The sequence below is a fragment of the Siniperca chuatsi genome, linkage group LG18 (genome assembly GCF_020085105.1).
Source record: "Siniperca chuatsi isolate FFG_IHB_CAS linkage group LG18, ASM2008510v1, whole genome shotgun sequence".
Lineage (NCBI taxonomy): Eukaryota > Metazoa > Chordata > Actinopteri > Centrarchiformes > Sinipercidae > Siniperca > Siniperca chuatsi.
This window is the reverse complement of record NC_058059.1, coordinates 2160098-2296541: the sequence shown is the minus strand read 5'-3', so window position 1 is coordinate 2296541 and position 136444 is coordinate 2160098. Positions and strand designations below refer to the sequence as shown.

At 41.7% G+C, this 136444-nt stretch overlaps 5 protein-coding genes and 2 long non-coding RNA genes across 12 annotated transcripts in view; 4 read left to right on the top strand and 3 right to left on the bottom strand.

Moving 5' to 3' along the window:
- vcanb (versican b) overlaps positions 1-6518 on the top strand; it is a 38374-nt gene extending 31856 nt beyond the window's left edge. The window contains exons 14-16 of the mRNA XM_044174387.1: positions 1570-1714; positions 3196-3378; positions 3480-6518. Of these exons, the coding sequence (XP_044030322.1) occupies positions 1570-1714; positions 3196-3378; positions 3480-3721 (570 nt within the window). The 3' untranslated portion in view covers positions 3722-6518. The remainder of the gene's footprint in view (positions 1-1569; positions 1715-3195; positions 3379-3479) is intronic.
- Positions 6519-9820: 3302 nt separating this feature from the next.
- On the bottom strand, positions 9821-41330 carry LOC122865653 (hyaluronan and proteoglycan link protein 1-like). Of its 2 annotated transcripts, none has more exons than XM_044174385.1 (6): positions 40935-41330; positions 20283-20417; positions 16983-17146; positions 16002-16200; positions 15278-15580; positions 9821-14204 (listed from the first exon to the last, which is right to left on the bottom strand). In XM_044174385.1, exons 2-6 carry the CDS (start codon positions 20386-20388, stop codon positions 13915-13917), a joined length of 1062 nt encoding a protein of 353 aa, XP_044030320.1. In that variant the 5' UTR covers positions 20389-20417; positions 40935-41330; the 3' UTR covers positions 9821-13914. The 2 variants fall into 2 exon arrangements, with proteins under 2 accessions (XP_044030320.1, XP_044030321.1); XM_044174386.1 differs by lacking the exon at positions 40935-41330 and adding an exon at positions 20893-21035.
- A 13574-nt stretch (positions 41331-54904) lies between these two features.
- Positions 54905-59803, top strand: cetn3 (centrin 3). Of its 2 annotated transcripts, XM_044174384.1 has the most exons (6): positions 54905-55059; positions 55840-55975; positions 56260-56374; positions 56561-56752; positions 59160-59231; positions 59271-59803. In XM_044174384.1, exons 1-5 carry the CDS (start codon positions 55043-55045, stop codon positions 59201-59203), a joined length of 504 nt encoding a protein of 167 aa, XP_044030319.1. In that variant the 5' UTR covers positions 54905-55042; the 3' UTR covers positions 59204-59231; positions 59271-59803. The 2 variants fall into 2 exon arrangements, with proteins under 2 accessions (XP_044030319.1, XP_044030318.1); XM_044174383.1 differs by having other exon boundaries at positions 59160-59803.
- A 12130-nt stretch (positions 59804-71933) lies between these two features.
- Positions 71934-106993, top strand: mef2ca (myocyte enhancer factor 2ca). Of its 4 annotated transcripts, none has more exons than XM_044174379.1 (11): positions 71934-72151; positions 76485-76586; positions 84646-84813; positions 88315-88518; positions 97991-98134; positions 98224-98407; positions 98506-98550; positions 100061-100227; positions 100825-100954; positions 101046-101169; positions 102367-106993. In XM_044174379.1, the coding sequence occupies exons 3-11, from the start codon at positions 84760-84762 to the stop codon at positions 102713-102715; spliced, it is 1401 nt and encodes a 466-aa protein (XP_044030314.1). In that variant the 5' UTR covers positions 71934-72151; positions 76485-76586; positions 84646-84759; the 3' UTR covers positions 102716-106993. The 4 variants fall into 4 exon arrangements, with proteins under 4 accessions (XP_044030314.1, XP_044030312.1, XP_044030313.1 ...); XM_044174377.1 differs by having other exon boundaries at positions 71935-72151; positions 98221-98407; XM_044174378.1 differs by lacking the exon at positions 76485-76586 and having other exon boundaries at positions 71935-72151; positions 98221-98407.
- LOC122865650 lies at positions 99253-107373 on the bottom strand. The gene is made up of 3 exons (XR_006375514.1): positions 107158-107373; positions 100577-100694; positions 99253-100198 (listed from the first exon to the last, which is right to left on the bottom strand). It is a non-coding gene; the product is annotated as an uncharacterized LOC122865650 (long non-coding RNA).
- An 11191-nt stretch (positions 107374-118564) lies between these two features.
- On the top strand, positions 118565-120616 carry LOC122865651. The gene is made up of 3 exons (XR_006375515.1): positions 118565-118579; positions 118658-119147; positions 119496-120616. It is a non-coding gene; the product is annotated as an uncharacterized LOC122865651 (long non-coding RNA).
- Positions 120197-132021, bottom strand: arrdc3b (arrestin domain containing 3b). The gene is made up of 8 exons (XM_044174381.1): positions 131434-132021; positions 127644-127725; positions 125220-125367; positions 124168-124270; positions 123795-124051; positions 122691-122844; positions 122445-122599; positions 120197-121454 (listed from the first exon to the last, which is right to left on the bottom strand). Exons 1-8 carry the CDS (start codon positions 131711-131713, stop codon positions 121377-121379), a joined length of 1257 nt encoding a protein of 418 aa, XP_044030316.1. The 5' UTR covers positions 131714-132021; the 3' UTR covers positions 120197-121376.
- Between the last annotated feature and the right edge of the window lie 4423 nt (positions 132022-136444).

Sequence of the window (136444 nt, the reverse complement as noted above, 5' to 3'; positions counted from 1 at the left end):
TAATAAAAATGACATGGACATGCATAATCTATTCCATTGAAGACAGGAGGGGTTGACGTCTTTCTAACCCTTTCAGTCCTAAGCCTACTTCCATTTATCAGCCTCTGAAAGTCTCTCATTAGCTTCAAATATGCATGTATTGCACATTTTCCTTTTCAGAATAACCAGGACTTTTTGAAAATGAAGACATTTATTTGATGTGAATAGTTGCATTTGGATTATATAAACGTGTAGAATTTAGGTTAGCCTTGGAAAAATAGTCACAAAATGCATTTTATTAGAATTGTGAAGTTGTCAAATATGAGAGCTCATTACAGAACAGTAACACAACTACTCAGTGACATCTGGGAGGTTTCTGGTGAAGCTTTGAGCTCACAACAGCCTCATACCAACAAATAAGAAAGGCGGAAATTGATAGTAAACTCAAATCACACGCGACTAATCTTTCTGACTTCATAGGGGTCAACACTTAGACTGTGAGTTATTTACAAAAGCATCATAACTAATAAATAACAAGCGACTACTCAGTGAACTCTTTAGAGCCTCTAATGCCACCAATAAGAATGGGACACAACTAAACTTTAACGCTCACGTGTCCATTGTCGCTCATTTTGCTTATAAGGAACAGGGCTGTTGATCCGTCGATCGACAGCGAGATAGAGACAGTTCGTAAGCAAGCCTCTCTTAAACAGTGGGCGGGACGCCGGCGCTCTGCCGGGACTTCATTAAAGGAGGGAGTTTATTCCATTTTATGGCACCGACGCAGAAGCCAACAGAAACTTCTTCTGCAGTTTACTTGAAACAAATCAGACACATAAAAGACATCACTTCCTGTATGCCGACAGTGACGCGGTGCCTCGTCTCCTGACCAATCACTGCACTCGTCCGTGTTTCTTAGTCATGATGACACATTCGCACACACACACTGTGCGTCTGCTGGGAACGCTCAGCTGCTGAAGCATGTGAGCTGAGTTGTGCGATGAGAGCAGAGAGCCTGAAATCTGACACTGGGGGGGACTCTGCTGTTGTAATGTGTTATCATTCAGAATAGAGGCACACCCTTACTGGGGTGACATTTGTTCAGAGCCCAACTTTGTGCACGCATTAAAGTGCACGTTTTGCACAGTACTCAACAGCTGCACAATAGCATGCATGAGCTCATTTTCTTCTGGTCGTGTTTTTAAGCAAACTAAAGCAGCTCCTGCATGAAAGCTGCAGAAAGCTTCAGGTTTGTTTAGGCCTGCGGTGTTGGTTGTCCCAGTAGCACCACTGTCTGCTCTTTCTGGGAATTACATCCAGTCACATGTGTTGAATACGCACCATCTCCTCATGGGGATAGTTAATGGTTTCATAGCCCTTATACACACACGTATGGTTGAGCAGTACTGATTGTGGCAGGAAAACTGTGGAAGTCATCTTGAATTGCTCAGTATGATGTAGTAGCGACCCAGTTTTGAAATGCAATCAGGAATATCCTTGTAGGGATTGAGTAATACCTAAACTCCATGTTACTGAGACGTTTACTGGGAGTTTCACAATAAGTAAAACGGTGAAAACGTGTTCTGACAGCAATATGACTACTGGAGGCCGAACCAGCCGGACAGCTTCTTCCAGTCAGGAGAGGACTGTGTGGTGATGATCTGGCATGAGGGGGGGCAGTGGAACGACGTGCCCTGCAACTATCACCTGACTTTCACCTGCAAAAAGGGAACAGGTACGCACAATGGAAACACACAGACACACTCCAAAGTTTCTACATGTAAAAGTAAATTCAACGATACGACTCAGCCTGTGAAAACCTCGTGTAATGTCTTCTGTAGCTCTGGAGGAGAAAATAACAAACGTCACATCGTCTGAGCTGTCTCAGCTTGGGGGGGGTCTTGCAGCTATCTTGTTGCATTATGAGAATTGTAGGATCCAGTGTTTTTGGCTTTTACTAAGATATCTCGGCCTCTGCTGCTTCGATTTTGACAAATCTGTTTTTAATCTCTCTCCCCCGACTTGTACAATACTAAGCTGCTGGAGTACTCCTCAAGGGGGGGGGGGCGATTTTGCTTATTTTGGGATATAAACTGCAAATCTTATGTATTTTACATCACTGCCAGCCATTTTCCAAAGTACATGTTCAGGTCTGATTTCCTTGTCTTCCTGGCAGCCTTTATGTTTTCATTACATTACTCAACTTGAACAGTGAGCATTTTGTGACCAAGTTCATCATCAAGTAACAAATCCCAAATTATACTTTTCCTCATCTGTGTGCCTGCGAGAATCCGTGTGAAGTGACAAATGTCCGTGTATGCAGATGACCAATGTGGTATAAACAGCATTGTGTATTCGGCCCAGAATGCAACAGGGACTGCTGTGAAAACTGTTGTTGACATATTATATTATATTCACAATTTCTGCTTGTATTTATATTCATGATTTCATTTTCAACTGCTCTCACCTCTACAAAGCTTTTCAACAGCCTACTAACAATTGTAAGGTGTCAGATTGTCCTTGAACACACCACCAAGGACAAGTATATACTCTGATGTTTTCATAGTTTACTAAAATAAACTAAAATCAATTACAGCCTGGAATTAAAGATATCAGTCTACCGACCTGTAGCATGCTGCTTAACAAATACATTTAAACATTTTAAAGCTGCACTAATCAATATTTGTAGATTAACAATGGATTAAATGAATATGTGTAATGTGAAAGGGGTTGAACCCACAGAGAATTATCACCAACTTTACACTCAACTCTGCAGAGCTTTTTAGCATCTTTCAGGTCATTGTTTTGGTTTTAGGGCCCTAAAAACTGTTTTTGGTTTAGTCTCGTCAGTGTTGTTTGCAGCATTTGTTTTCAGACACAGTCAGAGAGCAGCTGGTGAACACAGTGGAGCATTTAGCAGCTAAAGAGCCAGATATTTCTCTCAGGAGCTGCTGGAGACCAAACACAGAGCTAAAAGAGAGAATATTGGACTGACGTTCATCAGGTGACACAAACACGCCTCCTAATCAATGATCATGTTGCTCTGTAACTGCTGGACGTGTAAATGGGCAACTGTTTGCTAACAAGTTCGCTGTAACAACTTTATAAGGTGATATTGTGTCAATGTTGTGCTCACAGCTTGTTGTGGCCAAAAAAAAATCCCTCAACGGGAGTTTTAGCATCGCAGAGTGAAATACTTCTGTTTTCTACCATCAGTCTCATGCGGGCAGCCCCCTGTGTTGAAGGATGCTCGCGTGTTCGGGGCCATGAAGCCTCGCTACGAGATCAATTCCCTGCTCCGCTATCACTGTAAACAGGGCTTCATCCAGAGACACAAACCCACCATACACTGCCGGGCCAACGGCCAATGGGACACGCCCAAAGTCACCTGCACAAGCCGTGAGTACCGATGTTTGAGGAACTTCGGTTCAGAATCACAAGGCTGTCCAACATTTTGAAATGTTTTCACTTTTAACACTCTTTTCCATCTGTCTTCTCAGCCGCAACCTACCACAAGTCATTTACTCTCCGGCGCCACAACAACCAGAACAACGAGCAACCAAACCGGCGCTATAACCAACACATCCATCACACCCAGAGTCATCAGAAACACAGTCAAAACCAAGAGCAACAACAAAGTTACAACATCTTTCAGAGCCTCTTGATGCCTTTCCAGAAGCAGTGGAGGGAGAAGAGGCAACCGCAGGTCCAAACACAGAACGAGGATCAGATGAGACACTGATTTTTGGTTTTGTAAATCAGCTTAGCGGTGACAGCCAAACACAGCAGGCTGGCCATGTCGGTCCAGAGACATCGATAGACAGAGAGACGCACCGAACTGTCTATCTATGGCTCTCAAAAGGACGAGGGAGATGCTTCACCAGTACATTGTCCAAAAACACTCCAGGATCTGAACCGTAACACTAGTGAGAATTTAGTTTCTTGTGTAAAGTTAGCTCACTGATTATATCAAGTCACAATGCTCTTAACAGGAAGACTGGTGCCTTAATGACTTCACTGTGTGCTACTCTTAATAGTCAAACACCACATGAGCGGTCTGAGTCATCAGCTCTTGCACTGTGTTCCCTTTCTCTAAGTTCATGACCTGATAGAGGATCTGAACAGTCTGACAACCCAGTGAAATCTCATTTGAAAGCTGCCCTGTGGAGGTTTTCTGTAGACAAACAAAAGTTCTGTTTACATTCATTGTTTCTCACCAAAACACATTGTTTTGTTTCTTTGAGGCCTCATAATTTTCCTTCCTCATCAAACATTTGCAAAGCTAATTTCTGGAAGAATTTAAGTCCCATGTTGTTTACATCCGTGTTTGCTGGCGGGGGGACTCTCGAGGGACTGTTAGGACCTGCGTAGCGACAGCGAGTAGCCGAGATAGTGAGTTAAACTGCTAGCATGGTTTCTATTATTACAGTGTTATCTGATAGACTATGTTGTTTAATTAGTTTTTATAAAGAAAAATGTTGCAATGGAAACATTTCAGTAGGAAGTGATTACTGAAAATGACGGCTGTCACTGAGCCGTGCCGTCTAAATGATCCGAAATCTCTCCAACAGACAGGTGGAAGTCTTTTGCAGGCAGACACTCTCACACATGAAATACTAGAGCTGTAATACAGAAACTGGAAAGTAAATTATACTGAAGGGATCCTTAAATTTGTTTTTCAAGCTGGAAGTTATGTTTGCATTAATATTTGTGAAGTCTTTGTTTCTCTCATACTCATCGTTTTCACATTTTTGCATTTGAATCGCAGTGATAAATTTCTGCTTTGCCAAAATCAAAGAGGTGCATGATTAGCAGGTTGATTAACAAGCTGTAGAGAGTTTTACACGTTTATTAACTTCTTCCTCGTGATTAACTTCTTACTCCGAATATACTCAGCTCCCGGCTCAGTCACGGCTCAGCCGTCCACAGGAAACGTTTCAGAAGCGTCTGCCAGCAGAGTTGTTTTGCTGACATTTTGCGTGTTTTACAAGCATAAATACTTGTTTGCAGCTCATTTAGATGGTAACAGATGCTTTGTGGCTGTAGCTGAACATGACAACCTTTTGTCGCTTCAAACCTTCTCCGCGATCACTCAGTTTAAATGTCAGCACAGTCGACCTCACAGCTCAGCTCATTAATCTGTATTTCTGCAGCTCGGGAATGACTGCTGGTCAACACAGTTTTTATGAGTATTATTCAGTTGTCTGACAACAGAAACAGAAAAATATGTAAATGAGAACAACTATATGGTGAATTCGACTGCATTAAAGCACAGTGACGGTGATCACAGAGAGCAGCAGCGAACAGAACGGAGGTTTAACAGTTGTCTTCCTCCCTCACCTTATTCCTCTCTCTCTCTCTTACTAACTAGAAACAAGAAAAACTAGTTTTGCTGTATGTGTGAAGACAAAGTCAGAAACAAATGAAATGCATCATTTTACAATGAATTTCAAGTCAATTACCAATAAATACAGACATTTATTTACATTTACAAGTCAGTTTCAGGCTGCAGAGACGCGAGCTGCTCCGGCAAAAATAGATCCACACACAGTTTTGATAGAATATAAAGAGCATGAATTCATCACTTTAAATTATTATCATACAACATTTTCAGTTGGTCCCGTTTCGGTTTGTGCTGCTTGTTATGACCCATTTTTACTGGCTGATTTCCCATGTATCCCATGAAATGTAGATTTTTGTACAAAATGTTTTAGCTGAGAAAAGGTTTTTAAAAGGGAGCGGGGAGATTTAAAGCGCTGAAGAGGAGATTATTATGAATTTGTGGTGTATGTGCTGACGCTATTAATCATAGGATATATAATATAGATACTATATGAAGCCATATGAGTTTAACTTATTGCATACTTTAAAACTATGAATGGACTGTGATATTAAATAAAGGTCATTGGAACTGAAGTGATTCTGCTAATGATGACTTCCTTGCTGTTTACAGATTCTGTCATGTCGTTTCTTGCAGAGAAAACATCTTATCATGTAGTACACGTTGCCGTCATGTATGTTCGCTGCATGTAGCATTTGTCTAGCAACATTAGCTTGTCGAGCTTGTTTTATTGTGCTGTGACTCAAAATCAACCCATCAAGTTCGCCACCAAAATGCTCCTCATTATTTTAAACATTTTCTACAACACTAAACGTGTTCTCGGCTACTAGAGCTACTACAGGTGTTGCTTTTTGCTACAGATCTGGAATCTGTGTTTTTAATCCAACAAATAAGGGAATGTGAAAACTTCAACATGCTCCACAAGATTTTTTATGTGATCCTTATGCATTTTGCCTTCTCCTCTTCACGTTCTTCATACAGTTTTCTTTTTATATATTGTTTGTCAGTGTATATGCATTTTTTAAATGTTTTTCTACTCCATGTGGTAAATGCGGTTCACTGTATCTGTGGCACAAGATCTTATTTTTATGTAATCATTGTTTCTTTCTCCATTTGAGTTGCTGTAAAAATGTCCATCATCCTGGTTTCTATGTCATTGTCAGCTGTGTGTGCAATAATAGGAACTATTATAAGGCAACCTGTGTTGTTTGTGTAGTTTTATTTTACACCACCATATTTAAATAAGTCTGCTGTTATTCTATATTTTGCTTCTTTTCTTTCAACAAATCCCATGAAAAGACCAAAACCAACAACGCGTCAGTCCGTCTCTCAGTACTGTCTGACTTCCTGTCTGTGGCTCTCAGCTCCGAGCCCATTGGTTCCTGCTGAATTCATAAAATTTTAAAGCTGCACTAATTCATATTTTTGTATTAACAATGGAGCTCTGTGGAGCTTTTTCATGTCTTTCAGCGCATTGTTTTGGTTTTACGGCAACTTTACAGTTTTCGGTCTTCGCTGCCTCAGTCTCACTGAAGCTTGTTTCACTGTTTCAATACACTGAGTCGGACCTCGTGTCCATTGAAGAATACCGTGTGACTGATGGTATCCGAAGCTTCAAAGTCACTTGTACTCAGCGCCGCCGCTCCCACCACGCGCATCACGCGCATCACGCACTGTGCGTAGGGCACCAAGTGCTGAGGGGGCACCAAAAATAGCCTAATGAATTTTTTTTTTTAAATGCCGGTATTATTTCATTAGCCTATAGAAATATTAGGCACATTTTAGCCATGTATATGTAACCAAAAAGGGGGAACAAGAAAGATATTTAATAATTGCTCTAGTCTAGTGCCCCCCCGTGCCGGATGGTCCGTTCCGGTTGTTCGCGCGGGCGAATAATAAAAGAATTATGCTTAGGGCACCAAAATGGCTAGCAGCGGCACTGCTTGTACTTCTGAAAGAGCTTCATTAGTTTGACAGGTTTTAAAAGTTTTGCCAGAATAATTAAAAAATATGACCATGAACACTAGAAATAGATTATCATAAGTATGGGAACATTTCAACCTGATACCAAGTAATAAAATGTGAAACCATAGAGGTACAGTCAAATTTCATGTCAATAAAAGTATTTAATATGTAGACTATTTTTATCAACACATGAATTAGTGAAAAATATTTCACAATCATATGTGCATTTACTGCAGTACTTCTGAATAATAATATTATAGATTGGAATAAACAAACTTACTGTGCACTCGTGCGATTAAAACCATAGTATATCAGCGAGGTGTCGTAGTGCTTTGGCTCGTCTTGAACAGCTGCTATAATTTCTGCAAACCACCAGATGTCCCTGTGCTGCTGAGTTTAAAGCCCTGAAGCGTCAATATTTTTTAGCACAGAGGAGAAAAGAGCCCAAACGCTTTATAAGGCTTCATCCGCCCATCTAGTTATTTGGTTAGCGATTAGCTGGTGAACAGAGTGGAGCATTTAGTCGCTAAAGAGCCAGATATTTCCCTCAGGAGCTGGTGGAGACCAAAAACACAGCTAACAGAGAGAAGACTGGACTGACGTCCATCAGGCGACACAAACACGACTCCAGTGGGATGATCATGTTACTCTGTCTGCTGGATCTGTAAATAGGCAACTGTTTGCTAACATGTTAGCCATATCAACTTTGTAAGGGGATAATGTGTCAATGTAGTGTTTATAGGCCAAAGCTTTCAAAACAGCTTGTAAATATGGATTTTTGTAAATATGTATGTATTTTTTTATATATTTAATTTTAAAAAAAGCTTAGTTATTCCCTAAAACAGCTGGACACTGTAGTTTGTAGCAAATGTGACTTAAAGCCTAACTTAACAGGCTGAAAAGCAGAATTTTGCTGCTCTCTGATTGAAAGTTTCAAGCCTGTTTCCCCTCTGACCACACCCAGCAGCACTGATGTCACAGAGTCCCGGAGTACATCTGTACATCACTGCAGCAAAGTGAGGAGTTATACCACTGAAGGTCAGCAAGGTGGGGTTTGCGATTCTGGAGAAATCCAGTACCATGACAAATACCATGATACAGAGCGAACAACGACACAGCGAGTGATGTAACTAACGTTAGCTGGGTTGTTCGTTAGCAACCTGTTGCTACAGTTGCTGCTGCGAAGCTAACAGAGAGGACGAGACATTTCCCAGAGCGAGCACAGCAGCTCCAGACAGCGATACACACAACTCACCTGCTGCTACAGCTAACATCACAACAGCAGCACATCTTGGCAAACTAGAGACTAAGCTGAATGTCTGTGGGCAAGTCGTTTAACGTCACCTGACCCACAAATCATGGCTGGAACAGTGTTGTGCGGCTCGGTCCGAGCCACTTTGCTTGTTTCCCATTTACAGAGCCGGGGCTGAGTAAAAAAACCCGAATTTCTTTTTCAGAGCACACACAGAACGGACAGCCAGCAGACGGTGAGGAGATATTCGCTGAATTTGATCAAAAGACATGTATTGGATTAGAATTGCACACCCACCTTTAAGTAACTCTTTAAACAGGAGGAAATGGTGCATTTGTTGGGGACTATTTTCAGCGGCGGATGAATCCACATGTGGTGCTGTAGTGAGTTTTTGGGGCAGCAGGACGGTGTGTGTGGGACTGAGTCAGAATAAACTACAGTGTGTGAGTTCATGGTGACGAAGGAACATGTCACCCAGTGCAACAGAGCGGCTCGCTGATGTGATTTTAACACACACAATACTTGTTAGTTGGATCAATTCATTGTTGGTTTGGGGCTTTTCATGGTGATTTATTGACAATTGAATTATTGAATGCAGCAATCATCAAGTGAAATGCTTGTTAGTCAGCATATGGCACCTCCTGAATTCTGAACGGGAGTTTGAGAAAATAGGACATTGTATTCTGAGAGTAGTCGTTCAAAAAGGATAAACTTTGAGCTTCCATTTAGATCTTTACATCTTTAATATTGTGCAAAAATGTATATGTGTATTTTTCATTTCATTTCTTTGCATTCAGAGTAAATGAATGCTGATAAATGGTGGCCTGACACCTGTGTTATCCTACCTTGCCACGTTCAGACGGCTTCCCAGAAACCAGCATGAGAATATGAATCACCATAAAAACCAGCACGTCACCAACATGCCGTCACTCAGTTCCTGAAACAGGCCCGTGCTTTGCCAACATGCTGTATTTCAGTTACAAAATCAGCTGAAAGCCGCACCATGAATGGTCTTGGTGTTTCTGAGAGGAAAGCGTTTGTGCAAGCAGCGCCCCTCCCTTCGGAAACACGTTGAGCACATTACTGCATTACCCAGGAACTACACCTGGCACTCTCCGCGAACAGCCATCCTAAAGTCAATTACAGCCCGGCTCCAGCCGACATTAACTCTGCTGACTTTTATTTTCTTTTGCGACTGCAGCGTGATTGCTCATAAGTTGTCATGATGTATTTCGGATAATAGGTGAGCTCAATGAGCCCTGTGTAAAGAGACGGAAGCAGAGTCGTGGTTTATGTACTGTTTTATTGTCCTTTTGTCTTTGGGTCCCTAAGGTTTCCTTGTATGCTGCGGTTATTAACAAGGCTCCTGATCAGCAAAGTTGGTCAGATTATACCCAAAATAAAAGGCAACAGATTTGAGGTTTCTTTAAATCTTTTAAGGAACATATATATATATATATATTACATTAAGGAATAGTTTGACATTTTGGGAAATAGGCTTAATCGCTTTGAGAGTTAGATGAGAAGCTCCATACGTCTCATATCTATACACTAAATGTGAAGCAGAAGGAAACAGCTAGCCTAGCTCTGTCCAAAGGTAAAAAACACACCTGGCAGCACCTCTAAAGATCACTAATTAACAAGTTATATTCCGTTTGTTTAATCCGTACAACAACCAAATGAATTAGTGAGCTTTAGAGCTGCTGTGGATGTTGTTACCATTGGACAGAGCTAGGCTAGCAGTTTCCCCCTGTTTCCAGTCCTTTTTGCTAAGCTAAACTAACCGGCTGCTGGCTGTAGCCTTTAACACAGATATGAGAGTGAAGTCAATCTGCACCTCTAAATTTTACTAATTAACACTTTATATCTTATTTCTTTAATCCGTACACAAACAGAAATGGAAAACGGGGAGTTACGAGCTTACGACTCGGCCGGGAGCAGTGACTTCCTCAAGTCTTTCTGAAAGGTTGCACTCCCCAAAATGTCACACTATTCCTTTAACAAACGGACACTTAACATTGTTTGCAAATTGTTTACAATGACTGAAAATAATACAAGTTAATAGGAACAAATCTTTTAGTTTTTGCAACGCTGCAGAAGACTCTTCAGTAAGCGTTTACTTCACAGCTGTTGTTCTGTAAAATCACCATTTTATTTCCCACATTGTCTATGGCTAATCATTACAGAAAGCTGTTTCTACGAGTCTGTCCTGCAGTTCTTCAGTGATAAATGTAGCAGGACTCTGATTGTTCAGTGGCTTGTCAAAGGTGGAGCCAAGTAAAGCTAACCCTGTACCAGGCTCCAGTGGATGACCTAAACCAGTGTCCGGGCCAGCTGGGACTGTTTGCAGTGAGCTTACACTTGATCGATGTGCACCATTTACTCTGTAATACCCTTACATGGAAGAAGCCCTTCGTGCCACCATGCAGGAATTATTGGTATTTTGAATGTATTGTATTTCTGTCTCATTCAGGAGGCTGGTGCAGGTTGGCTGCAGGCCCGCCGGGTCTGAGGCGGGTCAGCCGGTTCAGAGCTGAGTCTTGCAGAGCTTAAATAGCAATCAGGGAGCCAGTTGCTGCCAAGAAAACCATGCTCGCTCAGGGCCTGGCTTAGTCCCATTTGTGACCTCAGCACTCTGTACCCAAACCTTAAGAGGAAAATCAATGTGTTATGTGTTAAGCGTTATCCAGAAGTGGCATTTTCGTGATCTCACAGATGTCTACTGTCTCATCAAAGGCAGTGTTAAATTTGGCACCTGATTTTGGTTTAGTCTAAGTTTTAGTCAACAAAAAACTATTTTAGTCATAATTTCATCAGTGGCATTTTAGTCTCACTTTCGTCACCCCTTCTTCATTTTTATGTCTTTCTGACTGTGTTCAGACAAATCTTAGAGGTGACGCGATTGCATACAAAGTCAACGGAAAGATGCGACAAGATGCAAATTCTCCCAGGCGGCACAAATTGACACAAAGACACGTCTACGCCAGCTTAAAAAGTTTCAACTTGAGCAAAGAATTTGCGCAAATCCCGGGTCTTTATGAATCTGCTACGTAAAGGAACAGAGACGAGAGGAAAAAGCAGAGAGACTGGAGGGAAATAACAGAAAGAACCGGAGTTTCTGCTGAGTTCTGAGCTCAGTCAGAGGCTGAGCTGAACACACTCCCACGGATACGTTCGGTGCACCCATTGCTAGCTAGTTTACAGCTAACGTCTGTACAGTTTTTACATTGGCTGTTTGGGGCGAATAAACACAAACGATCCAGTGGTCACATTTGTGCAAACCGCTCACTGTCGCCATCTTTGATATGTAGTTACCATGGTTAGAGCTGTTCTTGTCTACCGCCATCTTTGATAGCAGACTGTGACACACACACTGTTTCTCTCTGCAGTTATGCAACAGACTCACTCGCCATTGGAATACAGTTGTCATTCTCCAACTCACTCATCTACAGTAGCTTTAGAGAAGCAGCTAAAATGTCAGATAATATCAACTTATTTTTCCTTTAGTGAACATCTGGAGGAAGATTTAGATGTTTGACATTAATCCTGCACTCATGGGATCGTAGATGAATTGGTCCATGAATCTGTTAGCTAACATCACTGTCAGAGAAATAACGTTACTGGCATGAAAGATGCTGCTTTTTAGTGCAACAGGTCAAGCAGCTAACACAATTTGAGCGGCCGGTGAGACTGCACTAAAACACGAATTAATGTCCATTCATCCGTATTTCTAATTATTGTTTAGATTTTATTCTTTGACAACAATTGTAATACCTTTCATCATAGTTTTTGTTTTCAAAGCTTACTTTTTATTTAGTATGTCTTGCTTCCTGTTACAGAAAAAAGGTTGCAGAAATTAACACTGACCAAATGTTTGCAAAACCAAACTTTTGAATCCAATATTTCCACACTGCACTGGCCACTACCATAGCCCGCCATAGCTAGCATAGAAGAGTAGAGCGGAGGAGTGGGAAAGTCTGTGGATTTAAATGTTGGTTTAGACCCAGGCAAAGATTTTATCCTTCCGGGCAGACAGCAGACACCTGTGGGATCACAAAAATACGTTTAAAGAATCAACCCACTGCTGGATAACAGCAGAATGACGTCTCCTGAAAGGTCTGCGTAGGGGAACCACGTGAGACAGATTCATGGAGCCTTGGCTCTGCTCATCCACTTTAAGAAACTACGGTATTTGTATCAAAAACAGCAGTTTATCAAGGCGCTAGATAGATAGTGGGCGTAGATCTACACTGCCAGCTGCTTCGCTGTGTGCTTGTAGAAGCTAAGTCATGCTCTGAAGTCTAAGATCAAGCCAAACACAGAGATACAGCCACAAAGGTCTACTTCACTGTAAAACTGAGCTTGTGCCAGGCATTTTCTATTGCTGCATAGGGCGAACTACCGTTTGCCTCGTCTGCTCCTCCTTTAGACATCTTCTTTATATTCAGTGCAAAATTCATACCTTTTTTTTAGTATTGTGGAGTTCTGTATTATTTTTTCCACTGTTCTTATGTTTTATGTAAACCAAAGAGACTTGGATAGTTTGGCCAAAAAGACAAAAAATAATAATGTAAATATTTCTATAGTATATCAAAAAATAGTAATAAACAGAAATACATTTCTAGATAATAACATTCTACTTAGAAAACATAAACAATGCTAACAGTTGGATGCTCCTTTTCCTTATTCATTTTGGTGATAAGACTGATGTTTGGTCCAACACATTTGTATAAAAACATAAAATACTGGACGGTAAGATGAAGTACAAAGTACCAGTCATAGCACCTTGTTAAATATGGACAGCAAAGATCGGTTTAGTTGTGCTAGGCTGATATTCCTACCTGACAGGCATCGCAGGATTTAAACTTTCTTTCTTTTCGTGTGTTTTCAGCTGTGTTTCATGGCTTTGTTGTTGTTCCAGGTCTTGAACAAAACAAGATAAGTGCCCAAAGTGTCCGTCCGACCACGAGTCGTTCTGCTGTGAAACTGTTCTCAGTTCAGGCGTGTCGTTCCTTGTTATATGACATGCCTAGTCCATTCTTGAATGACAGTATGGCCGTAGCTGTGATATCCTCCAACCCTCACCCCCCACAACAACAACAACCCACCCACCCCCTTCAAAGGCATTGATTAAATAATATGAACCTTAAATATGTGTAAACTATCCCTCGTAGAGTATCAGGTCCCAGATTACAAAGCAACAACATGACTCTGTCTGACAATAATGTCTTAAGGTTTCCTTGAAATGAAGCATCACAGTTTGAATGTGTTTGTTCCTCTGTCTCTTTTTCACTTCACTAGTGTAGGAATGTGTGTGTGTGTGTGTGTGTGTGTGCATGCTTATGTGTGTGTGTGTGTGTGTGTGTGTGTTTGCAGCTCAGTTGTGGCCCTTGAAGCAGTACACTCCGTACAGCTTGTGCTTTTTGTCGGGGAAGCCGCTGAACCTCACGGCAGCCTCTGTGGGACTGCAGCGCCGGCGGGGGCGGGAGATGGGATAACGGACGCTGCCGTCAGCCAACCAGCCGGCGTCGCAGCGGTCGTAGCCCAGCAGCTTCCAGGCGGCGTACATCTGACCGACCTTGGCGATTTGAGCACCGTCTTTTTGACACGCCCTGACCGCCTCGTCGTAGGTTAACTTAGACGGGTGGATCAGGTAGTAGAACCGACCTGGGAAGACAAAAAGACAAAGGCACATAAGAACAAAGACATAAACTAACACTAACAACCCCAAAAGGCTGCAGTGTTTATTACACCCTGTGATGTGAAAGTGCTTCATAGAACAAGCATCACAGAGCCGGCGCAAATTACAGTAACTGGACTTTTAACTCCAGGCATTATGCTTTTATCAGTGTCGGGTATATTCATTAAATCTCTCTGAGGGCTGTGTATTTCGCCCTCTAGCAGGTTGCCATTATGGCAGCTAGATCTTAGTCGGTGCCCACGGACCTCGAGCCAACAGGGCTACGGATGACAGTAAAGGCACTGTGAAGATAGGGATGTTTCCGATAGCTGCTTCCATTCTGTCGGCAAACGCTCTGACACTAACAAATCTCTTATCAAACCTCTCATCGCTCATCCTTTTTAAATGTTCTTTGTCAAATGTTCTTAGAAAAGGTTTCAGTCATAGTCATCTGGACACTGTTTTCAGAATCAAGACGTTTCGGCTCCCATCCGGAAGTCATTCTCAATTGTGAAGAAATGGGACGGGAATTGAAATGGGACGGGAATGGACGGCAATTCCCGTCCCATTTCTTCACAATTGAGAATGACTTCCGGATGGGAGCCGAAACGTCTTGATTCTGAAAACAGTGTCCAGATGACTACGACTGAAACCTTTTCTATGATAGAACACTCCTGGACGAATGAGGGACTACACCGTCTTTGTCAAATGTTAAATGATGAAAAAGGCCACAAGCTGAAACGTGTTGGTCGAAAAATAAAGTTGTTTTGAGAGAGAGTTGAGAGAGTTTTGACCGCTTCAGACTATTTCCCCTCTCCATTCAGAAGACTGTGAAGCTGTGCCCAAGCTGCTAGCTTGGCAGTAGACTCTTATGGTTTAAAATTCAAGTGGAACTCAGTGAATGCTTTTTCAGATTACACAACAATCGAACAACACAATGATTCTCATGGCAAAGTCATTGAGCTGCTGTCTGACCCACCATTTTATTGGACTACTGTCTTTAGGAGCCACCTGGTTAAATAAAGGTAAACGCACACACGAAGGGTATACCGTTCTTCACCTTTGTAGTGGGAAGTGAAGCAGAACACGTCGTATTGGTTCTTGTCTTTGTCTCTCAGGCCATAGTTGCGAACGCCCGGCACTGTGTTCTTGCCTCCGCAGGGTTCCCTGGGGGTGGTGATGGGATACTGGACCGTGCCGTCACTCAGCCAGCCAGCGTTGCACCAGTCCATCCCTCCTCGCCACGCATCATACAGCTGGTCAAAGGACGCTACGATGGCATCCTGGTCACGACATGCCCGCTCAGCGTTGTAGAAATTGAGGTTGTAGCGACCCAGGCGCGGGAAGTAGGGGAAGATAACACCTACATGGAGGGGTGGGAAGAGATATGATGGATGACCTGCAGTTAGCAGACAAAACTAGGATCCATCCCCTGGGCTCTGTATTCGATCCTGTTATTTAACCTAATGACTGAAAGCACGTCTCGCTGCGTAAGCACAGCTGTTTCCCTGTCAGCCTGGTGCCAGGGCTTTTGGCTTCAGGCAGTAATGGCTGATATCTCTGGCTGCTCTCAAACATAATGAAGCTGCTCTGACACTGATGTACACTATGCTTACAGAGCACACTTGCTCCTGACTTCCCCCAAGCAGTCGCTGCTCATAGTGCTAAATTTAGTCTGACTGCAGCCTGCTACAGTACAATGACATTTAATAGACGTTTTATTTTTAGACAAAAAAGCCTCATTCTTTCCCATTTTAAAGAGTTAGTTCACCCAACTATTATACCTTCAAGGTCAAGGGACACCACTACTGTTCCGTCTTCCAGCCCATCAATAACTTCACATTTATATCTCCCATAATCCTCCAGGGTGATTTCTGTGATGACCAGAGAGGCATCCATGGGAGAGGAGCCTTGTAGGTGGACACGTCCATGGAAACTGCCATAACTCCTTTTGTGATAATCCATGGAAACAAAAACATCCACCTAAAGCAAATGAAGAAGGATCAGTCTATTGTGCCAAGATGCTATGAAATCCTTCATACTAATCACATTTGATTTAAGATCATAGAACAGATGAACCTTTCGAGGCAAAAGGGGGTCAGTGTTTTTTGAATGATAATGTTTCATCATTTTATATTCCAAGTTTTTTCTTCCATCCCTGCTTCCATCATCTATAACAATGTAGAATTTATGAGATAAATGTGAGTGCATTTCCTTCCTAAACAAATTGAACAGCAGATTTCTTTAATAGGTTTTGAAGCCTGAATTTGTTTACACCCATGTTTACACTGCCTAGTACTCTTCTTCTTCCATACTTTTCACCGGTGTATTGCTACGTTTATTGCCACCAACTGCTGATTGGTGCAAAAGCGTGAAACCGTTACACTTGCACGCACTACAGATTTGCATTATTGACTTACGGGCCTCCCCATGTGCATGTTAACGGAGCCCAAAATACAAACAAAATGGAGACCCACTTATCAAAACATTGCTCCTTAGCGCTAGTAGTGGTCATAAACTCCACAGGATACCTTAAAAGAGTTAAATTAGGTCAATATACCCACTGTCTCTGTTTAACAAGTCAATCAGGTTTGCAGTTAAAACTCCACTCTGTTGGTGCTGGAAGTATGTGACATACTGTGCATGTATTAATACAGATAAAATGTAAGATTTCTTTAATTTAATAACATATAGATGCTGCACGTGGTAACTGTAATGAACAAAACATCTAAAAATACACATAACGATCGATAAGTTATAATTACCTCTTTTAGGTAGTCTGAGGTCAGCTTGGTCCACTTGATCCTCATCTTCCGACTGGGCGCCAGTGATTGGTCCCTTTGGATCTTGCATGGTAAAGTGGCGTTTCCCCCCCGCCTCGACACCACCTTTGATTGATCTGCTGCCACTGAGAGTTGAGGGCCATTCTCTGCAACACAGCAACATAATTACACCCAAGGAAAATAACATGATGAATATATCAACTACTACTCTGTCTGGACCTGTTTTCTAACATGTTCTCTCAACATAGACCCAGAATATTTCTTTCTTATTTGCTGATACAGTTCAGTATTTGGTTTGGTTGCTTTCTTTCCAAGAGTGAGAGGAGAGGATCAATATCAATCTCATATCTCTATGTTAGGTACTGTGCTGCAGTCATGATGTGATTAGCCTAGCTTAGCATGAAGACTAGGTTGTTGCTCTATCCACAGTTTAACCAGACTAAGAGTCTACAGCCATGCTAACAGCAGTGAGGCTGTACACAGCAGTGCTTTGAGCTAAATGCTAACACTCACAATACAATGCTAACATCACGCTAACATGCTCACAATGACAAAGCTAACATGCTGATGTTTAGCAGGTATAATGTTTATCATGTTCACCATCTTAGTTTAGCGTGTTAGCATGCTAACATTTGCATTTGCTAATTAGCAGTAAACACAAAGTCCACCTGAGGCTGATGAGTGTTATTAGTTCTGCAGGTATTTGGTCATAAACCAAAATATTGGACAAATTAACATTTTAACCTGATGATGGCGCTAGATGAAAAGTCAGAGGATCACCAAAGTGCATTTTACAATTCATCCTGACGGGAACATGAATGCCTGAACAAAATTTCATAATAATTCATCTAATAGCTGTTGTTTTAGTCTGGACCGAAGTGGTGGACTTTGCCATCCCTTGACCCACTTGCATGGCTAAAAATCTGTTTACCAGCACCTGTAAAGCTGATTTCTCAACACACGGAATTTAGTTTGTTAAATTCGTATAAAAAAGAGATTTTTGGGAAGGTTATGAGCTGGAACTATTTCTTGACAAACAACAGCGTATCCATCCGCCCAGCACTTCTGTGCAGTGTCTCCAGATATAGCGCAGGTTGCGTGATGCGGTCGGTCAGCACAGGTGTTGGTTTTGGTCTCTGTACAGGTATGATGGTACCAAACCTGGCAACCTCACAGTGACTTCAGGAAGCTGCGCACAGTCACATCACCTACTGCTGTTCAATAAGAAATAGTTCCAGTACGTAATTGTTATGTACAAATTAAACAAACAGGATATAACATGTTAATAAATAAGCTTTGGAGGTGTTGGTAGGTGTATTTTTGAACTTTGGACAGAGCCAGGCTAGCTGTTTCCTTCTGCTCCCAGTCTTTATGCTAAGCTAGGCTAACCACATCCTGACACCAGCTCCTTAATACGCAGACATGAGATTGATATCCATCTTCTTACCTCACTCTCAGAAAGAAAGCAAAAAAGCCTATTTCTCAAAATGTAGAACTATTCCTTTAACACAGACTAGTTTTCAGCACCGTTATGTCATGAGCTTGGATCTGTGTAGCCTTCCCAAGGTGAACTAAATCTTTAACTGTATTCTCCACTGGAACCACTAAATAATGTCCTATTACCTGTCAACCTGCCAGAGAACAGCTGATAAGCAGTTTTGTGTGTTTAAGTCCAAACAAGAATATACGAACTGTTACTGTGCACACAAGAGCATTTAAATGCGCATGTGATTCATCTGCTGCTGTGACCTTCAGCCTCCATCACTTACAGGGTTTTCAGACTCGCTGCCTCCTCACCTCGACGCTGTCAAACCACCACAGCGTTTCACTTTGCTGCATAAGCATGTGTGTTTGTCAATTCGACCGGGCAAACAGCTGATGGCACATTGATCCCATGTTCTGTACTGTGGGGGCGTTAAAGGGAGAGCTGACATTTTCTTTTAGCTGCTTCAGTTCCCGAATCATCACACCGCCGTTTGTTTCTTATGTTAGTGACGATCTGCAGCCTCACTCTGATATTTAGTTATTTTATTTTCTTTCACATTGGTTTCTCACTGGAGCTCATTCAAGCACTGGCATACAGTTAGTTAGCTAGTTCATTTTTTATTTAATTTGAATTAGTTGTTTATTAGTTATTAATTAGTTATTGGTAAGTTAGTTAGTTTTAGTTAGTTATTGGTTATTAGTAAGATATTAGTTAGTTATTAGTTTGTTTTTTAATTTACGTTTTAATTTGTTATTTATTAGTTAGTAGTTATTGTTATTAGTTAGTTAGTTGTTATTTATTATGTATTTGTTAGTTTGTTATTAGTTTGTTTTTAGTTTGTTTGTTTGTTCATTCGTTGTTGACTGGTTCGATTTCAATTTGTTATTTATTAGTTATAAATTATATATCTAAAGTTATTACTTAGTTAGTTAGTAGTTCATTATTTAGTGTTTAGTTATTAGTTTGTTTATTATTATTATTTTAATTAGTTATTAGTTAGTTTGTTTTTAATTATTTAGTTAGTTTAGTTCTGCATCATGCCAAACATTTGGCCCGTCCCACAAAGGATTAAAATAAAATATATTTATGAACAATTTACAAATTTAAATATATTTTAGACTGAAAACAACTGCTATAAACTAAAGTTGGTCTCATAAAGAGCTTTTTTCCTCATCTCCAAGACTTTCTCCAACTATCTAATTAAAATTTTTCATCTGTGAACAGCCAACTCAGTATTTGTGCATATATTATATTATATTTACAAAAAATGTTTTTCTTATCTTACTGAAAGTATTGCAGTTGCAAAGAACAATATAAAAAAATGGAACAAATGTTCTGTATTATTGAGATGTCACATTGTTGCTGTTCTTTTCCCCAACTGATCTGTCTGGTTTCAACATTAAGCGATAAAAACACCAGATCTCCGCTGGGCTTCTTAGATAAATTATATACAACATCATTCTCTGTCCCACAGCTGTATTTCTCTTACAACGTTTGAAATCTTGTCATGTACAAAGTTTTCATCTGTCAGTGCTGATAGCCTAACGAGATAGCTCTATCTCACTGAGCTAATAATCCCCACATAGCAGCGTTATCACCGAGCCACAGCAGCAGGACGCGCTGATAAACTGAGGAAACAAATGACACTGCAGAGTGAGTGTCGTGAACGAAACTCAGATAGGGACGTTGGAAAAGATCTCTCTTGATTCGGCAAAACTCTGAATGACATTGTGACTGCCCCAAAGAAACACAGTGAACACACACACACACACACACACACACACACTCTCTCTCACCTATGACATAGATGGTTCTTGAGTGCTCCAGTTCAGGGTACAGGGTGTCTAAGTTGCTGTCTGCTACACTCAGTGAGATCAAAGCACAGATCAGCACAGGAATCATCTTCACTCACCAAACTGGGGGTCTGATCACTGCAGAGAGAGAGGGGGGGTTACAGTTTGTCCAGTAAGATGATGCTAAGGAAAGCGTTTTCCTGTAGTTGTATCACATGCAGGTGCAACACATAGAGAATGGAAAGTTATTAATGTACAAGCATGTTCTGCATGCAGCTCAGTGCAGAACACAGTGCGATAGTGTTTCTATCTGCAGTGCTGTTTCTCCCCCCAAAGCTCTGTAATTACTACGGGAGTGCGGAACAGACTGCATCCCCGTCACCGAGCTCATCTACAGACAAACACACAAATGAAAAATCTCAGATCCTCATTCCAAAGTTGTTGAACAGGAAATGTAAAAAAATCAGCGTGTTGCAAACATCACTTAGAATAGTCCTTGATGCACAAACCCAACGTCCCACGAGAAGCTTCACAGCACACACACAACACCAGCACGACAATAAGCACAACACACTCTGGATACAACAGAAATGTAAGCATATACAGTACATACAGTGCAGTAAATATTCCCTGTCATCCAACATGTCCCGGTGACACTGACAGTCCTCAACTTCAGAGGGAGGCTGTGCCACAGTGCAGCGTCAGCCCCACACCTCAGGCTTCATTCACACACACACACACACACACACACACACACACTGCAGCCCATCGTCTAAACACTCATCCCAAACAGAGGGATTCACCGTTTCCCGTCCACTTTAGGGATGTGTTTTATGGAAGTCCTGAGCTGCCAATATTAAATTGAAGTCACTGAATCAGGTTATTTAAGTTTTCTTTTGTTGTCACAGAGAAATTGGGGGGGCAGAGGGAGAGACGTGAAGTGTGAGCTTACTTTTAAAGATGCCACTTTGCCTAAATGTAAACAAATACAATCTTTAAAAAAAACACGGCTCAAGTTGTAGCCAGCAGCTAACTGACTGCCTCCACGGCAACATTATACTTCCTGTTTACATCCCCTAAAGCCCCCACATTATGGGAGCTGTAAATCTTATCCAAATCTTAGTGCATGATTATTTTACGGGTCTGTAATTCACTAATAATTTCCTTGGGAGTTTCCTGAAAAGAACTTTGTAATTTGGTACTGATTCTTGGGAAAATAGGAATGTCCATGAAAGAAAACATCAATTTAAACCTTGAAAGTAAACATGAATTCATCGTATATTTTGTATTGGAAACTTTATTCCCAATAAATGTAGAATTTATATGCTTACCTGTGGACACGTCTCATTCTTCATGTTCGGCTGACTTGCTGTGTTCGGACTAAATTAATCTTTAGATCACGCTAGAAGTTAGATGGAACTGCTTAATTTGAACCAATTAAACACTTTCGCTACTTTTCCTATAATTATGCCAAATTACAAATTATTAGGAAATGATCCTGAAACGATGGACCTGTGAAATAAATGACTGAAACGGTTAATTATTTCTCAAAATTCTTGCATATTAATTTTCATATCTGATCGATTAATCGACTAATTGTTTCAGCACTAATTTGATTCAATGATGTTTAATATTGGCAGCCCTGGACTTCCACAGTGTGTCTGTGGGAGTTCAGGGTGTGTTTGAGGGGGGTAGTCATTCTGATTGATCCACCCCCACCCCCACCACCACCACCACCATCCTTATCTTCATTCACTCCATCCCAAATTGCTGATGCGCTGGCCCCCTTTGCCAGGTGGAGCTCCTGCAGTCAGCAGAATAACTCTGCAGCACACACACACACACACTGTGCCAGTTACACACACACATCACTTATTACCCCTCCCTGCCTGAAAATGGTCATTACGCATACCAGGACGGGACGAGGGGGGGGTGGCAGCGATAAGCAGGTACAGCGTGGGGAAAGATGTGATGTGGGTAAAGGGTAAAAACTTTGAGTCGCACTGTTCTCTGCAGGACACGAGGAGAGCAGGTGAGGTGTGAAATGAGAATAGAGGAGAGGAGACGGAGGAAGATGAATATACAGAAAAAGCTAAAGCAGAGAGGGAGGGAGGTGGAAGAGGCTGAGACTCTGCAGCAGCAGAAATGATGCAGTTTCAAACTCCATTAGCACCAGTGGTGGAGTGTAACTAAGTACATTACTGTACTTAAGTACAATTTTGAGGTACTTGTACTTGAGTATTTCCATTTTACGCTTCTTTATACTTCTACTCCACTACAGGCAAATATTGTACTTTTTACGTCACTACATTTATCTGACAGCTTTAGTTACTTTACAAATTAAAGGATATCTTGATTTAAAAAAGTATGTATATGAATATTTAAAAAAAAAACATCCACAGAGCTTTTAAAAAGGGGCGGAATAATCACTTTTCCTTTTAAAAAAAAAAAGTGGATTGTGAATTAATCATTTTAAAAATTTTGACCAAAATGAATGTTTTGTTTATCTGTGTGTCTGACGTTTGGTTCCTGCTTCTAACAAAGCTTGTGAGCCAATAGTATAACTACGTTGGTATCACGTGGTATAGTTGCCAGTTAGCGTGAGAAAACGGACACTGACGTTAGCACGTATTAGCTATCTTAGCTTGTCCGAACAACAATAACCCATAAAATTACAGTTCTGCATATTTATACAAAATCAACAACAACTACCGACAGTCATAGTCCTTAAAACCTTAACTACTTTACTTTACTACTGTAAATCTGCTCATTATAGTGTTTAGACCCAAAACGTGACTGTTATTGAGGGTGTCATCTCATATAGCAGTCTAACGTTAGCCCTATTACGAGACACTTTGCTGAGGTACTTGTGGCTAGCTAGCCATGTAGCCAGCTGCGTTGAGCTCAACAGTTACGGTACTAACGTCTCCATCTCCGTCTCCTTGAAAGAGCTGCTCGCTTTCGCGAGGCGGTGCAAGTCAGTCACTTTCATTTTTGGCAGCTCTTCAGCCCAGTGCGGAGTAGTTTGTGATCACGGGAAGACTTCGTCGGTGTGTGTGTGTGATCCCTAAATTCACATGAGAACTTGTGAACTCTTGGGGGCATTGTGGTCCAAAAATCATTGAGGAAACCCAGAATGAAATGCTTTCTTTCCCCCAGAGAGCCTCACATGTTCCACTGCATCAGACATACAGTATGTCCTCATACCTGGCTATGAGAGGAACCATCAACATGCTGTTTGAGGACAAATAGGTGATGTACGTACACACACACACACACACACACACACACACACACACCTGGCCTACAAAGACTTGGCCTTGTTTACCCTCCACACAGATGGACGCTGAGGAATGCTGTCACTCTGGAGGACACATTTACAAACTGCTGTAAAGGTATGTTATGTTTTGGTATTTTAGCTTCAGATGGATTATACAGAACGATGATATCTTTTATTTAATTTAGTTTTGACAGTAGTGGAAGAAGTACTCAGATCCTTCGTTGCGCTCAAAGGGAAAGTAAACATACAAAGGATTACAAATTGGTGTGAGGCTGATCTTCAGTGTATTTATGGTCACAATGAGCTATAAACTACCAGCTATGACACAAAACTACACAGGACACACCTCCACACCAATCAGCTGTGACACCTGAACACCACACGCTGCGACTCAGAGGGTAAAAACTAGTCAGCAAGCAGGTGGAAAAAAGTAAAAACAGAAAGCTAAAAGTAATTCTTCTGACACTCTAAGAGGCTAAACCCAAACATTTCAGGATCACTTTGCCTTGTATGAAAAAATATATTATAACAATATTCTGTTTTCTATCATTAATAGTGTTAAATAACATCTAGTTTGAAATCAAGTCAGAGTAATGCATTTGTCACTATCCCGCCCACAAATAAAACTGGATAATATTCAAAAATACATTGATTTCATATCAGAAATAAATAAATATTTAACAAACTATTGTTAGCAAATCACTCCACTAACATCAAGAAAATAACACTTTGACAATAAGTTGACTTGCAATGGAAAATATTTTTATACTTTCTTACTAAACAACAACTAAAAACTTGTTATTATTTGAAATCGTATTTCTTTTCCAGTACAGAGCTGCATTACACAACCTGCATGGACACAAACATCCATCTCAACAAGTCGTGTGCTGTAGTATGTCATACTCAGTCCTGCAGACTTAAAAAAAAATAGTAAAACAAGAAAAGAACTTAATTAAAAAACACGTATCCATGGGATGAGATCAGACCCAGTGATCGGTTAAGGCAGAGATTTTTTTCAGTTGTATCTGCAGCTTTTGTCCCAGAGAACAGTGGGACTCCTCCCAGTCCCTGGAGTCACTGCAGGATGCCAAGGAAGTGCTTGTAACTGTGAACAGGCCAACACAAACACATGCACTCATTAATACTGTGGTGAAAAAGATTTGTTTTGAAAGGTCAGCAGTGTGTGTGTGTGTGTGTGTGTGGACACCTGTGTGTGCTGGCATGTGTGATTTTGGAAGCTGATAGTATAAATAAAGAGAAAAAATATCTCGTGATATTATCTGGCAAACTCTACTTCTTCACCAAAATCATTTGGGGGAATTCCAGCCCACTCTCGCTCCCAACGTGTCAAATATGGCCGCTTTGTCAGTGGCCGTACGCATCACATTAGGACACTGTAGGTCCCCCTTCGCGTTGTTTCTGGACGTGCCCATCTAGCGTAACGTTTTGATGTGCCGTCGAAGTCAGGTGACGTAGTATAAAGAGCAAGAAAAGTCTGCATGGGGAGGAGGTTGGGGTGGTTGGATGATTCAAACACAGGACTTTCACCCAGGAGACAGCTGTTCGTTTCCCGTGTGAAACCAAAAGTCAACACTGACTTCTTTTAACTTACGTACATTATGTAAGTTATGTAACTTATGTAACTAACGTACTTATTTTAACCCAAACCATGATCTCTTCCTAAACCTAACCAAGCTGCGCCCGTTTCACAACGTTAATCAGCTGTTGCTGTTTCTTAGCAGCGTCAGTCGCTCGCTCGTCCACCACTTTGGTCCAGACTGAAATATCTCAGTAACTATTGGACAGTAACTGTTGTACAGACATTCATGTTCCCCAGTAGATGAAACTTAGTGACTTTGGTGATCCTCTGACGTTTCATCTAGCGCCATCATCAGGTCAACATTTTAATGTGTCTAATACTTTGGTTCATAACCAAATACCTGCAGAACTAATGACATTCACATCAGCCTCAGCTGTACATTGCCTTCATGGGGTTTCTAACACTTTCCACATTTACTTTCATACTGCTTGCAACTGCTTAATAAGTCATTGTTTAGGACCCACATTTATTTTACCACGCTAGATATGCACGTTACCGGGTAGATCTGTAACAGTGAGGTCAAATCCTCAATCGTATAAAGACTTGAGCTTGGGTGGACGTGTAAAGCATTCTAAGTACTGGACCTCCAGTATTTTGGCAAACTTTGAACATCACACATCCACAATTACGAGGGGAGAACAAACCCCTTGAGTTAAACCATCACACAGAAGAACAGCTGGCACACACACTTAAAGTTTCCATGCCTTGTTTGGTTATGCTCTGTTATTTAGTCTCTACAGTTTCTGTTAACAGCAGAAAAGTGATTCTGCACAGTGTTCCATTAGACCCATGTTTATACGACCTTTAACCTCTTCTACAAATGATAAACTATTTTATCCAGTTCAGACATCTAATGGCCCGATTACATTCTGCAAAATAACTAAAGCTGATCGAAACATGCTTACAGTTTTTTTTTTTCTAACATAACAACAGGGTCTGGAGGATTTTTGATGATGTCATCAGTATTATCTCAACTGCAAATTTAAAAGGTGCTGTCGAGTTACATTATGGGAGGTGTAGGATTGAGTGTTTTTAGAGCTTGACGCGGCATGACGACAGTGTAGATGGCGATGTTGGTCTGTCGGTCCACCACTTTGATATTCATGGTGCCCAGAGGATAAATCCTAATGACTTGGGTGAGCCACTGACTTTTCCGCTACCCCTCTCAAGGTGTCAGTTGAAAGCCAAAGGTTCAGACCACTCAGAGCTGGACAGGGTATGCAAGTTATTATAGATATTATAAATATATTTTTTTGTGTCAGAGCTGTTGTTGAGCTCTCATAGAACCCCAAACTTCTAGTGTTGTTCCTGTTGATATGCATGAAAATTAGCTGATGGTGTGGATTCAAACTTGATGTTATTTTACCAATAAAAAAGTGAGTATAATGTATATTTACCAAACCCAAAATAACACTGACACTTTAGTTTTTTTAGTGTCTCAACAACTATTGGATGGATTATCGTGACATTTCTTCAGACATTCATGTTCCCCACAGGATGAATTGTAATAACTTTGGACTTTTCATCTAGCGCCATCATCAGGTTAAAATTTTAATTTGTCCAATACTTTGGTTTATGACCAAATACCTGCAGAACTACATTCTGACATTCCCATCAGCCTCAGCTGTACTTTGTGTCAAGTGATAACTAGCAAATGTTATCATGCTATGCTAACACGCTAAACTGAGATGGTGAACATGGTCAATATTATACCTGCTAAACATCAGCTTGTTAGCATTGTCATTTTGAGCATGTTTCTATGTTAGCGATAGTATTTAGCTAAAAGCACGGCTGTATCTAAACACAGCCTCACAGAGTAGCATGGCTGTAGATTCTCAGTCTGGTTTAATCTTCCTCTCACAAGTCCCTAACTTTATAAAAATACAACACCTCAGTAGCCAAGTATGTAGGCCTCTCTTTTCCCTCTATAACAGCCTGATTTCTTCATGCAGGTCCTGCTGATTGCCCAACTACACAGCTGCACCTCTTTCTTTCCCAGTATATCTACAAGGTGTTCTATCATGTTGAAGACACTGTCATGCTCCTTGGCAATCATCTTGAGATAAAGAGTGTTTGTGATATGACGCATTGTCCTGCTGGCAGTTCTTTGAAAATGTATCAACTGTGCCAGTGAAGGGACACACCTGCTCTGCTGTTTTGTTAGTCATATCGTGTGGCAAGAAAACACACCTACAACACACCATTACGCCACCTGCACCGGCCTGGTTCCAGACCTCTGATTCGCTGCCCAGATCTCTGATATGTTCAGTGCTTCCAGTAGGTTTGGGGTTGTGTTCATTAATGGCTTTTTCTGCCGGTTGGAAAAAACATTTGACCAATCAGAGCTTTGGGACAGACGGGAATGTCATTTTAGGAAATATAATATAAATATTTGAGAAGATCAAAAATACTCTCATGTGTTTAAATAGCACTAAATGTAGAACTTTTCCTTTAAAGTTCCCCTCCAGACACGTTTTAAAGTATGCAAAAATACTCGGCTATGATTTATATTTAGTTTAACATAATTACCCCACATTAAAAGTTTTTAAAAAACTCTGAAAAGGGGCTGGAAGCACATCTGCTCTTTCTCCCTCACTGAGAAATTCTGGATCTCTGAATGCCCCGTTAGGTTGAGCGGTGACGGTGAGAGCATGGATGTGGGTGAGAGACATACATCCATGGTGAGAGAGCGGTGCGCGTCGACATGGCTAGAGTCAGAGGAAACGACTGAGAGATTCAGCCGTACGTGTCTGAGCCTCAGTCAGACCCAGATGAGGAGTCTGTCGTGCACCAAAATCGGCGACTATCAGACGTATCAGAATGGTTAAGTGTAGTTAGCATCTTTTATTTGTTTATGTTGTTTGCTAGCTTGTTAGCTTGTAACTGGCAGTGGCTGAGGTAGCGTTAGTGGTGGTGAAACATAGTAGACAGTGGAAGGAAGCTCCAGGGTCCGGTTTACATCCAAAAACTGCACTCTGCCATGTTTGCTGTCAAAACGTTTACTTCGCTAACTTATTGCAAACTCTCTCTCTGTACTGACAACTCCGCTCTGCGCTGGAGGATTCAGGTTTCTTTGCCGGTTGCATTGCTAAATTGCTCTTTAAAAAACGTTGTTATTGAACATAATCTGGGGTTTGACAGAATTGTCCAATGTTGACTTCAGCGATGTTGTACAGCTTAGAGACAGCGGCGCTGAAGAAAAGACAAGAGGCAGAGCTGGAGGCAGCAGAGCTTAAGATGTTGAGGTTCTCTTTGGGAGAGACGAGGACGGACAGGATCAGGAACGAGGACATCAGAGGGACAGCTCATGTTAGACGTTTCGGAGATAAAGTCAGAGAGGCCAGATCGAGGTGGTTTGGACGTGTTCAGAGGAGAGACTGTGAATATATTGGTAGAAGGATGCTGAGGCTGGAGCTGCCAGGCAGGAGGTCTAGAGGAAGACCAAAGAGGAGGTTTATGGATGTAGTGAGAGAGGACATGAAGTTAATGGGTGTGAGTGAAGAGGACGCAGAGGACAGGGTTAGATGGAGGCACATGATTCGCTGTGGCGACCCCTGAAAGGGAACAGCCGAAAGGAAAAGAAGAAGTCCAATATTCAATATTCTTATCAGGCGGTTAAAAAAATATACACATTTATGACACCATTTGTCATAAGTGTATTTGTGTACTTGTGGCCCTCTTGTCAGCTTGAATGAGTCTAGCCAGCGCTCTCCGACCTCTCATCGACAACTTATTTTCACCCTCAGACCCGACAGCTGACCGATGTTTGGTTGCATCACATCCTCTGAAAACTCTAGACAGCGTAGGATGCAAAAATCACAACAGAGCATCTGTTTCTTAAATGCTGGAATCACCACATCTGGCATCCACAATCAAAGGTTCAAAGTCACTCAGATAACCATAACGCTCAGTCCAACAGTCACTGACCCCTTCAAACTTCACTTCAAACAAGATTCACTCTTTGTAGGAGCTGACCACTCGAAGTGCAGCTTCTTGTTTAAATAGCTCAGATAAATAACAAAGCAAGGATTTAAGTGCAGTGTGGAGAAACCATCAGAGATTTCACAAACGTTTCCCAATAAACTCTGAGGTTACAGTTGGGACATCTCTCTGGTTAATTCTCTCATTGTTTTGCTGAGTAAAGCTGCTCTACTCTGGATGATGTTACCACACAAACAGCTATTTGCTTATTCTTCATCATCATCAAATGTTGGCCTCTAGTTTAACTGCACCAAATCCTAATGTGAAGCAGGATGTCACTTATCCAGTGGTGGAAAGTATCTAAGTACATTTACTCAAGTACTTAAGCACACATTTGAGGTACTTGTACTTTACTTGAATATTTCTATTTTCTGCTCCTTTCTACTTCCACTCCGCCACATCTCAGAGGGGAATATTGTACTTTTTACTTCACTACATTCATCTGACCGCTTTAGTTACTAGTTACTTTATAAATTAAGATTTTTACACACAAATATAAATACAAGTGCAGCTGAAACGATTAGTTGATTAATCAGTTAGTTGATTGACAGAAAATTAATCGGCAGCTATTTTGATAATCATTTAAGTTATTTTTCCTGTAAAATCACTTCCTGGCTGCAGCTTCTCAGATATGTTTCCTCTGAACGACTGTAATAACTGTGATGTTTGTTAATAACGTCGAGCTTTGGACTGTCGGTCGGACACGACGACACGGTGAAGGCGTCACTTTGGGCTCTGGGTCGTCGTGACGGCGTTTCTCACCGTTTTCACCAGTTTTCCAAACCGAACGATCGATCGATCGATGGAGAAAAGAATCAGTGCGAGTGTAAATGGGGTTTTAGTTTGCAACTTTATAAACAAATGTTTGATACTTTAGGAGAATCAAATCTCATCTGTCCCTTGAGACGTCGGGTTCCAGTAACACTGGAGACTTTCCACTGGTTTGAGGCTGTCGTTGACAGATATTTATGACAAAGCTGCAAAGGGAGTGAGTGGCCACTTGACCCTGACAAAACCTCCTTCAGTAGGAGAACTAAATGAACTGTGAAACACCAGAAGCCTTAAAGTTTGATGGAGACCCGAGGGGACATTTACAGAGAAAAAAGACAGATGATTGAAGACATAGAAGAAAAGAAGTGTGCTACAAACGTTTCCGCGGGTCAAAAATGTTGGACGAATACATTTTTTAAAAAGAGATACCCGATCGGAAAGGGATCTAAGGACAGTAAGAATCAGAATAGACCTGCCGATAATTAGACCTGATCCAAACTGTAGTCGACCTGAACAGACCAGAACACCAGCAGCAGCAGCAGATGATCTATCAGTTAACAAATAGTTACAACAAATGTAAAGTCATAATAATTTTCTGTGAGTCAAATTCCAAAAAGTAATTGTTATTGCATAAATCTTTTACATTCGCTACCTATTTCCTAAAATCTGTTCTCCCACGGTGATTTTAACACACCACATGATCAACAGTGTGTGATCAACAGAGTGCATTTACATTAGCCCGGTACTAGTCTGTCCTAGTCTGCTGTGTGTTGCGTGTGTGTGTGTGTGTGTGTGTGTGTTTGTGTTATGTGTGTGTGAAGTGAGCAACTCCATAAATCTGGTCATGAGCCCTTTGAGTGGGTGAAACTTTATCTGAGACGACAAGAAACCAGGTGGAGAAAACATATACCTTCGTTACGATGCAGAGGTACAGAAATTGTACACACACACACACACACACACACACACACACACACACACACACACACTGCTGTTGTGCTATAAAAAATGCACTTTTGTGCTTCTTGTTTTCAAATTTTACTGAAAGTGTGCATGGTGTATGTTAGCCCTGTTTGGGACTGTCTCATCCACAGCGTGGGAGATGCTTCCCACAGAGAAGCAGCTGTGTGCTGCTCTTTATCGGAGGTGGGGAAGTTAACCAGACTTGCATTTGCCAAACCAACCAAGTTAGTCTTCATCCTTGAAGTCTTTTCTCTTGTAAAGCCGAAAAATATTGTTTGAAAACTCCTCTGATAAAGCATAGATCTCACCTTTGTGTCGCTTGTCCAAGTTTGTTTTCGAATGTGGACTGTGGAATGGGCTCGTTGCTGCTCCTTGTGGTTGACTGGAGATAAAACACCCGCTACACCTGCGGTTCTCACCATCCGTAGTTGCTTTGTTTTCCGCCCTCCGCCCTCAGGGGGCAGTAGTGAGCCAATTACTGCTTGACGGCCCACAATGAGGCGAAGAAGTCGCCACACTCAGAAACAACTTTGGACAAGCGACATAAAGGTGAGATTTATGCTTTATCAAGCAGTATTTTTCAGTTTTAAAAGAGAAAAGACTAACTGGGTGGTGTGTCAAATGTACGTCTGGTTAACTTCCTCACGGCCCCGAAAGAGCAGCAACAGCGTTTGGAACCATGCGGGCTCTTTCACAACACCGGGAACCTAAAACCAAAACCAAAAAGTTTAATTTAGGTGATGCATCATTTTAACGTTACTTGACTGTTGGAGACTAAAGACCCAAGAGGGCCTCTCCGGAGTGGGTGTTGTTGTGATGTGAGGGGCCACAGCAGCTCCTGGGGCCGAGCAGGCGGGGAGAGAAACGTATGGATTCCATTACATGCATGTCTTACTGACATTAACACTGATTTATGTTGAAAAAGACAGAAAAAACACAATGTCAAGCTCTGTATTAAATTTCTGTCTCAGTAATGTCAGACAGCGAAGGTCTCTGTTCGTATGTATGTACTCGAGACCCAGTTTCAAGCTTTTGATTGATTTTACACCTCAGCGTGAGTTTCCAGGTGTTGTGGAGTACGACTATGTGTTATAAAGCCTTCAGTGTCTCCAGAGGGAGCTGTGTGAAGTCTGATAAATGTCCTCAAGTGATGTCACTTGAGTCAGCGTCGGTCGGGGCTGAAGACTACAAGTTTGAAGATGAAACAAATGTGTTGGTGTGGAGTTAGAGAGCAGTGAGCTCTGCAGACCGCTGCTCGTCTCTGCTGCAGGCTGCAGGCTACATTAGCCGCTGCTAGCATAACAAACCCCAATCTCTGACTGAACTATTGGTGGTTGAGTTGCATTGTGGGTAATGTAGGTGCCAGGTTTTGACAAGGATGAGATGATATCTCTGGTTCTGCTGTTATAGGAGTTCAATGCTAAATCAGTGAACTACTCTTTAAAACCAGGATCAGAGCAGGTACAAGTGTCAGAAAAGAACAGCAAATAAGTAACCAGGTGTGCCAGCTGATTGATCACTTGCCTCAATCAGGCTGATAATGTTACAGGCCTAAACCGTTTAAGACTGAACATGCAAACGTACAAAACTTTCAACATCATGTGAACAACTTCAGTTCCTTAGAAGCTTTTAAACAACCGTTCAAGGACGGTTTTTATCTGCTGATGGGAAATGTCCCAGTGTTAACTTTGGGAGGTTATTTCTGTATTTTTGTATATTTTCCATAAATGAATGTCTTTTTTTGTGAGTTGTCTCCAACTATGTTCCATGATGCAAGTCGTCCACTAATCGCAGGGTTGGAGGTTCGATCTCTGACTCCAGTGCCTTGCATGGCCTTTTCTTGCCATCAGTGTGTGAGTGTGTGTGAATGGCTGAGTGTAAAGCACTTTGCATAAAGTGCAGTCCATTTACCATTTCAGATCCAGCCATGCTAGCTGCTCTTTGAGGCTGCGCTTTGAGATAAATGCTAACGTCAGCATGCTAACATGCTGATGTTTAGCAGGTATAATGTTTACCATGTTTACCATCTTAGTTTAGCGTGTTAGCATGCTAACATTAGCTAATTAGCACTAAACACAAAGTAGAGCTGAGGCTGATGGGAACGTCATCAGCTCTTCAGGTATTTGGTTATAAACTAAAGTGTTGGACACGTTAACATGTCGACCTGATGGTGGCGCTGGATGGAAAGTCAGAGGATCAGCAGAGTTATTACAGTTCATCCTGAGGGGAACATGAATGTCTGAACCACATTTCATCACAATCCATCCAATAGTTGTTGAGACATTTCAGTGGTGGACCCTCAGACAGACTGACATTGCCAGAGCCGTTACTAGCCTGGCTAAAAATAAAATCTCTATTAAACGGGTGCCCTGATTTAAAAAAGGTTTGTGAACCACTGACCTACATCATCACTGTGATGATGCTTAAAAGTAACTAGTCGGAAAAGCCTGCCATCATCGAGAGGAGGGGGAGGGCGATGAAGGCGATGAATCGTACAGATGGAGACGACGCTTTCAGACGGTCTCTCCTTGAAGGCTTTCATGTTGTTGCTCTCAGTTGTTCACATGGAATGGATGCAGTTGTGTAAAGAATTTAAAAAGCTTGAGAGAAAAGTTAGAATCTTGCCTACTTTCACACCTCCACGCACCTGACCATTTGCTGCATAAAGTGGGCTGTCTGAAAAATGTCGACATGGACCCCCCCCCACCCCCCCATTCCACCGCCAGAAAGGTGGGGGAGACGCTGTTAGACAAGCACTGTACGATGGATACAAATTCTGTGTTTGACATCACTCTAAACAATTATAGATAAACACAAAGAGGTGATAACACAACAATCCAGTTTCATGGTGTAAATAGCAGGAGAGACGGTGATGGACTCTTTAATGTGCTGCTATCTGGGTGATGTCTTCCCTCAACCAAGACTGCTGTGGTTCAGAGCTCTGGAGAACATTTCAGGTCACCCAGCTGACACTGATACTCCTGTTAAACAGATAAGAGGTCATCCCCAGTGTCTCTGCAGGGATTCAAATAATCACCACTTTTGTTCTTTTAAAACAGGCCATTTAAATTCTGTCTGTAGTCGTAAAAATAAAGTTAAAAATAGCAACGACAAAAATAAGGAGAAACTCTATCATCCTTCAAATAAAGCCACCCTCTAAAACGCATGGAAACCTCCTCCCTCCTCCAACCACAGACGTCATTTTTGGGGTTGTAGTGTAAACCAAAGTCTCGTGTGTGTCAGGTATTTTCTCCGCTCGCAGAGCTTTTCCACTGATGTGAAATGATGCAGGAAAGATGCTATATTCAGCATCTCTGTACGAGAACAGGGACACTCTGATGTAACAGGCTTCAGCAGCTGTGAGACGACCTGCTCTGGAAAAGTAGACCTCACCAAACACACAGGCGCAGACATTTGTGAGAGCTTGTATGTATTTGTATGCGGGTGGGGTAGGAAGTGATGGGTGGGGTATTTACTGTACACACAGCCTGGGGTATTCATAAATAGCTCAGTCAGTTTCCTCATTGCACAGCACATATATTTTCTTCAGTGGTTAAAGTGGTGGATTCAAACCAGTCCACTACCTTCCTACCAACACACAAGTTTCTTTACGTCAACGTCACACCACCATGGCGGCTACAAAGAGTCCTCAGTGTGGAGCACAGTGGGTCTGTGATGGCGGGAGTGGGAAGAAGGCACAAGGGCTCTAACATCCAATCCAGTCGCTGCATATGAATTTCCAGGGCACACATAGGATGCGGTTTTCCTACAGCGAACTTGCAGCCTGTTTAGTGATTACACTGTCCTGTACCAGTCGCCTCAGTTCTCCACACGTTCCTCCATCATTCTGTCACGCAGCGTTTCCATACGCGAACTTTACGCGAAAAGTCCAAACGTTATTTTTCCCCCCAGCTATGAAGCAGCAGGTTGCGTCTTAGTTTCAAGATCTCACACGTGTCAACTTTAAATGATCAAATGTTTTCTGCTGCGAAACATTTAAACCCAATATTTCCACTGAAACATACCTTAAAGGAATAGTTCGACATAATGAGAAATGCGCTTATTCGCCTTCAGGCGGAGGGTTAGATCACAAGACTGATGCCGCTCTTATCTGTCGGTTAATTATGAAGCTACAGCCAGCAGCTGGTTAGCTTAGCTTAGCATAAAGACTGGAAACAGGGGGGAAACAGCTAGCCTGGCTCCAAATTTAACGACAGCATGTGTCGCTAGTCCCTGCCTTTCAGAACGACATATGTAAGCGTTGTCTGATCTGACGCCACTCCCGACAGGACAGCATCATGTGTCTGTCTTCTAAAACCAAATACAAATCTCTGTTACAACCGTTTTCTGATTTGACAACGCTATGGTTAAGGTTTGGCTAGGTTTGTGCACAAAAAGGACTTGGTTAGGGTCATTTTTCTGTTGTCAAATCAGCAAAAGAGATTTTTTCTCCCAAAGACAAATGATGTCGGCCTGCTGATCGAGACGTCAGCTGTCAATGTGTCGTTCTGGTGCGCACTTTAAAACGCTGTATTTTGTTTGTTCAATTTGGAGGACTTGTTGTCCAGGAATCAAATGTCGTGTTATGGTTAAAGTTCGTTTAGGTTATTTAGGGAGTTTTCTCTGCTGTTTAACTCCTGAATGTGTCAGGTTTTTTTACCTTTAATAACAGGAAACCACAGCTTCTAAACAAGAGACACTGTGCTGCAACTGCGTTTGAAGAGAATGGATGGGAAAGGACAGAGAAAAGCTAATGTGAAGCTTACACAGCATCATCACTATACAAGGTCTAATTGCTGTGTAATCTTCTTTTAATGAGCCCCTAACTAATCCTAAAGACAGTAAAGAAGCCTACCAGTGCTTTTCTTCATTCTTGCTTTACTCACCAGACATCGTTTTGAATAAATGTCCTTGTTTAGTTCACAGAGACAAATTCATTATGATGATCATTATATGTCCTGATTATAAAACCTTTTCGCTTCTCACTTCTGACAGTGAAGCGAAGAGGCAGCACTCATCCTTTCCAGGATATATGATAGGAGCAGATAATCTCAACTGTCACCCTTAACCCTCCTCCCACCTCTCAGCTCTCTCCTCACCCCGTCCTTCCCCACTGTGAGAGGGTCATTTACGACTCTTTCTCTCCCTGAACCGCCTGCCTCGTCCCTGAGGAGAGACATACTTTTAAAAGTGAATCTGGTTCTTCATCCCAGCATGGCGCTGTGTTTTAAAGGAGACGGTTGTATATGTAGGGTTTTATCCTCTCTTTAAACCATGTCAGAGGTGAAAGCCAAAGGTCAAAGTTCAGCACTGGTCACAGCCGAGTGTTACGGATGATATGAAACAGGTTATTACTTTGAGCTTCGGGGTTATATCTAATTTCCTTTATGGGTTTCTTGCTTTATAAACAGTGTAAAAAAGATGATGAAACTCATTCCAGATGTTTTCAAGACACTTCAGTGGAAACTCTGTGAGTTAATGAGATAACTAGAGATGACTAGAAAAAATGCAGTTGATCTCCCAGAAAAAAATGTAATTAGTTGTAAAAAGGAAAAAGGAGATACTATAGAAGCCAGTAGTGGAACGTAACTAAGTACATTTACTCAAGTAATTTGAGGTATGCCGAACTATTCCTTTAATGGCTCATAACAGGTCCAGTCCAGTCAGCGCTGGACTGGGAATAAAAAATGGCCTTGGACTTTCTGACTCAGACCGGCCCACCAAACAGCCCCATCCAGGCCGTGATTGGTCGGTTCAGAAAGTGACATTGATGAGCGCATCGACTTTATGAAAAGTTGAATATGTTTCAACAAAATCACCGGATATAGCTAAACAACCAGCTATAAAAACCCAAACCTCGCTTATCTTGCTTAAACCCTGTTGTCTTCTGTCCTATCGCTTCAGCTGCAGAACCTGGACTAACAGTTGAACTGGGCTCGCTGGGCGGCTCGGCTGAGATGATTGACAGGTAACGGCGCCAAATGAATAATTTGTTATTTTAAAACATTTGGCCGCATCAGCCTCAAGGGACTTCAGCCTCTTCTCTCTCAGCGTTTCAGCACCACCTTCATGTTTGTTATCCTTTTATTTGCCCGTCTTGCTCCGCTCCTAGTTATCCGTGTGATGGGCGGGGCCAAGCTAAAGTTAGAATCAACTGGACCAAAAGTCATTGGCTCGGGGAGAGAGGCTGACAGATATAATACCCAGTCAGCCGCACCGGTGCGTAATCAAAGACGCATCTCTCTCTCGCTCTTGTTTTTGTATAATTTTGGCACTCTGTTTTTGCAGATGGGCTGTTGATGACGGCACTGAGCCCAAAGGCCGGGGGAGGGGTTTAAAGATGTGCTTGGGCCCGCTCAGTGTCAAGAAAAAAAACAATGGGCCGATCTACCTGTTTTATGGGCCGGTCAGACAAAAAAAAAGACAGTTGTGTCGGCCCGCTGGGAAAGTTCCCGGTCTGCTAGATGGCCAGTCCCGCTCTGAGTCCAGGGCAGGCCTGTTATCTTATCAGTCAGCCGTCTCTTAGTCCTCTGGACTCTGTCAACACAGTCAACTTTTGTTGGACGCTTCTGCAAAACCCCATTTTACATTCACTTTCAGTGTTTTTGAACTCTCACTGCCTAACGAGGTTATGGTAAAGGCGTCGGTACACACACACACACACACACACACACACACACACTTTTCATCATCAGAACTGGGAGGGCTGCATTCAACAATCTTTGTAACTTTTCGAAACCGACAATCCAACATTCGCGCCCACCTCGCTCAGTGATTGGTTAGGTGCGTAAAGGTGAGAAAGTAGGCGGGGTTTGAACTTTCAGCTCTCTTTTTTTCATTCTTCGCACAACTACTTCTCAAAAGTTCACAGTTTTCGTGCGAACAATCGAAGGCAACACTGTGAATGTCTTCAAGGAGATACTGAAAGTGCGCGGTGTTGTGCATCATTTGTATGACTCGGCCAGCTTTTCGTCCTGAGCGTGGCCGTTCAGAAGAACTATAAACACTTTTACCTTCGCTTTCAGACAACACCTCGTCCGAACTAGTTCGTTTTGGGCATGCCAAGACCTTAAGGGAATGCTTGTTGTCTGGTAAGAGGAGACTGGGAATGAACGCGATGGTCGGAAACCTGATGATTATCGCGCTTTATGATCAGATGCCTTCGCCACAGTCACATGGTTCGAAGAGGTGTGTCCTCACTCGCCTGCAAGCATCTGTGTAGATTTTGTGGCTCATCTGAATTTCATTTGTTTGAGCAGTGAACAAAGTCTGTTCATGTTTCCACCTTAAATAAATGTTTTTGCTTCATTTCTATTTCTGCTAAACAGGAAAGTTCAGAAAATGTGTCCTCAAGAAGGTGTTTGCTACACAAACAGTGGTGAAAACATTCACACACACACACACACACACACACACACACACACACACACGGACTATTTAGGGAAACATTTCCTTTCGAGCTGCAGCCAGTAGATGGCAAACACATTACTCGACAGAAACTTCTATTCATAAGGCAAATAAAGAGACCTCTTCTCAATTAACATCAAAACCTACATATTCCTGCGCACAACAGAAAAAACATACACACACGTTCACATTCATTTAACCTGTTGTTTCCTGATCACCAGCATTTTACACAAATTGAAGTTGACTGTGCATGTGTGTGTGTGTGCGTGTCACTGCAGAGAATACACCCTCCTTTTCATTTGGGGGGTTGACATGGGCCACTGCAGGCAACAGTGTGTGTGTGTGTGTGTGTGTGTGTGTTGGGTGGGTGCAGGGGTAATGGGTGGGGGTCAGGGTGGAGCCGCCGAGTCTAAGCCAGCACACAGAGAGGGGTTGTTGCGCTGAAAGTCGATGTTCCCGGCTCTAAATCACTTCTCCTCCGCTGCACAATATGGTCGACCACAACCATGATAACTCAACAAATATGATCGACTGCGCTGACAGACGACGAGGGGAGCAGTGAGGAGAGCAAACAAACCCTCAGCACGACTGAAGGAAAGTAGACGCAAGTTGCAACAGACCAATAAATCAGTCCATCAAATCAAAAGATCAGTCAGTATAAACAATTCCAAAACTTCACTGTGGAAGACGAGAAGATGCCGTTGTTTACACACAGTTAAAATATGAGTGGTTTTAATCAGAGGACTTAAAGGAATAGTTCGTTATATATATTCGTTTTCCGGCTTGAGAAATAGATGAGAAGATTGATGCCACTCGTATGGTTAATATGAAGCTACAACCAGCAGCTAGTTAGCTTAGCTTAGCATGAAAAGTGGAGACACGGGGGAAACAGCTAGCCTGGCTCAGTCCAAAGGAAACAAAATACACCGCCCACACCTCTAAAGCTCACTGTTTCTGTTTCTCGGCCAGGAGCAGTAACTTCCTGCGCCCGGCCAAGAAATAGTCCGGCATACAACTCACTGTAAAGTCACAATTTGTTTTTTTTTACTTTTTTGTACCGATTAAACAAACAAGACGTAACGTGTTAATCGGTGAGCTTCAGAGGTGCTGGCTGGTGGACTTTTTTTACTTTGCACAGAGCCAGGCAGGCTGTTTCCCCCTGTACAAGTAGCAATACTACGATGTAAAAATACTCCACTACAAGTGAAAGTCCTGCATTTAAAGTTTTTAAGTATTAACAATATAATATAGCTAAAGTATCCGGATGCTGTGGTATTATAAATACTGTATTATACTATTGTAGTATTTTGCATAAACATGTAAGCAGCATTTGTATGTTGTAGCAGGTCGAGGTGGAGCTAATGCTGACACTAATACTTTGTATGAACTGGTCATATGTTGTTGTAAATGTATGTAAAATGTTATTCTGCAAAGTAACTAGTAACTAAAGCTGTCACGTGAATTTAATGGAGTAGAAGTATCAAGTGGCATAAAGTGGAAATACTGAATTACAAGTTAAATTAAAGTTGTACTTCAGTACATCCTTGGCAATCAGCCAGGCATTAACATTCATTCATTCAACCACGTCCTCCATAACTTTCTCACTCAGGAAAATAGTGAGAATAAGGCCGAAGGGAGGCCCCATGTCTGGGCCCCCACATCGTTAAGTCTGCCTACAGTCTAACGTGGTGGTGGAAATATACAAATGTGTGGATGTTTGGCCTACTGGGGATCAACTCCAAACTCTCAACTCTCTTTTTACAACATGTCCAGCGGGACTGTGAACCTAAACATGCACCAAAGACACGCCAGGCCCCGAGCCCCTGTTTGAGGACTGCCGTGGCTCTTCCTTCAGTCCCCAGACCTCGACCCCACCAGGGGGGAAGGACGCTTACACCGTAACATCACATACAATCTCCAGGCTGCACTAGAGAAGATTTGCAATAATTTCAAGTTCTACGAAACTTTAGAATGAATGAATGCCCAACAGGTCGTCAAGGTTTAATAAGGACATAATCACTCAGCTTACTGAGTCAAAGTCTTGTGTCAATCCAAAGGAATCCATTGCAACCTCCTGTAAAGTAAAAACAAACCAGCAAAATACTAACAAACTGTTTTTGACTTATATTAGTGATAAAGTATATGACTGAACTCAAATTTTCTTTTTTAATGAAAGTTATAGGCTGAAGTTCTGGACCCGAAAACTCTGAATGTGTAGAAACATCAATGCTTTTATGTAAAAACTCACCTTTTTAGTCCTGATTTGACCTCGATGTTATTACTACTACGGTGCAGCTTTTTTGATTATTAACGTCATGGTGGTGGAAGAGGTTATAGTAATTGTTGTTACTGTTATTTTTAACAATTATTTCCCTTTTAAATGTAATTCTTAACTCACTTGTCGTCTTTTCTGTTATCTGTGTGTGTGTTTAAGACGCAAACCACTGATCTCTGTTACACACCAAATCCCTCTCTGTTTTCTATGTTTTGTGTTTCTCAACTGTGGTCATCCAATAACGGCAAAATGCCAAAAAAAAAAAAAAAGTGTGTGTGTGCCCATCACTTCACCAAGGAAAAGAGTCCGAAATGTCCTTAAAAGCATTCTTTGCAGATGTTCTTCTCCCTGTTAATAACAAGAGTAAAACCACTTTACCTTGCTCTCTGCGCTGCGCTGCGGCGGAAGCCTGAACTCTGCGGCGGTCCAGATGCGGAATGAAGCCAAAATGATTACGCACGTTAAGGTAAGAAGAAACGGGCGGTGTGGATGTTTGCAGCCTCCCCTCTGAAAGTAAGAGAAGTGTGGCAGAGAGCAGCGAACAGGCGCACTCCTCCTGGTGTGTGTGTGTGTGTGTGTGTGTGTCGCTGTTTTTACACGCAGGGATGAGAGGAGTCTGCGCTCTGACGCATGCAGGTGAAATTTATGCAAAACTGCGGGAAACTCCGGTGAAATCTGCAGATCTGTTGTTTCCAAACCTGATAAAAAAATTGTTTTTAAAAATAGAAAACTTCACCAAAAAGTAAAATCACGACTGTGTCATCGGGTCTGGCAGTTTGCACCTTATCACTGCAGTGGAAATCCAGGGACCCTGAACTGGATCTTGCTGTTTTCAGGCAAAGTCTCAAAGGCAGGAGGTACCCAGCCCCTGTTGCTCAATATCACAAGCTTGATTTAGGGAGTTGTTCCCGCTGCTCCTCCTGGACCCATGAAGTGTTGTGTTTAAAGTGTTCTGTACATCTATTCCAATAACATACTTACCTTTATATTTTATTTATACAGCGCCAGTTCATGACAGAAGTTATCTCACTGCACTGAGCAGGTCTAGACCGAACTCTTTGTAATATTATTTACAGAGACCCAACAAATCCCAGTAGTCCAGTTTTTGGACACCATTTAATCTGATCCTGAGTTATATGTTTCAAGCAACTGAGTTTTGGACAAAGTAGAAATAAAGCGACACAGTTTCTCTGGCCTGTTGCAACAAGCAGGTTTACTCATTTATTTGGATAACCTGAACCTGAAACTGCTCCAGCTGCTCTGATGTGCAGACTGATGCAAACAGCAGGGATTTTAAAAAACCCAATGCACCCCCACCTTGATTTCTTTCTGTTATTTGAATTTTTGTATGTTTTATTGACTCAGTTAATTATTCAGTTCTATTTTCTGGAATATCATAATATCCGTATTGTCCAACATAAAGGTCTAAATGCTGTTTCAAAACTTGTCTTGGGATTAAAATCCTGCTGGCATCCTTTATAACGCTGAGCACTGAACCTTAGTTCATTCTCAGTCTGTAACATTTAGTATTGAAAATGCCTTCAGCTTGTTCACTTATTCTTTGATTAGATCATTTGATCTAAATCAGGACGTTTTTCTAACTTTAGACGCTCTTTAATTCACACAAACTTGGTATTTAACACTAATGCATCATCTGTATAGACACAGATATTGATACCTATAGTTCTTTATAAATGTATTTTTTGGGGGCCTAAATGTAGTCAAAGTTCAAAGAGTATTCCACTGATTTATAATTGCACTTCTATAACATTGTCGGAGTCACGATGGATTCTTTGTCAAAACATTGTGCCTACATTACCCACAATGCAACACGACCTCCAACAGTTGTGTTATGCTAGCAGCGGCTAATGTAGCCTGCAGCCTGCAGCAGAGACGAGCAGCAGCTGCAGAGCTCACTGCTCTCTAACTCCACACCAACAGATTTGTTTCAGTTTCAAACTTGTAGTCTTCAGCCCCGACCGACGCTGACTCAAGTGACATCACTTGAGGACATTTATCAGACTTCACACAGCTCCCTCTGGAGACACTGAAGGCTTTATGCTACTTTAAAAATATATGCAGTAAAACTCCCCAATTCCTGAAGACACACACTGATTTAAGAATATTGCAACCAAATATTCTCGCATTAGCCTGTAAAATATCCATCATGTGTGAGTTTATACTTGTCGGATGTAAACTGAATGAATGTGAATACGTGCCTCTCTTCCTCACCAGTCAACCTAACATCAGACGTAATCACTGAGTGCGTTTACATGCACATTAGTATCCTGGTTATGTGTTTGCACACATAAACATATCCTGGTTTCAGAAACTTGGATCTGCTATCTGGAGTATATTATAGTACTACTGCTATAGTATCCAGGACACTGTGCATGTAAACACATCCAGGTTTCTTTTCATTCTCTGCCACATTCACAGGTGCATCGTCAACTCAAGTTACATGGTAATCAGCCAGTGAAGCAAAAATATGATAATTAACAATGTAATTGTGGTCTAAATGCTGTAATGCAGAGGACAGTGGTGGACATTTACTCAAGGACTGTACTTAAGTATAAATTTGAGGTACCTGTACTTTCTACTTCCACTCCTGCCACATCTCAGAAGGAAATGTTGGACTTTTTACTTCGCTACATTTATCTGACAGCTTTAGTTACTTTACAAATTAAAAATTTTCCACACAAAACATATGAAGAGTTTATAAAATATGATGTTTTGTTACAAATTAAACTCGCCAACAGTTCATACAAGTACAGCTGAAACGATTAGTCGTTCGACAGAAAATTAATCGGCAACTATTTTGATGGTTGAAGTAATTTTTCCTGTAAAATCACTTCCTGGCTGCAGCTTCTCAGATGTGTAATAACTGTGATGTTTGTTAATAACGTCGAGCTTTGGACTGTCGGTCGGACACGACGACACGGTGAAGGCGTCACTTTGGGCTCTGGGTCGTCGTGACGGCGTTTCTCACTGTTTTCACCAGTTTTCCAAACCGATCGATCGATCGATGGATCGATGGAGAAAAGAATCGGCAGATGGATCCAGAATGAAAAGCATCATCAGCTGCAGTCCGATACAAACCGGTTCAACATGAGCTCCAGCTCCACCAGCTGCAGCAGCAACATCCTGCTTTACATTAATGCACGAGGAATAATAACCTGATGATAGAATATATAACAGCACAGCAGCCACAGGGACGCTGCACTGCACCGAGTACTTTTACTTTGAATACTTTAAGGACATTTTCCTGATTATACTTTTACTGCAGTAACATTTTCACTGCAGGACTTTTACTGGTAGCAGAGTGTTTTTACAGTGTGGTGTTAGGATCTGAGTTCTTCCTCCACCAGTGGCAGACAATCATTTTCTCGCTCTCATCTTCAGTTACTAATGATCAGATGGAGAGACTAAATCCGGCAGAGTTCAGGCAGCCAGAAACTAAACTGACTTCATCCTCAACTATTAAACAACAGAGTTGCTGGACGAGTCAAAGACACACCTACACTGACTCAGACCATCAGAAACCTGATCCTGTTAGAATCATGTAAACAGACAGATTAGTAACTGGTTTCTAAATGTTCCATGTAAACGTTGAATACCGAATATGATCAAAACCAGGATACAAGTGTGCATGTAAACGTGGGACGGGATGCACACATTCTGGTATAAGTCTAAGGGACTGAGCCGAATGGGACGTGTCCCAGAGGAAGCCCTTCCTGTGTTTACATCAGTAAATCCAGTCTTCAGTGTAATTAGGACCAGTTCCTGGGTGTTGGGTTGGTCTCCGTTCAGACGAACCGCATGCTGTGGGGAGTGTTTCACAACATATTCACCCGAGAATGAATTAAACTCTCATTATCACATTTCCCCTCCATCCATCCATCTCTGCTTATCTCTCTCTCGCTGCCTCGCCGTCACCTGATTCACTCCTACTTTTTTCCTCTTCACTGTCCCTTAAACCAGCACATCTGGTGTTTTGGGGTGTACAAAGACTCATTACAGTAACAGACTATTAAAGACTGACAGGGCACAGAGCCAGATGTCAAACAGTTTAGTCTCAAAACACCAAACTAACAGCTTCTCAGGGTTATTGAGGACAAAACAATTCATAAAGGATTCAACAGTACAAAGGAGATTAAATATCCAAATGAATATGTTAGCTGTAATCAGTGGTGGAAGAAGTATTAAGATCTTTTACTTAAGTAAAAGTAGCAATACAACAGTGTAGAAATACTCTGTTCCAAGTAAAAGTCCTGCATTCAAAATTTTACTGAAGTAAAAGTACAAAAGTATCAGCATCAAATTATACTTAAAGTACCAAAAGTAAAAATACTCATTATGCAGAATGGCCCATTTCAGAATGATGTATATTATATTATTGGATTATTATTATTATTATAATTACTGGTGCAATAATGTGTTGATCACTTTAATGTTGCAGCTGGTGAAGGTGGAGCTCATTTTATATACTTTATTTTTTGCTGGGTAGCTTAACCTGTAATAATGCATCATAATCTATTAGTTGATTTATATTTTGTATTAATAATCTGAATCTGCAAAGTAACTAGTAACTAAATATGTCAAATAAATGTAGTGAAGTAAAAGGTACAATATTTCCCTGTGAAATACTGTGGTACTAAATACGGTGAGACTTCCACCACTGGCTGTAATCTGTGATGGATGAAGATGTTTTAGTTTTCCTCTCCATACTTGGTCAGCGTTGAGTAATGGACATTAATTATCTTAAAAACACATCTGAACATTTAAGAGAAGAGAATAAGAGTCCAGTGAGAATGTTGCGTTGTGAAATGTTGTGTGTTATATTGTGGCAGACATTGTATTTGTTTTGGGGTGTGTACCATTTACTTACTGTTTAATTGAGACTTCCAGGCTGTTCCTCTGCTTGTATAAAGTAGATGGCTGCTTTCATGTAACTCGTCACATGTGGTCGGTTTTGCTGCTTCTCCAAACCAGAGCACGCTGTAAAAATCCCTGTCTACAAACAAGCTAAATACTGTGTCATCTGAAAACCAATTCTTCGAAGCAAAAGTGATTTCATAAGAATTATTTAAACTAAAAATCGGGCCATTAAGCAAATGACTGTGTGTAATGTGGAAGGAGTCGTTCATCGTGACGAACGCACAGAGAATTATCACCAACTCTGCAGCTCTACAGAGCATTTCAACGTCTTTCAGCTCATTGTTTTGGTTCGGTCTCACTGCTCTCATCAGCTGATAAACCCGCTGTACACGAGCTGCTCGGCAGCAGACAGCAGACAGTTAGTCAGAGAGCAGCTGGTGAACATAGCGGAGCATCTAGCAGCTAAAGAGCCAGATGTTTCCCTCAGGAGACCAAACACAGAGCTGACAGAGAGAAGACCGGACTGACGTTCATGACACAAACACAAACACAGGCAAATGTTTGCTAACACGTTCATCATATAAATTTCATACGGTGATAATATGTCAGTGTTGTGTTTACAGCTTATTGTGCTGCCCCCCAGTGGCCAAAAAAAATCAATTAATGCAGCTTTAAGTAAAGACTTGATTGAAGCAATGAAACTTCAGAAATTTAAGTTAAAAGTTCTTGAAACTAGATGATTTGTTGGCAAAATAATCTCCACTCAAGGTCCGCTTACTTGTTTGCCTGTCCTGGTGCTTTGACTGCATCACATGGTCTTCAGATGAAGTTTGCTTCTTGCAAAACTTTCCTTTATTCCGAGCACGTTTAGCATTTTTTGAGCCAACCTCAATGAGAAAGTTCACTCTACTTGTTTCAAATTGATGAAGTGACTTTTTGAGACAAACAACAGCATCAGTCATTTCTCCCGCCGCCATGATTATCTGTTGTCCATCGGGAACAAAGGAGGAAGTCAGGTGACGCTGTTATAGAGCGACAAAGTTCTATGAAGCAGTTGCAAACAACGCATTTTGTCGTTTCATTTGGAGGACTGTTGGACTACTGCAGTAATCTGTCTTAAATCCAACTAGATTTAAAATCTAAATATAAGATCGTCCCACTTCTTTAAAGCGGCTATAATCAATAATAATGACTATGTGAAAACAATGTGACAGTGTGGGAGGTGTATATAGTAGATAGTGATGAACCTTCAGAGAATCCCCACCTGGATGTGCAGCTCCTCTCGGCTTTACGGAGCTTTATAGTGAGTTTCATCTCATTGTTTATCTGCCCGGCCGCAGCTCTACTGTCTCACCGCTCTGATAGCGTCGTTTGCGGCCGCAGCAGGAAGCTGTTTCACTTACTTGTTTGCTTGTTCTGGTTCTTCGACCGTATCACATGGTCTTCATCAGCAGACGAAGTTTGCTCAGCTGTCAATGAACTGTAGATGTTCAAACTCTCCATTATTCTGAGCACTTTTAGCCCGTTTTAAGCCAATGGGTGAGAAAACTGTCAGATAAGAAAAAATAAGATTTATTCATCCATATTGACTTTGCAGGACTCAGGTTTCTGGGCTGTAAAGCCAAACGAGCCTCACGCATTGCTAACGCTCACTCTGCTAAATTGCACCATTAACCGCACCATTGTTACGGTCAGGAAGCTTTACAGCAGAAGGTTAAAGTAATAAAGAGTTGAAAAGGTCAGTGATCCGGCTGTCAGCTGCTGAACAAGAGGTCTGTCGGAGAGAGTAAATCTTGTTGTGAACATAATGAGTTTTAGTCAGAATCAGCTGTTGTCATGTGATGGAGGCAGACCTGCGAGTGCACTGGACTCTGTACAAACTAGTCACCTGAATTATTTTACAGAACACGGCCAAAGGTATGTGGACAAACAAATTATATGGAAACCCAAACATTACAGGTGTAATGCTTCAGCCGTTCCACCAGACTTTGGACCTGGCTGCAGGGCTTTTGCTCCCGTTCAGCCACCAGAGCATTAAGGCCTGCTCACACCAGCATCAAGTCATTCCAACGGAATCAGTGGATTCACTGGTGGCGTCGGGTTCAACTTTGACTCACAAATTTGTGCCACTGACCAACAGCAGGCTGACATGACAGAGCTGACCTCTGACGGAGCGGAAAGCTTTAAAGTCCAAAATGGAGAAAGCTGTTGTTGTTGCTTATTAGCTGTACTGCAGCATCTTTTTTTATTGAACCTCCTTTGTCGGAGTATAAACCGCTCCACAACAGATGATGATGGTACGCATACGTCTCTAACTGTCACAGAGCTCTTCTCCCTCTTCATTAACTCTTAACTGAATGAAATGATCAAACTTGAGAACAAAATGCTAGTTGGAGCAAACGGCACAGTACAGAGCAAATAGAAAGAAGCTCAGAGGAGAAACGTTGCGACTGACTAGCGCTAGCATGTTCCCGAAAGTGGTGGAATGTACCTAAGTACAAACTCGAGGTCCTTGTACTTTACTTGAGTATTTCCATTTTATGCAACTTCATACTTGTACTCCACTACAGCTCAGAGGCAAATATTGTACTGTTTACTGCACTACATCTGCAGCAGTAACATTAATCCAGAAACGTCAGATATAATAGGAAAACACTGACAGGGAGCATTTTCATACAGGACTTTTCCACAATTTTTTCACACTGTAGTATTGATGCTTTTACTTAAATAAAGGATCTGAATACTTCTTCCACCGCCGGTTCCCAACTTGCAAGCATGTTAGCAGTTAACCTGCCAGCTGCAGTAGTTCACCAACTATCCCTGTGAGCAGCCACAACGTCCTCAAGCCTTCAGAACCGCACGTTTTATGAAGTCGTGTGGATGAATTGCGCTGTGCCACCCGGCTCGCGGTCGGAGCTCCAGTTTTGCGCACAGAAACAGGAAAGGAACTTCCCCAAACTGTTGCAACAAAGTAGGAAGCGCGCTATTGTCTAAAACTGTCTGAGGTTCCCCCGCAGCCCCGTCAGATGAGCTCAGATACCCGCTCATCAACACCCCTCGTCATGCTCCAAATGTGCTCTTTTCTTGATTTTAAACGGGTTGTTATGTGTGTGGACTATGAGGCCATGTACTTTGTTTTCATTAGTTTTTGTTTCCTAAAAATCCTTTCTTGTACATCATTTCATGTAGGTAGTAAAATCTGTGTAAACCAAGTGCTACAACTGCAGAGGGAGCGGACAGGGGGTCTTTGTACTCGTTCAGGGCGGGGTTCAGGGGAATTTGGTTTAATAACACGAACACAACGAACACACATGTGCCAAACACTGAGACTTTAACGTGCTGCAGCCCCTCCCCAACAACTTAAACACTTGCAGTGAGTGCCATTCACAATTCATGGTGTATAAGAACTCAGTGGAATTTTAAATAACCTTCTCAGATCTCTGAAAGCCTGGGCCGTACTTTGTATACGGACAACTGAGTTAGCTTGATTTGATTGTTGATGCAAAAGTGCAGGTTTATTCACCGTTAACTGGTTCAAGTCAGTCTGTACTTATATTGCAAGTACAGTTTATAAATGTTACTGTTAAAATGACAAAACCCCATCATGTCATAGTTGAATGTCTTGTTTTCGATTTCTTTTAACAGTCAGTTCATAACAGTCAGTTCATATCTTCCTTGTTTGGGGTTGGTTCTTTTTTTAAGGGTGCCTATTTTATTTTGTTGTGTTTTTTTATCATATATAGGTATTTAACTGTTTAGTGTTAACAGCTGCAGATACATTTTAATCAAACTTTGATAAACTGAAAAATCCAGGTTTGTGTCAAATAATTAACAATCAAATCAAGCTAATTCATTCATCCACGTACGCAGAACAGACCTGATCTGGAGCTTCAATAAACCTCCTTTAAGTGGAGTTGAGCTTCTGAAAAGACTGAATCAAACTCATGCAGAGTCTAAACAGAAGCTGCTTTCTGAGACTGGGTCTGCACCTTTCTCCACCCTGCCCCCTCCAACTCCATCAGCCCACCCCCAACATACATACAGGCACATATACAGGCCGAATGTCCACCGATCTGTTTACACCACACGTACTCTGGACGGCTCTCATGTGGCTTCCTCAGAAAGCTGCCTCTGTGCAGCCTGCTGATTCTGGAAAAGGTAAATGCACACTCCCGTCATTATGCCCCCTCCTCGTGTTCACCTCGGCTACAAGAACTGAGGAGAGAGAGGAGGCGTGAAACACAACCTGTGTCTGAGAGGTTGAGGGCTGACAGACAGGAGAGCGAGTTCAACGACAGGACAGCAGCGCTGGCTGTTTCCCTGACCTCACATGTTCGTTTAACATCCAAGCTCATGTTTAACCAGCCACTGTCACTGACGGACAGAAGTAAAGGATTTTAAAGGGTCAGGGGGTTTTTTAGCCATGCGTATCCAAACAATGATCAGATGGAGTGCCGTGAAGTTGAATGCAGAGATTCATGATCCCCAGAGGATGAAGCCTACTGACTTTTCTTCTACCATGAAGATGATATAATGTCTCGACAGCTATTGGATGGATTGTTGTGAAATATAATTATAAACATAATCTTATTGCATAGTTTGCCTTAAAATTTTGATTTACCTTTTACATTTTTACGTATATATTTTTTTAATCTTGCAGTGTTTATATTTCTTTTTTCTAATTCTTATTTTTCACACTAGTCTTTCAGCGCAGCCTTAGGAGCATGCCACATTGCGTTTCCCGCATATTGTTTGTGTGTGTTTGACGAAAAGCTTTTGAATTGAATCCTGAGATGTCCAGAGGACGAACCGAACGACTTTTTCGTCCTTTGACTTTTCATTTAGTGCGACAGACGCACATGTTAAAGATTTTCTTTGTTAATACAACGTTGATACAGAAACTGAAAAGTTACTTACTTTGAAGGACTACAGCCTCACAGAGCTGCTGGCATGGCTGTAGACTCTGTACACCTCTACCACAACATTTTAGCATCCTGCAGAAGAAATAGTCCACATGAAAAAGGTCTGTGGATCATTCACAGTATTCAGGACACTGTTTCTGTGAACATCACAAACGAAATTCCACTCACCTCTGTTGTATTGAGAAACCTCAGTGACAGAATCTGGACGAATAAAGTCATCACTTGATACTGTGAAAATGTGTAGCTTTTTTTTTCATTATTTGGGTGAACTGACCGTTTCAAGTGTGACAAATGATCACTGGTCATTTGATCGTGTCTTGAGGGCAACAAAAAGGAGCATATTTGTGTAAAATCAGTCACGCCCGGCTCTTTTTCAACAATAAGCTTTAGTACACTTGAGGGAGATGATCTTCCTCAGCTGGGTTAAAAAAAAATGGATTCATTGCAGATATGTTCGTCATTACCGTCACTTTGCATGTGCATTCGGATCTGAAGTTGTATTGAGAGTGCTGCACTTTTCATTATTTGCGTATTTTGTTCAGTTGATGATGGAGAGCAGCAGGGAAGAAGAAAATGTAGTTGGATTTGAAATGAGGACGTCACAGTTACATGGTAGGCCGTCATAATTGAGTTTGTTGCGCAAAATTTGAAATCCATTGACCTTACGTCTTTGCTAACCAGAGAGGGAGGAAGCGTGGACGGAGAGAACGAGTCACAGTGAAGAAGATGACTGAGTGGAGTCTTTCCTGGGATGAGATACACCTTTTGTCCCAGCTTCTATCTCAGCACACACATGTGAAACAGGAGACACACTCGGAGATAAACAGAGACCCAGCGGCACCTACTTTACACCGCACTGTCACCGCTGGTGAGAACTCTCTGTGGGAAAGACATGATAGTGGTGAAAAGGATGTCATGGGTCAACAAGGGAAGAAAGCCTTTGAAGAGACTGAAGTCATGTGGTCGAGGTGGATTAGCAAAGAGCTCTGGAAAATGTTTTCCAGAAACGCCTGACTTCCGGTGACCTACTGAGGATTTACCAATAGATAACTGCAAGAAAACATGAGGAAACACAGATTTTTTTTCAATAAATACTAAATTAATGACGTCAAATGAACTCTTTCATTATTTCTGGGAACTTATGGTAAGAAATTTCTGTTAAGTGGTACATCACACAGTTGAACAGTTGGTTTCAATACAGCTACCTATCAAAGCAAGAATATTTATTAGGAATTTCTATTTGAACAATGACAAATCCAATATGTATTTATTAATATGTAAGGCTGCAGCACGATCACGGTTGTTCTCTGACCTTTACCAAGTCATTTTTGTTTGTTCTGTTTGTCACAGACAAACGATGCCATCATGCTGACAGTGGCGTCAGATCAGAAAACACTTCTGTGTGCGGTTATGGAGGGCATGGACAAACAGCGTATTCTGTTGTCTTGTTGGATCTGAGCACTTCTTCTACCAGTGGTTGTATTTTAATAAATATATTAGAATGTCGTCAATAAACCATATCAACACATTTGTCTTTTGATGTTTCTATCTAAGGAGTCAGCAGTCCCCCCCCTCTCTCTCCCCCTCTGCCTCTCTCTGCTGAAGCCCAGACGGAGGCGACCCGGACAGGCAGCACAAGCGGCGTCTGTGTGGAGACTGTTGGTGGTGAACGCCGTCCTGCCAGAAACACTCTGCTCTGTGTGTCTCTGTGTGCGGCTGGTTTGCCTTTTGTGACTTTGTGCAGGTTTGGTAGGTGTATCCGTGTGTGTGGCCGATCTGTTAGTCTGATCTGGCATTTCCTCTGAGGGACGAACAACAAGGTTTTATTCATAATGTCATCCACATGAGCATGTTGCTGCTGTGCGCAGTGTGGACAGATCTGACTTGAAGCCTACCAATTGTCATAAAAGTACAAAATTTTTTGGCTTCGGATTGGAGAGGGGTTTTTGTCCTTCCAACATATTTATGTATGAAATAATAATCTCTTAGGTGAGATATGATGGTGTTTTGTTTGCTTTGTTGCAACTATGCGTGCATCTAGACAACATGGCCATTACTGTGTTTGTCACGTGGTGAAGGGAAGAAATGTGGCCCCTCAGAGCCTCCCTGTTACGTTCTGTGGCTAAATATGAGTGCAAGTAGAAAAATAACGAGTCTCTGATTCTTCTGTGTTATTACGAGGCTGTAAGTTTAGTTCCAAATTTCATGGCAATCCATCCAAAAGTTGTCGAGACATTTTACTCAAAACCAAACGGGTCTACCTCATGGTGACACAAGAGGAAAAGTCAGATGATCACCAAAGTCAGTAGGACTCATCCTCTGGGGATCACGAATCTCTGAACCACATTTCATGGTCTATCTATGCAATAGTTGTTGAGCTATTTCAATCTGGATCAAAGTGGTGGACCGACAGACCAACCGACAGACCAACTAGAGCCACTAACATGGCTAAAATGATCTCCACCAAGTTTCTTGGACAAAGTTACACTAAACAGAAAAAGTCTTATACTCTTGTACAGTTGCAATCTTATATCACAGATCTATGACTTTTCAATCAAATCAATATGATTTTTAAAGCAACACTTTACAGCCTAGTTGTAATGAACTGAAGTGACATTTGGTTTTGGTGTGTTTCTGGTCTTCTTCTTCTTCAGGACACCGCGACAGCGTCCCTGTCAGAGGTTGATTCCCGAATATAGTCTATAACTTCTAAACCAAATGCTACAAAAAGTATCCCAAATTTTCACAAGCTGCCCAAAAGGATTTTTACCTGCCGGATCAAATAAAAAGCAGGTGAAAACAGTTTTCCTGCATGTGTGTATTTTTAGCAAGCATGGCTTTACATACATGTGCACGCCTGCATATGATCGTGGATATTTTATGCCACAGATGTGTTTATTATGTATGTTCTGAATTCTTGGTTTCCATCATACACAACGAATTGTGGCAGCATATTAAAATCACAGGTCAAGACAATTCATTGTTTACACACAGCAAACAAGCAAAAACAAATAAAAACAGTTTCGATAAAGAGACTGCAGGGTGAACGCGCAGGCTTCAAATGAGGAACAAAATGAAGGAAGGTGTGACGGGATCTTTCACTCAGTCCTAACTGAATAATCCATGAGGTGTCTGAAATGTGTGTCTGGTGCCTTCATCTCTCTGCATCGCCCTGCCCGGGTAACAAGAGCTGGGTCAGGAGGTCGACTTGCACCATTTCAGCTGTCAGTTATGTAGTTTTGTCATAATGGCAATAATAAACGTCGGCCAGCAGATGTCAGTGACGCTACAATCTTAATTTAGAGAAAAGGTTGCACTGTTGCTTAAAAATGTAATATTGTGGATGCAGTTTTATGGGATGTGTAAATTCTACAAGTAGTGCCGTGCCACCCGACAGCTGTCAGCAACTGAGAGGATGAATGACAAAGCAATATCCTGCAGAGCTGTAAAAACAAAAAAGTGTTCTGTGTTCGACTGTAACTGAACACCAGCAACCCACAAAATCAATGTTCAACAATGAATTAATCATGAGATATTGACCACGGTGTGTTCACACAGCGCACCTGACTCACTGCTGGATCACAGTCCAGCTGTGTGCAGGTGAACTCGAATACACTGGATCAAAATCAGTGGACGTCTGTATGATTTTTTTATTTTACATTTGTATTTGAAGAATACAATACACTAACCCAGCTCTGTGCGTAATCCATTTTAAACAGACTTTTCTACAGATTTGTCACTCGTAGTAACAAATGGTATAACATTATGTATTGTGAACTAAATTTAATTGTAATTTTATACTGAAAAATGAATGAATAGCTGTTTCATCAGCATGTCCACAAAGAGAAGAGGAGTTATCTACCTGCTCATATCTGGTGACGACAGAATTCACTGGATAGATTTTAGGTAAACATTTTAAACGAACTTTTTAGCAATATAACTTTGAGGAAAAATAATATTTTCCAATTAATATCTTCCAAATGTCCCAGTTGATTTTACCTCTAGGATTTGACAAATGTGTTTATGAACTTTCTTATCATATATGTTGATGCCATTCAAAAGCAATGAAGACTGTGGATCTGGGATACTTCCTCATCTTTGATTAAAGAATTGTTTTTTTAAAGGGAGTTCTGTCTAGTTATAATAAGACCATGTTCATCAAAAATAGACAAAATAGTGATGATATTTCATCAGTTGCTGAGGACGCTGAGGCAACCGTGCGTGTATTACTGTAATAAAACACACAACAGATTGATGTACAAAACTCAGTTCATATATTCAAATCAAAGACAGTTATTATGGAGCGAGCTGGAACGTAAAGAGCTGAAACGCTTCTGGAAATGAAGTTTTAACATACAGTATGTCTTATCACTTGTTTGAAACACACAGGACTGAAAACAAGGATGTAGCAGCACCGTAGCGCGACAATTGGGGGCGATAACGCTCCGCTCGGTTGAAAATAGTCATTTAAAAAAAGGAGAAGAAGAAGAAGAAAACAACAACGATGAATGGCTGTGACGTAAACCAATCAGAGAGCACTTTACTGCTGCCTCGTGACCAGCGGCCAATAGGAAGCTTCTGTGTGAGCGCGGATAAACGGATTTGTTGTTGTGTCAACGGGAGCAGTGATATCTGTGTGTTTACTGACAGTAACGTTTTGTTTTAAGATCTTAAAATTCACCCAAGATGAGTCTGTCTCTGAGGTAAAACCAGAAAGTCTCAGCTACTCTATTTATTACTTCGGCACGGTTCATTTTAATGCAGCAAACGTGTAGCAGCAAAGTCAGCGCTAGCTCATTCACGTTAGCTAGCGTTAGCATGTTTTGCTTTTTATCACCCGTGTTTGATAATTAAAATGTCCGCAAAGCTGCGAATAACTAGCTAGGTTATGATGGTGCCAACTAGCTAGCTGCTTGTGTAGCTTATGGTAACTATTTCCTCGTGCCACGCCGCTTTGCAGCACACTGTTTTGTTGAAAGTGAATTTAACGCCAACAGTTAGAGTTAAGTCTAAGTAATTAATGGTTCCCATTGAATGATAGTTAAACAGGTGTTACATTCAATTATGTGACTCATCATATTCTATGACCTGATCAGGAATTTCAGCTAAAGTGAGTTATATCAACGTTTTTCTCATACTTTATCTCATACCTCATTTTAATGGCTGTTAACAAAAATGGTGCCTCCATGACTTAGTATTAGGTAGGGTCGCACATTTTGATAGCTGGGATTTTGGTGTATCAAAGTGCCGACTAAATATTGGCAGCTAAAATATTAGTGCTCTACAGACAGACCTTACACTGCAGTTTGTGCTTTCACAGCTATCTACATTTTTTTACCTAAATACTATGCAGGTTCCATTTTTGGTAACAGCTGCTCTAAGTATGTGAAACAGTATAATAAAAATGTTTGCAGTGGCAACAAAGCTACAAATTCCTGATTGGGTCACATAATTTGGTGTGACGCTGGCATCCGTCTTTCCAGAACTGAACTTGCGGCAGACAAAACCAAGCGCAAGAAGAGGAGAGAGCTCACCGAGGACCAGAAGCATGAAATCAAAGAAGCTTTCGAGTTGTTTGACACTGACAAAGATAAAGAAATTGACTACCACGAGCTGAAGGTGAGCAGTGAAGGACAAGAGGTTGTGCAGTCAACAGCAGTCCAATGTACAACTAATGTTTAAAGTGTGATACGTTCAAATTGTAAAACTATTTACAGCTAAATATGTTGTTAGGATGTTTTTATATTGTGCCTCAACACCTAACTATCATTGTTTACTCTAAACCAGGATACTAAATGTAAACATACTAATTGATTGATTGAATTGAAAGAGAAATGTTCAAATGATCTAACCCTTAAGCTGTTTCATTTATACTGTATATAACTATGTAAAAATCCCAACAGGTGGCGATGCGTGCACTTGGCTTTGAAGTGAAGAAAGTGGATGTTTTGAAGATTCTTAAGGACTATGACAGAGAGGGAAATGGCAAAATAACATTTGAGGATTTCAATGAAGTAGGTAAGTTTGCCTTCAGTTCACTTGATCCTCTATACAGAGAGCCATTGTAATAAATGTCATAGCCAGAGTGCTAGTGGCTCATAGGAGGGCAGGGATGAATCATGATACGCAGTATGAATAATCCTATCCTTACACTGACTAAAGTTTACAAAAGTAAATCCCTAATATGTTCACATTTTTCCACAGTGACAGATCGCATCCTGGAGCGAGACCCAAAGGAGGAGATCATGAAAGCCTTCAAGCTGTTTGATGATGATGAATCAGGAAAGATCAGTCTGAGGAACTTGAGACGAGTAGCTCGAGAACTCGGGGAGAACATCAGCGATGAGGAGCTGCGCAGCATGATCGATGAGTTTGACACTGACGGAGATGGTGAAAGTAAGTGATCATTACCAAGGTCTTACGTCAGTTATACAAGATGCCTCTCAAGGTGCATTATACTTAATTATACTGAACTGTCTCATACAAGGTTCCAGTTCAACTCAATTTGTACTCATATGACTGAAAAGTGTTGTAAAGTATCCCTACATGGGGTACGTGGTAGACTCATGGCCAGACGCTATGTCCTGTAAATGCTGGGAATCAATAACACCAACCGATATGATCCAGAACTACTAATACCACATGTACCAGTTCAACAGGGGAATGTGAAACTGATGCGGATATGGTTATAAATCGTATTTTCATTGTCATCGCGATATGAACATGCGCGATAAACACATCACAAAAGACAAATCATTTAATTTAGGGATGGGTACCGAAACCCGGTATTAAACGGGTCCCGGGGCTAAAGACCGTAGTGTTTATTATCACGCTGCAGCCGCTGCCCTGCGCTCTGTCGGACTGAGCTCCTCCACATAAACACACAGCGGCCAGCGGAGCCGCGGTGGAGACAGCGAAGTGAAGATTACTCGAGCTGAGGACAGCTACGCTCGTTACTGTAAGTACAATAAAACATTAGCAAGTAAAACCTGTTCAACAAGCATAAATGTGAACATGCAGAAAGCGATATTTTAATCTGCTCTGTCTGCAGTCTCATGTTTTACACAAGCACAGCGCGCTGGCTCGGCTGATAGCAAATTTACAAACAAGCTAAAACGAAGTATGTATGTAATCTAACTGTTTAGCTTAGTTTGCCATGTGCCTTTTTAAAAATTTGGCAAATTCTTGTAAATTTAGCTGCTGGCTGAGACAAACCAGCCCCTCCTCCCTCTCCCAGGTAACTTACCTGCAGTGAATCACAGCAGCAGCAGAGGGGGGAGGACAGAGGACAGGAGGAAGGACTGACATCTGCGTTCTTCATTCAGTATTTTGGTGTATATGTTTTATTTTATTGACATTTTAGATTTGTTTCCAGTGAGAGTTTATTGCGTTTATATAGTGACTTTGCTGTTGCTGCTCTAGAAAGAATATTTAGTTATATCTTAAAATATTAAATTTTAATCCTGTACGGAATTTAAAGACAACCAGGCTGACATAGGAGCCGTATATCACTAATATGCACGCTTCAGTATTTGTTTATATATTGCAAGTCATATCGTCATCGTAATATTGATTAAGTTATCGCACATCGCAGATCTTCCTCGTATCGTGCAGGCCTAATATTTATTATACATTTATTCTTCGCTTCACATGAAATCCAGTGTTGTTGAAGTTTTCCTGTGCTATCCGATCCAAAAACAGCTACATGCTGTCACTTCTGTATCAGTCTGCTTCATTGTGTACAAGTAAAAAGCTTTTATATATCATATTTGCAGTAATATGAGCCAAATGTCAGTATGAACATTGTTTAATGCAGATAAACAGACATGAATAATTTTGCTGTGCCCCTTTTGACAGAAGATGTATCTTAAAAAACGTGTTTAAATGGACCTCTAGACACGTAGTACTACTTTGTTTCTCTGCTACCATCTTCTGGGATAAATCAGGGGTTTTCACTGGCCAGATATTAACCACCATCTCTTCTTTGGTACCTGATTAAACTCAGACAATATATTTTCTTATAAATAGTCTGTGAGCTATGTTAATGCAGAGTTTGCAATAATTGCCCAGTCCACCATACACGCAACCCCTTGTCGAAAAGAGGCACACTAATATGTGATACAGGTACACAGTGTTGCAGAGAGGAGGGGAGCCATTTGTGTTCAATGTTTGTAGATATGCCATGTATGCTATGCCCTCTGCTGGCCTCTAGGGGGAGATAGACATGAATGATTGTGACTGAATGTATGTGAGTTGTTTTCTGAAACCATGAGCTGCTTTTTATATATATATATATATATATATATATATATATATATATATATATATATATATATATATATATATATATATATATATATATATATATATATATATATATATATATATATATATATATATATATATATATATATATATATATATATATATATATATATATATATATATATATATATATATATATATATATATATATATATATATATATATATATATATAATTATATAATTATTACCTTGTTCCAGCTTCTCAAATGTGAGTATTTGCAACTGCTCTTTTGTGTTACGGGCATTGTTCACTGTTGTCTGATATTTTATAGTCCTTTATGATAGATAGATAGATAGATATAGACAAAACAATCAGCAGATTAATTGGTAATGAAAATAATTGTTAGCTGCAGCCATGAAAATTTCCTTTACAAGTATAGGTTATCTGTATTAGTAGCACTTCATTGAAATATCTTCAAAATGAGCATTAATGTGCAAAGTTACTCTCTGCCTGACCGTGTTTTTTCCTTTTCCAGTAAATCAGGAGGAGTTCCTCTCCATTATGACTGGAGACTCCTGATGAGGGGTTTTGGGTTGGATTGGTCGTCCATATTGTGAGAAGCTGAGCGACTGAACATCTGTCGGTGTGTACATGAAGGTGAACACATGAGCACGTTGAACAAGTGTCGGCTCCCTCTCGAGGGTCTGACGTGGTCTGGAACTGCTCATTGGCCTTGCGGTTTATACTTGATTCATCACATAAAAGGACTGGACTGTCTGAAAAGTTCGGCCACACTGCTCGAGCCAGTCTTTCCTAAAGTGCGAACTGTTGTCCAAAGCTGTTGATATCATGCCATGTCTTTAATTCAAATTTCCTCTAAGTGTCTTTTACATGTTTCTGTCTTAATAAAACTCCGAGCTGTATCAAAGAACATTTCAGACGTTGATGAATTTGATGTTGTTAGTCTAGTTGATTTATATTCGAGATCTGATCACTTTGTTATCAATCTTTCTGTCATATCCAAATAACTGTTGGGAAAAGGGGACAAATAGGGGGAATTTTTATTGTTCGTTCCTGAAGTGAGTCTGTGATTCTGTCTGTATATTCTTTAGGAGAAAAAACCTGACGTGAATGTTTGAATGTACCATTTATTTTGTATTAAAATGAATTGAATTGCCAGCAAGTCTTTTTTTTTTTTTTTTTTTTTTTTTTTTTTTTTTTCAACATTTTATTTCAGATTTTTAGTTTATGTCCAACAACATGACCCCCATCAATACCCAAGGTGTAGGGTACACCGTCCAAACAAATACAGACGTCAATGTAATATAGTGCATAGAAATCTAAAATACAGTCACATCATTCCCGGGAGGTTCATCGCTCACACACTGATCATATATAAGAGAGGACATCGTCCTGGGAGCCAGAGGCCGTCCACAAATGGTGACCAAGACACTGAATTTGTGTCCACACAAGCGATGTGGCTCTAGGGACGGAAAGTGTCAGTCAGTTGGTCGTGGATTGCCATGAGATTTAGTCCAGACATTCACGGTTCCCAGAGGACGAATCCTAATGACCCCCCCAGACTTTTCCTCCGGCGCCACATTGAGGTTGACGTTAGAAATGTTGGATAGATTGTTTTGTGTCTCTGTAGTAATTTAACGTGCAGCAGAGGGACACGCGCTCCACCAGGTGAGCCACCGTGGCGCCCTTACGTCTCTCTTTAGTTGTCTCTTTATAGTCGTTTGACTTTCCCACAAGAAATGTTAAACGTCACTTCATACAGCGGCCTGCACACGGGCGGCCTGTTCAGCAGCGTTGGACAAGTTACTTTCAAAATGTAGTATATTATTAGTTACTTTCATTTGAAAGTAATAAGTTACTTTACAATATTACTGTCTGTGATGAGTTATGCGTTACTGCTTACACTACTTTTGCATTACTTTCACCAAAATAACAACCACAGAAATGCGACCAGGCATTGTAATATGGAAGATGTAATGTTTTGTCAGAGCAGGTAATCAAAGCACAGAAGCTCAAATTTATTGCAGTTCATTACAAATCCAGTGGTGGGCGATGTTGTATAATGAAGGCTCTCCTCTGGAGCGCAGATCTGGCCCATTCATGCATTCACATGCAGTAGTTACCACTTTGTATTAACAATAGTGTCATTATATTGAACACATACATAGCTAGACCTTTTTAAATAAACAATAGCCTTGGACACAGGAGCGGGTAGGCGTCCTGGGGCGTAATGCTTTACTTGACATAGTAAATGTAATATTACCGAAATACGCATAGTGATAATGAATTTCTGTATTCCAGGCTGAGTTGCCAAACATCCTCAGGACGTTAAGTCTTTATGTCCTTGATATTTCCATCTGTGCATGTTATTACATGCACAGATTATTAGAAATTACAGCAAGTTGTCATCCATCATCCTTCCTGCTGTCCACCAGAAGGAGGCACTCATTCATGAAGCCTAAATGTAGTGTATGGTGACACTGAACAGCTGATTAAAAGAAAAAATTAGTCTCTACATATACTCTGTTCTTTCCTGACACTATCATGACATTTACATTCACACAAATCAGAGCAGACATGACTTTGGTTGGATAGAATCTATCAGCTTCGCTTAGTCTTTGTGAAGAATTGTAATTTCGTTCGAATGCTTGGGTGTGATTCACAGAAGTAATTATTGCCAAAGTGAAGAGCGGCTGTACGTCTAATTATCAAGTGGTGTTACATTAACGTCAACAAATGACGTAACTGCGTCAAGTGATAAAAGGGATAGTTTTCACTTGAATAGCTGACGTTTAAAACCACAAGCAGCTCCAATCCCAACACTATACATTAGGATTACATGATGTATGTGTTGAAATAAATTAAAGGCAGTTAGCCAAAGCTACTGTCACACTATACTCACAACAGAGCTGCAGGATACTGACCACAAAACCCTTTAGGCGGATCCTTTATGAGCTCCCTGTTATTTGGCTCCCCACAGACCTTTACATGTTGATTTAGATGAAGGTCTCTGGTCTTGAGTTGGTCAGATGAAAACATCGCCTGCTTTACTTTTCATCTGTCTCAGCCCCCGTCTGCTGCCGTTCAGATGATTAAGAGGCCTGTGGTTAGCTAACCCAATTTGCTTTGGTAATAACTTGAGCCAATCACACAATGACAGAGTAGAGCGCTCGGTGGTTTTCTCCTGTGTAATAGAGGTTTGAAGTTTCTGAGGGAGACAAATGAAAGTGATGCAGAAGTAAAAGGCTGAGAAACACTATCTTGTATGAATGTTCACACACACACACACACACACACACACACACACACTGCAGGGATTGTGTTTGCAGAGTGTGTGCGCGCTCAGGCTGAAGGTCAGCACCAATGTTGATTATCGGAACCTGCATCTGGTCATTACTGCAGGGATAGACATCGTGACTTGCCCTTGCACTGGCACATGCTCAGCTGTTGGTCCCTGGACCAGAGCAACACATGCTCCAGAAATAAACCAACCCAGTTCCTCCCCAGTTACAACCTCTAAGTCGCCCCCCTGTGGTTTGCACTATATGACTCTGCATACACACACACACACACACACACACTCTTTTGTATTGCTAGTAATCATCTGTGTTGATGAGAATCTAAAAATACATCAGTCTAGCGGACCTCGCCAGGGTCTGATTGCTCTATGGTTAGGGGTAATAGCATAGGTTAGCTTAGGCTCCAGATTTAGTTGGGCTAATGGGATGAGGGCACATTTACTGATGTTTTACACTGGAGTCGTTTTGACTTTGTGGATTCTGCAGGAAAGCTTGAGAAACAACATACTGTTAATGAATATCCCGAGATAAAACCCACTAACAAGATCGTAAACAAAAGGCTTTACAGTAGTGCAGAGGAAGCCAAACCTTTGTCACAACTGAGCTGCTGTAAAACCAGAATCTGACTTTTGGACGTCTGTTTATAGAAATGTATAACTGCCGTGAAAACAGAATGTAACATTAGAAAAAAACAACAACTACAAAACAGAGCTAAAAACCAGACTGTAGTAACTAGGCTAAAGCTAAAGCAATGAGAGCTAAGTTAAAGCTAGCTAGGGAGATTGCTACAGCTAGTTGCTACAGCTAGTCTTGTAAAGACTAAATGTACTTGCTTTTCCCATCAAACAGTAATGAAAAAATATTAATTTTGATGAACCAGCATCTTGGCAATTCAGTTTGTCATCACATAACATAACTAAATGAGGCAGCAGCTAAATCATGATGTCATGATGAAGAAAAACAAACAAAAACGCGTAACTAGTCAGGCTAAAACTTAGCTACTCTGCTCCGCTAAGCTAGCTGAATTAATGTGATTTAGTGTGGTTAAGGTACTTTTAAATTAGATATTTAAATGTATCAAATTGTAGATTAATAGATTATATTGATAGCAGATGGAGTAGACACAGCAAAATAGAGATGCATCACTGTATGAACTTTAACTTATAAGTTAGGGTTCTGTTTTCCCTCACGTTCCCTGAATATTATCCAAAGACAGATTGCACTATCTACCTTTTTTTAAGTATTATGTATGATTTTGTTTTTTTGTTTTTTTGCATCTTAATAATTGAGTTTGTTACCCCCAGTGTTCGAAAGGTCATCATTAGGGCCTTTAAATAATCCTTGAGCGCCTCCTTGTTGACAAATAAAACAGCAGCTGTTTTTAGTCATTTAGTCAAATGACTAAAAACAAAACAAAAAAAGCTAGCTAGTCCAGCTAAAGCGCAGTTAGTTTAGAGGTTTGGTTTGGTTAAGGTACTTTTAAATAACATTTAAATGTATTAAATTGGAAGATTCGCTGGCTCTGTATTCCCATAAAATTTTTTCTTTAAACAATATCCTGAATGTTACTGAACCTATAGGTTTATTTTATGGCCACCAGTTGTAATTATTCCAACTCTGTTTCTGAGAAATCAGGTTTTGTCTGTAATTTTGGTCATACAGCTCTAAATACTACAGTACCCATGAGCCTCGGGCGCCGTTGCCATGGAGAAGAAGCCAGTCATAGTTGAATTCATCCACAATTAACCCAGAATTGAAAAGGAATTGATTTAAGCTGCAGATTGTTTCCAGTTATATCAGCACGGTCATCTTTAGTTTCCACCCGCCGATAGCGGCGCACAAAACTGAATTTTAAGCTCTGTGATTGGATGTTTCTTGCCGAAATTCACCTTGAGAGTTTTTAATGTACACACGCTTGTAGCTTCGGCTTTTTACCAAAGAACCAGATACTTTCGAACCGAGTTCTTAATCTTTTGTACTAATGATTGAATCGGGAGAGTTTCACGTCCGTCCAAACTGTAGAAGAGCGTTTATGGTCTTTTCCATAAACTGTGTTCATGGAAAAGACCATGTCTGGTTCTGGACTTTTACATCCGGAACCAGAGGCGTCTGAATTAGCTTCTCCCACTTTGCAACTATATTATGTAGGTCCTATGGTAATCTTTTTTTAAATAAATAATGCACAAAAAGGCATAAAATGAAGGCTTTAAAACCTTTCAATCTGTTTACGCAGTTTGTAGGTCAGCCTGAACATTTGAAACCCCTTTTTCTCAACTTCTCGCTGCTTTTGTTGTTACTTCCCTCTGCCTTTGTAGGACAGTATTGCGTTTGAGGACTCACTATAACTGCAGTAGTCAATACAGTGAAGACTGAGGAACAATACTCCTTTTGTCAGCCATCCTATTAATGAATATCCAGCATGTGCACACTGGCAGAGAGCGTAAACAAATGGCTGTACAGATCATTGTCTTGACTAAATTACAGGGCAATTAGAGAGCATAGTTAGGTCCAAAAAATGCCTTTTGTGTGCGCCATGGACTATAAATGTTCATTAACCACTTCACAATTACAACAAAGTAAGTAATTAACAAGTAGCTAGTAGTACAACCTTAATGTAAATGTAATGTAAAAAAAAAATGTAAATGTAATTTGTTACTTCCAAAAATAACTTTAAAATTGCAGAACAGAAAACTAGGTTTTAAGTAATTTAGAAACAGTGTCAGCAGAGAGCTCTGACAGGGAGATTTTTGTAAAGTGTCCCGCTCGGTGTGTATCTTTTCTCATAATTCTTAATAAAAAAAATGTAAAAAATCGAAGGGATACGTAAATTATCATCGGCCGATATATATCGTTATCTAACTCTCAAATATTGATATCAGTATTGGTCTCAAAAACCCAGTTTCAGTCGGGCACCACTGGGGAGGGACTTGCTTTTTAAGATAAGATTCAGCCCCCCTCCCCACCCTAAAAACCTTGGTACAGTCCCATACTTGTTTTTTGGACAACAAAAACGGCTGGTACAATACTTTTAGTAAGAAGAGGATGAAATAAGTGCTCGGAGACGAGGCTCTGAATCAACCAAAGTTTTCACAGTGTTACCCTTTAAAGTGAATCGCTGCTGTAGGTTCACGCGTCCTTATGTTTGCCTTCAAACCGTCTCATTGGTAACCAGAGTTCAACTCCTGTGTCCAGCTGTCAGTCATTAGGCGAGTTATGCCGACCATGTGACAACACTTACCCTCCGACCCTTAGTGAGACAAGGGAACATGGGGGGGCTGTTTACTGCCAGGTTCGGTTACATCTGTGATGGCGTGTTGGCATTAAACTCACATGCACCCACAACCCTCCATTTTCCATTTACATAGAAACGATCAGGATGATTGTAATGTAAGAGAAACTGCGAATGATGATAAAATAAATCCTCACGTAGTCACGGCGGAGAGAGATGTCGGTATTTAGGATGAGTGTTTATGACATGTGTCTGCTGGGAGTGTGACACCAGTGTCCAGGTGGGGGCCGTGACCTTTGACCCTTCCTGTAAGAATGACCTCGACCAATGATCGGCATCTTAAGCAGCTCGTTGGTGTTTTTAAATTTTATTCAAACATTTTCAAATTATATATTGTTTCTTCTTCATTCATTCTTCCCTTTTTAGATTGTATTGTAACAGAGCTGAGGTGATTAGCCGATTAATCGATTAGTTGATCCACAGAAAATTAATCTGTAACTTTTTCCTTATTTTAAAGCGTCCTTCAATATTTTTATTTACATTTTACATGCAATTCAGTTCCAGCTCCCCCTCCCCCAGACACAAAGACACTATAACACAAATACAATAATTACAGTACAACAACACTCAATTCAAAAAATCAACAACATTAAATTCACAAAAGAAAAGTATCATGGAAGCAGACTCTTCTACTCGTTCCATGATGTTACTCTAAAGAAGTAAATCAGAATCGGCTTAAGTGGCCGAGCATGTGAACACACACGAGGAATCCGGTTTTAAGTCGCTCTCGGTGTTACACACAGTTACAACAGCAAGATATAAACAGACATACAGCTAAAAACAAGGAAGACAAAGTTGATCAAAGAAAAGTAATAATGAAGATTTAATTATAATGTTCTGTACATACAAGTAGGTGATGAAAACAAAATCTTTGGGTTTTGGGCTGTGACGGACATTTTTCACTATTTTCTGACAATTATAGACCAAACAATTAATCGATCAACTGGAAAAAAGAATCGGCAGATTAAACATGAAAATAAGGAATAGTTGCAGCCCTGTAATGCACATTATAGCTGAAACGATTAATTGATTTGTCAACCGACATAACATGTATCGTCAGCAATTCTGATAATCGATTAATTGTTTCCGTCAGTTATTAAGCTGCCAAACATTTACTGCTTCCAGCTGCTTTTCTCTGTTCTGTATCATCGTAAACTGAAGATCTTTGAGTTTCGGACTGTTGGACGGACAAAACGAGACGTTTAAAGTCGTCGTCTTGGGCTCCGGGAACATTTTATGGACTTAATAAATCAAATAATCAACAGATTAATCGATAATGAAAATAATTGTTGATACAGTATGTGTAGTGAAATGCAGGTTGTGCTATAAAGGCTCGTGTGCGATAAAGAATAATAATTAGAATAAGAGTAAAATAAGAAAAATAAATATAAAGGATACAACCTATAAATAAATATGATAAAAGTATTAAAATGCAAGTGAATATTGGGCCTGTGCATACAATAAATATACAATAACATATAAAATATACACTGTAAAATCTGTTAAATTTAGGAAACCAAGCAAGGTTTGCTTTATTTTCTTAACTTCAAATGTAATTGTATATACTTAATTATCTTGGCTTGTTCTTTGAGTGTACAATGACATTATAGCTGTTTTTAATCACTTCTTTACAATAAATTATTACACAAATTGTATTATATTACTTTTCAAAAATAACAGAAATGGTCTTGACTCTTGACTTCCTTCACGGAGAAGGAATACGAGGGGAGTCGACAGACACGAGGAGGGAATGCCTCGAGAAATGCCGTGGATTGTGGACTATGCCTGGCAGTTGGGTGAGGATGGATTAGTTTACACACGCTCATGGCTTTCACGGTAACTCTATCTCTCCGACAGCCCAGCTTCCCCCAGCCCACACCACACTGTAGCGCTCTTTATCCGACGCTCGGTAAACTAAAAGACACCGTAATGTTTGTCTGAAAAACAGCAAATGTCAGAGTCGCGTTATCAGAGCCCGGTAAAGTGCGAGATGCTCCTTGAGTTTCTGATCGAGTTCAGGTACAGTGAAGCTCTCTGGGCTGACCATCAGATGGAGAAAAGTTGAAGAAGAGGTGGACAAAGACGAATGTTTGAAGACTTTCTGCTTCCAGTAATAATATTTTCAGGATCTTTCTCTGCACACATCTGGTTCTCTTCACACTCAGCTTATTGCTTCTGTCATTGCTTGTTTATGTTTCTCTGACACCTCATCCAACTCCTACACTATCTGCCTACTCAGACAGTAAGCATGGATGCACACAGGCAAACACACACACACACACAGAGTTCAACATTACATATGGACTCCACACACACATACTGCACGCACATACTGTACATGCAGGCATCGTTTTACTGAGACAAGAAGACGTAAACCCTGAAACCGTAGGACGTGCAGACCTCTACTCTCTGATAAGTGTCCCTCAGTAGGACACAATATTGTTATATTTGTTTAACGTTCAGATAACATATTGAGGAACAAATTAGCCCTCTTGTCCCCGAATGTTAAATCTATACAAATACAAAGCACACACAAAAGAATTAGAAACAATACTAACTGAAATATCTGGAAAAACTTTAAACATTCGCATTTAAAATTAATCAGATTCTTCATCAGACAGATTTTTCCGATGTTCCATCAGAATATGTTGAATTTAAAATGTATTTTAATAAAATGTTCTAGCTGCGAGCTTTCGACAGTGTGAAATACGTTTTTAAAACTAATGGAGTTTTTTTTAAACATACAGTGGTGTGAAAAAGTGCTTGCCCCCTTCCTGACACCTCCAGACTTTCATAGAGCACCAGGTGTGTCCAGTCAACGTTGGTTTCTTTTAACCGCGATCATTCACTAACCTTAACAAAGGAGTCATTTGGACCCAAACCATGATTTTTCCCTAACCGAGTCGTTCTTGTGCCTAAACCTAACCAAACCTTAACCACAGCGGTGTAAGATCAGAAAACTGTTTTATTTTTGATTTGTGGGTTTTGGAAGGTGCAGACAAACAAAAGAAAACATTTCTATGTGTTGTTCTAGAGGACAAAAGACATATTTCAATTAATATATTAGTTTAACATATTTCGTGGCAAAAGCTGTTAAAGTTAAATACATTATAGTGTTATTGCGCAGGTTTCCCAGTTGGATGCCGCCGCAGTAACGGCAGCTTGTTTACTTCCACTGATTCGTCAGTACTTGGGCTGATAACATGGATGTATGAAGAGAGCTGATACGGCGCCAAAAAGTATTTTTCCCACAGACCTCCATTATAAAAGAGATGTCTGTAAAACGTTCGACAATTTTTAATCTATGGAGGTTTTATATTTAATGGTTTTTATTTGCGTGGCGTCATCCTGAAGTGAAGTCTATGGACCGAGCGGGAACGTGTGGGCGGGGCCAGCGGGAGAAACACTAATGAGCATGTGCAGTGGGCCGCACAACGCAGAAGCTAGAAAACTTTTCGGCTTATGCGCAGTTTTTATTGAAGTGACTGGGCGCCATCTGCGAGTCTGTGAGCCAGTTCTTATAATACATCCATGGTTGACACTCGGCCGAAGCTAACTGTGCTGCAGCGCCGAAATCGCCGGTCAGAGCTCGCTCACTTTTGGTTCTCCGATGCCAAAACACACAATGAACCACCTGGTAAAAATTTCAGTCAGTAAATCTGAGTAACAGCAGGTCAGTTGTTTTAAGTCTGCAAAAGCAGGAGCATAACGTTTATTACTTCCAGCAGAGATGGCACTTCCTCTGTTTGCTAAATGTTTTAAACAGATAACCGTGCCTCGGCTCCACGATGTTCGTTAGGTAAGAAACCCAAAATGATTCAGGTCCAGTAAAATCTCTCTCTTTACTGGATGTCTTGTACTTGGGGAATTACTCCTCCCTATGCTCAAATTGTCAACACGTTAAAGTAAAAATGGATCTACTGTAATGAATCATTTAAACTCTGAAAGGTAGCAATGTGTGTGTGTGTGTGGGGGGTGGACGACGACTGAGGCTTCAGTCAGATGATGGTTGAAGGTTTGTTTCAACCTCTAAACGGGCCAGAACTTAAATCTGCCATAATTCAATTTCAGTTCCGTGCTTTTGCCGGCTTCCTGAAGACAGGGTGAAGTACAAACAATCACTGTTAGCCTTTCCCCTCCTTCCCAACTCTTTTCATTTCCTCCCCCTTTCCTCCCTTCCTCAAGTCTAGATGCACAGGAGTCTAAACAGCCCGTTGGTGGGGGGGGGGGGTGTAAATGAACAGCATATTTCTTTTTCAGGAGGTGGTAAAGGATGGATGCAAACAAACGGTGGGGAAATTAAAACATTTTACACGTTCCTTCGAGCCTGAACGCTAACAACCTGCCCTCGTCTCCGACTCCGCGCGTTGTAGGAGAGAAATCATGCGCAAAATTTATTTTCAGGTGGAATTATCGTTCACGCTTCAACTGTTTCCTCTCCATCACCAGGTGCTCGCTGACTGAAACTCACTGACCTGCAGTAGGAAGCATGGAGGCTCCCGGTAAGCTGCTTTTAGTGGCAGAAGGACATCAACTGCACATGAAGGCACACTACATAATGAATATTATGCCAAATATACCTTTGATTTGGACACGATGAGACCAAGTTAAATGAGTCCAGTCTAGTGTGGACCAGTCGCTGTTGACAGTCAGGAGGTAAAATACCGCGTGTGCTGCTTTAAAGCTCATTAATCAATATTTTTCATACATCGAACACTGAACCAAATAAATGCATGTGAAAGGAATCGCTTGTGGTAAGAAGAGAGGTAGCCTCTTTTAGCTCATTGTTGGTTTTATAGCCCGCATATTTACCACATGGTTCAGGACTTTAGTTCCAGCTGACACACATCCCCCTGGGTCACTTCGTACAAAACCATGATGTTCTCGTTGTTAAGGCAAAAGGACAGTATGCGGTTCTAAGCTCGGGGGCTGCCCACTGGGCTACTTGGTGGGCTACTGTAGATGGCAAGCTAACCGCTAACACGCTAGCCAGCCGAGAACATGCTGTTTCTAGTCGGTCAGCTCTCTGAGCCTCTTATTTTCTCTGGACTGTGCTTTTACTGACATTTTGTTCTCAGGATTGCACGTCAGTTAATTCAATTCAATTTTATTTATTTAGCGAAAGTTATCTCACTGCGCTTTTCCTACAGAGCAGGTCTAGACCGAACTCTTTATAATATTATTTACAGAGACCCAACAAGTCCCACCACGAGCAGTTCAATAAAGAGTTTTCCGTTTTTTCTTGAAGAGGAAAAAAGCTGAGAGGACAACAAGTTCACAGTTTATTCGAAAGACTTATTTGAACCATTGTCTCCGGTGTCATAACTATCTACAAACCACGTCTCTTCAAGAAAAGACGGTAAACTCTTAATTGAATGAACTGAAGTACAATGTAAACGGCCCAGTCCAGAGAAAATAAGCTGCTTTGACCGACTAGAAACAGCATGTTCCTGGCTGGCTAGCATGTGAGCGGTTGGCTCGCCAGCTAGCCCCGCGACTAATCCCCAAGCTTTTAAATCACATATTCTGAGAAGACGTGCGGCTGAATTTCGCCGTAACAATAGCCAGCTTTCCATCCAAATGTATCGCAAATTTTAACGGATTCAAGAAAATGCGAATGAATGCTCGTTTGGAGTTGGTTCCTCGAGATAAACAGCCAGTGGAGCTAATTTTCCAGCCGCTGCCATTGAACCATCGCAGAAGAAGACACGAGATGATGTCATTAAAAGAGCTCCATGGAAACATGACGTTTCTGTTGGTTTCATGTGTTCATGTGAGGAAGGTTACGGCCTCCTCATCGCTCCACACAGAGCTGATGTTTTCAGCTCTTCAGTGAAAGTTTAGCTCACATGCTTCGTGTACGTCAGCATTTATTCGCTGAGTCTGGTTCCTTTGCACTCAGGTTTAGCTTTTCTCGATAATCCAACTCCACCTCAGGAAAAAACTTTTTTATTTTTGCGATATTTTGAGATTTCGGCGTTTCCACTTTCCGTTTTTTTAATGCGCAAATTGAAAATGCACATAAAAGCAGGTGGACGGAAACACACCTACTGAGAACATGGTGTTGTGTGACCTGACCCGGAGGGAGGTGTGTCAGCTCTCTTGCCTGTTTGCCTGGGGCGGGGCGGGGCGGGGGGGTTGTTTTGGGGCTTTTCAAAGAGTCCGCCACGTTTCTGCGCCGATATTTGATGGATTCGTATATCATCAAAGTCAACCAAGCCTGCTGGTCCCCTTTCCTCCCTCTGACAGGAGGGGACAGCTGAGAGTAAGCCTCCGCCAAGCAGATGCTCGCAGGTTTGATCTCTCTCTCTCTGCATGTGTAATGTGTAGAGCCGACGGTCTTTGGAGCAGTAATCCTGGGCTCTTACACCAAGGCCCATGGAGGCCCCGAGTGTCAGCAACACATTTTTCTCTCCCACACACACACACACACACACACACACACACACATATTGAAACACACACATGCACACAGAGAGGCAGCATCACTGACACCTCAGAGCTAAATATACCGCGAGTGACAACGACAGGTGACCAGGCTCCTCCACAGACCGGCCAGCTCGGACACAGGAGGTCACAGGGTACGACTGCACGATTGTGAGTGTAAGAGAGGTGTGTGTGTGTGTGTGCGTGTGTGCGTGTGTGTGTGCGCGTTGATGGGACGGAGGGGGTGGTGTTTGAGCGTCAGGGTCTGACGAGTGAAGACTACCTCTGCTCAGTGCGGACTGAGCTCAGATCCAAACGCAGCCCAGTTCTGGGTCCCCCCTCTTGTAAGCCAGCTGGTCTGGCTTAATATCGCTTCTTTCACTTGCTTTTTTTTTAAAATCCTTTCTTGTTTGATACAAGGGATTGACTGAGAAACCCCACAGCTGGAGCTGCTGGGGAGCCTTCCAGGTGAAGACAGAACAAAAAGCACCGGTGAGTGAACTGTAACAGGAGGGACGGATGATGCATGGGTATTAAACCTTCAGGAAACTTGGACACAGTTGGAATATTTTAAATATTGCTGGAGGGAAGAAGGGAAAACATGTTTACGAGACAGCCAGAAAGAGTTGAAGTTGGATGTGGAAACTGAATGCAAGCAGGAATAACTGCTTTTTTTCACCACTTGGGGGCAGCGGAAACAAGCTATAAACACAAAACTAACCTATAAAGTTTTTATGGCTAATGTGTTAGCAAACAGTTATTTATGTCACTCAACAAATAAAAGTCCAATATTCACTTTCCGTTTACTTTTGGTTTAGTTTCCACCAACTCCTCAGAAACATATCTGGCTCTTCAGCTGCTAAACGCTCCGCTATGTTCACCAGCTGCTCTCTGACTGCGCCCGTGCTGTTTGCTGCTCAGCAGCCGATACTGATATTTAAGATATATCGGCTGATAAGCGTTTTGTTTTTGTTTTTAGATAAACACATAATGTAAGCAAGCGTTTTTGATTTAAGAGATTTTTGACCTGTTTTACATTTTACAAAAATGAACTTGTCAGCGCTCTCTGGTGGACAAACTGTGTAATGAAGAGACATTTCTTGTCACTTATCGGCCGACGTATAGGCTACCGCTATATCTGCCATAAGCTAGTATCAGCCGATTTATCGATCCAGCTCTGTTTATCTGGAAACAGCTGTCTGCTGCAGCTGGAAGCGCGTCGTTTGATCCATTGTTAATATAAACATATTGAATAGTGCTGCTTTAAATATTGTTTGTTGTGTGAGGCAGCAGCCGGGTGTGTGGGGGCGTTTGTATTTTCCTCTGACAGTTGTTGTATGGTTTGTTGTAGTCAGCGATTGAAATTTTTTAAAGGTTGTGCTGCTAGTCAGATTAATTTATAATGTTTTCTGATCTCGAATTTTGCCGAGAGGTTTTGTCTATTGAATTTGATTGTGTGTGTGTGTGTGTGTGTGTGTGTGTGTGTGTGTGTGCGCATTAGTGAAGCTGAATTTTGTGATTTAAATCAGAATTTTAAAACATATGCTTATTTGAATTGCATGTTTTTAAAACACAATTTAAACAAAAAACAATTGCTGAACACATTTTTTTAGATTTAATTTGCATAAAGTTTTTAGTTTGTGGCAATATCAAGACACGTTAAAAGTAGCAGTCACCTGCAGATGTAACTGAATGTAAAACAATGATATAATAATATAAACAAATGTGTGTGTGTTTGCTCCAGCTCCACCAGCTGCAGCAGCAACATCCTGCTTTACATTAATGCACGAGGAATAATAACCTGATGATAGAATATATAACAGCACAGCAGCCACAGGGACGCTGCACTGCTTTAACACTTTAAGCACTTTTTCCTGATTATGATTACATACTTTTAAGTATCTTTAATCCACTTTAATCCAGGACTTTTACTGGTAGCAGAGTATTTTACAGTGTGCTGTTAGTACTTTTACTTCAGTAAAGGATCTGAGTACTTCCTCCACCACCAAGAGCTTTTGTTATAACAAAAAGCTCTTTAACTTCTATTAGTATATGATATATATACAGTATGTAGGTTTAAGTATACTTATGGATCAAAAGATTGCTCATAGATGACAGGAGGAAAATCCTGTGAATATGTTTCACTATATGTAGCCCTGGCTGTTCAGTAAAGGAGTATTCAAGCTGCACTAATCAATATTTCTATATTACCAATGGATCAAATGACTGTGTGTAATGTGATGAACCCGCAGAGATTCGTCACCAGCTCGGCAGCTCTACGAAGCGGTTTAGTTTTGGTTTTACAGCATCTTTACTGCTTTGGTTCAGTGTCGGCGCTCTCATCAACTTCACGAGCCGCTGAGCAGCAAATGGCAGACGGACGCAGTCAGAGAGCAGCTGCTGAACAAAGCGGAGCGTTTAGCAGCTAAAGAGCCGGATGTTTCCCTCAGGAGACCAAACCCAGAGCGGACAGACGGAGAATATTTGACTTTTCTTTGTCGAGTGACCAGAAAAATGACTCCAAATTAATACTAAAGATGGACGACATGACAGCTCCCCAAAGTGAAGCCAGAACATCTGGATCGCCCCCTGGTGGCCGGCTGCAGTACACTTCATAAACCCCGCCCCCTCCATGTTAGCGGATGGGACATGAGCCAAACTAAAAACTCAAATTACACGTCAAATACATTTTTCCCCAGAGATGGTTTCTGTCATTTAACGTAGTTCTTATCACGCTGGTGTTTGTTCAAGTGTTCATTTTTCTGATAAGTGTGGTTCTAATTAGTTATTTGATTGCTATAAAAAGGGGGTGTCACGTCACGATTGGCAGCTGAGGCTGACTGGGTGGGTGGGCGGGACCTCGATACCGCGGCGCCAACCCCCGTCACTGCTACGCAGACTCTGACTCCAAATGACGTCACCAGCGCAAGATGGCTGCTCCCGTATCCGGGATATTTTGGCCTCGTTTTTGTACAGTGGGAGGAAGTGGAGGGGCGTCGGCCATCTTTTTATACAGTCTGTGGTTCACCATAACAACTTTACCATAACAACTTTATAAGGTGAGAATATATCAGTGTTTCGCAGCTTCTTCTGCTGCCCCCAAGTGGCCAAAAAACCCCAAAAAAACAAATGAATGCAGCTTTAAGAAACTCTAAAATTAGTATACGCAGTTAACCTAATGTCTTCCTGCACAAGCAGAGAAATACGAGTCAAACCTACACCGAATCTGAATTAATAGTATCTAAGAGTTATTTGGTGATGACCTTGTGAAATCATATTTCCCACAGACCCACACACAGTTTTATACGTCGCGGTCTTGAGGGTTTGTTCTTTGTTTTCTGCCTCTACTACTTCCTCCTCTTCCTTCATCTCCCATTTATCTCTGTGTCACATGCGCACACACGTTTCTCTGGCATCGAGACAAGCGCTGCGTTAGCCTGTAGCCTAATGCATTTAGTAAGAATTAAAAATGTATAATATTGCAGGAATCCTTCATAAAACATGCTCGGAAAAGTGTTCTGCTTTGCTTGAAAGCATCGTACCAGTTTCGCTAACACCTTAAGTGCAAATTCTGCTAAAAAAAATACAGTTAAAGATGATATTGTGAATTCTTATTTTGAACTGTGATCAGTGTCAACATGGCTTTGTTAAAATACAATATCTGCTGTAGCCGGCTGATTTATATTTGCTTAAAACCCTTGTTAATGGTATTTAAGGTCAAATACCAAACAGTCTCTCTTTGAAATGAATTGAACGTTCTGTCCAGTCAAATGCAAAACAAGGCGACGCTTAAACTTTTGCTGAACCCACCCTTTTATATATATATATATATATATATATATATATAAATAATGTGTGTGTGTGTGTGTGTAATATAAGAGATACAAAACCTCACAGTTGTGGTCGTGGTTTTGAACAGAGGTGTCATTGTACCCATCGGGCCTTTCACAAACCAGGAATTAAAAGTTTGTTTTTATTTGCAGTATTATGTTATTAGTAAACTATTACTGTTGGCTGATTAATACTTTGACAGATTATTTCTTGTATCTAAAACAACATAAGAGCCTTTTACAAGAGTTATTATTTAACATAACTCCATTAAGACCGGCCAGTCAGTTTGAGAGCGTTAGCAGCGTCTGACATTTTCAGTCTGAGGCTGCCTTTGCTGTATGAATATGGATTGTGCCTTTTAAGTTTCTAAAGTATTATTATGGTAAGTGTACGTTGCGACGGGCTGGAAATTAACTCGCCTTAATTCTGCAAACAAAACGTGATTCAGAAAATTAATCGGCGGCTTTTTTGATAATCGATTAATCGTTAAAGTGATATTTAAAGCAAAAATGTTCTGTTGCTACAGCCTCAGCTTAGGTTGCTGGTTTTCTTCTTCTACAATAATAATAATAATAATAATAATAAACTAAATTCGGCTTTGGACTGACAAAAAACGAAAACGTCACCTTGGACTCTGAGAAACTTTTTTTTTTACTATGTTCTGACAAATGATTAATCGATTAATCGAGATAGTAATCGGCAGGTTAATCGATAATGAAAGTAAACAGTTAAGTGTCCACTGAGAGGCAGTGGTGAACCTGATCAGACACACAATAAATGTTTATTCTCATCGTGTGAAGAGCAGGGCCTGTTGAAAACACACACAGATACAAAATGTGTTTCTTTCTTTACTTTAGGTTTAATTTCAGTTTCACGCGCAGTGTCTCACGATGCTTTTCTAGTGTTTGTTTTTATTTCTCTGTGTTTCTGCGCGTGCGTTTGCACGTGCGTCTGTGATGATGATGATGATGATGCCGCCTCCTGACGCGTGCAGGTGCTTGCTGACAAGCCTGAGAAGCGCGTGCTGCAGGAGACTCACCGCTGGACGGAGACACGCAGAGGAAGTCTGTGAAGACATGCGGAGCTGAGCGCAGAGGTAAGCCTCGGTGCGCGGGGCGGTGCGGGGCGGTGCGGGCTTCACGCGCACTTTAACTGACACGCCACAGGAAACAAACAGACGCGGGATAATCCTCCTCTCCGTCCTCTTCCTCAAGTTTCTGCGTGCAGCTTCTCCTCGCATCAGAGGAAGAAGTCCGAGGAAGCGTCTCGGTTTCCGTCTCTCTGCGTCTGGGGAACTTCTTTTCCAGTCTCGGGTTAGTTTGGACCGTCAGGTCGTAGTTTAGAGTCCGGAGCTGCGGCTCGGTTAACGGGCTCTGTGCGGAGCCGCGGACCGGTCGACTTCACCCGGCAGAGACTGGAGGAAACACTCGGGACCTTTTTGTGTCGCAGACCGTCGCGCCATGTGAGGAGTTAAAAAAAAAACAAGTGTATTACTTTTCTACAGCGACACTTGGTAAGAGACTTAAACTGAAACTTAAAGTTTGTAATTGATGGAAACCATAATATCCACTTATTCATCCGCAGGCTGTTTTATTATTAGTCTGTTCGGGGACTTTGTTAGAATTAAATGTCCTCTCCCCTCACCACTGTTTCCCAGGCTTTTTCCTTATGACGCCTCAAAAGTCGTACTGGCCATATCCACTTATGAAGTGAGTTGTGGGCACTTCTACCAGTCAGGGCCGGATTTAGGTATTTGGGGGGCCAATAGGCAAATTTAGGAACAGGGCTTCCCTTGTGGCTTAAGCCCCATTCAGACTGGATTTCCTCTCGAGGGGAGGTGGGGGTGATTTTAACATTACCTGCACTGGTGAGGGTTTTAATCTGTATAAAGTCATCTGGAGAGAAGTGTGCTGTCGTAATGTCAGCAACAGGCAAGTACTGCTATTCCCCCCCGACAAGTTTAGGGCGGCTGTGGCTCAGGAGGTAGAGCGGGTCGTCCACTAATCACAGGGTTTGATCCCCGGCTCCCCCTGTCCACAGTGTCCTGCCGATGAGCAGGTCAGCTGCCTTGCACGGCGGCTCATTGGTAAGTGAGTGCGTGAATGAGAGGCAAATAGTAAAGCGATTTGTCGCAGTCCATTCACATTTTGGCTCCATTAAAAGTAGCCGAATTAGCAGTTAGCCGCTCCTGTCTGCAGTGGACACGTGGACGTACAGACAGCTGTCACTGGATTACTGTGAGACTGAAGAAAACTTAAAAACATGAAGATTTTCAGGCAAGTTCTGAGGCGTCTTTTGTTTCTCTCTCTGATTTTCTAAGTGGATTTATGTTTATTCTGGATGGAAGAGAGAGATAATGATCTCCTCAGGAAGTGTGAGTCACACTGAATGATTCAATGTGAGTTTCGTGTCTGTGCGTTCAGATCTGACTGAGTTATGACTCCGAGAAGGAGGGAGGTTTCTTGCAGTATCTTTGCCTCCCCTCTTCGGCTCTCCGGCGTGCACGCGTGTCCAGATATGCTGCGTCCACGGTCGCAGCGACGATAATGTCACCCAAGCTGAAACAGTGCGAGGATGCACTGCAGCTTTATATTTACTGGACGGACACGAGAGTGGTATCAATCTTCTCATCTGACCCCTGGCAAGAAAGCAAATAAGCATATTTCCCATAATGTCGAACTGTTTCTTTAAAGCGACGACAGCAGTGGTGGACTTAAACCCTTTTAAAAAGGCGGTATGCAAAAGGCAAAAGTTGGAGTTCCTGAACTGAAGAGAGAGGCTGTGTCCTATAAAGCTGTTGCAAACGTCGGTGTGATATCATTCACGTATGCTGAGTGTGTGGTGCGCTGTCTGTGCCACACAGTGACTCATCCACTGCTTATAGAGGGGTATCCCTAACCAAACCACATATATTAGATCCAGTTACCTGCCTCGACATCTGAGACCTTAAAAGGGACTTTGACCAGTAATTTAGCCTGTGTTTGTTTGATACACTTTGAACTTAGTGGCACATTGCCTCATATCGTCCATCCAAACATGACCGATATACTTTTTGCACTTTTACAACTTCGTGCAGCTCTCTGACAACGCACAGCTGTTTGGAAGTCAGGTGTTAGCCTGTATTCAAGTACTCGTGCTGACTTGAAAAGCCCCATGATTTTGCCCAGAGGTAAATCCGTGTTTACAGGAATACGATCCATAAAGGATAATATGTCCGCCACGAACACTAGTCTCCACAGAAGAGGACGGATGGCTCGAACTTGTCTGGCCGTCTTCCGTTTTAATATACTTCGTGTTCTTCCCCACAGTAATAAAGGCAGTTCACAACAAATTGTTTAGTGCTGTAGCCTCCGGTCAGAGGGTCTCACACAGAGGAGGGTTTTGTGTGCCACTGGTTCCAGTTTATTTCCCAGAACTATTCCATTCAGTTGACTTGAATTTACCATAAAAATTCTTAGTCATTTTTTTAAACAATGAGTCCTCAATTTCAGACAGGAGGAGTCAAAAGCAGCTTCTCATTTCTAGTCAGCGACAGAAATTATAACTGTCATTGGCAGATTTTATTAATCGTCGCTAGCTAGCTAATTAAGCTAAAATTAGCTCCAGGAGTTGGTTGAAAACGGCTTTAACATTTCCAGCTGACTTGATTTAAAAAAAAAAAAACAAACCCTGTAAAAGGGTTTTAAATATGCACTCGATGGCTACGTATTCAATTCAGTTTTATTTATATAGCGCCAGTTCATAACAGAAGTTATCTCATTGCACTTTTCCTACAGAGCAGGTCTAGACCGCACTCTTTCTATATGATACATACATGATATTATGCTAACAGACTGAAGCTAACAACAAGCTAACAGGTCAGCAGCCTCACCAGTTGATGAGTCTTGTAGAAGACATGAAAAGAAACAGTTCTTGTATTGTAGTGCAGAGCTAGTTAGCCCTAGTATTAGTATTTAGGTATGATAAAATAAACCTAACATAATCCTGTTTGGATGTTTAGCTTCCATACTTGTTAGTATTTATGACAGAAAAGACTTTTTAGGCTAGCCGTTTCCCCCGTTTTCAGTCTTTGTGCTAAGCAAAGTTAGCCAGCTGCTGGTTCATACTTAGCACACAGACACGCGAGTGGTATCGGTCTTGTCATCTCGCTCTCGGCACGAAAGCGAATAATCTTATTGCGCAAAATGTTGAACTTTTCCTTGTAAATATTCTGTCATTCGGTTGCAAAGAAGCTCGTTTTGCCTCGTCTGCTTTTCTTTTTTTTTTATCGATTCAGAGTTCATTTCCAGGTAGGTCTAAAAAAGACTAAACATCGGACTTCCTGAAAGTCCTGGGGCCATTCACAACTGTCCATCCTGTCTGTGTGCCCCATGCAGGAGAGCCTGACACCCCCTCACCCTCCCCCAGACCGAGACACGCAGACTGTCCTGCCAAGGAATACAAGGGCACTGCCACATGTCACCCATTAGCTCTCCGCTGTGTAGACACACAAAACGTACAGCACATATGCAAACAGGTGCACACATCCACATAGTCCCCACTCTCTCTCTCTCTCTCTGAGGTTCGGCGTGGTGGAAAATAATTGGCAAGGCAGTGAGAAAGATGGGGAGCAGCCGAGGACTGCGTGAGATGGCTGGTTTCCATCTCTTCCTCTGCTCGACAGTCGCTCTCTCTGTCTGTGAACCAGAAAGCAGTCGTATTGTTGTTGAGGGGGGTAAAAAGTTCATTCTTTTATTTTTGGAGTCCTTCTGTTTTACACTGAGCCTATAAATAGTAGGGAGGTTTGTGCGCATGGGTGAGTGGGGTGGAGATTTGCTGTCAACCTGGAAAAGATCAAGCGCTGTATTAAATTACACCTACAGATGCAGCGCACACACATACTGATTTTTACTGTTTTATGCAATCTTCCCTCAACATCTCATGTCTCAGTTTGGCCTAAAATTCCCTTTTACGACAACATGCTGAGTGTGCTCGTCTGCGAGGGCTCTAAATTTAAACTGTGTTGATCCTTGTACTGTTTTCCTGAAGCGAGTTCGGCTCACAGGCAGCGTGACTCAGACGCTAGATATTTATGTAATGCTCTCCGGCTGGCATGTTGCTGCTCGCTGCAGACGATTCTGATAGTATCACGTCGCTCCGCTTAATCAAAGCGTTCGGTTTGTTGTGGCAAAACACATCAATTATGGCTTCATATCAGAAGCTGTCAGTTCATATTCATCCGTTAAAACAAGGGGCAGAAAATTACAGAGAGGAGGTGGAAATTACACAGTGCAGTTTATTGGGGCTGCAATTAATGACTATTGTCATCGGTGATTGATCTGCTGCTTATTTTCTGAATTAATCGATTCATTTTTTTAGTCTATAAAATGTCAGAAAACAGGGAAGAATGCGCATCTGAAGTTTCCAGAGCCCAAAGTGACGTCTTCAAACTGTTTGTTTTTGTCTGACCAACAATGTAAAACCAATAATATTCAGTTTACAATCATATAAAACAGAGAAAAGCAGCAAAGTCTCACATTTGCGAGTTTGGGAACATGTGCGGCTCACTGATGTGTTTTTAATAGTTTTTGGAAAACGAAGAAGATCCATCAGACTTTGGACACACAGACATTACTTGTTAGTAGATACATTCAAGTGTTGGCTTTGTTGACAATAATAAAAACATAATAATATAACCAGACTGATCCTTTTAATATTTCAGTGCTGGTTGATTTGGCGTCACCTGTGGTTGCTGTTGGTTACAGTAAGTGCGTTTTGCGTCTCGAGTGGTTTCTCTGTCAGAAATACATCGGAAGAAGAAGAGCAACATGTATATCAGCGTCCCTCTTGACGGACCGCTACGACCGTGCTAGCTTGTCTACATAATCTGAGGAAAATGTGGAGTCATCCAGTGACGATTAAATGTACTCCAGAATATTTAGATGCAATTATAGAATGTAAATACATTGAACGGCCATTGCTGAATAAATGCCTTCCATAAATAGTATCATAAATGAGGTTTGAAACGGTTTGCCAAATAATAAACAAGTCCATCGACAGAAAATCGATTAATCGTTCAGTGATTTCTCAAGCAACAACGCCAAAAATGTGACGGTTCCAGCTTCTCAGATGTGAGGATTTGCTGTTATTCCTTGTTTTACATCATAGTTGACTGAATACTTTTGGGTTTTGGACTGTTGGTGGAACAAAACGAGACATTTATAAATGTCACCCTTGGACTGTGATGGACATCTTTCACTATTTTTAGACCAAATAATCTGCAGATTAATCAATAATGAAAGCAATCGCCTGTTGCCGCCCTAGCCTTGTTTAATGAACATTTTAATAACGTCAGTAATGATGATGGTGGTGATTAAGAGATGGAGATAAAGCAAAAGAGCAACGTTTGAAGAAGTGCATTGGCCGTCATTGCACTTCTTCACACCTGCGTCGTCTTCTTACGTCTTCTACGAGTCCCACTTTCTTTCTCCATTTCATCCGGTCGCCCGAGGGCCGCCACCTCCTGAAAGCAAGCATGGCTGTTCTTCCTCCGCCCTGTTGTGGTGACGGCGGAAAGCTGCCAAGAAAACCTGCCGTGTGTGTGTGTGTTTGTGTTTGTGTGCGTCTGTCTCAGCGTGTGTGAACATCCAGTTAACTCGGCGACCCAAGCTCATAAGCTCCACTTCAGGAGCAAGACGCAGGTCACATGGCACACGCACACATTCACACACTGCAAGCACTGATAGTCCTGCACGGGTCCGTCTTTAATCTAAACCTTTAACCAGTTTATCACGTTTTCCCACTTCCGTGTGCTCTGTTAGTTCTGGTCATGTGTTTCATGCCGTGCGGCACACAAAAGATTAACAAAAGATTTGTTTAAAATACAACCGCTAATAGAGAATATCACATTGCTGCACATTGAGAGGATGGTAGGCATCTTTTCTTAAACTTCTCCTCCTCGTGTGAGGGGTTCGGTGTTGAGGTTAAAGGGTCAGCTGTGGGGGATTTTGTCTAAAAAGAGAGTGTGTTTGTGTGTACTGATGTTTCCACATGGTCAAAAATTCATCATGCACTTTGTGTCATACACACACACAGCAGCCAGCAGCACGGTTAAAACCGGAAGCCAATGTGGAAGTTCCGTTTAATTACGACTTATTTTTGTATTTTTGGACGTCACGTCTATCAGTCATAACATTACACACACACACACACACACACACACCAAAGTAATAGCTGAGATCTGGGAGCACGGGGACAGTGATGACGGGTAAAGAAACACGAGCAGTCGGACGATCTATATCACTGTATTTGGAAGTAAAACTGAAAAGTTGAAGCAGGAAGTCGGTCTGTAAACTGCGATGGATGTTTAGGTCATAATTTTACTGTTCGCCTTCAGGATCTCTTCCCCTGACGCTGGAGTTATGCTTCTCTGGAGGCACATGTTAAACGTCTTAGCGAACCTGCACAGAGACGCAGAGAAGGGGCTTATGGGTAACCATAGGTCACAGAGCCTCGCAGACGAGCTGACACACACACACACACACACACACACACACCATCAAAAAACGGCTTGTCATTCGGTACCAAATTTCGATACCTAAGGAGTAAATCTCATCAGCATCAGTGTGCCAATAAGCATGCAGCATGCTTGTACCAAGATGTAATAATGCTGGTGATTGGCTGTCTAACGTTACACGCTGTAGAGGCATGCAGGAGGGGGCTCACTGTTATTTTTATTTTACTGCTAGCTGCTTATCTGCACAGATAACTTAAGTGAACATTGCTCGTTAGCCAGCCAGAGCAGCGTCTGACGAAAGCCACAGATGAAAGCCCCGCCGCAGCCTCTCCTCGCCGCCGCGGGGATGGATGACCTGGCGCCGAGGCAGAGAGCGTTTCTGACGGCAAACGTGGTGTTGCTTAACGTTACAGACCGGCAGGTAACGGAGAGAAATACTCCTGAAGTTGACACGGTGGACTGTTGTCAGACCCTGCTGCTCTTTAAAAGTACGAGGTCTCACTCTGCCACCATTTCCCAGTACCACAAACATCACCCACCTGTCATTCCCTTCTTCTTCTTTGGATTAGGCACTCTAGACGCTACAATGGCGTACTGCTGCCATACTGTTTGTTAATGTTCCTTCTGACATTTATTTATAGGTTTTCTATAATCCAGTACTGTGCAGATATTTCATCATTTTCTTCATTTTTGTCCAGTTATGCAGGTTGATTAAAGTGCACAGTGTAAAAACAGTTCCTCCAGCTGCTAACAGGTCTTTGAACAGCTTCCTAATTAAATTTTCTTTAGTTAAAATGGATTTTACAAAGTTGGTATCGACAAAAGTATCGTTCAGGAAACGGTATCGAAGTCAAGATATCAACGATACCCAGCCCTGGATCCAACATCCTCTCGGGAAGTTATTCAGTCTGTTTGAACGTAGTTACAATTCAGCATCGTACAGCCACAAGTGATCTGGCAGAGCAGCGGAAAATAAATCCTCGCCGAGGCTTTTAATATCGTTATGAAATGTCCATTATCGATAACAGCTTATCCTTTGTTATCCATATATACAGTATACATATATTAATGACTTGAATCTCAGCCTATCACGTTCAACTGAGGTGTTTCCCGCTTGCTCGGCTCCACCCAGACAGGACGTTTTCTGGTAAGCGGTAAAAACAAAATCCTGTCTTCAAATGTGGTTTCTCAAAACCGCCAAATGTTTTTTATAGAGCGCACGATAGAGCCAAACCCATCACTCTTTATTATTTGCATTCTGATACGCCTGGTTGTTTCACTTCCTCCTCAGGGCTCAGTAACCCCCCTGAGGAAGCTCGGTTTCTGGGTGTGTCAGGGGGATACAGCAGCAGTGAATGAACAGGCATGCAAACGGATAACATGTTGCCTGTCTGTGCAGGCATGGCGGTTGCACTCTGCATTATAGCATGACGTGACACCCACGCGCAATCCGTTTTGAATTAAACGCAGTGTTCATACATGCTTCTGTTTGAGTTTTGTTTTGCTTCTTTTGTCGTTTTCATTGCTGTGGAAATGTTGACACGTCACAAGTGTGACACAGAATCCTTAAACCAGTTTATCCTCCTCCAGAGATCCATGTGCGGGCACGCTCTACTGTTTTTAACCCTAATGATTGTTGGGGTTTTTTCGTCTTTTGCAGGAGCCAGCAGGATTGAAAAGTGCAAAACTGTGAGCAGCTGGAAGTCAATCAAAGGAGCCAGAAGAGAAAACGTTTGTGGAAAAAGAGGGGAAACCAAAAAATAAAACAGCCAAGATGGGGAGAAAAAAGATTCAGATAGCACGGATTATGGACGAACGGAACAGACATGTAAGTATCCAGAAGACATGCACGATGATCTCATGTCTGAATAAACCTCAGAGTCACTGCGTCGTTAAGGTCAGCAGTCTGTTGAGGTCGGACCTGTAACGTGTCCGTAACGCTTCGACACGAGTCCGAATTAAATGCCGTCAGATGAACGTAAAGGCGGCGGCAGCACAAAGTCAGAGATTAAATGTGCATCTTGTTCACCTGATTAAAATCACTGCAAGACATTTCTCACATAAACATCAGCAAGTGTGTATAGTGTTTTCGGCCCAAACAAACCGTACCGACAGTACGTTAGCTGTGAACTAGCTAGCAACAGCTCGGCCTCCGGTCTCGCTCCTTTTTCCTCTCGTCTCCGTACATTTATAAAACAGATTCGTAAAGCCCAGATTAAGCACAAATTGGCTTAAACTGAAAGGTTTTAAACTCGCTTGGGCACATCTTCAGGTCAAGTCGTGCCGCCCCGGGCCAATTTGCGTCTAATCACGTCTTCCCTTTGACCTCGTATTAAATGGTAGAAAAGGTTTCAGTCGTAGTCATCTAGACCGTAGTCTTCCTGAGTGTCTGCTGTTTCAGGAAGACTCCTCCCTGAGGGTGGGGCCTAAGCAACACAGAGTAGCTTAAATTTCCGAGTTCTCAGACCATTTTCACAATTGAGAATGACTTCCGGAGCCGAAACTTCTTGATTCTGAAAACAGCGTCCAGATGACTACGACTGAAACCTTTTCTACGATGGACCACTCCTGGACGAATGAGGGGCTACACCCTCGTATTAAATCGTGCCGCCTCTAAAATTTGCTTTGCGTTCTGTCTGAGCACCCAGTTCTGCTCAAAGAAAATCAGCTGAATACACTTTGAAACACTGTGAATGAGATGATTTAAGTTGTTGAGATTCTTTTCGTCAGATCAGTTTGTAAGAAACATTTTTCCCCTCACGAAAACCACAAAAATAATAAGACCAGCTGTCTCCCACCTTATTTTGTCAACTTTCATGCGTGACAGCTGCATGAGTAAATAAATTAATATCCAATTTAGTGCTTGTGCACTGTTCGCTGTTACAACATAGACAGCAGAATTAAATATCTAGTAAAATATGAAATTGATGAGAAAATGTTATTTGGGGATTCACTAAAGAGAAGGGGCAGCCAGCGTCTCGCGTCGTCTTTAAAATCCTCCAGTGATGCAGCACGTTTCATTAAACTTCTCAACTCATCGCTGTTTTCCAGCGGTGATACCTCTTCCTCTCGTGTAACAGGCGGTGAATATCACGTGGGGTCTTTCCGTAAATGGCCTGTCATGTTTGAATAAAGCTGTAAGAAACATTAACGTCTGAATGACAAAAAAGAAAGATGAAGCCAGTGTTACATATTCGATGTCTGAAAAGGGCTTTAAACACTTTGATTCACTCGGTCTCCCTCCTCCCTCACACACTAAACCAGCCACAGACACACAATAGTTCCTCAAACTGGTGATATCATGTCATATGATCCTCACAAGCTGTGGCTGTGTGACTGTATGTGAGTCTACCAAAGCCTGCTAGCTCATTGCAAAAGATGTGACAACTGAGTAGTGAGAGGTTATTGTCAATGGGGCTCAGCTGCATTGTCACACAAACACACAAGTCTTGTCTGGGGGAGCGGTTCCTCTCTTCCTGTTATGACAGGAAATGCAGGCACATATGCTTCCTGACCCCCATAGCAGGGCAGGACTGACCTCGTCACAGTCCTTCCCTGGACTCTGTGTGTGTGTGTGTGTTTGGGGGGGCTTTATCTTTAAAGGAGCATACCAGTGTGTTTATGAGTTTTAGCTCCTTTGTTACAGTCATGTAGGTTTAAAGGGAAACTGCAGTTTACTACAACTTAAGTTTTATTTTCATAGCTCTGCTTATAATAACATCATACTTTGCGAGTTAACTGCCGAGATCTGGGTAAATCGCTAAAAACAGCTCCAACCGGGCAACAAACACGAGCAGTCAGACAGGTTGGAAACGAACCTTCAGTTTAATCAAACTTATTTAGAAGAAAAAATAACGGTGAACAGTAAAATGATCTAAACTGTCTGTTGTAAACATCCATCACAGACCGACTTCCTGCTTCAACTTTGACCTACTGTACTTACCGTAGTGTGCGCACAGTTTTCCTGTGCAATAAGGGATTATTAAAAACCTCTCAGGTGTGCTCACTTTCAGTTTTGCCTCCAAATAAAGTGGTTTAAATGATCTGTATAAACTGTTTGCTTGTTTACAACCTGTCGTGTTTCTTGAACTGTCGAGCCTATTTTGTCTGAGGAATGAACGTGATGAGTTCGAGGGGATCAGAACTGATGCAAAAATAAAACCCAAGCCCAACACAAACAGTAGTTGCTGTCCATTTTCTATTTTTTCCTACAGTTTTAGGCAGCCATTGGTTTCCATTCTTTTCAGTGAAGTATTGAAAATCAATTAGCAGACTCTTGAAACTTGCATGAGTTGTGTAATCCATCACAGCGAACATTAAGTCTGCATTTAGTTACATTATTTATGTGTGGTAATGTCGTTTAAGTGTAGATTGATTTTAACGGTCTGCACTGCATCTCCTCATATTGCACTGAAATGAATGGAAACAAATGGAAGAGTCCACAGCCATGCTAGCAGCTCTGTGAGGCTGCACTCACTGCAGGTGCTTTAAGCTAAATGCTAGCATCATGCTACCAGTTATAATGCCAACATGGTGATGTTTAGCAGGTATGTTTACCACTTTCACCATCTTAGTTGAGCGTGTTAGCGTGCTAACATTTGTTAATTAGCGCTAAACACAAAGTACAGCTGAGGCTGATGGGAACGTCATTACTTCTTTCATAAACCAAAGTATTTAACTAAATAAAATGTCGCCCTGATGATGGCGCTAAAAGTCAGAGGATCAGCAAAGTTATTACAGTTCATCCTGAGGGGAACATGAACGTCTGGAACCAAATTTCGTGACAAACCATCCGATAGTTGGGGACATATTTCACTCTGAACCACAAATGTGAACCTCATGGTGGCGCTAAATGAAAAGTCACAGGATCACCAAAGTCAACAGGATTCATCCTCTGAGTGTCATGAATATCTGAACCGAATTTCATGACAATACATTTAATAATTAAGATATTTCACTAAAAGCCAAGAAGGTGCTAGAGGTAAAGTCAGAGGATCACATAAGTCAGTAGGCTCCATCCTCTGGGGACCACGAATGTCAACACTTCATGGCAATCCATCCAATAGTTGCTGAGAAGTTTCAGTCTGGACATAGATGCACAAAAACCCACTAAAAAAACACACAGTGGCATAGTTTGCACAACATACAATATCACTGCTGTTATCCTTTTTAAACCAGCTAACAGCTAATAATGCTTCCGAACGTCCCTTTAATCAGATGAGAGCTTGTAAGACTAGAGCCATGCACGACAGAGAGAGCATCTGAATCCACCAATAAAGACATTTGATATAGTTTCTTTTATCCGTCTTGACCTTTCTCTTTTCTCCAGGTGACCTTCACCAAGCGCAAGTTCGGTCTGATGAAGAAAGCGTACGAGCTGAGCGTGTTGTGTGACTGTGAGATCGCCCTCATCATCTTCAACAGCACCAACAAGCTGTTTCAGTACGCCAGCACCGACATGGACAAAGTTCTGCTCAAATACACCGAATACAACGAGCCCCACGAGAGCAGGACCAACTCCGACATCGTGGACGTAAGTAACACACACGCACGCAAATACACACGCACCGGCATTAGAGCTGAAACGATTAGTCGATTAATTGATTGGTCAATCAACGAAAGAAATTAGTTGATAGGCCAAATATGTACTGGTTCCAGCTTCTTAAATGTGAATATTTGCTGGTTTTCAAGTCGTCTATCATAGTAAATTGAGTATCTTTGAACTAAAACAACACATTTAAAGACATCAGCGTGGGCTCTGGGAAATTATAACGGACATTTTTCACTTTTCTAAAACATTTTTATAGACAAAACAATTAAATATGACTATTATAATGTAAATATTTGCTGGTTTTCTTAGTGCTCTTTGATTGTAAACTTGAATATCTGTGGGGTTTTGAACAAGACATTTCAAGGCATCAGCTCGGACTCTTGGAAATTTAGATTTTTCAGTATTTTCAGACATTTTATATCCTAGATGACTAATCGATTTATCGTAAAGTGAATCGGCAGATTAATCCCTAATGAAAATAATGTTTAGTTGCGGCTCTAACTCGCTGAAAAGGGCTGCGGGGATGGTAGAAGTTATGGATGCGCGTCGCCTCCTCGTCAGAAGTGTTATTCAAACACACGGCTTCATTTGAGGACCATGTTTGTGAGTGTGTGACAGCGTTGTACAGCTCAGAGCAATACAGTATGTACTAGACTTGACTTGTGTAATGGTGTTAGCAGAACACAATGGCAAGTGTATGCCTCTGTGGACACTTACACACACACACACTCGCACACACTGTGGACGTTTGCTAAGCACACCATGTCACCAAGGTCAAACTTAAGCCGTCAGAAGTCAAAGAGCAGGGAGGAGTCTGGTGCTGCAACCCTGACAGGGACAGTAAGGAGTCGTGGTCCCTCCTGTATCTCATGAGTCATGAGGCATCTGTCAAATATAATGAACTGTAAGCATATAAAAAAAACAAAAGGTGCAAATCATTGTTTCTAATTAGAGACATTTTTGTTACGTTTTCCTAGTTTGATGACAGCAGTGAGAGCAGGGCTGGACTTTTCTCCAATTATGAACTATTAATAACAAGATCACGCACAAACTCGTGAACGCCTACAAAAGAAAAGGTTTGCTTGGGGCATCGTGTTGAGAGGCAGAAGGAGAACATGGTGTTGCTGTTGCGAACATGTGTGTTCGCTGTGTGCACATGCTGTATGTGGTTGCGCCTGAGCTTTTCCCTCCACGCGACCCGCCACATGGCCTCTTGGCCGGCCCTGTCAGAACCGGCCTTACATGCTCTGTAATCCTCTGTAATCTACCACAATCCCGTTTAGCTCGTTACTGTAATCTGCCCAGGAAGCAGCGTATCCACACAGTCTGCGCCAGCCGGGTTATTTACTGCTGTCACCGTATCTGCATCCACGTTTACCTCTGTATGACATTTCCTCTCTCGCTTCCTTTTCCTGTCTGTTCAGATTATTCTCCTTCTTGTGCTTTCGTTGGTTTTGCTCACCAAACTGAGGAGGGAAATGTGGCGTTTGGGTGCTTTTTTGCTTAATGAGAATTTATCATTTCAGTAGCGTCTCTGTGTATTACTTTCCCCTTCTCTCTTTATCCCCCAAACGCCTCGCACACACACACACACTTCCGTCCTTCTACACAACCTAAACATTTTGTTTCTGTTGACACAATTTACGGCTCTTAAATATTTAATGGGTCGTTAAATCTCTACAGAGGTTTCTAAGTAAAACAGGAGTGACACCAAGATTGAAAAGTGGCCGATGGTGTGCCACTCTTGTTTTAGCGACGCATGCATAGATCTGCAACTGTGTGCTCATTAGTTTCTCAGTGAATCGATTAAATTGTCTATAAAATGTCAGAAAATAGTGAAAAATGCCTTTTATATCTTGCCAGAGCCCAATGTTACATCTTCAAATGTCTTTTGTCCGACCAACAGTCCAACACCCAAATATATTAACTTTACTGTCATGTGACAAAGGACCAGCGGAGGTTTTGGCATTTTTGCTTGAAAAATGACTGAAACGATTGATCGATTATTAATATAATTGGTGTGTCACTGCTGTCTGTTGGTATGCTGCTGCAGTTCTTATGGCACTTTTAAACAGCGTGTTACTCCTGTTTCACTGTCAGGTGCTGTACGGCTCTTGTTTTTAGCGTCACATACTAAAAAATACTTAGTGACGTATCACTTCGACATGTTGCTGCTGTCTGACCAGCATATGACTCATGAAATCGGTCTCGTTCCACTGGCACATGTTGCTGCTGTGTGTCACATAATAACAGCACACCACTTCTGGTCCACAGGTAGTTTAAAACCTAATGTCGTAAGCTAAGATAACGCACTGTAGGCAGCTGTCGCTGCTGTGATGAACGCCTGTCTGGGAGCTGAGCTGGCAGCGTGAGTCACAGCTACATATTAGCGCTGTACAGCTATTGAACTAAGCCAGAGTTTTACCGGTAATGCTATGCTGTAAGCTATATGCCAATGGGCATTATGTCAAAATCAAATTTTTGTTGATTTATTTAATGTAAAAAGTTGTATATGTCAGTAGAACAGCAGGGATATGCCATATATTAGGCATATGGCATCATCATATGCAGGTGAGGAGTGTAGCATACCTGTGGGATAATAATGTACCACATGCCAGTCAAACAGCACTAGTCAAAATGACACATCTAAGAACAAGCATGTGACACTAAAACGGTGTGTGTGTTAAACCATCGGCCACTTTTCAGTCTCCGCGCTGCTGTGAAAACGTTCAAAAGACTCTTCTTTTTATCTTCTGTCTTTATTATGTTATATTATAAAGTAGCTAGCTGTTACTCGTGCTGAATATCAAAATGAACTCGCACAACTCTTCTCCAGTATAGCGTGCTGTCTTCCCCCAGTGTTTTTGGCTGTCTTGCCTTTATCAGGCTGGCCTGGAGATTTGAGTGAGTTTAGGGGAAAAAAATGAATAATAGAAAGACATTTTGTACAAAACAATGGAGATTCAGTTTTTATCGATTGACTGGTTAAGATTAAGTATTGTATTTTGTATTTAATAATATAACTTGACCTTTAAAAAAAGGTATGTCTTTTTTATTTAATGTACTTTTATATTTATCTTGTTAGGTCACATGACCAGAAACCACTTCATAATCGCCCTGATGAACATAGCTGAAAACATTTGAGGAATAAACACTTAAACATTACACACTATGTTAAAGAGAAGTTGTGCTTTTTATTTAGTTTTAATGGACTTGTATTCGCACTGCACCTCTGTCTGTGTGTGTGTGTGTGTGTGTGTGTGTGTGATTGTTCATACACACGGTTCCAGTATGATTCCTGTGTTAGCTGATAGCATTTGATGTTTGGCCAACACGCCACGTTTAATTTCCTTGTTCTCTGATTGGCTGATGAGAGGGACAGAAGCCTTTGTGAGTGTAACCTCTCAGGGTAAGGCAGCGACACGTGGCGCAACGCCGTGCTGCGGCGGCCAAGGTCGCACTCGCTGAAAGTGGGTAGTTCAACGCACAGCTTTCTTCCTGAGAGTGAGGTGAGAAGATAAATGTAAATGTCTGTATTTTAAGTACGAAGCTGGAGTCAGGACGTCGCTAGCTTAGCATAAAGACTGGAAGCAGGGGAAACAGCTAGCCTGGCTCTGTCCAAAGTGCAGTACGCCTACCAACACCTCTACATTAATGAACATGTTGCATCTTGTTTGTTCAAAACCGTGGCACAGAAAGGTTAATCCGTGTGTCCTGATGAAATAAGCAGTACTACAGGCTTGGTGGCATAGTGACTACTTGCAGGGCTAGTTTGTGAGCTAAGCGCCGAGCTGAATTGCTTCTTTTGTCCGACCAACAGTCCAAAACCAAGAGAGATTCAGTTTCTCATCACATGAAACGAAGAAAAGAAGGAAGTGTCCGTAATTAAGAAGCTGGAACCGATTTTAATGTTTGGGATTATCGCTTGCGATTAAGGGCACGAACGTGGTCCACGCAGGTATACGAACGCAGGCGCTTTTTAGCTACGCAAGGTCAATTTCACGCGGCGTTGCGTTCTGGAGTGCGTCACCTCCTGAGTCTTAACGCGAGCTCCAGTCTGAGCGTTGCAGCTAGGGGGCGCTGTAGCACGAAACAAGAAAGAAAGCTGACCCCTTCTGTTTGGGTTCACTTCCGCTCAAAACAAACATGGCTGACCACTTCGACACAGCTCTAGCTGAACAGGAGAACCGTACGTAGAGGCATATTTGTGACGCCTCTTCATCCGGACAGGAACGCTATAGAAAACATTTATACTGTTGTCATGGAAACGCTCTGATCAGGTCTATATCACCCCCTTGAGGACTTAGTTAACTCCACCGGTGCATAAGAGCGCACGCTGAGTACGTTCACTGAAGTCCCGCGTTAGTGCCGGCTGGGCCGGCCGTTGCTTGTGTGGACCGTGTTTGTGCCCTAATCGATAATCAAAATAGTTACAGATGAACTTTCTGTCGATTTTTGACTAGTTTTTATTAACTTCTGGATGACAACAAGAAAGGAAAAGGGGGAAGCTGAGCTGGATGGGGGCTGGAGTGTGAGGGTTTGATAGTGAGCCCACATAGCTGCGAAAAGGCTCCGCACCAATGAAATATCTGCCAGACAGGAATTTAGTAAAAGAGAGGCTCCTTTGTTTTGGTCATCTTTTTTTTTTTTCCTCTCATGTGGCGGGTTGGCATGTTGCCTGTGTGTGTGTGTGTGTGTGTGTGTGTGTGTGTGTGTGCGTGCTAGATAACTATCAGTTTATTGTATTGTGCTCATTTAGCCTCTGGGAACCTCGCTGCTATTTATAAAGCTGAGGAGTTCTACATTCCTCACTTTTACTCTGTTAACCTTATTTTGCTTTGGCCTGCTCTGTGTGTGTGTGTGCGTGTGTGTGTTTAACTGTGCTGTTTCAGATTAGAAACAGATGAAGTTTTCATTAAAGTCGAGCGCACACACACACACACACACACACACACACACACACACACACTTAAACACACTGACGTTCACATATGCTCACAGAGTGAGTCCAGTTCCTTTGTGTTGGCTGCGATCCCTCCCTGCTAAATGGCTGGAAACCGGTAGTGGTCTAAAAATAGCCCAGTACACAGCTAAGAATAGCCGTGACGGGCTGCGAGTGTGTGTGACTGTGGTTTGCCTGTGGATGAGTGAGTGCGTACGTATAACCGTGCGAGCCACTGGAGGAAAATAAAGCAACTTAAGGCTGAGTAACCGAATCTTAGTTCCCCACAGCCTCCGCCTCTTCCCTCCGTCCAGCTTGTATCTCCTCCGAGTGGAGGAGCAGATGTATGTTCCTGTTGTAAAGCAATACTTTTAATATATTTCACATTTTAACTTTAAAGTTCAGTATATCAAGTGTTCGTATACATCCCTACCGCTAAAGTATTTGTAATAATTCACATAGGTATGTTGTTTTTTTATTTTTTGATCCTTTGTATTGAAGGTAATGGTTCACGTTGGAAGGTGTCACATACATGAGAATAATACAGGAAAGTGTAAAAGTTTACATTATCAAATGTTAATGCAGTTGAGAGCAAGCACCATGTTTCTAACTCTCCTGTGGTGGTGCTTTCAGTGCCAGTGCAGATAATGTACATTTATTTATTTGTTTGTTTATTATATGTTGTCATGCTAGCAGCTGCGTGAGGCTGTACTTACACAGCAGTGCTTTGAGCTAAATGCTAACATGCTGATGTTTAGCTGGTGTAATGTTCACCATGTTCACCATCTTAGTTTAGCCTGTTAGCATGCTAACATTAGCTAATTAGCAGTAAACACAGAGTGCAGCTGAGGCTGATGGGAGCGTCAGCAGCTCTGCAGGTGTTTGGTCAGAAACCAAAGTGTCGGACGCGTTCACATGTCGACCTGATGGTGGCGCTAGATGGAAAGTCAGAGGATCAGCAGAGTTATTACAGTTTATCCTGAGGGGAGCATGAACGATGAAGCACGTTTCATCACAATCGTTCCTGTAGATGTTGAGATGTTACAGTTTGGACTGAAATTGTAATCCCTGGAGCCGCTAGCAGCTTAAAAAAAAAAGTCAGATGTACAAACTTATGTTTATTTTTTTTGAACTTTTCATTTATCTCTTCTCTCTTGAGAAATACTGTATAATTTTACTCCTTCAGGCCTCTGAAAGTGATTCAAATGAAACGGCGTGAGAAGGGAAACGGATTTACAGGAGTGACGAGGGGTCGCAGGCAGACACCGCTTCGTGTTAAGCGGTTGTTATTTAGCAGCTAAAATGTCCAACAGGGAGCGTTTATATAACGGTCCCTTTTTGATTTCTTTGTGGAACTAAAATGTGTCAAAAGCTCGTTTCTGTAACACTTTATTTCACTGGGGCCTCGCTGTCGTAATCCTCTGCTAGAAAGGATCTGATGCGTAGCTGTAAATTCACAGGAAAGTTCCTGGAGAGAGCCATTTAATTTGGCACTAATTATAGAGAAAATCGAGACTGTGTACTTGCTACACTTCCAGTTAATTAATTCCAGTTTATTGCTGTTTGTCAGTGCACATGAACATAAATAACTAAAACATCTCTGCAGGCAGGCACACAGTTCAACAAACAGAGAATACAGTTCCATCTGCTGCCTGAGCGACAGTAGTGGTGGGATGGTGTAAAAGCTGCATGTCATGTTCTTTGGCACACGCTCACTATCAGAGCAACTACACACACACACACACACACACACACACACACACACACTGGTGAACACTACTCATAGCATCATCTGATGTGGAGGAGGAGGAGACCACCCACGAAAAATAGACCAGTGTAAGGAACTTAAACAGAAAAAAAAGAATAAACTAAATCGATGGAAAAGAAAAGCGGTGAGGGTGGAGGTGTAGATGGATGTGGGAGGAGGAGGAGGAGGAGGAGGAAGAGGAGGAGGGGGGGCTGGTATGATATTATGGCATCCCTCTCCCTCCCTCCCTCCTCAGCTGTCTCCCTTTTCTGTCTCGAGTATCTCCAGGAAGCTGTTCAAACCACCTGCCACACACACCCCGACACACACACCCCGACACACACACACCCCAACACACACACACACACCCCGACACCCCAACACACACACACACACCCCGACACACACACACCCCGACACACACACATTCCTGGCCAGTGGTAGAAAATAACTAAGAATATTTACTGAAGTTTCAAGATATTTTACTTGAGTATTTACACGTCGTGCTACTCCTCTGCGTTTATCTGAACAACTGGAGGAAAATATCTGCTGACCGGTATTGTGATTTCAATTAATTAATTAATTAATTAATTAATTTAAAAGCCTGTATTGATGGTCTACATCAGCAGTTCCCAACCTAGGGGTCAGGACCCCTCCAGTGGGTCGCATTATGAATCTGAGGGGTCACAACATGATGACTTTCCCCCCCTTTTTTTTTTTTTTGTGAAATATTGGATCGTTTTTACATCTTTGTGCTTCTGTGCAATTATTCAAATGAAACGATCAGAGAAGTTTAGAGGCGGAAATCACTCGTTCACGGACATGTGGACTCTGTGGTCGGTAGTCATGAGTAGACACTGCTTCATTTGAAGGGGTTACATGCCAAAAAAAGGTTTGGGAACCACTAGTCTACATAGTATTAAACAACATACAGCAGGTTTTTACCAAGTATCACAAGCGTATTTCTTTTTATTTATGTACAGTGAGCTCATTGTTCAACTGTCCGGCACATGACGGTTACTGTTTCAGTTCACTCTCGCCGCTCTCATAGCGTCGTTTTCAGAGAAGAAGCTCTAAAAAGCCACTGTACACTGAACAGAGCGGCGCATTTAGCAGCTAAAGGTGGTGTGTTCGCAGCTAAAGGTGGTGTGTTCGCAGCTAAAGGTGGTGTGTTCGCAGCTAAAGGTGGTGTGTTCGCAGCTAAAGGTGGTGTGTTCGCAGCTAAAGGTGGTGTGTTCGCAGCTTGTTTCTGCTGCCCCCAAGTGGCCATTAAATCAGTTATTGCATGTTTAAAGGAAAGATCTGTAAAACTCTGTTCCTGGCGGCTTCAAGGTTACACAGACCAGCTCTTTTTATTAAAAAAAGGAAGGAGTGGGTGTATAGTGGCAATGTCGAGTACTGTGTGTGTGTGTGTGTGTGTGTGTGTGTGTGTGTTGGAAGAGGGGAAAGTGGGCTAGTGGAGTCGGTTTTATGTTTTAATAGACGAGCCAGATTGACAGATTGTGAGGGAGGGATGGGAGTGAAGAGAAACGCTGCGGAGCAAAAAATAGCCTTCTACGGCCATCCCTCCAGGAGCCACGCTAGTATTGGTGGTAGCTGCCTCACCCTCCTCTCACCCCGGACCCCCTACCCTCCCTTCTTTCTAAAGCCAAACAGGTGGACATGACTGGGATGAGTGGGATAGCTGCACTGGGCCGACCGCTGAGCCCTGTCTCTCTGTGTGTGTGTGTGTTGCAGTCATCCAGTGACAGACTGGACTAATGGGCTGTGAAGTGCTGAAGCAGGACGCTGAGAGCCAAACCACATACTGTACAACACACACACACACACACACACACACACACACACACACACACACACACGGCCATGGAAGAAGTACTTGGATCTTTTACTTAAAACTAATACCACAGTGTAGAAATACTCTGTTACAAGTAAAAGTCACGCATGAAAAATCTTAAGTACCAAAAGTAAATGTACTCATTATGCAGAATGAGCTATTTGAGAATAATATATATAATTGGATTATAGTTAGCTGCTGGGTAGCTTGTGAATCCCCCCCCCCGGGGGGATCAATTTAGTCCTAATCTATAATAATACATCATCATTTATTTGTTGATTTATATTTTGTATTATTAATCTGAATCTGCAAAGTTTACTAAAGTTATCAAATAAATGTAGTGGAGTAAAAAGTACAACATTTGCCTCTGAACTGTGGTGGAGTGCAGTACTTGAGTAAATGTACACACACACACACACACACACACAATCATGCGATACCTGCACGAGGAGAGATTTCACACACCGAGATGAAGCGTTGACTGAAGACACACCAGCGTTTCACATCCACGCTTACTTTTAATGTGTCGTTTACACGTAAAAATGACAAAAAGTCAAAGTAATTCTTATCAAACTCTGTTGAGACGAGTGTGTCAGGTCTGACTGTAGAGTTGTGTTCAGTACTCACTGCTGTCTGAAAGTTAGTGGGTGCTGCTGCTGAGGCGCCTCGCTGATTTCTGCTCAGATGGCGCCCTCTTGTGGTTGAATTAGATATTGCTTGTTTTAAAGGATTGGTTCACATCTTTTCAAGTCTATCTTAAAACAAAACTGACTGACACGTGTGACTAATCGATGAATGGACTAATTGTTTCAGCTCTAAAGCCAATCAATAATGTTTTTTTTTACCATATAAATGAATATGTGCATGTATATTTGAAAATGAGTATTTAACATATCCAGATGCGTTGACGTGTTTTGTTTTCGAGCAGACGCTGCGTAAGAAAGGTTTAAACGGCTGCGACAGCCCCGACATCGAGGCGGACGACTCTGCTGGCCAGAGCCCAGAGTCAGACGACAAATACCGCAAAATCAACGAAGACATCGACCTGATGATCAACAGACAGAGAATCTGTGTAAGTGCGCGTAGATCAGCAGTTCCGTGCGGTCTTCTCAGTGATGTTAACCAGCCGACTGACTTGAGTTCTCCTGGATTGTCCAGCAGGGTCTGCCGCCCTCCAACTACGATATGGGGGTGTCCATCCCAGACAGTAATCCCAGTGGACTGCTGTACTCCCACCCCGGCATTGGCTGCAGTCTGGGAAACCACAACCTGCTGCCCATCTCACACACACACCTGCAGAGAAACAGCATGTCCCCTCAGAGGCCCTCCAGCACTGGAAATGCAGGTGTGTGTGTGTGTGTGTGTGAACATATTTCCAACTATATAATCCCAGCGTCTGACTTCTGGTATCTGAACGTGTGTGTGTGTGTTTTGTGTTTGTAGGACTGATGGGTTCAGAGCTGCCGAGCACCATGGTCTCCAGCGTCGGTACGACTGCACTTCATGCATATTGTTCCAGCCGCTCGATCAGACCGTTACAGAGGGCTCGGGACCAGTTCAGCATGTTGTTATGGGGGGGAGGGGGGAATTTTACAACTTCAAACTTTATTATTATCCTGAAGGAAATTTGGTTTGCAAGCTGGAATCAAACACACTGATGACAATGACCGGCAACAATCAATAGTCAGGGACATAAAAGCAACATAAATCAGAAATCCTTTATTGATGCCCTGAAGGGAAACTAGCAAACAATATTGTTAAAACAGCAGCTCGTATTATACGATAAACTAAGTGTGCACACAGGAGAAAGTACTAAAATAAACAATATGATACACTATAAAACAGGTCAGAAAATAAATAAATTATCAGGTAGGAGAAAGTACTAGGATACTATAAAACAGGTCAGAAAATAAATAAATTATAAGTATAAGATAAACTAAGTGTCGAGTACCAAGTGGGTTTACCGGTTGATGATGATAATAAAATATAATAATACAATGTAATAAAATAAGTAATAAGCAGAGGTGCATGTACGGTCGAGAGTAATAGAGGTTTATAATATCAATAACAATAAATAAGAAAAACTATCATGGAAAAACTACATGGGAGTAGTACACAGAATATTGCACAATTATTCAATTATGGCAGAGATGTAATACAACATTTTACAGGTATTATAAATAGATACAGAAAACAGCAGCAGTTCAAGCCAAAGATGGGAACAATTGTTTTTAAAAAAATAAATAAAACGGAAGATTAAGACCGACGCCAAACAAAGTGCAGGTCTCTGTATTACCTCACTGTAGGATTTAGCTTTTCAGTGGCTCGTCAGGACAGTAAAGAGTCAGTTGAGCCTTACTGATGATTCTTTCACTATAAACGTCCTTGACCAGCTTTGTTAACCAGTAAGAACGGATTAAATTCAGATTAAATCAGTAGAGCCAAAATGATTCATCTGCAACTATTTTGATAAGCGATTAATCATTTAGCAAAGACGCCAAACTTTTCCTTGTCTGAGCTTCTCAGTTGTGAGGATTTTGCTGATTTTCTTTGGTTTTGATAGCAAACTGAACATCTTTCGAGCCGTAGTAACACAAGTAATTTGAAGACGTCGTCTGACATTTTATAGACCAAACGATTAATCGAGAAAATAATCAACAATTAATGGATAATGAAAGCAGCAATACAAAACATGAAACTTATAATATGAAGACAAAATAATCAACACAAGACACAAAAGAACGAAAAGGATATAAGATTGATAAAATAACAGCAATATATATGATAGCTTTTTACAAAAAATAGATAAATGGATAAAATAAAACCCTAAAACAGATAACACTGTTGATCGCAATGCATACTAATATTCCAACAAAATAAATAGTTTAGAAACGCTGACAGCTGGATCGGCTCTCTTCACTGAGGTCCAGAGGTAAATCTGTGGTGCGTTATAATGAAAACTACATTTAAACAAACCTCCACCTGTGTTTCTCACCAGGAAACGGCAGCTACAGCAACCACTGCACCTCCCCCGGGCTGCTGTCCCCCGGAGGCGTTTCCAAAAACATGCAGGATAAGAGTCCTCCTCCAATGAGCATGAGCCGTAAGCCGGACCTCCGGACTCTGATGCCCCCCTCTAACAAGTGCAACAACATGCCAACCATTGTGAGTGCTTTCATCTTTAATCCACCATCTTTTATTTTGTTGTTACTGTTGTTTTTAGTTCCCTGAAAAGTCCGTTATTATGCGTGTAAACTCATTTTAGTTTGTGCTTTAATGCTGCACTCCAGTGTGAGGATTTTGATCTGATGTTGGTAAGTAATTCTTAAACTATACAGTAGTTTGTACAATAGAAGGGTGAGGGCAACACCGTCCGAAAATTGGTTTGATAACAATTAATTAAAGAATGTATTTAAATCTAAAAGCTGTTTAGTATTTTGTTGCTTTTATGCATCATTTAATTCAACATTTGAGCACTGACCTAAACAAAGGTTTTGATAAATTACTTTTGTACCTTGTTGGTTTGAGGAGTCATTTTGTGTCCCTCCAGCGTCAGTTGTTATGTCTGTCCCCGGTAGTAGCTCCAGTCTCTGCTACGACTGCGTGTCTAGAGCTGCACAAGCGCTGGGAATCTGGTTAATGTAAACAGAGCAGAGTGACCCAGATTCAGCAGCTTATCTGAACAGAAACATTCACTTTCTTTGTTTTATATTCAGCGTCAGAACGTGTGTAGAGTCTGATAGATCTCTCTTTTCTTTGCAGAACCAGAGAATAAATCACTCTCAGACGGCTCAGACGCTGTCCACTCCTGCTGTGTCCATCGCTGCTCAGACTCTACCTGGACAGGGGATGGGCGGGTATCCGTCCTCCCTCTCCTCTTCTTATGGCACAGGTACAACAGAGCGACACTGCAGCAGACTAGAGGCCACATCGCGGAGGATCTGATTAACGAGGAGGATTTTCTGTGTGTGTTTTTCCCTCAGAGTTCTCCCTCGGCAGCGACCTGTCCTCTCTGTCTGGGTTTGGAGGTTCTGGTCTTGGATCAGTAACAAGCTGGCAACAACAGCAGATGCAGAATCTGCAGCACTCAGCACTCGGACACATGGGGTGAGCATCTGTGTGTGTGTGTGTTGGATATCATTTATCATAGCCTGTTCAGATTTCTGGCTGTACCGCTAAGGGTCCCGGACACATTTCTTAGACCTGAGACAGAATCTGCGCTCCTGCCTGTCATGTTGGAGGTCTTGTTGGACTGGTTCAGAGACCCAGGTCTTCACCCTGTTGTGAGCTCTCCCTGACGCTAAAACAGTTTTCAAACACGTTTGATTTTCTCATAGCCAAAAACAGGATGCACTTGTTGTCGGGGCACCTTGGAGACCAGAAAGACCAGTATCCTATGAGAGCGCACGGCCACCACTTATATTAGGGGTGCAATAGGAGTCATTAAACAAGCTTCATCAGGAATAAAAAGGAGAAGACATGGTAAGACTCATGAAAGATGCACAAGACAATACAACCAGGAGTGAGAGAGAGAGAGGCCCCCTCCACATTTCCACTTGTCATGTGAAGTGTCGCGTATCCGGATAAAATCCAGATGAGATCTAAGACATTTCATTTACACATCTGTGGCAGTAATCAGATTTGTGATCTTACTAATGGAGACAGTCTTTGTTTTCTCGACTGTGTAAGTCCGGGTCGGCTCTACAGCCCAGTAGGAGGTGGTGACGCACCTGAAGCTGTTTGGTAAAAACACCAGAAGAAGAACCTCTCTCTCTGAGACTGGTTCTGTCCGAGGTTTCTGCCTCTTAAAGGAAGTTTTTCCTTGCCGCTGTCGCCAAGTGCTTGCTCATGGTGGGATTTGTTGGGTCTCTGTAATTATAATATTAATGCTCTATAGGAAAAGTGCAGTGAAATAACTTCTGTTATGAATTGGCGCTGTATAAATAAAATTGAATTTAGCAGTAACAGTATAGCTAGCGTTAGCTGAATCGTATTTTTGAGCTACAAGCGAGACAACAGGGAAAAAAACCTTGAAGACAATAAAACTTTTAAGTTTTTCCTCATCTGAATCAAGGGTCTAAGGACAGAGGGTGTCCCGTGCTGTTCACACCTGCAGAACTGACAGATTCCGCCCCACAGTGATCTGTCGCAATCTTTTGATCCAGTCTTTGATTTCTTCAAGTAATCAGTTCACCTGCTCCGAGATCAGTCGTGTAGCTTGAGCAAATAGTCGAGGACAGACAAGTATAGCAACTTTACGTCTCGTCTGTATTTTGCTTAAGTCGCCTCTCTCTCGTCTTCCAGGAACTTGTGTCAGACCTCAAACCTAAACCTCCCCTCCGGTCATCAGCACCTCCACATCAAGTCCGAGCCGGCCTCCCCTCCCAGAGACCGGAGCGTCGGCATGCTCGGCACGGGACTCGGAGGAGGCTTGACCACAGCCGTCTACTCCACCACCGGCCGGGGCCACAACGAACCGGGCCGCTCCCCCGGCGACAGCGCGTCCAGCTGCGGGAGCTCGTATGAAGGCAGCGAGGAGCGCGAGGATCACCACGGGAACGACAACTTCCTCCTCCGACCTCTGTCCAGTCAGGAGGAGCACCACAGCCCGTCAGTAAAACGGATGAGGCTATCGGAGGGCTGGGCCACATGATGGGAGCCGGTCTACAGCCAGAGGGGAGGGGAAGTTACCTTATAGTATTATTATTATTATATTCTTCTTGTACTGAGTGGGTGTGCTAAATGTGTAATGGTAACATGTACGTGGGGGGTGGGGGGGCAGAGTCAGATGGTGTCAGTCAGTTTATATGGATACAGTGATGCTCTGCTGTATTTACATCATGTACTGTAGCTAGACTTTCTGCAGAGGAGTGACTCCTGGGACATCAGGCAAGTTTATCAAACTTCTAAGAATTACACAAGTTCTTCGCTGAAAATGAAGCGCAGAAACATTTATAGAGCGACTTCCTTCTACTCACAGCATTAATATATTACATGTATTCACAGAGCAGTGACAGCCAATCAGAGACAAGGACTTGCCCTACATATGCCACATTGTTCAAAACAAAAATCTGCAAAAACATATTCAAAGTTAGTTTTACTTACTCTAGTAGGAATTAACACAAGAAAAAGTATCAATCTGATATATTTATAATATGTAATAAGCATTAAATAAGAAATTGGCTGAAATGGAAACAAAAAGAAAAGCGAACTGGAGCAGGAACATCAGAGAAATCAGAAAACAAGGAGAATTTAGTGTCACAATGAAGATGAATAGAAAGTGATTGCAATCAAAATCACTGCTGGCTATCTTCTTTTATTGCACCTCTGACGAATGAAAAATGTGGTTTAACATCCTATCAAATGTTCAAATCACCTCCAAACAGTCCTGCAGGCTAAAACTGCCCTTTTCTGGAATATACACATTGTTTCTTATTACTCATCGTGATTATATTTAGGTTTTAGTTACATTTTTTACTCATTAGCTTCAAAGATAACTAGCTTTTATTCTTACGTCTGAGTTGGGGGTAAAAGTGGAGGACTTTTACATTTATCTTTCACTTAAGTCCGAAATGTCACTTTTAGCAGTTTGATAAATCGCGCTCCAGGATCTGAGACGAGACGAACATTTACTAAAGCGGCTGGAGAGTTTGTCGGTGTACATGTACTGCTTGTTTTGTGTGTGTGTTCGGGGGGGGGGGATAAGTAAATAACAAATGTTACATGCACATTCACGTATGTGCACATGTATGCAAACTAACAAAAAAGGTAAAAAGTGAAGAAGTCTGGTACTCTGAACAGTGAAGCTACTGGCGAGTTTAATAACGTGGATCATTTGAGCCATGAGAGCAGGCGTGCTGGAGGTGGACCGCTCAGTCCACCGCCGCACATGCCGTGTTGCAGGTTCAACATATTTGCGCACATTAAAATATATAAAAACACATTTATATATGAATGTATGGAAGGTAAAGCGTGGCAAATGAAAGAGAGAGTAAGTACAGTAAGAGGAAGATGGAGCTCTGGTGAGAGAAAAGAGAAATGGCGACCGAGGAGGTTTTAGTGTGAGTGATAGTTATTTGCAACAGGTTGCATAGAAAAGCTTTGGATTTCAAATTTCACTTGATGTGAAGACGCTTATCAGAGTTAGTGAATCATTTTCAGAGCTGTGTTAGCAAAAACGCAATCCTGATACACAAAACTATGGAAGCAAAGGAAAAGCTGTGAGGATTTGAATATCTGTTAATACCGAATAACTAAAAATGAACCACTACTGAATACTCCCCCCATCTCTTTTACAACCACTATAAAAAGATGCGATATGTGCACAGAGACATTCACATACACAAATAAACATTAATTAAATATAAACAGCCTGTGCAGGAGAGGTGGGAAGCTGAAAGTTTAAGTCCTAAAAACGCAAGATAAAAAATTACAAAACAAAGAAAAAAATCTTAAACATTAGTAACTTCTCTTATTTTCTTTAACATTTTTTTTAAAATCATTTTGATTCTTTTTTTTTTATTTAAAAAAAGCGCCTCTCTTTAAAATTTAGGAAATTTAAATACTACATCTATCTGAATTTGAGTTTATTTCAAGTTGCGCAATTTCAAAAACATTAATTTTGGGTCACAATTTCAGATTCTTGAAAAGTTTCCAATATTTAAACTATTTAAAAATTAAGTTGCTCAAACTGATTTCCCGTCAGACGCTAAAATCCAAACATAAGTCTGTGCTTCTGTCAGTCAAATCATCCGAGAAAGAAGTTCAGGTGAGCGACTGAAAGCTCAGGGCACTTTGTGTGAACCCGGTAAAACAAAAACCTAGTTTATAAATTTCAGAGGGGGGTTATCAAACCACATAGATGGCTTTTAAATTAGGATATTTCAATGTAGTTTTAATTTAAACATTAAGTATTCAGTAGTGGTTACATGTCACAATTAGCTGATTAAAAGAAATATAATTATTATGGCCTGTATTTGCTTCCGTACAACACATCCTGCGTTAATTTCCTATAAAACAAACTAAGCATCCGTGGTTTTATGTATCAAACACCAGAGAGAAGTCGCATCCAAACTTGAATGATAAATAAACTTCGCTCATGACCTTGTTACGCACAGAGAGAGCTAGCATGTGCTAATAGCTTTGCAGGAGTTAGTAGAGTGAGGATCGCACTCCATAAAAGCCATATCCAACAGGACAGTGATGCTTTGCTGCACAAAGTTTATAGTGTTATGTTTTTGAAAAAGATTATTTCTTCCTTATTATATCAAATTGATATTGTGGGATGTCTGCAGCTCTATTTAATAAAGATAACAGTAATATAAAAAGACAGGAAACACAGCTGCACGTCATTTTCTATTAAACATTCAGGGAGATTTTAAGTCAGTTTTAAGCTAAAAAAACTAAATTCACCTTTAAAAGTTCAGCTGGTGTCAGAGCCGACGTTACGTCACAGTGACAATCTCACAGAGCACAAAGGAAACGGCTTTCCACTCGGCACAACGCGCATGACGAAGTTTCAAAAGCAGTCACTTTAATAAAATATAAAGTATTTGCAGTGGTGGAATAAGTACTCAGATCATTTACTTAAGTAAAACTGCCAATATAACAAATGTAAAAATAATCCATTACACGTCCTTCATTCAAAATCTTAAGTAAGGAAGTGTTATCAGCTAAAAGTACTCATTCTGCAGTAAAATGTCCCTGCGCCTGATATATTTTTCGATATAACATAATCGGATTGTCAGTCATTGAGCTAGTTTAGTCAGTCACCAGATAAATCTGAGGCGTCGTGAGATGATTCATGGGAGAGGAAAGAAGAAGAAATTAAGTTTCTTTTTACTTTTCTCTAATATTTCTAATATTAAGTATCGTAAAATGGAAAGACTCAAGTACCTCGAAGTTGTACTTAAGTATGGGACTTGATTAAATGTATTTAGTTACTTTCCACCACTGTATATTTGTGCTGTAACTCTACAAGGACATTCTGAATAATCTGTGCCTTGTACCTTAGACTGGGTCTGACACCCGCCACAATAAGAGGCTGAACAGAGTAGCTGAAGGACTGCTGACTGATACCCACAGTTTTTTATTTTAAAAAGAGACAGAGAGGTGGCTGGGGGTTGTTCACATTTGAATATTTTGGTTTAAAAACTGTATATTTGGAGCTCAAACCCTCAGCCACAGTCCCCTGTCTGTATGGGCCCCATTTGCTGTAAATCCAGCGACTAAATTCACTAATCAAAATCCCCGTAGCTGCACTAGTTAAAAAGGCACTGCCGTTTAGTTACAGAGTGATGTCTGTTGAAAAGGGCAGAGCCCAGATGTGTTTTCTTCTGCACTCCTTTTCTTTAATGATGACCGTGTTGTCTCCGGGTTGGTCGGCTTCCAGCTCGGATTTACTGCACCGCGGCCGGCTCATCGGTAGAGCAAAGCTGAAGGACAGGAGAGCCAGGAGCTCGTCCTCAGGCTGCGGGTGGAGTCGACTGTGTGCGGGTGGAGGTGGGAGGTGGAGTGTAAACTAACCTAAGTGTGAAATACCCTGTTTTATTTGTGTTTTTGGTTTGATTCTTTAATTAGTAACTGCCTGAACTTTGTCAAATCTGTCATCTACTTGTACCTCAAATGCCCTGAAGAAATTATTTTATTCGTATTTGAATGTCCTCTGTACTGTAAATGTACACTTTGGGCTGCAGTTCCCCCTCTTTACATGCACTAGTGCTTCTAATAACCACCAGTTAAATATTCTAAAGAGATTGTTAGCGGCATAAGCTGGCCTTTGTCGCCACTTGGAGACAATGTTTCTCAGAAGAAAAATAAAGTGCAGCTCTGTTGTCGCAGTCAGAGATCATGTACAGCAGTTCCCTCACTCAGAAATGTGGTAGTATTTGTATTTTGCAGAAAAATATATAAAAATATACAGGCTCTGTTACAATGTCTCTGTGTGGTTTTTCGTCATTGCTTCTTCAGTTTTCTGTTGCATTTTTAAAAGGCTGCACACCACTTAATACATACAGCTTCTGCAGGTAAATAGCCAAGGACAAACTTAGTCTACTGAGTGAAACGGTGTGTTACTGTACGGGAGAGCAAACATACCGAGACGTCCATCTGGATTCGCAGCAGGCATCGGGGTCGTGCGTCCTTTTCTTTCCCTCCATCAGATTCGTCTAATCTGCCGCTCACTCTGCTCTCCTTTCTCCTGAAATTTGCACAATTACATTAATGTTAATATAGTTAGATGACGTAGAAAAGGTTTCAGTCGTAGTCATCTGGACGCTGTTTTCAGAATCAAGACGTTTCGGCTCCCATCCGGATGTCATTCTCAATTGTGAAAAAATTGGACGGGAACTGGAAATTTAAGCTACTCTGAGTTACATAAGCCCCGCCCTCAGGAAGGAATCTGCCTGAGTATCTGTTAATAGCTAGTTTCACCTGAAACTGACCTAATAGTTTCAAGATGGCCCAGTGATCAGTAATCAGGCCTATTGTTCTCTGGCTGCATCTACTTCATCACTGTTCAGTGCCTGATTAGCATGTGATTGGCGTGACCAAGGTGCTAATACACTGTGGTAAACTTTGGGCAGATTAAATCTCAGACCACCATTTCTGTTCAAAGAGGGGTTCTCTTTCTTCACAAAAATGGCTTCCTTGACGCCCCGTTCAAACCAACTCATCTCTCTACTAAGAATCTCCACCTCGCTGTCTTCAAATGTGCGGTTTGTAGCTTTTAAATGCAAATGCACGGCGCTCTGTAATCCTGAGTTAGCGTGTCGTCTGTGCTGATAAAGTCTTTTGTGAGTCTTTTTTTTAAATTTCCAGTTCCCGTCCAATTTTTTCACAATTGAGAATGACTTCCGGATGGGAGCCGAAACGTCTTGATTCTGAAAACAGCGTCCAGACGACTACGACTGAAACCTTTTCTACGATAGAACACTCCTGGACGAATGAGGGACTACACCGTCATAGTTAGATGACCACAACATAAGATGTCACTATGTAGGTTTCTGTGAAGTGATACTGTTCATAAAGCATCCTTTTATAAAAAAAGGACCCAGAGGAAAACACACACACACTTCTGTTCAGTCCCTTTCAGGGGGGATGAGCAGGTAGAAAAATCAAAAAAATCAGTTTAACTGAACTGGGCCCAAAAAGAGGACAACAAAACAGAAGTGAATTCAAAATACAGCAAACTGAACAGCAACAGCACTGAACAAACATGAACTAGATGACAGTGGTACACACACACACACACACACACAGTAGTGAGCTACCATGCCAGGTACTGGTCTGGAGTTCAGTGTGTTGACGACACACTGAAGGACACTTTGTGGACAGGAGGGGGCAGGAATCAAACCCCCAACCCTGAGAGTAGTGGACGACCCGTGCTACCTGCTGAGCAGCCACAGACGCCCTGCAGTACAGACTTCAACTCAGAATATGCATAAACAAGTGTTTTCTCCCTCAAAACAACTAAAGAGTTCTCCACCTGAATGACCTGGCAGCGTGGAGATAACATTTAGACAATCATTTACTGCGATACAGTTGACAGAAATTATAATTTAACATTTGAATGAAACACTTACTTTGTGTTTTTAAAATGCTCTTAAAAAGTTTTTTGTGTCTCTTGTAAAAGCAGCTGGAGTTCTGCTCAGTGAATTTGGACTCATCGCATCAGTATTTCTAAAATCTCAGCTACGAATCTTTGATGTTGCAAGTTTCTTTTTAGCTACAAACTAATATCAAAACAGCCATAATGTCACACGAGCACGTTACGATGCAGCTGCAGAGTCACTGGCAGGGGGCGCCACAGACTGCGGTAACCTCTGTATCACCTCTTTCTCCTCAGGTGTCCTGCATTCAAACAGTGCTGCTGCTGCAGAACGTCAAATGATTTATGATACATTACAGGGCTTCAACTAACATTACAGATAAATGTGCCAATTACTTTCTTGATTAATTGATCATTTGGTCTAAAAACAAAAGAAGTCAAAATTGTAAAAAAAAGATAAATAAATAAATGCACATCAAAATTTTCTGAAGTCCAAGGTGACGTCTTCAAATGTCTTGTTTTGTCTAGATATTTAATTTACTTTCACTTAAGTCAAAGAAAAGCAGCAACTCCTCACACTGGAGAAGCTGGAACTACAACATGTTTGGCATTTTTGATTGAAAAATACTTGAATATTACTCTACTATCAAAATAGTTTTACATACATTTCTTTGTCAGTAATGAAATCAATAAAGCAACCTTTTTAAGTCAAAGATGTATTATCATTTAACAAGTATTAATATTTTATTTACTGTCACTGAAACTATGTTTAATGTTTAAACTACTCAACATAATAATAATAAAACTTTATTTATAGAGCACTTATCAAAGTGCTTCACAACAAGAGAAATAAAATACCAGAGTGAATGAGGAAATATAAAGAAATAAAATACATAAAACACACAAAAGCAATAAAATAAAAAAAGGAAAATAAACAGCCAGTTCAGGTAAAATCAGGATCTGCTTTCAGATAAAAATGTGTTTTGAGACGAGACTTAAACGAAGACACTGTCTCAGACAGCCTAACATCAACTTGCAAACACTAACATTTTGTTATTTGACAATTTAATCTTAAACTGATGGATCCATCATCAATTAGTTTTAGCCCAGGTCAAAATGAAATTTGCCTTTATCATTATTTAAGTCTTATTAAAACATATTTTTCATTTAAACTGCTGATTGTAGACAGAGGTGACATTATTATAGAGCCAGAAAAATCGGGGTGTGGATGGGTGGGTTAACAAAATGTCACTTTGTCGGTCAGAAACAGGAAGTGAACGGCGGTCTCCTGTCTTCAGTCAACATTGGTTTCTTTTAAGTGTGAAAACCATCCTTCCTCAGAGGTGGAGGAAGTATTCAGATCATTTACTTAAGTAAAAGTTCTGGTTCTGCAGTAAAACGTCTCCTGTGACTGATATCTGATTCTGTCTGACATTATTAGATTGTTAATACTGAAGCATCAACGTTAGAGCAGCATTTTACTGTTGTAGCTGCTCGAGGTGGAGCTAGTTTTAACTACTTTATATACAGTTAGCTAGTTTTAACTGCTTTATACACAGTTAGCTAGTTTTAACTGCTTTATACACAGTTAGCTAGTTTTAACTGCTTTATACACAGTTAGCTAGTTTTAACTACTTTATATACAGTTAGCTAGTTTTAACTGCTTTATACACAGTTAGCTAGTTTTAACCGCTTTATACACAGTTAGCTAGTTTTAACTGCTTTATACACAGTTAGCTAGTTTTAACTGCTTTATATACAGTTAGCTAGTTTTAACTACTTTATATACAGTTAGCTAGTTTTAACTGCTTTATACACAGTTAGCTAGTTTTAACCGCTTTATACACAGTTAGCTAGTTTTAACTACTTTATACACAGTTAGCTAGTTTTAACTGCTTTATACACAGTTAGCTAGTTTTAACTGCTTTATACACAGTTAGCTAGTTTTAACTGCTTTATACACAGTTAGCTAGTTTTAACTACTTTATATACAGTTAGCTAGTTTTAACTGCTTTATATACAGTTAGCTAGTTTTAACTGCTTTATATACAGTTAGCTAGTTTTAACTGCTTTATACACAGTTAGCTAGTTTTAACCGCTTTATACACAGTTAGCTAGTTTTAACCGCTTTATACACAGTTAGCTAGTTTTAACCGCTTTATATACAGTTAACTAGTTTTAACCGCTTTATATACAGTTAACTAGTTTTAACTACTTTATATACAGTTAACTAGTTTTAACTACTTTATATACAGTTAGCTAGTTTTAACCGCTTTATATACAGTTAGTTAGTTTTAACTGTTTTATATACAGTTAGCTAGTTTAGTTCAGTGGTTCCCAACCTACGGGTCGGGCCCCTTCAAAGAGTCACAGGTTTCTTTTCAGCACTGTAGCCAGGCTGACAGAGAGTCACATCTCTATTGAGCCATGTATTTGTTTGTTTGTTTATTTAGGATTTTCAGTCAGGATAGTGATAGATTAGAGTGCATCATAGCACAGAGACAGCACTGGTGAAAATTACAAATGACCTTTTAATTGCATCAGACAATGGATTTGTTTCTGTACTTGTCTTGTTAGATCTTAGTGCTGCGTTCGACACCACTGACCATCACATCCTATTACAGAGACTGGAACATGTAATTGGCATTAAAGGAGCCGCACTAAGCTGGTTTGAATCCTGTCTATCAGATCGATCTCAGTTTGTACATGTTAACGGTGAGTCCTCCGTGCACGCCAAAGTTAGTCACAGAGTTCCACAAGGTTCTGTGCTTGGACCGATTCTATTCACCTTATATATGCTTCCTGTGGGCAATATTATTAGGAAACACTCCATAAACTTTCATTGCTATGCAGATGATACCCAATTATATCTATCGATCAAGTCAGACAAAACTAACCAGTTAGCTAAACTTCAAGCAAGCCTTAAGGACAAAAACCTGGATGACCTGCAATTTTCTGTTGTTAAACTCCGAGACACATTATCTAAAGATATAGTTACTCTAGATGGCAATGTCCTGGCCTCCGGCACCACCGTAAGGAACCTCTGAGTTATCTTTGATCAGGATTTATCCTTTAACTCCCACATGAAACAAGCTTCAAGGACTGCCTTCTTTCACCTACGTAACATTGCAAAAATTAGTGCATGCATTTGTTACTTCTAGGCTGGACTACTGCAATTCCTTATTATCCGGCTGCCCAAATAAGTCCCTTAAGACTCTCCAGTTGATCCAGAATGCTGCGGCACAGGTACTGACAAGAACTAGGAAAAGAGATCATATTTCTCCAATATTAGCTTCTCTGCACTGGCTCCCTGTAAAATCCAGAACAGAATTTAAAATCCTTCTCCTCACCTACAAAGCTCTTAATGGTCTGGCACCATCGTATCTTAAAGATCTCATAATACCTTATTTCCCGACTAGAAGACTGCGCTTCCAGGATGCAGGGTTACTTGTGGTTCCTAGAGTCTCCAAAAGTAGACTGGGAGCCAGAGCCTTCAGTTATCAAGCTCCTCTCCTGTGGAACCAGGTCCCAGTTTGGGTTCGGGAGGCAGACACCATCTCCACATTTAAGAGTAGGCTTAAGACTTTCCTCTTTGATAAAGCTTATAGTTAGGGCTGGCTCAGGTGAGCCCTGAACCATCGCTTAGTTATGCTGCTATAGGCCTAGACTGCCGGGAGACTTCCCATGATGCACAGAATTTTTTTGCTTTGTTTTGTGAAACATTGGATAATTTTACCTCTTTCTGTCTCAAACAGTCATTTAAATTAAACTATCTGAGTTCAGAGGGAAAAAGTCTCTGGTTGAACTGATAACGGAGATACATCTGAAACAATGAGTTGTGTTTCATAAGCTCATCATATTTTTCTTGCAAAATATATATCTTTCATGTAAAATCTTAATGTGAAAAGTAACTATAGCTGTCAGACAAATAGTGGAGTAAAAAGTATAATATTTCCCTCTGAGATGTAGTGAAGTATAAAGTTGCCCAAGTTGGAAATACTCAACTAAAGTACAAGTATCTCAAAAGTGCAGTACTTGAGTAAATGTCCACCACTTTAACAACGTGGTTATTATTGTAACCAAGACGACGTAGCTCCCCTAACCTTAACGAAGTACTTATTTTAACCAAATGACATTTTGTTGTTTAGTTTAGAGGACTTGTAGAGACAGCTGTCAAGACATCCTCGTACCAATACATTTTCATCATTAAAATAACAGGATAATATATTTCTGAATTCTGCTGCTTGTCTTGATTCTGTTTTGGCTGTGGGGTTGTGATGTTAATCGTGGTGCAGAGGAATTGTTTTCTTACTAAGCTTCTAAAGTGCAAACGTCTCTAAATTATGTCTCGCAGCTTCGATATGAATGCAGACAGCTTGTGTTTATTTTTGGCAGTCTGGGTAATGTCCATAGATTGTTGGCCGGCCGGCCGTCTCCAGATGAACAGGATGCCAATATAAAAGGGCGAAGGCAGCCACTCCAGCGTGTAATCAGATGGAGTGAAACTGAGCTACTGTGCACAATAACTAAAGCACTAAGATGTGTGTGGCTACGTTTTATCCATTTGATTAAAATAAAGCTTTTTTTTTTGGTTCGGAAACAGACAAACACGTTTGTTTCACTATCCCTGTGGGGGACGGTCACTGACATAATGCCTTCCCTAGCGCCTTACCCTAACCATCATCACTAAATGCCTAACCTTAACCCTGACCCTAAAACCAAGTCTTAACACTCAGAAAGCAGTCCCCCATGGGTCAGTGTGCATTCAGGTCCCCTCCGGGATACAAGAACATGAAAAACACAAACACAACCACACACACAGAGCTGTGTTTAGAAGTTGTCAAGGACACCCTGTGAACTGGCTGTCAGCCCAGATGCCTGTGAAGTACCTTACATGTGTGTGTTTGTCTGATGCATACGCAACTTGAACAAACATGCAAACACCATTACTCAATAACACATACTGTAAACACATAACTTTAGTAAATATGACCTATAAACACACACATCGCGTGTCGCAGTGTGGATGCCTTTTATTCAAACACCTTGCTGACGGTCACGTGTCAGTGTGATACGGTCTCTCATACCAGCGATTCGGTAATCCAAGACAAAAACACGACACCTTTCCCTGTCAGCGGTAAAAAACAAAACCAAAACAAACAACAAAGATTTCTTTCATGGCAGCATGACCAGGTCTTTTCAAAACGTCATGCCTATGTGCCTGTAAGTCTGTCTGTGCCTGTGTCTCTTCATCCAGTTCAAACCAGTTTCTGTTTATCAGCTAGACAGGCGCAGGCTGTACAGTAGAAGCCAAAACATCATTCATGTGACCTCTCATCGTGTGTGTGTGTGTGTGTGTGTGTGTGTGGGAGGTTTTTGTTCTTTGCATGTGCGTGCGTGTGTGTTTGAATTTCTTGGTATGTGAGAGTAATTATGAGTCAAGGTAAAACTCAGAGCTAACGGAGGCGCAGAGCCCTCGAGAGAGAGAGAGAGTTTCACGACAGAAGAGCGGCTTCGATTCGTCGACGTGCACGGCCCGTTCTGAATGTGCACTGACTCAAGACAGAAGACTGCTTTCCAAAATAAGTGCGGAGACGGTCGATTAGTCATAAGTTCCAACTGCGGAGCGATAATAATGGATCTGAAGCCTGGTCTGTCTGCTAGTGGTTCCCAACATGGGTTATCAGGCCCCTCCAAAGGGTCACCAGATACATCTGAGGGGTCATGAGACGATTAATGGGAGAGGAGAGAAGAAAAAACTAAGTTCTGATGCAGAAATTTATATTCATTTTTGGACTTTTCTCTTGTAATTTTGGATTATTGACCTCTTTGTTAGTTATTGGATTTAAACCATGAGAGACGTTTAGAGGAGAAATGTCTCTTTGGTGGAACTGCTAACAACTCAAAGTGCGTTTTCCATCCACCTGTTTATCTGCGATGAGGAGGCTGTGACCTTCCTCACATGAACACATGAAACTAACAGAAACGTCATGTTTCCCATCGTTTGAACTCTTTTAATGGCGTCATCTCGCTGCGTCCTCTTCCTCTGCGGTGCTTTAACGGCAGCGGCTGGAGGATCAGCTCCACCTGCTGTTCACCTCCATCAGCCGATGAGCTCGTGTTCACGCAGCAGCAGCGGATGGAAACAAACATTAATTTGGATTTTCTTTAGCTGATTTTCTGGAAATTCAGTTAAAATTTGCACTAAATTTGGATGCAACCATGAAACATGACACCAAACACACCCCTGTGGGAGCCACTGGTTTAATCTTTAACAATGCATTGTATTTTATAAAAAGGTGATATGTTTTAACATAAAATCTTAAATCTGAAAAGTATCTGTCAAATAAATGTAGTGCAGCAACGATATTTCAGTCAGAGACACGTCAAGCAAACGGTTAGTTAGGTTTGGCGGGAAAGGCTCTGCGGTTGGAGCTCTAAATGAATCTGAGTAGTATAATCTGCTGACACCGACTCCCCTAAAACAAAATAAATAAGCATTAGCGCATTAGACCCCCAAAACAACAGACCCACTGCGATCCGCCATCCTGAATCGATGCAACAAGCATGTCGCGATTTCTCTTGACTGGGAAAGCCCTTCAAATCTGAGCTGTAACTCAATACGATTCCTCTCAGAACATCCAGCAAGATACTAACAGCATCTTCATACAAGGGAAGTGCACGCCATGTCGATGTTAGCCCCAGCGATCTGGTCAGAGCGCAGGATTTCATGAGGGCGGTGGATGTTTTTGCACTAAAACTGCTGGAATAAACGGCAACTTTAAGATAAGACAGCTCACACTGTTACTGTGTGTTTAAGGCTGTTTAATGAAGAGTGCGGATGCTGATCAGTGTTTCTCTGATGGTGTTATATAGTTTTAGTGTGGACAGCTGATAGAGCTGCAGTCTGATGGATTTGGATGGAAAATGCATCACGTTGTTATGCTTATTATTTTTCTGAAGAAAGTCTCTCTTCTTGATCCTGTGCGGCTGATGAACAATACTTATTAAATCCTGTATGGACGCAGTTTCTGAGTGAAGCCTGTTTACGCTGCAGTCATCTAATCATTTTCACACCAAAACATCTGGCATGTAGTGTCTAGTATATTTTGAGGAAACAGGATTTTATACGTGCCAATGTTACGAATATAATAACGGTGCCTCTGTGCTCCTCTTGTGCAGCGCCTGGGGATTTCATGCGTTTTTATACTAATGTTACATGTGTGAGGGGCTTCTGTGCTTTAAACTGTGCAGCTGTCGGCTCATGTTTTGGGGCGCTCGCTGTTCATTTATCACTACCGGCAGAGCTAACTTAGCTAACTTGTTTACACCCGACATTAACACGCGCCTTGGACAGCGGACAGCTCTAAGTGCAGGTGTGAACGCACCCGTGACGCATTGAGATCCGATCACTCGGGCCACATTCTTTTAGCAGCGTGTACGCAAATGTGTCCTGGGCCACACCGAAGGACCGCCTACTCAACCGGCGTCCTGTAAGCACACGCCAAACACGCTGTCTGATTTCCCTTTGGTTCACTGTCTGTCACTATCTTTACTTTCACTATCTTACCTGCCAAGATAAGCAGCAGATGTTTGTGTTTCAACTGATTTCACCATTAAACTAGTAACTGCAAAATACCCCAGAGTCCCTTTAAAAAATAAAAAAGATAATCAGGCAATTTATGATTTGTTGAGGGAGGAGAAACTTAATAAACTTTGCGAAACGGCTACGGCAAATTCTTAATCATTCGTGCCTTCTTGTAAATTCGGCATTAAATTCAATACATTAAGTTGTTTCTTTCCTTGTAAAAAACATTGTGTCAGTTTCGCTGCATCGAACACTTTTTAAAGTGATCACCATTTACACAAAATTTATGATAGAAGACAACGTTTTATTGATGGTAAACTTGACCAATTTAACAAATGCAGTAAACAGTAACCAACATAGGCTACTTCTTTGTCGCCAGTCCAAGACTCCCTTAAAAAAATCTCGCAATTTTGTGAGCTGCTGAGTACGAAGAAACTTTATAAACTTTGTGAATCGCTGTCGACGACAAACTCTTCATTATTTGAGCCTTCTTATAAATTCGGCACTTTTTATACATTAAGTTATTTCTTTCTTTGTGTAAAAAGCATTGTGTCCGTTTGTCCCAGTGTGTTGGCTACTACTGTTGGGCCGCTGGTTAAAAACAACAACAACAACAACGCATTTGATCTTTGCAAACTGAAATTATGTCCTACTTGTTTATTTGCATATAGAGCTGGGAGACATGTGGAGAGACGCATGTTAATGGCGGGTTTGCCAGACCTGACAGATGTCTGTCAAAGGAGGCATGTGGTACTGCCAGAAGAAAATATGCCCACAACTAATTCAGACCAAACAGAGTGCTCAGATTTATTGCTTTCGACATTAGCAACGAGGCAAACACCACAAAGAATCAGCTCTACTATTACAATACCAACGCAAATTAATACACAGTCTGCAAATTTATTTTTTTTACCTACATGTGACATCACATTCTACCCACAATGCTGCACGACATAATCCGCCATATTGTTGGAGGTGCAAACAAACACATCAGGAGTGCGAAGGAGATGTGGAGTTGATATTTATCCCTTTTTTGCGGTACACGTGTCGACATATCATCCGATTACTTTTCCGTGCTCCCTCTCGATTAATAAAACATCTAAATTAAGTTCACGCCGTGTGTGCCTTTGTACATCAACAGGAAACCAAACTGTGGGATTTATGAATGAAGTTTGGTGAGTAAGCAGAAAACACTGCTCTTACCGTGTCCTCTGTCATCCCACACCGCATCATCATTAGGTCGGTTTCTGACACAGACCCTCCTGGAGTTCAGGTCTAACCGCCGGCGTTTCCTATTTCCATTTCAGGACGTTGGTAACCCCGGGCCCTACGAAGGGCCACCAGTTGACTTCAGAAACATTTACCTGATACACACTCCTGGTTAGTATCATTACATATCGAATTTACTAACTCAAAATATGTCATTATTTGCTCATGCTATGGCACATAATGGCGTTGTTTGGAATTTGATTCTGATAATATTGGTGTGAGTGTACGACATTGTAACGTGTTAGACACTTACACCTGCATTTATTACAAACTGTCCCCAAACTATTGATTACGCCGTTTTCTTCCCTTGTGAATGTTTGTCCGGAAGAGGCACATTTAGCAGACGCCGACTTGTGAGAAAATCATTCGTGTGACTGCTAAGAAACTTCATGGGTTTTACAGTCCACTGGTTATGAAGTGGCACAGACAAAACAGAAATACTTCAGTGATAACCTGAATTATAGGTCAGGTTTTGTTTGCACCTCCAACAACATGGCGGATTAGTCACCGCCCCCAAACACCCGCATGTGTGTGTGTGCAAATACACAGATTCAGCAGCATGGCAGTAATCTGAGCAGCCAGCAGCACATATCACCTGCCAGCATGCAGAAGCTACAAATGCCACTAATTCATGCGCATCACTAACTGAACCTGAACTGCAGCTGCACCGAAAACACAGATTCAGCCTCACGGTTTGGAGACACCAAGCAAACCCAGCCCGTCCTGAGCACCAGTAAGGCACAGATACTTAGCTTAGACGGCGGCGTCTATCCGGAGAATGGGCCCCTGACGGAGCGGTGGGGCCCCCGACGGAGCGGCGGCGAGCCGACGGCAAACAGCAACACATCGGCCTCCGTCCTGCAGCACCTGAACCGGACTGACAGCCAGGTGAGGGCTCGTCCAGAACAAGAGGAAGGGGCTGCAGCAGCGAACCGTGGCGTCCGCGCTGCACACCTGCGCGGATCTGATTGGACGTTACAGGTCACGCAGCTGTGAACGAGCCAATGATTGTGACGCGTGTACTGCCAACAGCGTGACGTCAGCGCCCTGCCTGAACCGACGCTGTGCTTCATTTCTCTGAAATCTGTAGCAAAGTAGCATAACATACTCAGGTAAAGCACAAAGCACAACAAAGCTGTACTTAAAGGGACCTCAAAATCAAAACCACATGTTTCCCCTCTCACCTGCAGCGCTGTGTGTCCATCTGGAGTGTTCTGGTGTGAGTTGCAGAGTTTTGCAGATATCAGCCACAGAGATGTCTGCACTATTTTGAATATAATGGGACTGTATGGCGCTCGGCCTCAAAAGCGCCAAAAAAATACATTCGGAAAACTCAACGGCAACGTCTCTTTCCAGAAATCACGACCCGGTTACTCAAGACAATCCAGTTGTGAGCAGCTTCATGTAGGGACTATCTGTAGAAAGAAAATAGTCCCGTCGGTTCAACAGTTTGTGGCAGTCCATCCAATAGTTTTCATTTTTTTAAGCGCTCATCAAGGAGAAATTTTGGCTTGATGGTGGCAGGAGAAGAAAGGTCAGAAGGTAACCAAAAACTGGAGGATTCATGTTCTGGGGACCACAAATATCTACAGCAAACTGATATTCCACCATTAGGCTCCACTGCTAGTGTCAAGGACTTCAACTGGAGATCCACTCCAAAAACACCAAAACCTAGATAAGGTTTGTAGCTCGACTCAGTGATTCTAAAGTGCTGATGAGGTGTTCCCTAAAGATTAACCGATAAACACACAAAAACACACACATGGCTGGTGTGTTTATGTGCATAAGTGAGTGTGTGAGTACATGTCCATATGTGTTACTTATGAATGAATTTAACTGGAAAGGAAAATATCCGCACACATTTCTACTGCAAGCTGTTTTCCCCCGTATACTGTAAGTGATGAAGTAGCATTACTCAAAAAGCTCAGTTCTGTTTTTTCCCAGCATGCTGTTTGCCAGTCTGCAGCGGGGAATTAGGTCAACCTCTCACATGAGCTGCGTCTTACATCTGGTTTGTTGTATCTGCAGCAGTTTGGAAGGCAGACATCAGTGGAGCGGACATTCAGCTGCATGTTAAAGGATGAAGGAGCAGCTGCTGCAGCCAATCACACTGTAGAGTGCAGACCGGGGATTTGCCTGACACAGTAAACAGGAAGTATAATGTTGCTATGGATTCAGTGAGTTAGCTGTGGGCTACAACTTGACCCCCGTTTTTTTTTTTTTTTTTACCTATATTCATCTACATTTTGGCAAAGTGGCTCCATTAAAAGTAGCCGAACCAGCAGTCAGCAGCTCCTGTCTGCAGTGGACCCGTGGACGGACAGACAGCTGTCTCTGGATCACTGCGAGACTGAAGGAAACTTAAAAATATGATGATTCTCAGGCAGGTTCTGCAGTTATAAGGAGCACCTTTTATTCTATGATTTCTAAGCCGGTTTATGGACGTTTCTCTGCGATGGACTTCAGAGATAATGATATCCTCGGAAAGTGTAAGTCACACCGAATCTAAAGACATGCGTATCATGTCTGTGCGTTCAGGCTAGACTGAGTTATGTCTCAGAGAAGAAGTGCGATTTTTGATGCTAACTGCATCACTCCGTGGCAAGGGGTTACATAAAGTTCTGTGGTTTTCTGATTACTGACCCACCGATGGCTTGCTGGGGTTTCACACCAACAAATATTAAGAAATATTAAGAACGCACATATATAAAAACACTGCAAGTGTCTCATTATTTTATAAAATAAACCTTTTATTTTATCAAAAGTTGATCATGACAGCAATAGGATCATGACAATAATATATAATGCACAGAAATGGAATAAACAGCAACAGAGTATATGAAAAACTAGTGCAAAAAAATCACAAATACAAAAATATATTGCACTTTGAAGTTTTAGGTGGAAGAAGTCATGTTTGAACAACATTCTCAGTTTGATATATTCATCTGTAAACATTTATCTTTTACGCTTTGTCATTCTTTTCGTGAGCACAAAGCTTCTTAACATCCATGTTTTGGAAAGATCTACAGCAAGAGAAGCTTTAGAGCAGAAACCAACAGGCGACTTGTGGTACTTTATCTTGGTTGGTCGGAGTTGTGCTTTACTCTAGACCCAGTCTGGGTTTATACCTGGTCATTTAAACCAACACACACACACTCGGCCTCTCTCTCTCTCTCTCTCAATCACACACACACATTCACACACAATTTGAGCTGTGTTTTAAGTGCTCGAGGTGGTCGTTCATGAGACACATTTCTGCAATTAATCATCAGAAGCATCGTCTGTCTGATTCTTTCGGTCTCGTCTGTTTCATGTCTCAGTGAATTTCAGCTTTGTTCACAGAAAGAGACAGTTTCCACCTGAAGTCTGGTTAGTGGCAGTGACACGTTCACGCCACGGTCGTAACTATCATTAGCTCAAACTCTCAGTTAACTGAAGGTAGCTGTCATCCTGTCTTAAATGTGCCACTTAGATTAAAGAGTACAATATTGTTTACATCTGTGGACAGAATCTACTGTAGCATATAGACCTGCAGCAATCTGCAGTTTGTAAAACCACCGATAGAAAAACAGTAATTACGGTATGTGCAAAATTCACTGTGAGGCAGGAGGAGGCTTCTTCTGACCAGTGGGAGTGATCTTTGCTTTCTGCCTCGTCAGAGTCATACAGTGGTGTCAGAAAGAACTTTTTTGCCTCGTCTCGAGCACAGGATGTGGAGGATCCAGCATGGCTCGAAATCCCTGGTCCATAACGTCAATGGTCACCGAATACTCTCTCAGCTGGCTCTCCCGGGTCAGGGAGGGGCTAGCCTTATTTATCGTGATATATAATCTGGTGAGAAGCTGGCTATGCGGGCCTGGAGCGGAGGATGACGGTGTCTTGTTTGTGCAGAAGCCCTCTGAGCTCTCCTCAGCGGGACGGACACGTGTCGGGTCTTCTGACGTCCGAGGCCCCGCACACCTCCGCAGGGTCAGGGTACGGGTCGACCTGAGGGAGGGGGGCGCAGAGACAGAGCTGCATGTTTACATGCTGCTGATGGAGTGGTATATAACAACACACAAAGCATGAAGAAAAGCTCAAATGTAATGGAGAAAAAAAGAATTAAACTGCCTAATGTTCCACTCTGATAGGTTGATGGGATGGGGTTGGAGAGCATTTTATTGAATTCAAATCCAGTATCGAATCCACTTATCAATTCCAAATCCCTTATCGAATCTTATTAGGTTTACCTTTCAACATTTGCAAGTAACTAAAGGCTAAAAATAACTCAAAGACGTCTAATCAGGACCCGTTCTGTAGGTCGCCCCCCTGTGCAGAGGCCAGAGGTCACGCTGGATCACATCATCCCACTTAAAGAAGGAGTTTGACATTTTGGGAACTACGCTTATCAACCTTCTTGCAGAGAGATGAGAAGATCGATACCACTCTCGTGTCTGCACAGAAAATATGAAGCTACAGCCAGCAGCCGATTAGCTTAGCTTAGCATAAAGACTGGAAACAGGGGGAAACAGCTAGCCTGGCTCTGTCCAAAGGAAACATAATCCACCTATTAGCGCCTGTGAAGCTCACTGATTAACACGTTTTATATCTTGTTTGTACAAAAACGAAGTGTAAAAAACAACAAATTGCCGTTATACCGAGTTAGGATGGAACTGGACAAAAAAGGTTTTAAACACGCTGCCCCTTCGTACTGGAACAATTTACATAAAGACTTGAAACTGTCAGAGCTGACTCTGGAAAATAGTACTTTCAGTCATTGAGTTTGATTTTAAATGTATTGTTCTAGATGGAACATCATACCTGTTTATGCATCTTAACTGGATATTTTGTTTAATCTTTTATTGCATCTTAACTGAATTTTGTGTGTGCTCTTTTGTAGCGTGTGACAGTTTTCTTAGTCTGTGTGGTGTTTTTATCTGAGTGCATTAGCCAGTGTGTGTGTGTGTGTGTGTGTGTGTGTGTGCATATTAACTGTACCTCAGAGTAGAGTGGCGGGGGCAGATATCTGAACTCTGTGATGTATGTCAGCAGAGATCGCTGGCCCTCTCCCTCCCCGTCAGACCTATCACAGCCGTGCAGACAATCCCGCCTGTGAGACTCTGATATTGCCAGATCGCTGTAACTCGGCGGCGCTGTAATAAACAAACAAGCGTAAGAGATCCTTGTGCAGACGTGAAAAAAAAAAAAAAAAAGAACATGCATGCCTGTGTTTACTGTACGTACCCTCAGGTCTCTCCGGCAGCCCCAGCCAGCTCAAGGTACTGCAGTTGCTGCTGATGCTGGAGGTGCGGGAGGCGCAGGCGTGGAGAGGTATGGTCCCTATCACCAACGGCAACGAAAGAGACAAATTCAACCCACCAGGAACGTCGACATACACCTGCAGGCAGAGAGGGAGCGTTTGGATTTGTGTCTCAGTGGGAGCCAGTTCTACCTTTTCATATCAATGAAATTCAGCCGGCCAGCACTATGCAGCCCGTCACGCTCTTTAGGAAACGCGTGTATAAGAAGTTAGAACACTTTGTGCAACAGCAGCTTCCTGTGCTCCAATCGAAGCAAGCGCCTTCCTGAACCATCTCTAACTATATTAACCCCCCGTTCTCTAATAATAATAACAGGCCAGTCTGAACAACACCCCCCTCAACGCTAATCATTTTCACCCCTTTAATTTTTTTGTATGTTCCTGTTTGTTTATTTGCGACTGAACTTTATGTACTAAAGAACAGTAAAGTTGTAAATGATCCTGCAACAAAACTAACAGGAGGAAAAATTATTTTATATCTTGGCTGCACAAAATATTTCCTTGTGTGCATAAGGTTTGAAAAACTTTTTTCTTGTAACAGAGTTTTTACATTGTGATGCTCCTACTTTTACTTAAGTAAAGAGTAACTAAACCACTGTGTGTGGGTATCTGGGAGCGTTGTTCATGGATTCAGGTCCAAATCTTCACATTTTAGTGCAAAGTATTTAAATTCGACATTATTGTTATAAATATGCAGAGCGACTGCCCTCCAAAGGTTGAAACCCGGCTATTGCAATTGAATTTTGCTATTGGCTGATCTGGAGGCAGGTGATGTACTGTATATGGAGGCAGCTTTCGCCACCAACCAATCTATCCTACTGCGCCCCCCCTCCCAGCGCCGCCCTTGTTGATACTTCTTTCACGTTCTAGAGGCACTTCAGCCAAAACTTTGGGGTTTGGTTGCTCTTTAAGTAAGTAGGTTAGTAAGTAAGGATGTGAGTAGTTCTTCCACCACTGGTTCATATCAGTGTCTCTGGGTCGGATTCTACACATTGTGGCTTTAAGTCTGTGCAGAAACCTCAACTCACCATGAGGGCGTACTCCACCCTGATGATGGGACAGTCCAGGATGGAGGGCGACACCGGGGGGATCTTGAGCAGTTTGCCCTCCCAGCTCTGGCTCTTCCCCTGCGGCAGAGGGTCTCCCCGCAGATTGGACACCAGCTGCTGGATCTGCTTGCCCTTGCCCTTGGCGAAGAAGGTCTGGGTCTGGTACAGAGCAGCCTTGGGCACCACGACACGGGACGAACAGTTCTCCACCTCGGCGAAGATTTGGATGGACTCACCTTGGAAAGAAGGGAGAAGAGATCAGTCTGTCAGACTGAGAGAGAAGTGAAATAAGTGAAATCTCAAAAGTTAAGAAGAAGAAGAGTTGGAGGCGTTAGAAGGAGGTTTGGCTCACCTGGTGTGTAGCCCTTTCGCTCTATCTTGGCACTGAGGGAGATCGGGCCAGAAGCACAGAACCAGCAGCACAGCGTTTTCTCCTTTGTACCAGCCTGAGGGGCCTGTTCGGATACAATCATCCGTTTTAACACTTTGAAAACTTTACATGCACTCCCGCCTTCTTAAAGAAACAGTCCGACATTTGGGGAAATGCGCTTATTCGCTTTCTTGCCGACAGATTGATACCGCTCTCGTGTCTGTACAGTAAATATAAAGCGAGTTAGCTTAGCTTAGCACAAAGACTGGAAACAGGGGGAAACAGCTAGCCTGGCTCTGTCCAAAGGTAACAACATCCACCTAGCAGCACCTCTGAAGCTCACTGATTAACACGTAATGTCATGTTTGTTTGATATGTAAACAAAACAAGTGGTGGTTTTTTACAGGGGGTTACATACCCGATCTTAGCTGGTACCAGTAACTTCCTATAGTCTCCACTGGTTGCCTGGCAACTGCTCAGAGCCAAGTAATATTCATAACCCCCCAAATACCACAACTTGACGTTTTTACACTTATGCATTAAAACAAACGAGATATGATTTTTTTCTGATTTCCCCTACGGTCCATGTGTACACATGGCATGAAAACAATCTGTATATAAAGAATATTTGTGGTATTCTACTTAGTCTATTTATATATAAAAAATGTTTGATAGTTGTGAATATTTGGCTCATTATATACCTGTATGTTTTTTAATGACTCTTGTTGCCCCGTAGTGTCTTGTCAACCTATGGCACCCACCTTTACTTACTTAAATGAAAGTATTTGATATTTCTATTGTATCTTTTGTGTACTAAGTTTGAATTATACTAATATTATATTCATATTAATTATTAATTATCTTGTAATATGTACAGCCAGGCTAGCTGTTCCCCCCGTTTCCAGTCTTTATGCTAAGCTAAGCTACATATTTACTGCACAGACATGAGAGTGGTATCAGTCAGCAAATAAGCGTATTTCCCAAGATGACGAACTATTCCTTTAAAACAAAAGAAGCACGTGCAGCGTGCCTACCAGCAACAGCGGCGTGTTGATGTCGATGTGTTCAAACACAATGAACTCTTTCTTTACTTTGACAGGGAGCAGCCATGGACGGTGCAGTTCGGCTTTCACCCAGTACCTCACACTGCCGTGCTTCCCTTCGAAGGAAGTGGCCAGAGCCCTGACAGACGGGAGGAAGGCGGTGGGGAAAAAGAGTGTTAGGAAGTGTGGGTGGTCTGTGGTCGTGTACTGTAAATGGCTCTAGGTATGGAAGAAGTACTCAGATCCTTTACTTAAGTAAAAGTACAATGTTAAAATACTCCATTACAAGTAAAAGTCCTGAATTTAAAATCCTACTTAAGTAAAAGTACAGAAGTATCATCAGAAAAATTTACTTAAAGTATCAGCAGTAAAAGTACTGGTTGTGCAGTAAAACGTCTCCTGTGACTGATATCTGATTCTGTCTGACATTATTAGATTGTTAATACTGAAGCATCAACGTTAGAGCAGCGTTTTACTGTTGTAGCTGCTCGAGGTGGAGCTAGTTTTAACTGCTTTAGCTAGTTTTAACTGTTTTATATACAGTTAGCTAGTTTCAACTGCTTTATATACAGTTAGCTAGTTTTAACTACTTTATATACAGTTAGCTAGTTTTAACTACTTTATATACAGTTAGCTAGTTTTAACTGCTTTATATACAGTTAGCTAGTTTTAACTGCTTTATATACAGTTAGCTAGTTTTAACTGCTTTATATACAGTTAGCTAGCTTTAACTACTTTATATACAGTTAGCTAGTTTTAACTGCTTTATATACAGTTAGCTAGTTTTAACTACTTTATACACAGTTAGCTAGTTTGAACTACTTTATATACAGTTAGCTAGTTTTAACTGCTTTATATACGGTTAGCTAGTTTTAACTACTTTATGTACAGTTAACTAGTTTTAACTGCTTTATGTACAGTTAGCTAGTTTTAACTACTTTATACACAGTTAGCTAGTTTTAACTACTTTATGTACAGTTAACTAGTTTTAACTGCTTTATGTACTGTTAGCTAGTTTTAACTAATTTATATACAGTTAGCTAGTTTTAACTGCTTTATATACAGTTAGCTAGTTTTAACTGCTTTATATACAGTTAGCTAGTTTTAACTACTTTATGTACTGTTAGCTAGTTTTAACTAATTTATATACAGTTAGCTAGTTTTAACTGCTTTATGTACAGTTAGCTAGTTTTAACTGCTTTATATACAGTTAGCTAGTTTTAACTACTTTATGTACAGTTAGCTAGTTTTAACTGCTTTATGTACAGTTAACTAGTTTTAACTGCTTTATACACAGTTAGCTAGTTTTAACTGCTTTATATACTGTTAGCTAGTTTTAACTATTTTATACACAGTTAGCTAGTTTTAACTACTTTATATACAGTCAGCTTGTTTAGTCCAGTGGTTCCCAACATAGGGGTTGGGCCCCTCCAAAGGGTCACCAGATAAATCCGAGGGGTCGTGAGATGATTAATGAGAGAGAAAAGAAGAAAAACACTAAGTTCTGATACACAAATCCACGTGGAAAACATGATGGAAATATGACATTTCTGTTAGTTTCATGTATTAATGTGAGGAAGGTTACAGCCTCCTCATCGCTCCACATGTTAAGTCACATGCTTCATGTACGTCATTATCTATTCACTAATGCTGGGCTCACACTACAGGAGTTTAAAAATCCTAACTGTGAAATCGAATCTCAAACATGGACACACTACAAGATTTGAATACAATGACGCATCACACACTACAGGATATTATTAAGAATATCGTGTGATCTCATGGGGAAGCAGATGTAAACAAAATGGAGACTGACGTGGTGTCAAGACTGGATCTGAAAACCCTTCACATTACCAGATAAACTTGGCCGAACAGATTTCACCTCCGATTGTCAGGAGGGATGAATGGGGGATAAATGCATCTGGCTTAAGTCTATTTTAGTTGCACTTTTTCAGACTTTGTTTTTATTGATACACCAACTTTTCCACCTCAGCCAAGAGGACAAACTTTTTTGCGATTTCTTGAATTTCTGGCATTTTCACTCAGGTTTTTCAATGTGCAAACTGAAAATGAGCGTAAAAGCAGGTGGTTGTAAACACACTTAGTTATTTAAATAGTTTAGAGGGGAAATGTCTCTTTGGTGGAACTGCTAACAACTCATAGGCATCTGAAACGTGACACAACTACACGCTGCTTTATTGTAAGAGGCCACAAGTCAAAAATGTTGGGAACCACTGGTTTCATCTTTAACAATTGTATTTTATAAGTTTATCATATGATTTTTATTGTAAAATTACAATCAGATAAATTCAAAAAGGACGTTATTTCCCTCTGAAATGTAGTGGAGTAGAAGTATAAAGTAGCATAAAATGGAAATACTGCAGTACTTGAGTAAATGTCCTTTGTAAAACTCACATCTGAGGCAGGTTGAAGCTGAAAGCAAACTCATGTAAGCCGCCATGCAGAACAGTCAGGCCTTCCTCTGGACAGTCCTCATCTGAAAGACAAAGAACATATTTCCAAATCCACCAGCGGTCTGCACCGAGCCAACACCTCGTCTGTTAACACATACTGTCACGTAGACTCATTACACAATGGACTCGACTTATCACTCAGAGGATTTATCTCCAACTGTTAGAGGTATGTAAGAAGAGAATAAGAAGTACAGTAAGCACAAAAAACATTCACCTTATTCAGGTTCGTCTACAGGTGTTTCAGGGTTTTATAGAAATAAACATTGGTTGTATTCGCATTAAAAATAAAAAGTTGTTTAGTTATCCAGAACTCAGGTATTGTATCAGCACTAGTATTGAAAATGTTCAGTAGCACCCTTATACACATAATGAAAACCACATTAAAAGTCAGTATATTGTAGTATTTTTGCACCATATTCACGGGGAATTAAACGCTGAAGCAACACGCCCTGTGGGAGAAAGAACACGACCTTTATTCACTTCCTCATTTGTTGTGTTATTGTTTGTATTTCAGATTCTCTGTAAATGTCTCCACCCAAGCCTGCTGAACTTCACTTCCTGCCACTTCAGCACTGGCTCTCCTTCAGCCAGCATCTCTGCTGTTTGTGTCCGTCGTTGTTCGTATGTTTTTGGCATGAGAGCTGTCATAAACAGCTTGCATGCATGTAAGTGTGTGTGTGTGTGTGTGTGTGTGTGTGTGTGTGTGTGTGTGTGTGTGTGTGTGTGTGTGTGTGAGTGTGTGCGTGCGTGCATGAGCGTACGCCTCGTCAAGTCACCGGCAACACAGAGCAAGCAGGAGTAGACCGGTATGAACCAGACTGAGCTTCCTTCAGCTGGAAACTCCAACGCATGCATTACAACTCGGCCTCCCATTGGAGGAGAACGTGACGAATTGCAGCCCGGGCTCTGATTGGTGCAGCCCTGACAAGCCCCTGCCCACATTAGTACAACCATGTGGTGTGTTGCAGGAGGGGGGAGGAGGAGGAGGAGGAGGAGGGGGAGGGAGAGGAAGGGTGTCTCACACTAACTGTGAACTCCTTGTAGACCTGAAACTCTCAGGCAAGTCAATGAAACAAGTGATGACAGAAAAACAAAACATCTTTTACATTCAGATCTTTTTATTCAGCGTTAAACAGAAACAGACACACAAATAAAATAAACATCACTTTTTCTTTTTGTACAAAAACAGTCAAGTCAGTATTTAAAGTTCAGTTAAAACATTTTTTTTTTTGCTATTCAGAGTTTTTTTTATTCTGTTTTCCTCAGCTTGGAAACAGCAGCAAAAACAAAACAAACAAACAAAAAACTGTTCTTGAGCTTTCGAACGAATCACATGATCTTCCTCAGCAGGTGGAGTTTGCTCAGTTTAGTTGTCATTGAATTGGAGATGAGACGCTGAGGTAAAGAATCAACTTTCAATCGCTATAAACTTTTACGTTTAGTAGAGCTGAAACGATTAATCGGCAACTGTTCTGAAAATCGATTAATCATTTAAAGAGACAGCTCACCCCAAATATTTTCCCTCTCACCTGCAGCGCTGTTTATCCACCGAGATCGCTAGAGTTTTGCAGATATCGGCCGTAGAGACGTCTGCATTTTTTTTTTATATAGCGGGACTGTACGGCGCTCGGCTCGTGGAGCTCAAAGCGCCAAAAAAATAAATTTGAAAAACTCAACAGCAACGTCTCTTTCCAGAAACCACGACCCTGGAACTCCAGATAATCCACAGGTTTGCTGTGAGCAGTTTCACGTGGGGACGATTTTCTTTCTACAGATAGTTCCTACCTGAAACTGCTCACAACTAAATTTAGATTTTGGGGGTGAACTGTCCCTTCAAGTCATCGGTTTGAGCTTCTCACATGTGAGGATGCGCTGCTTCTCTTTGAATTATGTGATTTTAAACTGAACATCTTTGGGCTTCGGACAAAACTAGAGATTTGAAGACGTCACCTTGGACTTTGTGATGATGAACATTTTATAGACCAAACGATGAATAGCGAAAATAATCGACAGATTAATCGATAATTATGTGAACTACCTGATGTGAAGTCTACAGCTCGCCCGATACTGGATTTCTCAGGCCAATACTGATATTTTGGATATTTCAAAAATCCAATAACAATATATCTGACTTTTTTTTTTTTACATAAACACTGAACGTAAACAAGCACTGCTGATCAATTCGCTTTTTAAAATTGTGACACAAACATTTTACAGTCAGCTATGTAACGGCGACACTTTTCTACGTGACCTCAAACCTCGTTGGTCATTTCTGTTCTTGTCCCTTATTGGTCGACATATTTACCGACACCGATATATCTGCACTGAGCTAATATCGGCCGATGTGCTGGCTGATTTATCAGTCCCGCTGTAGTGAAGTCATTAAAGTGATTTGAAAACTTTTTTTTTTTTAATGTCAGCGTCTACAGCTGCCGAGGAAGATCGTGCGATACAATCGAAAGCTCCGGAAACAGCAGATTTAAAGAATTCATCCCTGAACGTGAAGCGACTGTCATCAACTCTGACGTCCAGTAAAACCTGCAGCATCTTCCCACATCAGGTCACTCCATCTCGACCTTTGACCCCCGACACTGTCGTCCAGCCGCCCGGTTCGGCCAGACTGCAGATAACAGAGTCCTGCTCAGAAACCCGTTGACGATATCCTCCATGTTCTTCATGGTGGTGATGATGATGATGGTGATGATGGTTTGAAATAATTCATCTTGCAGAAGTCCAAACGTGTCTTTCAGCCTCTAATCCTTCAAATAATCTCTAATGCAGACAGTCTGTATTTGAGTCCGGTGAGGAGGAAGCACAGCAACCGTAGAACCGATAACAAATGCAGGTGATAGTCTGACCCACATACTGTTTAATGGGGGGGGAACTGGACTGGACTGGACTGGACTGGACTGGAAGAGTCATTCACGTCATGTTTCCATCAAACTGTCTTTTCACTCATTTGCATCATGTTTTATATGGAAAACAGAACAACACAGGTGTAGGACGTGGATTGAGGCTTTTAACCTGCAGATATTATTCCACACACACACACACACACACACACACACTCAGTCAGCCGGGTCCTCCCCCCCTCCCCTCCCCTCCCCTCCCTCCCTCTCTGGCAGTTTCTGAACAGGTTTGAACCGCTTCTAACAAAGGGAGTTGCCTGAGCTAGCTTACTTCAGGATGTCATCAGTAAAAACGTTGATTCCAGCGTCAGTTTGCGTGAACGTTGCACCAAACATGAAAAAACGAAACAAAAAAAAAAACCTTCGGCTGGTTTCGATTTTGGATCGATTTCGCCTTTTTCTTTTTTCTTTTTTACCCGAAGTGTTTTCACACACGGCAACTTTTCCTGTCGGGGATGCAGACTGCACTCTTATTACACCCTTCATCACTGAAGAGGGACACACACACACGCACACACACACACACACACACACACGCACGCACGCGCGCTTTATTTCGTGCACGTGAGATTAGATTTCAGCACTTCAACGTGTTGATTTGAAGCGAGGACGAGAAGAGCGACGTATCGCATCTGCGATCAGCTGTTGCATCAGCACCACGGCGGTCCGCGTTGACACGCGCGTGCAGCCTCCGGATTCAGAAAAGTTTCCCATCGCACCGATCAGCTGCTGTCAAAAGTTTGCAGACACCAGCTGACCCGCAGCGCTGCGACAACAACAACAACAGCGGTTATGTGACAGTGAGGTGCGCCGACTCCTTACCTCTCTCCTCTCCTATCAAGGTGTCGTAGTGGTGCAAGTACTCCACCTCCTCTGTGTAGTTCTGGGTGTAAGCCGTGTTGGCTCCGGCGTTCCTCGACTCGGTCCACCGGACCTTGGCGACTCCTCTCGCGGTTATGCCCAGGCTCTTCACCCGCACATCCCCGGTGACCTCCACCACCACCCTCCCCGACACCAGGTCCCCGCCGGAGAACACCGGCAGGTTGTTCTCATTCAAACTGTCAAAGTAGATCGCCAAGGCCCTCACTTTGCCCAGCACCATGGTGGCAATGAAAATTAAAAAAAGAAGAAAGAAAGCGAGAGTCTAATGGAGGGAGAGAAGTTGAAAGAGCCGTGTGGCACAAACGCGTGCGCCTAGCTCCGGGCGCCCAGCACCGAGCCGGGTCCGCGGCTGCGTCCGTGATGGTTCATCCGGTCGAGGCAGCTGATGGGCCGCTTCAGCTTGAGCTCTCCGCTCGGCTCGGCTCTCCTCCGGCTGTGCTCGTGTGTGTCTCCCTCTCCCTCTCTCTGCTGCCGTCCGCCTCCAGCGGCTCCGCTCTTAAAGCCTCTGTGTGTGCGCATGTGCGCAGACACGGCCGCGAGCCGCAGCGCGCGAGAGGACATGTCTCCACTGGTCCTCACTGCTCGTGTCTCTGTGGAAAAACAAGATTAGGGATCGTTTCAAAAAAAAAAAAAAAAAGTTTCCTTACAGAAATCTCCACTTCGGTACCAGAGGTGGAATTTAAGTACATTTACTCGAGTACTGCAGTATTTCCATTTTATGCTGCTTTATACTTTGACTCCACTACATTTTAGAGGGAAATATGCACTTTTTTACTTCACTACATTTATGTATTAACAAATACATTATGATATAGTATTATTATAGATTAATCTACCCAGTGATGCTTACACATCATTATAATGCAGAGTTATAATATACTTTATTCTGAAATGGGCCTACTTGTAGTTTTGGTGCTTTAAAGGTGCATTGCGTAAGAAAATTAGGGAGCAGCCTGTCACAGATCAGGTTATACTGTACTGTACTTATCAACCTGTAAATGCACTTTTGTACTTTACGCTTATTTTAGCTTTTATACTTTGTACACACTTTTGTACTTAATTTATCTTAGCTGTATTATAGTGTATGATACTTTGATTTGCACATCTTTTATTTCTTTCTAGAAATAATTGTCTCGTTGCGGACTTATTTTATTATTATTTCTATTTCTATTTCTATTAGTACTTCTATCCCTGTGTGCACTGACGTGACAGTGAGCAGCTTTAACGAAAGAGTTTCCCCTCAATAAAGATCAATAAAGTATTTCTGATACTGATACTAAATATGTGGACGCGTGTTCCCAACTTTTATAAATATATATCGGGCTGTGTGTACCGATCAGGACCACGACTCTTTACTTATATTTACTAAAGTCAGCAACAACAACCGGAAGTTTTCTGGAGAAATCCAATACCATGACATGTGATGTAACTAACGTTAGCTGGGTTGTTCGTTAGCAACCTGTCGCTACAGTTGCTGCTGCGAAGCTAACAGAGAGGACGAGACGGTTTCCCAGAGCGAGCACAGCAGCTCCAGACAGCGATACACACAACTCACCTGCTGCTACAGCTAACATCACAACAGCAGCACATGTTGGCTAACCAGAAAGGAAGCTGAGTGTCTGTGGGCAAGTCGTTTAACGTCACCTGACCCACAAATCATGGCTGGAACAGTGCTGTGCGGCTCGGTCCGAGCCACTTTGCTTGTTTCCCATTTACAGAGCCGGGGCTGAGTACAAACACCGGAGGTTTCTTCAGCGCGCACACTGAGCGGACAGACAAACACACGGGCCGGTACAGGTACATCACCGCGAGGGAAGTAAATCAGAGATGCTCACTCTAAAGGAGAAGTTCGATAAGTCCCACAGACTGAGCGCTGCCAGAGCTCATGTACAAATATGAAGACACAAGACACGGCAGAGCAGAATAAAATGAGATTACGAACGAGTCATTAGAACTGTGTCAGGAAACTGAAAACGATGCATGTCGGTTTTATGACTGTGATGGTTTCTGTTAGTTATATTTGGCACATCAGAAATGAGGAGCTGTGTGGTCGACACACAGAAATGTGCTTTTGTCTGTTCTCATTTGTTCTACTGACCTAAAATCAATCAAGATGTATGTAAATTAAATATGAGGATGGTAAACACCTGGAATTACCAGCCGAGTTGAAGCACGGTGGCTTCAGTCGGTGTGGGTCAACTGGCAGAAACTAAAACCCTGAAAGAGAAGACGACAACAGAAAGCCGCACCACGGCCGGGAATCAACCTGTAATTTTGTCCATAGTGTGATTTTACGTTGGTCTGTTCTGAACACACGACATCCATTTCCTGTCTGTCCGTCCTGGGAGAGGGACCCCTCCTCTGCTGCTCTTCCTGAGCTTTCTTCCACTTTTTTTCCCTGTTTAAAGGGTTTTTTGGGGAGTTTTTCCTGATCCAGATCGAGGGTCTGAGGACAGAGGGAGTCCTGTGCTGTACAGATTGTAAAGCCCCCTTGAGGCAAATTGTGATTTGTGATATTGGGCTGTATAAATAAAAATAAACTTGACTCGGAAGCCCACCACCCACAGGTGGAGCACTGGGAGCATCCTACCTGTGAAAAGGACAACGCGAACTAATGTGCCACCACAAACCAGATCACCATCACACGGCACGGCACCAGAAACACAGAGAGACACCGATCCTCTGTGAATACTTTGCGTCGCCCTGCACATTTGCAAACTTGCACTCCAGCATGTGCGGAGTTCTGTAGTTTGCTTAGCAAATGAAACGTTTGGATCTGGAGTCCTTGAGTCTGCGACAGGGAAGCTCCTGCCGCTCGGCCTGTGAGCTGCTCTGGAAATGATCAGAGTCCCTCTGCTGGCCGAAGCCGAGCTGCACAACCCTGCAGGCTGACAGCAGACGCATCACACTGAGGCCTGCACCCGAAGTCCAGGTCCTTAACAGTTAAATGTCGGATTGACTCGGGAAGCAAACAGTAGTTGAGATCAAGAACTGGACCAAATTGTTTCATCCTTCTGACTTTGTTTAAATATGCATCATAAACACACCACCCAAGGTCATTTTCAGCCACCCATTGTGAACGTATGTTGTTTTATTTATTTATTTATTCATATTCCCCCGATTATTTTCTCTCTCTCCCTCTTCATCTTCATATGGTTTGGATTTCGGTTGTTATGTTCATTCTCTCAATAAAGTAAAGTTGCAAATATATATATGGAAATGTAGCCACAAGCGGCAATTCCAGGGTTCAAGCCAACGCGGAGCGTTAGAGGTTTCCAGCTGTTGATCTGGTCAAATGTGGCCTAGACGTGAAAAAAGCAGCGAAATCTCCCCTTTTTTTTTTTTTGCATTTTCATAAATAGAGCGATGAAAACAGTTTCTGATTCGTAGTCTGATTCGTCTTATGCCGCGCACATGTTTTGCATTTGTAGCGCCCCCTAGTGGTCGATTTGAAGGAGACTTTCAGGGCCTGTTTCAGGTACGTAGTTTCGTGATGATTGGCCCAACGGTTGTTGGCTTTGGTCTGTTTATGTGCTGAGCCACGCCCCTTTTGGAGTTCATTGGTCAGTCTCTCGAAAACTGAATACATTTTGATAAGCTTCGTCCAATGATGATCCATCAAAACATTGGCAGCAATCGGACCTACGGTTCAGGAGGAGAAAATTCAAAATGGCAGAAAATCTACTTCAGTGGTGCGAGAGGCTTTTTTGTAGCGCACGCTGAGCTGGACTTGTGAGAGAAATTTCAAGTCAGTCTGACTTACAGTGTGAGGGGCGTGGCCTGTTCAAAATAGCATTTTTGGGCCTTAATTGCAGCGCCACCATGTGGCCGATTGGGCTCATATTTCTGTGGAAGCTCTTGCACATCATCTCCAGCTACTGCGCCAAGTTTCGTGTTTCTAGCTCATTCCGGCTCACGGGAATTTGAGCCGCGGCATAAGACAAATAATAATAATAAACCGACACAAACTCAAATATAAGTAACAGTATTTTTCTCTGAAATGTTGTGGAGTAGAAGTATATAGTGCTGCAGCATGATATTATAATAAAGTACCTCAAAATTGACTTAAGTACAGTACTTGAGTAAAAGAAAGAAATATTAGACTCATAGAAAGACACTGACAACTCGGCAAGTTAAAAATACCACAAAAATGTTCAAAGAAATAAAAAACTTATATCATACACATTATTATCACGTATATGTTTAGGTTCATCGTGTGTGTGAATTAGCAAAAATACAAAGAAAATAAATGCCAGCACACGAAATGAACAGAAGAGTTCAACAAATCAGCAGACAACAACCACGTAGAACGAAAAAAATAAATACATGAATAAAAGAAAAGAAGAATTGGACATCATGAATTAAATGTGATGAAATTTCTTTTTTAAAATCTTTAAAAGACAGCGAGCTCCTGATAACGCGTACTTTGGTATTCCACATCTGTACAGATATCTGAGGCGGAGGGTTTCAGGTGAATTTGAGTCAAAAATCGGATTCTCTGAGTCATAACTCCGTCGCATCTTAACGCACAGACATGATGCGCATTTCTTTAGATTCAGTGCGACTTCCACTTTCCGAGGATATCATTATCTTTGTACATCGTGAATAACAGCACATAAATCCATTTACAAATCATAGAAAAAAGATGCTCCAGAACCTGCCTGAGAATCCTGCTGTTTTTAAGTTTCCTTCAGTCTCACAGTGATCCAGAGACCGCCGTCTGTCCGTCCACGGGTCCACTGCAGACAGGAGCTGCTGACTGCTGGTTCGGCTGCTTTTAATGGGGACAGTTTGCCAAAATGTAAACAAATACAGGCTAAAAAACAGGGCCTCAAGTTGTAGCTAACAGCTGCCATGGCAACATTATACTTCCTGTTACACTCTCCAAAGCATTATGGGAACTGTAGTTAAAAAAACTTAGAGCATCTGCCATGATAGTGATAGTCAGGGC

What these genes read in the sequence shown, in the direction of transcription:
- arrdc3b (XM_044174381.1), bottom strand. Translation starts at nt 131,713, where the DNA reads ATGGTGCTGGGCAAAGTGAGGGCCTTGGCGATCTACTTTGACAGTTTG. An exon ending in CTTGATAGGAGAGGAGAGAG is followed by an intron (nt 127,726 to 131,433) that starts GTAAGGAGTCGG and finishes TTTGTCTTTCAG; the next exon opens with ATGAGGACTGTCCAGAGGAA. An exon ending in GGGTGGAGTACGCCCTCATG is followed by an intron (nt 122,845 to 123,794) that starts GTGAGTTGAGGT and finishes CTCTGCCTGCAG; the next exon opens with GTGTATGTCGACGTTCCTGG.
- mef2ca (XM_044174378.1), top strand. Translation starts at nt 84,760, where the DNA reads ATGGGGAGAAAAAAGATTCAGATAGCACGGATTATGGACGAACGGAAC. An exon ending in CCAACTCCGACATCGTGGAC is followed by an intron (nt 88,519 to 97,990) that starts GTAAGTAACACA and finishes GTTTTCGAGCAG; the next exon opens with ACGCTGCGTAAGAAAGGTTT. An exon ending in TCAACAGACAGAGAATCTGT is followed by an intron (nt 98,135 to 98,220) that starts GTAAGTGCGCGT and finishes TGGATTGTCCAG; the next exon opens with CAGGGTCTGCCGCCCTCCAA.
- LOC122865653 (XM_044174385.1), bottom strand. Translation starts at nt 20,388, where the DNA reads ATGATTCCTGTGCTGATCTGTGCTTTGATCTCACTGAGTGTAGCAGAC. An exon ending in GGTGTCCCTTGACCTTGAAG is followed by an intron (nt 15,581 to 16,001) that starts GTATAATAGTTG and finishes CCCTCCATGTAG; the next exon opens with GTGTTATCTTCCCCTACTTC. An exon ending in CTTCACTTCCCACTACAAAG is followed by an intron (nt 14,205 to 15,277) that starts GTGAAGAACGGT and finishes TTGTCTTCCCAG; the next exon opens with GTCGGTTCTACTACCTGATC.
- cetn3 (XM_044174384.1), top strand. An exon ending in TGAGGATTTCAATGAAGTAG is followed by an intron (nt 56,375 to 56,560) that starts GTAAGTTTGCCT and finishes ATTTTTCCACAG; the next exon opens with TGACAGATCGCATCCTGGAG. An exon ending in CACTGACGGAGATGGTGAAA is followed by an intron (nt 56,753 to 59,159) that starts GTAAGTGATCAT and finishes TTCCTTTTCCAG; the next exon opens with TAAATCAGGAGGAGTTCCTC.